This window comes from Phocoena sinus, chromosome 17 (assembly GCF_008692025.1).
Source record: "Phocoena sinus isolate mPhoSin1 chromosome 17, mPhoSin1.pri, whole genome shotgun sequence".
Lineage (NCBI taxonomy): Eukaryota > Metazoa > Chordata > Mammalia > Artiodactyla > Phocoenidae > Phocoena > Phocoena sinus.
This window is the reverse complement of record NC_045779.1, coordinates 44145227-44258597: the sequence shown is the minus strand read 5'-3', so window position 1 is coordinate 44258597 and position 113371 is coordinate 44145227. Positions and strand designations below refer to the sequence as shown.

Here is a 113371-nt window from a genome sequence, read left to right as displayed (position 1 = left end):
TATCCTCTGTTTCACCAGTCTAGCAATAGTCAAAGTCTATTTCTATTTAATAGCAAATGCCTACACTGTATAAGAATCTATTGAAGACCCTAGGAATGCAAAGAGAATTTGTATCTGGGGTGAGAAGATGCATATATTAGATTGAACCATATGTAACTGCTGTTTTGTAGGTCAAAGATAGTTGAAATGTTACCCATTTCATATGTTGCAACTTGATACATATTGTGAGTAATCCAAGACAGCATGGAGTAGGTGTCCAACGTGTAGTGGGGACCTGTGTGTCATAGGAAGTTGGTGGGTGGGGTGAGTCAGGAAGGCCTGAGGGGAAGAGGGACTTTGAAGCAAGAGTAGAGACAAGTAGAGGCAGAGATGGGGGCACACATGTAAAAGGAAAGGAGAGACACTGATGGGAGAGTAAGTACAGTGTTTAGGGAAGGACAAGCAACTGTGCTAGCAAAGTTTGAGATTAAGGGAGTGATTAGGAGATAAGAGGAAAAGAGGGATCAGTATATATGCGTACACGACTGCACCATCCCTATAATATAATAGAGCGATTTATCCCCATTTGAAGATGGCAAAATTTGAAACGTTGAATTTAATAGCTTTTTTCCAAGACGTTGAGATTACCATCAATATCAGAATAACACAAGTGAAGAAAAATACAAGTGATGAAGTACATTCCACAGTATATAGCATGAAGAATAAAGGAACTGAGATAGCAGAAAATAAAATTCCTCAGCAGCTATGCAAGAGGAGAAGGGGCTCTTAGCCCCTTTGGGGGTTACTGGGCCTATCTTTCTCTAGATGGCGTTGGGAGTTTCAATCCCTTGTGGATTGAAGCATTTCCATCGTTGAGTAAAAAGTCTAAGTTCCCCCTGTCAGAGCGTCCTGCCCTGCTGCAAGCCTCCGAGAGAAGATGGAGAGTGAGACCCCGTCTCTGCTGGGGGTGATGCCTTCACTCTTCAGGTGGTGTTCCTGGGTCGGGACCTTCCCAACAGCACAGCCATCCAGCAGGGGAGAAGACATCATGCAGGGTATGAGTTATAAAGGTAGGCAACGGTTGAATTCCTTCAAGTAACTCCTAAGGGGTGTGACGTGGCTTTGCAAATTAGCAAATGGTTTAATCTATAGATTCACCCCTCATGCTCCCCACTCAGCCAGATTTTCTCCTGCTACATCTACATTCACCAACATCACTTCTCTCCACGCGTAGACATATGTATTTGTTTCTACTGAGGTTTAAACTCCTAAAATAACTGTCATAAGCACTCTGCCCGCGGGCAAACACACTTGGGTTTCAAAATTTCACAAAAATAATTGATGAGAAAAAAAAGGACAGAGCTGATTAAATTGTACTTAGGCCCAGAGGTCCGAGCCCCTTTGCGTCCCACGGAGGGAAGCACGCGCGGGCTTTGTTTGAAGAACTGACGTGCTTGCCAAAGCCACCAGTATGTGCTGAGCTTACGGCTTGCACAGGTCCCCATGTGGACAATTGGGAAGCAAATTTTATGTGAAATATGTAAACTAGAAATTACCTTATGTTCCCCCTCAGAGTGATTTTAAGAAGAGCTAAGGGATCTTAATTTGCAGAAAACCAAATAGGTTACCCAGACAACTGCTGTACCACTGACCCCATCAAATGTGTGCTCATTGTAGACAGATGGAAAACCCATTACGAAGTACAGCCAACTCTGTGTTCCCACATTTCCAGGAGAGAAACCACATTTGGTGCAAGAGCAGTGCAAAACCACTAGGGTCAGTGCCTTTAAATCAACTGAATGTCTAACCTCTTCTAAAATATTACACAAGCAAAGCCCATATGGTTAGCTAGAGACTACCCTACAAAATGTACATGTGCTGGGCTTCCCTGGTGGTGCAGTGGTTGAGAGTCTGCCTGCCGATGCAGGGGACATGGGTTCATGCCCCGGTCCGGCAAGATCCCACATGCCGCGGAGCAGCTGGGCCCGTGAGCCATGGCCGCTGAGCCTACGCGTCTGGAGCCTGTGCTCCATAACAGGAGAGGCCGCAGCAGTGAGAGGCCTGCATATCGCAAAAAAAAATTTTGTGAAGATGAAAATGAAACGACAGGATCAGTGTTTTGAGAGAAAGAGAGTGGAATTGAGGCCAGTTCTGATAAAATTCACTTCCTGGAGTATATTTCAAGACTAAAAAGATGTGCTTTGCTTCTGTTTGAATGATCTCCAGGAGTTTGTTGTGAGACTAAGATGAGAGTTGGGATCCCTCTCAGCCTAAAATTTCAGTTTGGTTTGAGCCCCTGGGGTGAGCTAAGTGTCATTCTAGGGCTGAAGCAGACCCTTTTTTTTTTTTTTTTTTTTTTTTTTGCGGTATGCGGGCCTCTCACAGTTGTGGCCTCTCCCGTTGCAGAGCACTGGCTCCGGACATGCAGGCTCAGCAGCCATGGCTCACGGCCCAGCCGCTCCGCGGCATGTGGGATCTTCCCGGACCGGGGCACGAACCCGTGTCCCCTGCATCGGCAGGCGGACTCTCAACCACTGCGCCACCAGGGAAGCCCTGAAGCGGACCCTTTAACAACACAGATTGCTGGAATCTTCTAAACTGCTTGTTATCTGGACCAAGAAGACACCTCAGAGCCTTCTGGGATCAGTATGAGCCCTTCCTTGGCTTTTCTTTGGCCAGATGTAACAATCCCTGAACTAGCGTGGTTTCTAAGGAGTGAGCATATTAAAGGGTTAGAAAGGAAACCCAGCGCCAGAAAGGAATAGAAAAAGGCAAAGCTAGCCTGGACTTTCCCATGTTATCTCCTTTTACCTTTCCTTGTCCGTTTCTGAAAAAATTTACAAACCTTTGACTTTATGAGTTTCTGGTGCTTGTTTTGAAGTATAAAGGAAATGATCAAATATATGGACATCCTAGTTTCTTAGGCGCTTTGCAGAGTTTTTATTGATGTTTTCCATGATATGCAACAGTGCTGTCTGGGCAATCAATTCTTAGGTGGTTTGGAATTCAAGTTCTCACATAATCCTACACCCCAAGTAAGATGATCCATCACATGCCTAATAGCTCGTATCTCATTACTCAATGATTTTGAGATCTGGTGGACACAGGCATAACTTCTCATCAAAGAGCCCCTGTAACCCAGATGCCCAGACATAGTCTCGGCAATGTAGTCTGATTTATGCCTAGTGATGGTACACTGGCTACTCAAAGACTCTTAGCCTAGGAAGGGAACTCAGAAGTGATGCATGAAATTTTTCTACCATTTTCTTGAAATACTTAAGTACCACAAAGGATGAGAGGCATGATAGTGGAGTGGAAGATTACCCCTCTGACTTGAATTCTGAGTTTGCTTCTGCTTTGAGATAGTAATGTGAGTTTAGGCAATTCACCTATGTGGCCCTTAGTTTTCTCATCTGCAAAATTAGCTGTTAAGAGCCTACATGTGTGCTGCTTTCTTGTTTCGTTTTGTTTTGTTTTTTTGGTCACTTGGTTAATGTGGGAACTATGTTTCCCAGTGCCCCGTCTCCGGTATGATTCCAGTTTAAAATGAGCACAAGGAGGACTTTCCAGGAGAATTGGGAGACCGAGCAAGGCCGTGGCCGTTATCTTCTGACAGTCTTTTCACAATCAGATACAGTGACATGGAAAGGCAAGCTCCTGGCAGTTTCTGGCATGTCCTTGTCCCCCTCCACTTCATGTCCAGCTCTTCTTGCCTTCTAGCTCCGCTGAGCAACACAGCACAGGCCCACCACCGGATGCTTGGTGGGGGACTCACACAGCAGTAGCTGGCTGCACAGAGGCAGCAGGTCCTAAAGATCCCCTTTGTGGTCCCACTTCAGCGGGCCCCCTTAAGCAGACTAGTTTGTAACTTTTATATAAGCCTCCAGCATCTCCTTCCAAACCTTCACTTCCTGGACTCCTCCCCCAGTTGTGTGAGACGGAATGCCTGCAATAAATCCACTATCCTGTCACACAGATGTTCTCCCTCCCTGACTGAACCCACCTCTCACCAGTCACATTTAAAGGCTTTGCAAAGCAATGCATTTGCTTAAACCTTTGCAAAAGGTATTCCCTTGCTAACGATCAGTTACTTAACTTTTGGAAGGGAAGGTTAACTAGGGCTAGGCACTATATACATTCCCATCACATACATTATTTCATCTAACGTATGTGTGAAACCCTGTGTGGTTCTGCCATGTGTGGGTAAATGCAAAGAAAAATAACAAATTGGGTTTTCAGCAAGTAGCCGAGCTCGTTCCTTATTCCCGAGGGGTCTAGCTGTTATTTATTTATTTATTTATTTTTTGCGGTACGCGGGCCTCTCACTGTTGTGGCCTCTCCCGTTTCAGAGCACAGGCTCCGGACGCACAGGCTCAGCAGCCATGACCCACGGGCCCAGCCGCTCCATGGCATGTGGGATCCTCCCGGACCGGGGCACGAACCCGCGTCCCCTGCATCGGCAGGCGGACTCCCAACCACTGCGCCACCAGGGAAGCCCCTAGCTGTTATTTTAACTCCAGAAATTCAAGGAGACCTATGATGTTTTCTTTGCAATTAACAAAAGACGAGAGATGTCTTTCGGAAAGATTTGCTTGATACTTCATTTCCAATTGTACTGTCTGCTGAAGGAAAAGTTTCCTTAGTTTTGCAACTACAATACCTGACACACATACATGATTCTTTTTTTTTTTTTTTTGGTGATTTAAATGCTTAAACTGTTGGAGAACTGAAATGAACCTAACTCTGGCATAGATGAATATATGCTACCTATTTCTAATCCTGTGACATGCTCACTCCATGGTTACGCCTTGAGAGCTCTCGGTGTCGTTAAAAACACCTGATACTTGTTAGCCTGGTGTAGACTGGAGACTGGGGGAAGCCAAGCTTTCTGGGAGCATGTCTCCCTCTGATGGTCATTCGTTAGTACTACCAAAAACTGGAATGCCTTCTGGGAAACAGAGCTCAAAACCAAGAAATGCCCTTTCTTTGTAGATATGGTGTGTTTTTTAAACACCTCTCCATTCCAACACATCTCTTTCTACTGAGACAACTGGTTACACTGGGGTGGTTGCTAGATCACTCTGAGTCTCTTCTGATAAGCGTTCTATTACAAAGTGGGGTTTTTTTCTGTTTAAAAAATTGAGGTATAGTTGATATGTAAGTTACAGATGTACAACACAGTGATTCACAAATTTTAAAGGTTATACTCCATTTATATTACAAATGTCATTTATCAAATATTGGCTATATTCCCGTATTGTACAATATATCCTTGTAGCTTATTTATTTTAACAATGTTTTTGAAAGACTTTTCTGCATTTTCTAAGACTGAAAAGGAATGTATAATCAAGATGGCCAAAGCCCTTCTTTTCTTTAAACAGAAGAAAACCTCCTTAGAGAAAATCCTACCCCAAGCAAATATTTTCTGTCATTCTTTCATTCTTTGCTCCTGTGGTTGTATCTGACACAGTGGCTCTTAACCCTGACTGCACATTTGAATTCTCTGAGCACCTTAAAAACTATGGATGTTGGGCCACACCTCCAAACAATTCTGACTTGGTCTCGGCTAGGGTGTTGGTATTTTTAAAGTCTGCCAGGGCTAAGAACTGCTAAGCTAATAATCTTGAGTACCTACTACGTGCCACTCATTGTGGTGGTGCTGAGGATTTGATGGCAGGGACACAATTCAGCCACACTGACCTTCTGACATCACTATTCCCAGGCCACACATGCTGTCCCCTCTGTCTGTTGTGTAACAGACAAACTCCCCCTGTTTGTTGTATAATTAATTCCTCATCCTGTGTATCTCAGTTAAATATCACTTATTCAAAGGCATTGCTGCCCTTCCATCTAAATTAGGTCCTGGACAGTTTGCCCTCATATAACATCTCTCTTCTTTTACTTCATAACACTTATCCCAGTTATAATGACAGGTATTCCTCCCTGTTGGAACTCTCACAATCAGAACTCAGGACCAAACAGATTTTGGTAATGAGGAAGAAAAGGTAGATTTACCTGAAGGAAATGGAGTTTAAGCTTCAGGGCCCTTGCAGTGGGCTGAATAACATTCCCCTAAAGGTGTCCATGGCCTAATCCCCAGAATCTGTGACTATGTTAAAAGGACTTTGGACATGGTAAAAAGGACTTTGCAGATGTGATTAAAATTAAAGACCTTGAAATGGAGGGACTGTTCTGGATTATCCAGATGTGCCCAACATAGTCCAAGGGTCCTTATAAAGAGGCAGGAGGGTCAAAGTTAGAGAAGATGCAAGGTTGGAAGCAGAGGTCAGAGAGCTGAAAAGATGCTAAGCTGCTGATTTTGAACATGGAGGAAGGGGCCATGAGCCAAGGATTGTAGGTGGCCTCTAGAAGCTAGAGAAGGCAAGGAAACGGATTCTCAGAGCCTCCAGAAGGAAAGAAGCACTGCTTACACTTAACGGTCTCTATATGTTTTCAGATCAAACAAAAGCAGTAGTTCATGAAGGTGGAGAGATTCATTTGAACAGAAGTAATGAACAGGCTCTTGGATTATTTGATAAACCAATTAATGAAAAGGAGGTAACTGTATGAACACACTAGGAGAAGGCTGAAATTCTTTGCTGATTTGACACAATTTACAGGCATCAATGAAGATATAATAAACTTAACACACAACCTCAAGGAGGACATCAATGACAAATTGGTTAATAAATGTCATCAATTCAAAGAGTATTTAATATTTATGATTAGTCACTGCACAAGAAAATGTGAAATGCCTGAAATCTTTTTTTTTAGTTAATTAATTAATTTTTGGCTGTGTTGGGTCTTCATTGCTGCGCGTGGGCTTTCTCTATTTGCAGCGAGCAGGGGCTACTCTTTGTTGTGGTGCGCAGGCTTCAGTAGTTGTGGCTCACAGGCTCTAGAGCACAGGCTCAGTAGTTGTGGCACATGGGCTTAGTTGCTCTGCGGCATGCGGGATCTTCCCGGACCAGGGCTCGAACCTGTGTCCCCTGAATTGGCAGGCGGATTCTTAACCACTGTGCCACCAGGGAAGTCCCTGAAATCTTATTCTTATGTGAAAGAGATGTGATAGAGGTTTTCTCAAATTTGACAATAATCCTAAACATTTACATGACATTTCCAGGAGCAAACTGTTAGACTGAGTAGTAGCCATTGAATGGAAGGACTTGAGACCCCCTAGAGGGTGGCTTGGCTGAGCGAGTATGCTAGAATTCAGGGGAGGGAGGACCACTGTGCAGGTCAAGTCTTCTTGGCTGTAGGACTGGAGTTGTTGGTTAAGCCGAAAAAAAAAAAGTTTCCAGTAAATGAACTTCCCACGACCTGCCACCTTTTTAGTTCGGGCTGGACGCATGTTGCATTTCGTCTGGGAATTCTAAAAAGTGGGATGTAAGTATTCAAACCCTTTTAGAAAAAAGCTCAGGGTCATATTTTAGAATTAGAACAGCCAGTCGGTAGTTGCTATTACTAATACATCAATTTGGATTATAGAGAAGACTTACCTAAATTAGGCCAGCAACTATTAATTGATGCCTACCTACAGCTCTTGGTAAAACTGTCCTTGCCTTTGAAGCCTGCATTTAGCTTCAATGTGGGATGTTTCTTTAGAAAAAGACGTGAAAAATGCAAAATGATCCTGGACTCAAATCGATGAAACCTCTTGCAGTTGTCTTTCTCTTCTACCCCGTCGCAGTTTTGGTACTTTGCCTAGTTCACCGCGGAATCACTGAATTTCTGATTCAGAGCCGGCAGAGCGGCCGTGCGGGCTGCCCGCCTCCAGGGGGCGCACCAGCCGCGGCGCAGTGAGGCCGCTCTGGCCAGCTGGGGCCCCGACTCGTCTCAGTGGTCAGCCCTTCCCCTCCGCCCGCCGCCGCAGGCGCCGCCGCCGCCGGGAAGGTGTTGCCGGTGTTACCGCTGCTCGACCGACTCGAAGGTACCTGGGCCTCGGCCTGCGAGCGGCCTCCGGACGGAAGCCACTGACACCTCTCCCGCCAGCGCCGAAGCACTGGAAAGCATCGGCCCGGGGCCTGGCTGCAGGGAACCAGACCCGTGGTGGTGCGACGAGTGGCTTCCTGGCGGGTCTGTGCCGCTCGCGAGAGCTGGGAGGGCCTGCGAGGGTTCTGGGGGTTTTGTGGGTAAAGGCTGCGCGGTCGGCCGCGGCGGGCGGGGCTGTGGCGGGCGTGCTCGCGGGGCTTCGCAAGGGCGGAGGTCCGAGCCGAAGCCCGCGGCCGGCTTCTAGGCGTCGGGCCCGAGAAGGTGCGCTGTGTCTTGCGTTGGCACAGATAGTACGTGACCGTTTACTAGGCGCCCGTAGTCTAGGCGTAAACAGAAGCTGCTGAGAGGTGAGTGGACTGTCCCGATGGCACACGACCCCGGGTGTCCGGGTTAAAAGACAGCATTGCCTCTTATTCACATGCAATGCTGGAAGCAGATTGTCTTCCAGTACAGTGCTCTGCCTCGAGAAAAACACGTTTATTCTTCAGAACGGTCCACAGTGTTCAGAATTGGCTACAGAACATAACGAGGTAAAAAAATATACCATTGACTAGTAACCCTTCTCACTCTTTAAAAAATGACGGTGGTACCAAGGAGCTCCTAGCTTAAAAAGCTGTATTATCAGTGATGTAGAAATTATAGTAATAGCTCTCTTCAGTGCTTACTATATGTCATTGTGCTGGGTGCTTTAAAACCTAGTACCTTTATTTAATCCTTGTAGCAACCGTAGGAAGTACCATTTCCATTTTACAGGTAAGGAAACTGAGGAACAGAGTCTGAATTTACTTGTCCGAGGTCAGACAGCTAGTAAAGGGTGAGATGGGATTTGAACCTCATTCATCTCCCTTACTCCAGTGCTTCTACTTGTTACCTATCCAAACACGTTCCCTAAGACTTTTATTTGCTTATTAATTTGACTTGAATCAGCTTGAACTGATTTCTCTCAGGTTTAATTTTCATGGCTAAATGCAAGAGTCCTGTACCAACTTATTTTTAGTTTAAAAGGAGTTTAGGGCTTCCCTGGTGGCGCAGTGGTTGAGAGTCCACCTGCCGATGCAGGGGACACGGGTTCGTGCCCCGGTCCGGGAAGATGCCACATGCCACGGAGTGGCTGGGCCCGTGAGCCGTGGCCGCTGAGCCTGTGTGTCCGGAGCCTGTGCTCCAAAACGGGAGAGGCTACAACAGTGAGAGGCCCGCGTACCGCAAAAAAAAAAAGAGTTTAATGAGAAAAATGTTTACTCATTAAGGAGAATAGTGATAATGAAGTTAAGCATGAACTAGGGCCCTCACCACTCTGATGCACTTTGATTTGAAGTAGAGTTGGATTTATTTGGTTGTTAATGAGCTTCATTACTTTTCTTCATTATTTGCATTTTGATACCATTTGTAGTGAGTTCACTTTGCCTTTGCAATATTATGTACAGTAGTGTTGAAGGGAAATGAAAGATTTTTCAATGACAGAAAGTTAATATTTTAGAGGATGGAGGAAAGACTGAAGTAAAAAGGAATTAAGAGGTTTGGGGCATGTTATTTAGAGCAGATTGTGTTACTATATGGAAGAGAAAGAGTTCCAGTTTCTGTCAATGTCAGAAGGGAAATGGTATTTCCATTTGTGGAAAGAAGTTAGATACTGTAGTGTCCTAAACACTTAGCCTTATCAGGATTTAAGAGTTTGCATATTAAGCATTCCTGTAGCAAGTGTACACTGAGTGCCTCCCAGGGCCAAGCACTGTTCTAAGCATTGGGGATGCAAGAGGAACAAAAGAAAACAGCATTCTTGTCCTCCGGGAGGTAACATTCCACTGGAGGAAGGTGGAGATGGAGACAGTAAATAAAATACTTTATAAAAATTAAAATATATCCAGTCAGATGGTAACAGTTGCTTAGAAAAAAAATAAAGCAGTGAAGAGGGATAGGGAGCACCAGAGAAGGAGCAGAAGCAGTTTTTTTTGTTTGTTTTTGTTTTTAACATCTTTATTGGAGTATAATTGCTTTACAATGGTGTGTTAGTTTCTGCTTTATAACAAAGTGAATCAGTTATACATATACATATGTTCCCATATCTCTTCCCTCTTGCGTCTCCCTCCCTCCCTCCCACCCTCCCTATCTCACCCCTCTAGGTGGTCACAAACCACCTAGCTGATCTCCCTGTACTATGCAGCTGCCTCCCACTAGCTATCTATTTTACGTTTGGTAGTGTATATATGTCCATGCCACTCTCTCACTTTGTCACAGCTTACCCTTCCCCCTCCCCATATCCTCAAGTCCATTCTCTAGTAGGTCTGTGTCTTTATTCCCGTCTTACCACTAGGTTCTTCATGACATTTTTTTTTTCTTAGATTCTGTATATATGTGTTAACATACGGTATTTGTCTTTCTCTTTCTGACTTCCTTCACTCTGTGTGACAGACTCTGGGTCCATTCACCTCACTACAAATAACTCAATTTCATTTCTTTTTATGGCTGAGTAATATTCCATTGTATACATGTGCCACAACTTCTTTATCCATTCATCCAATGATGGACACTTAGGTTGCTTCCATCTCCTGGCTTTTGTAAATAGAGCTGCAGTGAACATTTTGGTACATGACTTTTTGAATTATGGTTTTCTCAGTGTATATGCCCAGTAGTGGGATTGCTGGGTCATATGGTAATTCTATTTGTAGTTTTTTAAGGAACCTCCATACTGTTCTCCATAGTGGCTGTACCAATTCACATTCCCACCAACAGTGCAAGAGTGTTCCCTTTTCTCCACACCCTCTCCAGCATTTATTGTTTCTCGATTTTTTGATGATGGCCATTCTGACCGGTGTGAGATGATATCTCATTGTAGTTTTGATTTGCATTTCTCTAATGATTAATGATGTTGAGCATTCTTTCATGTGTTTGTTGGCAATCTATATATCTTCTTGGGAGAAATGTCTATTTAGGTCTTCTGCCCATTTTTGGATTGGGTTGTTTGTTTTTTTGTTATTGAGCTGCATGAGCTGCTTGTAAATTTTGGAGATAAATCCTTTGTCAGTTGCTTCATTTGCATTCAGAATGCAACCCCATTCTGAGGGTTGTCTTTTGGTCTTGTTTATGGTTTCCTTTGCTGTGCAAAAGCTTTGAAGTTTCATTGGGTCCCATTTGTTTATTTTTGTTTTTCTTTCCATTTCTCTAGGAGGTGGGTCAAAAAGGATCTTGCTGTGATTTATGTCATAGAGTGTTCTGCCTATGTTTTCCTCTAAGAGTTTGATAGTGTCTGGCCTTACATTTAGGTCTTTAATCCATTTTGAGTTTATTTTTGTGTATGGTGTTAGGGAGTGTTCTAATCTCATACTTGCACCTGGCCAGTTTTCCCAGCACCACTTATTGAAGAGGCTGTCCTTTCTCCACTGTACATTTCTGCCTCCTTTATCAAAGATAAGGTGACCATATGTGCATGGGTTTATCTCTGGGCTTTCTATTCTGTTCCATTGATCTATATTTCTGTTTTTGTGCCAGTACCATACTGTCCTGATTACTGTAGCTTTGTAATATAGTCTGAAGTCAGGGAGCCTGATTCTTCTAGTTCCGTGTTTTGTTCTCAAGATTGCTTTGGCTATTCGGGGTCTTTTGTGTTTCCATACAAATTGTGAAATTTTTTGTTCTAGCTCTGTGAAAAATGCCAGTAGTAGTTTGATAGGGATTGCATTGAATCTGTAGATTGCTTTGGGTAGTAGAGTCATTTTCACAATGTTGTTAAACCAAATAAAGAAAAAGAAAAAAGTCTTTTCTCATGCAACAGTTAAACTAAAGTGGATGTCTCCTAGCAATAATGGATGCCAGGAAGCAGTGGAGTGATAGCCTCAAAGTGCTGAGGGAATGTAAGCGTCAGCTACAATCTTGTAATCACATGAACTATCATTCAAAAATAAACTCAAAGTCACTTTAAAATTTCCAAAGACTGAAAGAGTTTACTACTCACGGATCCTCATTAAAGGACTGAAGGATGAACTTCAGTCAGAAGAGTGAATCTACAGGCATGGGATTTTTTTAAAAAGAGTGGCCTGGTTGATAAAATGTTGATAATTTAGTTAACCATTCTTTTAAAAATTGGGTTTTTTTTTTTAAAGGTAAAATTAAACTCTAGACAACAATCATGAAATGGAATGTTCTGTAGTGGTTATAGTGGACTCAGAATAAAATTTCTGGATAATTTTAGACTTTGAGAATAAGAAAAATTATTAGCATGTATGTCAAAATAACATTTGTTAGTAATCCTACATTCAGGTGGAATAGGGAATGGCAAATAATTGTTACTATGAAGACTAAATTTCGGAGACTTGCCATACAAGATACCAAAAACTATTATAAAGCCAGAGTAATTAAGACAGTGTGGTATTGACACATATATGTCCCATAGACTGTGGGAACAGAATAGAGATACACATAAACAGAAATTTGTTATATGTTAGAGCCACATTGTCCAGTACATAGCTACGACTACATAAGGCTTATTTAAAATTTAAATGTATGGTACCTAGCATTAATAACTGCAACACTGGTTCTCAGCAGTCTGGTGTTCTCATATTTAGTGCTATTTTAAAGTATTTTTGAAGATATATCTTTGTGGGGTTTGGAGATATTTTTTTTTTTTTTTTTTTTTTTGTGGTACGCGGGCCTCTCACTGTTGTGGCCTCTCCCGTTGCGGAGCACAGGCTCCGGACGCGCAGGCTCAATGGCCATGGCTCACGGGCCCAGCCGCTCTGCGGCATGTGGGATCTTCCCGGACCGGGGCACGAACCCGCGCCCCCTGCATCGGCAGGTGGACGCTCAACCACTGCGCCACCAGGGAAGCCCTGGAGATATTTTTTAAAACCTTATGTATATATGCCTTGGGACATAGCCAGGGAATTATATTTTCTAATTTCAAACTGAATGGTGCTACATGTGTTTTAAAAAAACTTCTCTTCTGTATTTCCATTATCTCGAGAGGAGAAAGAAAATTGTCAAATCAAATCTTCTGTTGTAAAAATAATCCTAACTAATTCAGAAACTTTCCAAATAAGCAAAATTTAAAATTGAGAGTACTGAAATTGATTGAGATATTCCTGATGAAATTAAGAGATGGCAAATTGGAAATGTTTTCTCTGACACAGCTAAAAGCTCATTAGCAATAATAAGATTGCAGTTTCTGCAAAAATAAAGAAGTAATTAAAAGAAGAGAGGGACCTCAAAGAAGAGATCAAACGATTTGAAGATGGAGTCAGAAGATGTGGAATTATATTACCGTTATGTTGCCTCCAGTTAATATAGAGAGATCTTTCAGCAGCTGGAAAAATTTGCACAAAAATATGCTCACAACTCATTTGCAGTGCTGGTAATGCATTTGTAAAATTATGCTGTCAGAAAAAATCAAATTCATTTTTCGTTTTCAGTTTTTTGGGATTCTTGCCATTTTTATTACTTCATGTGGTTTATTTTTAGATAATATTTCACTTTATTTTTCTGCTGAATTGTATTAGGATGATAGTGTATGCCCACTTATATTTTTATCAGTTTATATTTTTATCTGATGCTCTGAAATGTTATTAATGTTTTTGAGGTGTATTGAACATTTAATTTTACTTGTTAAAACATGAATTCTGAATTTTAAAAAATAAAATAACCAGTATTAATGCTAATGTTTCCATATTATATAAAACAAGTATTGAAATATCCATGCTTTCATTTTGCGTTAATATTTCATTTCTAGCTAACATGTGCCTGCTACGGAAGGAGGTAACAAATATTGGTTTATTATTTCTAAGTAATTCCTACTTCTTAGACATCAAAAGACTTTCAAGAAGTAGTCATATGAACATGATTTCCCTTTTTTTGTGTGTGTGAGGTTTTTTTTTGAAAGTTTTTCAGCTTTATTTGAAATCAGTAGTAGACAAAGTAAAACAACATTTTATTATTTTCACCTAGAAGACTAACAAAGGTCAGTCTCACCATGTTGATGAAGAGTCACTATCTCTCTCTTTTTTTGTTTTGGTGTTTCATGTAACTTTTTAAGAAATTTTATTTTATTGAAGTATAGTTGATTACAATGTGTTAGTTTCTGGTGTACAGCAGAGTGATTCAGAGTGATTATACACATATATATACATTCTTTTTCATATTCTTTTCCATTATGATTTTCCATTATAGTATATTGAATATATAGTATATAGTATATAGTATATATATATATAGTATAGTATATAGTATATATACTACATAGTATATAGTATATACTATGTAGTATATATACTATATATAGTATATACTATATACTATACTATATAGTATATAGTATACTGAGTATATAGTATACTGAATTCCATTATAGTATACTGAATATAGTTCCCTGTGCTATACAGTAGGACCTGTGCTATACAGTTCCCTGTGCTATACAGTAGGACCTTCCTGTTTATCTTTTTAGTGTAGTTATAGTCTGTGGCCACCTTCAGTGGGTGTCTTCATTCCTGTTGTCACCATTTAGACCTTACGTATGCTAATTTCCAGACTCCACTGAACGTATGTTTGAATGCATACTTTACATTACATTTGTACCATACATTCATTTAACCATAAAAGTATGAAATGAGCACTTAGTTTGCAGTAGGCACTGCTAGACACTGTGGATCATGTTATCAAGACAGGCAAGCTCCTGCCCTCAAAGAACTTATTTTCAAATGGAGATATACAGGAAATGATTAACCAAATAAGCAAATAGTAAAATTATAGATTGTGGTAAGAACAGGAATGAAGTAAACAGGGTGATATGAGAAGTAAGTTGTGGGGATAAGTACATTTGAGCTGAGACCTGAGTGCTGAGAATGAGCCAGTTAAGTGAAGATCTATCCAGAGGAAGTACATTCCAGTAGAGGGGAGAGTAAGTGCAAAGGCCTTAAGGTAGAAAAGAGCGTCAGGGAGCATGAAGGAGGCAGGCAGGGCTAGAGTATAGAGAGCAAGAAGGGGGGATGGTGAAAGCTAAAATTGGGGAGGTAGGCAGGAGCGAAATCATTCAGGGCTTTTGTAGGCCATGGTAAGGGTTTTAAATGTTATCTTAAATGTGTTGGGTTGCCATCGACTTATTTAAAGCAGAGGAATGACATGAAGTGATTTGTGTTTTTGAAAGATTTTGTTTACATGTGGAAAATGAATTGTAGAGGGGTGAAGGTATAAGTGGAGAATGGTTAGGAGTTTATTGGAGTAGACTAGATAAAAGGTCATACTTGGACCATGGGAACCACTAAAAAGTTTTTTTTAGCTTGGAAGTGATGTTCACAAAGAATGAAATGAGAAAATGAACATGGCAACCTAATGTAGATTGACTGGGATGGGGTGATAGGGGAGAGAACGAGACTGAGAGACCAATTGGAAAAGCATTGGAAAACTTCTCATATAAGGTTGTTTGTCAGAACGCAAAGTAAGAGTTTAAATAGTATAAATGGAAAGGAAAATATTTGAGAGACAACGAAAGAAAAGTTGACAGGACTTTGTGTCTGATTCAATGTCAGGAGAAAAGAAGGCATCAAGGATGGTGATTAGAAGCGTGGTTTACTAGAGTCCCATCTGGATATCTTGCCTTCACCTCAACATCATATCTGCGTACACACACACACACAAACACACACACACACACACACACACACCAACAAAAACTCTGTACCACTGACAGAAACTTGGAAGTGTTTCTGTTGGGGGGGGGGAGCGGTGTGGAGTGTTGGGTGTTAGATGTGATGCGGAAGTGGAAGCAGGATATCCAGATGGGTCTGTGTATAGAACTGCCCTGTGTACTCACATTCCAGTGTACACTGCTGTTACTATCTCTTTCGATTTCTCTGCTAACTCTGCCCTTTCAGAGCACCAGATTCTTAAGAATTGCCTCTGAGCTCCTGCAGGGCAGAAATCTTTTTACCTGTTGTTACCAAGATGGGGAAATACTTTTACCCTTAATTCAGGCTGAATTTCTTTAAGGGGAACTTTCACTAGGAAACTAAGCAAAAAATCTAGCATTTTATATTTATATATTGCATTATAGTTTTCAAAGTCCTTTTGTAGATAGAGCAGATATTATTATCCCAATTTTACAAATGAGGAAACCAAGGCTCTTAGAGACTGACTGCTTAAGATCGTACCCTAGAAAATGGCAGTTAGGACCTAAGATGCAAATCTTTTGATTAATATGTAGCCCTCAATGCCTATCATAAAGAATAGTTCTTGATAAATTCACAGAGCAAAAATCTCTTGATTCAAGTCTTTAGGTCTGCCTTTACTGTTTATAGCTTATGATCACCTAACTGGTTAGGTTTCTAGCTTCAATCTTACCTAGATTGAGAGGGAAGTGGTACCTTTAGGTTAGCAGAACCCTGACACTGAAATTTGATAGAATTCTTCATTTTTTCTGGAAGTTATTTTTTAGTCTTTTATCCCGTTGTCAGTCCCCTTAGGCCTTCCCCTCTGACCTTACACTTACACACATTGTCTTTGCTTCTATATGTCATGGTCCTCTGGATGGGGAAGGCACCTTCTTCCCTGGTGGAAATGGGAGTGATCCTTAGAAGTGAGTGAGCCTTAGAAGGAACCAGAAGCTGGCTGAAGAGATGGACAGTTGTACAGACAGATTTCTTCCTGCACGAGGTAGCCAAAAGGGGGCTAAAGAAGAGGTTGAGAGATGTAAATGGGAGACATTTTATAAGGTGTGATAGAGTAGAAAGGGTAAAAGATAATCCAGAAGTAGTTGTCCTAAGAGAGAGTTCAGGGTTAGGATCTGGGTGCTGGAACCAAGTTCCAGAGGACAAAGTCCAAGGAAGGGAGACTGAAGTGAAGTGGAGATAAAGGTATTTGACATTGAGAAATTTGAGGAACTCTTGGGTTAATCTTTTTTAAGTGATAAGTTACACACAGGAAACCACCCAATAAAATATAATTAAAAACTAAAATTTGGGCCAGAGAAGATAGAAGGCAAGTGGTATGAAAAGGCAGTATATACTGTAAAAAATTTTAGGTTCATTTGTATTTGTATTACTGGGGGGGGTGGGGGGGATGTGCTAGAATATCAGTAAATTTAATAGTTACTTTAAACTCAAAAGTTTGCCTTTAGTTTGTTTTTGTATCTGTTCTTATGCTTTTCTGTAGTTTAAAATGCTAAACATTTCCTAGATCATCTTCCCAAATCCAAAGCTTGTGAATTCTGAGAATGTAATTTGTTTCATTTATCTAAATATAAGAAATTTATCCTCCCATCTATTGTTTGAAGACCATGAAGTAATTATCTTTTCATAGTATTTTAAAGAATAATTTTCCTATCATAATTATCTTTGCTTGACAATGCAGTTCTCTTGAGTACAAGGACAAATGTTCAAAGTAGCAATTGTTCAAACTTAAAAAAAAAGACTCTTCCTAACAGTTTTATAGTACATCATGACACTATCTACAGTTCATACAGAAAAAAAATTTTGAAATGAAGACATTTACCATATTATTCCCAGTCTCTTTAGTATTTGTCACAGACCAAATGACAAAATACTAAATCGTTTTAAGAGACTGAAAATAAGGACCAGAAGGAAAATGAGGTTTGTATTTGCCAAACCTAACAAACAATTTTAATTGACAATGTTAAGAAAATAACTCTGCTGAGAAGACATTTCAGTGCATCTGGAAGAGCCATGTATCTATTAAAACTTGAGACCTTAATCACTGACCACTCTTTCCCATATTGGTCACAATGACCTGGTAGGTCTTTGGGCAGTCTATAAAAATAGTTCCATGGGAAACTGATACAGGGATTTGCCAGCCCCTATTCCTGTTTCTGAAAGATACCCTAGAACCTGATTACACCAGACCTAAGTAAACTGAGCCAACTCACAGATCCAGTGTGTGGGAGCCAGGTCTCAGTCAGGAAGAGGATTGCTGTGATGCATTGTCCCTCTATTCAGAATTGCTGTTCTACTGAAGAAGCTACCAGGACTGCTGATTCAGTTCCACTTTACAATACTGGCATTTCCCACTTCTTGCCCCACATCTTAGGTTCCTAAGTGGCAGCATGAGGAAACCTCCAGCCAAAAAATACAGCCTCTGCTTGTAATCCTATACCTATTTTTATCCTCATAAGCTGGGCTAAAAAAACAGAAAAAACCTAGTGGGAAAAAAAATCCCTATTTCTCTTTCTTGAATCTAGAGCCATTTCTAAGCATATAACTCACTACTTTCTTTTCTCAGGGTATCAAAAGATGCCTCCCGAAATAGGTTACCCACAGTCCAAAGGAGAGACAGCAGGAAAAGAACCAAAGGCTCCCTATAAAGCCTCAGACACTCCTCAACTTTCTTATTAGAACTCTGTACTCACTTCCTACCAAAGGTCTCATCCTTAATTCTTATTTCCAGTGGGGAGAAAGAGGAAATTACTGCCCCATATGGTATCTATACAAATAAACATGCCATTTTTGAAGATTTGGCTACGTGAGCCCCTTAGGCCTGTCTTTAGTCACTTTTTCATTGCGCATTCTTATTATTTACCAGGGTCCCTAGAGGTTGGAATGAGTGGAGTAGGATGTGGGTCTAATGATGATGTGTAAGGAGTTCCTAATTTTTAAGGGTCTACCTAGGCCATAAGTGTAAACATCATGGAGCTCTAGACTAGAGTGATTTGCATAGCCTTACCAGCAGTCAGACCACACCTCAAAGTCCACTAGGTACTCTCTTGGGTTGTATAGCTTAGGGAGGGTCCTGTGTCACTAGAACGGGTGTTTTATATTAAGGATGCAATACATGCTAGCTTCCCTTTAGCACATAATTCAGAGCATGAATGGGAACAGATTATAGGAGAACTGTGAAAGCCTATTATGTTGAAGATGATGTACCTTATATTTCTACCATAGATGATGAATAGGGCTAGAACCTTAGAGGTGAGGGTTGGCATGTAAAGTTACAGCCTCTCTGGTTCTCAGTATCCTTATTTGTAAAACGGAGATTGGGTTCGATGATCTAGGTTAGATGATCCTGGATGGCCCTTCAGCTGTAAAAATTTCATAGAAATACTTAAGTTTCTCCTAAGAACACAGTCTTGTGCTTTCAAATTATTTGAGGTGAAGTCTGGTTAAAATTTGTGAACTATTTAGGAAATAAGGAATAATTTACAAAAGTTGTAATTCCTATATTTTAAAATAACACCAAAGAAATGAATAAGAAAGTCATTTTTGTAGCACTTTAACAATTCTGTATAAATGAAGTCTGATAAGGTGGGTTTAATGAGGTTTAGATTTTTTTAAAGGCCTGGAATCATATTTATGCTATTTATTTGCTTGGTAAACTGGTCTTTTTTTTTGGCCGTGTTGCACGGCTTGCGGGATCTTAGTTCCCCAGCCAGGGATTGAACCTGGGCCAAGGCACTGAAAGCGCTGAGTCCTAACCAGCGGACCGCCAGGGAATATTCTCTTCTCTTTTCTTTTCTTTTTTCATTGAGATATGATTGGCATACAACATTATATTAGGTAAACTTTTCTTTTTTAAGGAAAATTGAACTTCATCCCAATTCTGAACAGTTTCAAAATTAGTGAGAATTACAATAAGTGACTGTGAAATGGGACAAAGGGAAACTTCAAAGGCCCTCACTCCTCTTGCTTGTACTAGATGCTCACATTACTCTTGAAGCCCAGGTAGGCCACAAGGTGGCACCATTAGTTCATGTAAATAAAATACAGCTGTGTCTAGGAAAAAACTGATTTTTTTAAAAATCAGATAACTTTATTACAGAAGTAATACATGTGCATGAAAGACTTCACATTGACCTCTCAGTGCTTATTTAATGTCTTTATTATATAATTACAGATTATAAATTGGAAACTTCTATGGGAGGAGGTTCCTTGCTAAGAATTTTAAACACGGTAAACAGTAAAAATTTTGGAAAATACCGAAAGGCATTAGAGTAAAATAAAATATCCAGGGCTTCCCTAGTGGCGCAGTGGTTGAGATTCCGCCTGTCGATGCAGGGGACGCGGGTTCGTGCCCCGGTCTGGGAAGATCCCACATGTCGCGGAGCGACGCCTGTAAGCCGTGGCTGCTGAGCCTGCGCGTCCGGAGCCTGTGCTCCGCAACGGGAGAGGCCACAACAGTGAGAGGCCCGCGTACCGCAAAAAAATAAAAAATAAAATAAAATAACCAAGATAAACAGTGTTCTGTTTGTGAAAAGTTAATTTTTATTTATTTTAAACCAATATCTTTCTGAAATTTGAATTGTAACTAAATTTAAATAATGCAAGAAATATATATCAGAAACTCTTGTTTGGTGTGTTTTGATTTCCTGATGGAGAAATAAAAACTTAGGCAAGTGTTTTCTCACTATCCCAACAAGTAAGAAATAGTTGAGAATAACAAGTCCAGGAATGTAGTCACTCCCTGTAAAGTGGAAAATATTTCCAAATATTTTAATTTTTCTCACACTTAAAAAAGTTTACTTTGTGTGAAATGATTGCAAAGAATTAATCAGAATATATGTGGTAGGCTGATGCTTCCTGTAAAGTAAAAAACATTTCCAGATACGTTTTTATCTGTTTTTCCGCAGTTTAAAAAGTTTACTTTTAATGAAATAATTCTGAGTTAATTCGGAGTGTGTGGGCTAGTCTGATGTTTCCCTTTATAACCTTTGATGAAAAGATTTGCTAAACTAATTCATTATGTAAAAAGAATCTTACGAAAACAAACTTAGGGACTTAGTTTTTTCACCCATAAAATGAGGATAATGATAGTACTTACCATATAGGTTTTTTTCATGGGGACTAAATGAGTTATTACAGGAAAAACCCTTAAACAGTACCTGGAGTAATAATAACTTAATAAATGTTAAACATGTTGCTAAGCAGTTGTTTGCAGAACAATAGCAAACATCCAAATAAATCATTTTTCCTTTTTAATTATAAATAATAAACATAACAATAAATATTTATAAACATAAATAAATTCTTTGTTCCCTAAGAGCACCACCTAAGTAATACCCGATTAGCCTACTTTTAATTATTATATGAACTTAAACACAATGAACGGGCCTTTCTTAAAGTAGCATCTGTAATTCACACATTTGAAATTAACCTCCCCTCTAGTGCATTAAAACATTTTTAATTATGAAGTAATTGATAGCTTGGCATTGAAGAAATCACAAGATTAAAAATTTTACCAGATTCGACTTGGAAATACCATAAAACGTGTGTTCTCCACAGATTTAAATATAAAGTAAAAATGTTTCTGTGGTGGGTCCAGATTTATCTAAAAATTACTCTTTTTGAACTTCTGTTAATTATTTTTGAACCTTGGAAGTAAAATTCAGAAGGTTCTACTTATAAACTTCCTCCTTTAAATGTTCTTCATGGCACTGCGATAGCCTGAAAGGATAGTATTCTCAATTCTTTTTTTGTTTACTTACTACCATGCTTTCAGAAGGGGGGCTACCCTTTTCCTTTTTTTAAGAACTCAAATATTTACATATTTTTTGCCTTTGTTTTGGTAGATACCTCAAAGGTTGAAATTTGGAATCCTACCCGTAAGAAATTTTGTGAATCTCAGACCCAAGACAATCTTCAAAAAAGCAGATAAATAAGGATCCTAAATCCAACTTTGTTTAAGATGAACTGTAAACCAGGATCTTGGAAGTTTTATAGTGAGCAAAATGAGCATTGCATCAAGATTGCTATCACAGTGAAACCATTTGCCAATAAGAAAATGAAATTGGTTCCCCAGCCTTACATTACAGTGAGATCCCTCTGTGTCACATCTTGTAAATACATTGCCTGAAAACCCATTGTGATACTCAAATTTTGATCAAAAATATTATTTTAAAATTCTCTTAGACGATCTACATTTTGATTGGCTTAAAATGTCAGTGAATTTGAATGTGTGTAATAATTAGAAAAGTATAGGGAAAATTCTTTTTTAGTGTGCTGAGGATTTCAGTAAGAAAATTATGGTACATGCATACAATATAACATGACCATTAAAAATTGTAATAGAAGACTGGGACTGGTAACATGGAAGCATGTTCACAGTATAATTTTAAAAGTTTAACATTAGTATGTATATTATGAATTTTAAAAATATAGAGAGAAAAAAGCTGTGAGACCATAGCACCAAAATATTAATGATAGTTATTTCTAGTTGGTAGGATTATGAGTAATTTATTTTCTTCTCTTTGTTCATATTTAAGAATTTTACAATGAACTGTAGAACTAGTCATAAAAGAAAATGTTACTTTAAAATCCTGTTACAGCGAACTTAATTGAGTGTACATTCAGCAAAGAATTACTGGATTTTCTCACGTCTAGATTTCAAGAAATAACATGTCAGGCACTGTGTAATCTGCCAGGGTGCACAGACAGGTCAGACCCATTTTTTATCTTCTAGAGGAAGACTGTCAGGAATTTTAGAAAACGGTTCTGAACAAGTAACAAAGCTTTGTATGAACTGTTATCTCCTGGTTATCTTCATAACTGTATAGAAGCTGCATGACATATTGCAAATATTATAGACTAAATTTGAAGTCCACTCTGTCACGTACAGTAATATGGCCTTAGACACATTAAGGCCATATTAAGGCCACTTTTCTGAGCCTTACAAATTATTAAGACCACTCTATTAGAGAAGTATAGCTGCTGAAATAAACAGACTGAAGAAATATATTATCGATATTTTGGGAAGGGGTTTAAATTATTGTTAAAATGTTTACTTGCTCACAGCTAAATTTCTTTTAGGTTGAGCTTTTTTTTTTACCCTTTCCTAATATCTGTGGAATCTGTGCAGTGCTTAGGTTTTAAGAACAGTAATTCTAAAGTGCAAGCAATTGGGATTTAATGAATTCATTGGATGTTCTTGTTTTATGGTTCTTTGAGGTTATTTTATATTTTAAAAACAACTATCCTTTTAAAAGGGTAAGAATAACTAAGTGAGGTATAGTGAATCCAGATTTGGGGGTTCCATTTACTGTATGTCATTCTCAGATTTAGTACTTTGACATTAGAAAATGCAGGCATTGAGATCTGATAGCACATCTCTTCAGGTGTGCCATTTTTCCCTTGAATTTTGTTGAAGTGTCTGGTGCTTTGATCTCTGACCAAAGTTGCTATATAGGCATAAGGCTGTCAGTCCATTTGAACCATTTGTAGCACTTAGTCTTGCCTTTCCCAGTGACCTTTCAAAATGAAAAATAAATCAATACATTCTGTATGGTTGGTGATATTTGGTATGGAAGACCAATTTAAAGTTATGTTATAATAAGTATATGTTAAAATAGAACACATTTTCTCCATTAGTTCTTTTTTTTCCATTTTTTAAAACATCTTTATTGGAGTATAATTGCTTTACAATGGTGTGTTAGTTTCTGCTTTATAACAAAGTGAATCAGTTATACATATACATATGTTCCCATATCTCTTCCCTCTTGCATCTCCCTCCCTCCCACCCTCCCTATCCCACCCCTCTAGGTGGTCACAAAGCACCTAGCTGATCTCCCTGTGCTATGCAGCTGCTTCCCACTAGCTATCCATTTTACTTTTGGTAGTGTATATATGTCCATGCCACTCTCTCGCTTTGTCACAGCTTACACTTCCCCCTCCCCATATCCTCAAGTCCATTCTCTAGTAGATCTGTGTCTTTATTCCTGTCTTGCCCCTAGGTTCTTCATGACCTTTTTTTTTTTCTTAAATTCCATATATATGTGTTAGCATATGGTATTTCTTTTTCTCTTTCTGACTCACTTCACTCTATATGACAGATTCTAGGTCCATCCACCTCACTACAAATAACTCAGTTTCGTTTCTTTTTATGGCTGAGTAATATTCCATTGTATATATGTGCCACATCTTCTTTATCCATTCATCTGTTGATGGACACTTAGGTTGCTTCCATGTCCTGGCTATTGTAAATACAGCTGCAATGAACATTTTGGTACATGACTCTTTTTGAATTATGGTTTTCTCAGTGTATATGCCCAGTAGTGGGATTGCTGGGTCATATGGTAGTTCTATTTGTAGTTTTTTAAGGAACCTCCATACTGTTCTCCATAGTGGCTGTATCAATTTACATTCCCACCAACAGTGCAAGAGTGTTCCCTTTTCTCCACACCCTCTCCAGCATTTATTGTTTCTAGATTTTTTGATGATGGCCATTCTGACCGGTATGAGATGATATCTCATTGTAGTTTTGATTTGCATTTCTCTAATGATTAATGATGTTAGGCATTCTTTCATGTGTTTGTTGGCAGTCTGTATATCTTCTTTGGAGAAATGTCTATTTAGGTCTTCTGCCCATTTTTGGATTGGGTTGTTTGTTTTTTTGATATTGAGCTGCATGAGCTGCTTGTAAATTTTGGAGATTAATCCTTTGTCAGTTGCTTCATTTGCAAATATGTTCTCCCATTCTGAGGGTTGTCTTTTGGTCTTGTTTATGGTTTCCTTTGCTGTGCAAAAGCTTTGAAGTTTCATTGGGTTCCATTTGTTTATTTTTATTTTTCTTTCCATTTCTCTAGGAGGTGGGTCAAAAAGGATCTTGCTGTGATTTATGTCATAGAGTGTTCTGCCTATGTTTTCCTCTTAAGAGTTTGATAGTGTCTGGCCTTACATTTAGGTCTTTAATCCATTTTGAGTTTATTTTTGTGTATGGTGTTAGGGAGTGTTCTAATTTCATCCTTTTACATGTACCTGTCCTGTTTTCCCAGCACCACTTGTTGAAGAGGCTGTCTTTTCTCCACTGTATATTCTTGCCTCCTTTATCAAAGATAAGGTGTCCATATGTGCGTGGGTTTATCTCTGGGCTTTCTATCCTGTTCCATTGATCTATATTTCTGTTTTTGTGCCAGTACCATACTGTCTTGATTACTGTAGCTTTGTAGTATAGTCTGAAGTCAGGGAGCCTGATTCCTCCAGCTCCATTTTTCGTTCTCAAGATTGCTTTAGCTATTCGGGGTCTTTTGTGTTTCCATACAAATTGTGAAATTTTTGTTCTAGTTCTGTGAAAAATGCCAGTGGTAGTTTGATAGGGATTGCATTAAATCTGTAGATTGCTTTGGGTAGTAGAGTCATTTTCACAATGTTGATTCTTCCAATCCAAGAACATGGTATATCTCTCCATCTATCTGTATCATCTTTAATTTCTTTCATCAGTGTCTTATAATTTTCTGCATACAGGTCTTTTGTCTCCTTAGGTAGGTTTACTCTTAGATGTTTTATTCTATTTGTTGCATTGGTAAATGGGAGGGTTTTCTTAATTTCACTTTCAGATTTTTCATCATTAGTGTATAGGAATGCCAGAGATTTCTGTGCATTAATTTTGTATCCTGCCACTTTATCAGATTCATTTATTAGCTCTAGTAGTTTTCCAGTAGCATCTTTAGGATTCTCTATGTATAGGATCATGTCATCTGCAAACAGTGACAGCTTTACTTCTTCTTTTCCAATTTGGATTCCTTTTATGTATTTATTTATTTATATTTTTTTTCCTTCTCTGATTGTTCAGGCTAAAACTTCCAAAACTATGTTGAATAATAGTGGTGAGAGTGGGCAACCTTGCCTTGTTCCTGGTCTTAGTGGAAATGGTTTCAGTTTTTCACCATTGAGGATGATGTTGGCTGTGGGTTTGTCATATATGGCCTTTATTATGTTGAGGCAAGTTCCCTCTATGCCTACTTTCTGCAGGGTTTTTATCATAAATGGGTGTTGAATTTTGTCGGAAGTTTTCTCTGCATCTATTGAGATGATCATATGGCTTTTCTCCTTCAATTTGTTAATATGGTGTATCACATTGATTGATTTGCATATATAGAAGAATCCTTGCATTCCTGGAATAAACCCCACTTGATCGTGGTGAATGATCCTTTTAATGTGCTGTTGGATTCTGTTTGCTAGTGTTTTGTTGAGGATTTTTGCATCTATGTTCATCAATGATATTGGCCTGTAGTTTTCTTTCTTTGTGACATCTTTGTCTGGTTTTGGTATCAGGGTGATGGTGGCCTCGTACAATGAGTTTGGGAGTGTTCCTCCCTCTGCTATATTTTGGAAGAGTTTGAGAAGGATAGGTGTTAGCTTTTCTCTAAATGTTTGATAGAATTCGCCTGTGAAACCATCTGGTCCTGGGCTTTTGTTTGTTGGAAGATTTTTTAATCACAGTTTCAGTTTCAGTGCTTGTGATTGGTCTGTTCATATTTTCTATTTCTTCCTGGTTCACTCTCGGCATTTCTAAGAATGCCGAGTGGATTTCTAAGAATTTGTCCATTTCTTCCAGGTTGTCCATTTTATTGGCATAGAGTTGCTTGTAGTAATCTCTCATGATCCGTTGTATTTCTGCAGTGTCAGTTGTTACCTCTCCTTTTCCATTTCTAATTCTATTGATTTTAGTCGTCTCCCTTTTTTTCTTGATGAGTCTGGCTAATGGTTTATCAATTTTGTTTATTTTCTCAAAGAACCAGCTTTTAGTTTTATTGATCTTTGCTATCGTTTCCTTCATTTCTTTTTCATTTATTTCTGATCTGATCTTTATGATTTCTTTCCTTCTGCTAATTTCGGGGTTTTTTTGTTCTTTCTCTAGTTGCTTTAGGTGCAAGGTTAGGTTGTTTATTGGAGATGTTTCCTGTTTCTTAAGGTAGGATTGTATTGCTATAAACTTCCGTCTTAGAACTGCTTTTGCTGCATCCCATAGGTGTTGAGTCATCGTGTCTCCATTGTCATTTGTTTCTAGGTACTTTCTGATTTCCTCTTTGATTTCTTCAGTGATCTCTTGGTTATTAAGTAGTGTATTGTTTAGCCTCCATGTGTTTGCATTTTTTACAGATCTTTTCCTGTAATTGATATCTAGTCTCATAGCATTGTGGTCAGAAAAGATACTTGATGCGATTTCAATTTCCTTAAATTTACCAAGGCTTGATTTGTGACCCAAGATGTGATCTATCCTGGAGAATGTTCCATGAGCACTTGAGAAGAATGTGTGTTCTGTTGTTTTTGGATGGAATGTCCTATAAATATCAATTAAGTCTATCTTGTTTAATGTATCATTTAAAGCTTGTGTTTCCTTATTTATTTTCATTTTGGATGATCTGTCCATGGGTGAAAGTGGGGTGTTAAAGTCCCCTACTATGATTTTGTTACTGTCGTTTTCCCCTTATATGGCTGTTAGTATTTGCCTTATGTATTGAGGGGCTCCTATGTTGGGTGCATAAATATTTACAATTGTTATATCTTCTTCTTGGATTGAGCCCTTGATCATTATGTAGTGTCCTTCTTTGTCTCTCGTAATAGTCTTTATTTTAAAGTCTATTTTGTGTGATATGAGATTTGCTACTCCAGCTTTCTTTTGATTTCCATTTGCATGGAATATCTTTTTCCATCCCCTCACTTTCAGTCTGTATGTGTCCCTAGGTCTGAAGTGGGTCTCTTGTAGACAGCATATATACGGGTCTTGTTTTTGTATCCATTCAGCGAGTCTGTGTCTTTTGGTTGGAGCATTTAATCCATTTACATTTAAGGTACCTATCGATATGTATGTTCCTATTCCCATTTCCTTAATTGTTTTGGGTTTGTTAATGTAGGTCTTTCCTTCTCTTGTGTTTCCTGCTTAGAGAAGTTCCTTTAGCATTTGTTGTAAAACTGGTTTGGTGGTGCTGAACTCTCTCAGCTTTTGCTTGTCTGTAAAGGTTTTAATTTCTCCATCAAATCTGAATGAGATCCTAGCTGGGTAGAGTAATCTTGGTTGTAGGTTTTTCTCCTTCATCACTTTAAATATATCCTGCCACTCCTGTCCTGCAGAGTTTCTGCTGAAAGATCAGCTGTTAACCTTATGGGGATTCCCTTGTGTGTTATTTGTTGTTTTTCCCTTGCTGCTTTTACTATGTTTTCTTTGTATTTAATTTTTGATAGTTTGATTAATATGTGTCTTGGTGTGTTTCTCCTTGGATTTATCCTGTATGGGACTCTCTGTGCTTCCTGGACTTGATTAACTATTTCCTTTCCCATGTTAGGGAAGTTTTCAGCTTCCCTAATCTCTTCAAATATTTTCTCAGTCCCTTTCTTTTTCTCTTCTTCTTCTGGAACCCCTATAATTCGAATGTTGGTGTGTTTAATGTTGTCCCACAGGTCTCTGAGACTCTCCTCAGTTCTTTTCATTCTTTTTTCTTTAGTCTGCTCTGCAGTAGTTATTTCCACTATTTTATCTTCCAGGTCACTTATCTGTTCTTCTGCCTCAGTTATTCTGCTCTTGATCCCTTCTAGAGAATTTTTAATTTCATTTATTGTGTTGTTCATCACTGTTTGCTCTTTAGTTCTTCTAGGTCCTTGTTAAACGTTTCTTGTATTTTGTCTATTCTATTTCCAAGATTTTGGATCATCTTTACTATCATTATTCTGAATTCTTTTTCAGATAGACTGCCTATTTCCTCTTCATTTATTAGGTCTGGTGGGTTTTTACCTTGCTCCTTTATCTGCTGTGTGTTTTTCTGTCTTCTCATTTTGCTTAACTTACTGTGTGTTTTTCTGTCTTCTCATTTTGCTTAACTTACTGTGTTTGGGGTCTCCTTTTCGCGGGCTGCAGGTTCGCAGTTCCCATTGTCTTTGGTGTCTGTCCCCAGTGGCTAAGGTTGGTTCAGTGGGTTGTGTAGGCTTCCTGGTGGAGGGGACTAGTGCCTGTGTTCTGGTGGATGAGTCTGGATCTTGTCTTTCTGGTGGGCACGTCCACGTCTGGTGGTGTGTTTTGGGGTGTCTGTGGCCTTATTATGATTTTAGGCAGCCTCTCTGCTAATGGATAGGGCTGTGTTCCTGTCTTGCCAGTTGTTTGGCATAGGGTGTCCAGCACTGTAGCTTGCTGGTCATTGAGTAAAGCTGGGTTTTGGCGTTGAGCTGGAGATCTCTGGGAGATTTTCGCTGTTTGATATTACGTGGAGCTGGGAGGCCTCTTGTGGACCAGTGTCCTGAAGTTGGCTCTCCCAGCTCAGAGGCACAGCACTGACTCCTGGCTGGAGCACCAAGAGCCTTTCATCCACACAGCTGGCACAAGGTGGCCATCCATGGTTTCATGTCAGCGTCATCTCAGGCACAAACCTCCTTGTTTTTCCATTTTGTCTTTAAGTTACTTGTTGAAACAACTGGCCCGTGGTCCCCAGGACTGTTGCGGCTTCGGCCGCCGGGGCCCCTCCAGAGCCGGCATCCTCAGTGAGGCCTCCCTCCTCTTGGGCTCCTGGGCAGTTCCGTGACGGCGGAGGGATGAGACCCCAAGCGGGGAGTTCCAGCTCTGCAGAAACGCGGGCTCCGTTCTCTCCATTAGTTCTTAATACTTATCTTAAAGTTCTGTAGATTGACCTAAGATTAACATAAAATAAAATATAAAGGAAAGAGAGGATTAACTAGAACTTTCTTATCAAGTTGGGGACTCACAAGCTTTCACTAAAACCTCCTTATTGTTATGTGGGTTGAGACAAGTGCTGTTTGGCGTTAGGAGCTCTTGTTACTGAGATCTGGGTGACTGCCTTGTCCCAAAGGATGAGTGCCTCCATCCTCATGAAGTTTCCTGGGCAGTGCCACAGAGCATGGAGTTGGAGTTTTAAATAGCAAGCTGTGCCAGCCCTCTAAGATCTGACCCCCAAAGTCCTGCTTTTAACAATCCCAGGGAGTTAGCCTCTGAGCCAGTCATTGGACACTGTCCCTTATGGACACTGTCCCTTAGGAATCAGAACCAGGCCATGGTGAACAACCAGAGGACTTTCTGGGGCTTGACTATTCCCATTATTGGCTGTTCTTGTGGTTTTTCTTCTGCCAGGAGGAACCAGTTCTCTTTTTCTTTCCTGGAGGTCTTTACTCCCCACTAGAGGTTACCCAGTTGTTAGAAACTGCTGTGTTACCAGAGGATCAGTGTTCTGTGCAAGCTAGGGCACAGTTGAGGACTGTACCCAGCCCCAGGAGAGTAATAACTGTTATTTTTTGGGTGCTTAAGTCATACAGCTAGTAAGTAGCTGAATTGGGATTCTGGCATTCCAGCTCCAGATGCATTCTGGGTGGAGTAACCAAGCTCTTTGAACATCTGACAGTAGAGAAACTGCCTCTCTAGAGTGCTGTTCACTGCTGAAAGTAGCGCCTCTCAGGACAGTCAGACTGTGTATCACGTCTCTCTCCCTTCTGCTTTCCCCACCTCTAAAGCAGCCTCCAGTATGCCCATATCCGTTCACAAGGTGACAGGCTCAGCCTTCTGTGAATCTTGAAAGATGTCACACTTTAGTGCCTCTAACTCTGCTTGTGGAATGGTTCTTATGACACATTCCCTTTGGTAAATACCAGGACTTCTACCTGAGCCCTTCCAAATGGTAGGTCCTACAAACTCTTCCATAAATAATCTCTTACTCTCCTAGCACCCAGAGAAATGACTTCAAAGAAGACCTTTCTTTCTTCTTTCCTTCCTTCCTTCCTTCTTCCTTCCTTCCTTCCTTCCTTCCTTCCTTCCTTCCTTCCTTCCTTCTTCCTTCCTTCCTTCCTTCCTTCTTCCTTCCTTCCTTCCTTCCTTCCTTCCTTCCTTCCTCCTTCCTTCCTTCCTTCCTTCCTTCCTTCTTCCTTCCTTCCTTCCTTCCTTCCTTCCTTCCTTCCTTCCTTCCTTCTTCCTTCCTTCCTTCCTTCCTTCCTTCCTTCCTTCCTTCCTTCCTTCTTCCTTCCTTCCTTCCTTCCTTCCTTCCTTCCTTCCTTCCTTCCTTCCTTCTTCCTTCCTTCCTTCCTTCCTTCTTCCTTCCTTCCTTCCTTCCTTCCTTCCTTCCTTCTTCCTTCCTTCCTTCCTTCCTTCCTTCCTTCCTCCTTCCTTCCTTCCTTCCTCCTTCCTTCCTTCCTTCCTTCCTTCCTTCCTTCCTTCTTCCTTCCTTCCTTCCTTCCTTCCTTCTTCCTTCCTTCCTTCCTTCCTTCCTTCTTCCTTCCTTCCTTTCTTCCTTCCTTCCTTCCTTCCTTCCTTCCTTCCTTCTTCCTTCCTTCCTTCCTTCCTTCCTTCCTTCCTTCCTTCCTTCTTCCTTCCTTCCTTCCTTCCTTCCTTTCTTCATGGAGAAGATGAGCACATTTACACTCAACAATCTTTTCATCAAAATCTTTAGGCCTCTCTATGACCCAGACATTGCACTCCTGGCCATTTATCCCAGAGAAATGAAGACTTAATATAAAAATATGTACCTGAATGTTTTTAGAAGCCTTAACATAATGCCCCAAAACTGGAGATAATCAGATGTCCTTCAGTAGGTAGACAGTTAAACTGTGGTACATCCATACCTTGGAATACTACTCAGCAGTAGAAGAGAAACAAACTGTTGATACAGATAACAACCCAGATAAATCTCCAGAGAATTATGTTGAGTGAAAAAAAAAAACCTCAAAGGTTACATACTGTATGGCTCTATTTATGTAACACTCTAGAAATGACAGAATTATAGTAATGGAAGACAGTAGTGGTTTCCAGGGGATAAGGAGAGGTAGGGGCAGGAGGGGAGTAGGTGTGGCTGTAAGAGGGCAAAGATCCTGGTGGGGCTGGAAATATTCTGTATCCTGACAGTATCAATGTCAATATCCTGGTTGTTGTTTTACTCTGTGTTACCATCAGGGGAAACTGGGTGAAAGGTACACAGGATCTCTCTGTATTGTTTCTTACAACTGAATTTGAATGTACAATTATCTCAAAATAAAAGGTTTAATTTAAAAAATCTTTAGTCCTCTTCACCCTTTGGACAATAGTTAACGTGTCCCGATTTTTATTCATTTCTATTATTTCTTGGGGAATCTATCAGTAGCTTTCTAGTGGTATATTTAGGGTCTTCAGCATTTTCTTGGCAGGTTTCTAGTAATTAGGTCTAATGCATTTATATAGCATTAAGTTTGAAATCACATAAATTTGTAATTTGATCGTTTATTTTCTTTTTTTTTTTTTTTTTTTTTTTAAATAGTCTGTGCCTACAAGGCACCTTCAGTTTATTAATTAATTAATTAATTTTTGCTGTGTTGGGTCTTCGTTTCTGTGCGAGGGCTTTCTCTAGTTGTGGCAAGCGGGGGCCACTCTTCATCGCAGTGCACGGGCCTCTCACTATCGCGGCCTTTCTTGTTGCGGAGCACAGGCTCCAGACGCGCAGGCTCAGTAGTTGTGGCTCATGGGCCCAGCCGCTCTGCGGCATGTGGGATCCTCCCAGACCAGGGCTCGAACCCGTGTCCCCTGCATCAGCAGGCAGATTCTCAACCACTGCGCCACCAGGGAAGCCCGATGATCGTTTATTTTCTTATGTGACCTTGTCATATCAAAAGAAACTGGCAGAAAATGGTCTTTCTTATGGATTTAAGGAAACATTAGGATTACTTTGGGGGCACATAACTATATAATCGATAATTCTATCTCCAAATAAACAGCTATACTTGTCCTTTTCATAATATAAATCCTACTATCTTCAGAATAAACCCCTGTACCATTTTAACATTGAAAAAGTCACATCTTAAATTAATATATTAGACTTTAGTCATGAAGGCTCAGCTCTAGTGAGCAGGACATAAAAGGAAAATAGTAGGCTTTGGGTGAACACAGACTGTTTGTTCAGGGAAATCAATTAAGTGGCTCAGTGATAATGAAATCTGTCTAAACTGGTATTACAGACTTGCAGAAATATAGGGAACAGTTGAAGAGGGTTGGATGTTTTGCGTATAATCATGTCATCGTGATATTTGCTGAACTGTTGTGGGACTGGTCCTCACATGTAATTTGTCTTCACTTCCAACCTCACACTGATAGCCCTTACGATACAACCTGACATACGTATGGTAAATGGAGCTTTATAAAATGCCATTGATTATTCCCTATAAGTTTATTTAAAGGGACTTGATGACAGCGTAAATGACTAGTAAAAGTCATGAATTTCAGCTGGAACTATAAATTTGGGATTTAGACTTTATATCCCAAATTTACCACTTAGCATATTATCTGGAACATTTTGGGCACACAGTAAATATTTGCCTAACAAATTACTATTGATTTTTTGTGGTCCACGCTGCCTGTCCATGACCCTCTCGCTTCCACGTTCCTTCAAGAGAAGAGTGCAGTGAGACTGACGGGGGACTCTTCAGATGTCTGTCAGTGCTCTAAGGGGAAACCTGAGGGGGGTCCCAGTGAAAGTGTGAGTGTGGGGCTGCACCGAGATGCAGGAGGGGTGGGGTCAGGCATGTGGAAAAGACTGCAGATAGATTTGAGCCAGTTTTCTTTCACACTGAAAAGAAAAGGTAGTTGGACAATCTCAGGAGGAGATTGAAGTACCAGTATTCAAGACAGATTAGACATTTTTTTTTCCCTAAATGTACCTGTTTGGTTTAAACACAAGTATTGGTTGTTTTTAATTTATTCCCCCACTGCAAATAGCATTTTATTTCTAAAATTGCTTTAGTGGGCTAACCTGAGATGTAGCCACCATTTATAATGGGAAAAATATGCATTCCAAATTCTGGTAAGTTAGAGTGAATTTTCAGAGTGCAGTTTCTCCTCTATTGATGGTAACATAATCTGACTCTCTTTCTTTCATCTTTCTGACCGTGCTTTCTTGTTAGTGGGCAACAGAGCTTCTCCTTATTAAGCCCTTCTTTCCTCTTTTCACCACTTTATTACTCGTCATTGACTTTAGTAGCCTCATAAGTTGATGCCTTACCCATAGATTTTCTGGAAAATATCTACAGGTCCCTGTACCTTGTCTATGTTTAGTAGAATAGCAAGTCCTTTTTCACACCACATCTTTGTTATAACTGAATTTTCTATTTATTATAGATCCTTGCTGGCACATTTCTGGATAGTCTGTTGAACCTTCTTAAGGATTCAGAGAAACTGCCGTGGGACCACGAAGAGAAAGATCTAATCTTAAGGCTTACGTGAGTATTTTCTACTGTGGACTCCCTCACAACATGTGAAAGCTTCAGTGAACTGTGGCCTTGCTTTTGGGCAGATTCAGTTCTATAGTCAAGATGAAAAATGTTATCTATCATTGGGCTTATTAAATTTGGAGGTTAGTAGTTTCTCAAGGGCACAAAGAAATCACAAAATAAACCATGCTTATTCTCACTTAAAAAATAGACAAGAAAGACTTGTCCTTTTTACTGAGCTGATATTCGAAAGAATCCCAGTCTGCAAACCACAAGAATTCTTAACTGTTTGAACCAAAAATACCAAGTAGATTGTTTTTCATTATCTATTCTTAGAAAATTTAACCGAAACATGGTACCTCTTGAAAAGCACTTGATATGTGGTATTTTAATTTTTTAAAAGCTTGTGATACCTCTGTCTTTTTTATGGTCCAATCCAATGACTACTGTAGGGGAAAATAGGGAGATTACCCTTGAAAGAGAATTCTTGACTGTTTTTTTGAGAAACGTCTTCCCATTGGGTTAATTTCTTTAAAAAGCATTATATAGTGTCATAATCTGAGGTTTATCTTATCTTGATCCCTGTAACTCTTAATCATAAACATATTTTCCCATTATTTAGCATTATCCTTAACAGCTCCTTCTCACCCTTTATATCCAACAGGTCATTGAGTTGTGTTCATGCTATCTAGTGTATCGCTCTCCAGTATGCCCCCTTCTCTCTGCCACTGCCTTAGATCAGGCTATCATCATTTCTTGCCTGGATCTCTACAATGACACTGATTGATCTCCCTGTCTCCAATCTTGACCCTCTCCAAACTAACCTCTCTGTATTGCCAGAAAGTCATCTTTCTGAAAGACTAATATACTAAGACCATGCCATTTCCTTGACTTGAAATCCTTCAATGACTCCTTACTAAATAAAATTCAGGTATAATAAATCTTACTATGGACTTGTTAGAAAGATTAAATAAAATTCATTAAGACCCCTTAATGCAGTGCCTGGCTCGGAACAGGCTCTCAGTCTGTGTTAATGTTTCCCCCTTGCACGCATGGCAGCAGCAGAGCTTAAGGTGGCCCAGGAATAGAGGGACAGTGGCTCTGCTGGAAACCAGGCTAAAAGGAGTGGGGGCCAAGAATCTCACCGAACTCCAGAGCCAGGCTTTCCTAAATCCCCGGGAGGTTAGGCACAATAGATTGATCTAGCATCCAGTTCCATCTGTGTTCCAGGAAGACTTTGCCTGATAAATTATAAGCCAAGCTCATGTGTGACTAAGCTTTTTTAACCTTAGAGTAAGGGAGCCATCTTAACGAACACATCGGTCTCTGCCTTTGTGTTTTCTTGTTTTGGTTTGTTTTCTCTTTAACTTCTTAGTAAAGTTTCTTTTGTCAGGCTTTAACTTTTTCTTAAATGAACCAAGGAAAGGACAATTGCAGGTGGGGTGGAGACACACCCCCACACGCACACACGCACGCACTGAGAGACCAAGAGATTGCTGAGGGCAGGGAAGTATCAATGAAGGATGTGTGGAAACACCTACTGGTGAACCGAGGCTACTCAGATGGGTGAAGTATTAGCATGGACACCGCTGGGATTGCTGCCTTTGTCCTGCCTCTGCATCCCCACAGAGACCTGTTTTTCCTCATCTCTCCATCTTAAGACAGTGGGAGTTTGGCAAAATCAGATATTTAGATAACCACAGAACAAAGCAGAATAGGATCAATACTGTAAAAAGGACAGAATCCTTAATTTCATGATACTTCCAGTTTTTAAATTTAGTTTGTTGCCTTCCTTAGCTTTTCTCTTTCTATGAAAAATTTGAAGTTTGTGCTCTAAACACAACATTTAGCAGGTCCTTATTGAGTGTGAATTAAGTTATTGCTTTTTTCATGATGATCTAGTTAACTTTTGAGCTGATAATTCTGTTTTACCATATAGAATATCTCAAATACAATAAAAAGCAAATATATGAAAGAGAATTACTTTGTTTTAAATAAGAATCTCTACCAGTAGTAGCGTTTGTGTGTGTGTATATGCGTGTATAGGTAGTTTTATGAAGTTTAAGGAACATGCTGTCTTTGTCTTCTGATGATGTAATAAACTTAAATCTAAGCACTTATATCTTTTTTTTTTTTTTTTTTTTTTGCTGTACGCAGGCCTCTCACTGTTGTGGCCTCTCCCGTTGCGGAGCACAGGCTCTGGACGCACAGGCTCAGCGGCCATGGCTCACGGGCCCAGCCGCTCTGCGGCATGTGGGATCTTCCCGGACCAGGCCATGAACCCGTGTCCCCTGCATCGGCAGGCGGACTCTCAACCACTGCGCCACCAGGGAAGCCCTAAGCACTTATATTTTGCTTCACTTTAAAAATATCTCAATCCAGGGACTTCCCTGGCCGTCCAGTGGTTAACACTCCATGCTTCCAATGCAGGGAATGCAGGTTTGATCCCTGGTTGGGGAACTAAGACCCACGTGCCGCGTGGCGCGGCCAAAAAAAAAAAAATCTCAGTGTTTTTATATGATGAAAAGTTAAGTATGGCTTTATGGTAATTTAATTGCAATTTTGATTCAACAGATATGAGAAAAATGAGACATTTTAATGGAAAATAAAATAATAGTAATTGATAACTCTGTTGTTGTTTCTGTTTGGTGAGGTAATTTATTAGAGGCAGGAGGCCAAGAAGAAAAAGAAATAGCGCTTTTCTAAATGACTTCATTGTCTTGATTTAGTTGGCTTCCCTGAATCTTGTTCACCTCGTATTTCATTACAGGCACATTCCGTCACCACATCTGAACAATGTCCTACGTTTTTGTGAATGATTCTTCTCAGACTAACGTGCCCCTGCTACAAGCCTGTATCGATGGAGACTTTAACTACTCCAAGAGGCTTTTGGAAAGTGGCTTTGACCCAAATATTCGTGACACCAGGGGCAGGACAGGCCTTCACCTCGCAGCAGCCCGAGGGAATGTAGACATCTGCCAGTTATTACATAAATTTGGTGCTGATCTCCTGGCCACAGATTATCAGGGAAACACAGCTCTTCATCTCTGTGGCCACGTGGATACCATTCAATTCTTAGTTTCCAATGGACTCAAAATTGATATTTGGTAAGTTCTGTGGTTTTTGAAGTCTTGTCACTTCTTCCCATTAGTCTGTCAACCAATGATCTAATCTTGGAGTCCGTTGATTTTGTTTCCTCACCGATTGAGCACAGCAAGTTCAGAAGGGTATTGAGGACAATGAGTGAGGGAACAAGAGGCTGACTTCTAGGTTTATGCTGAAGCAGTGTATGTCTTTCTATGAAAATAGTGGCTAGGTTCTGCTACTAATTAATTGTGTATTGTAAGACAAGGGCACTTGTCGACAATCTGTTACAGCCTGGGCACTGCACATACTGTGTTTAGCTCATTTAATCCTCAGAATGAATAACTCTTAAGGTAGGTATTCATTTCATAGATGAAATAATTGAGACAAGCATTCTGAGTTAAATGACTTAACAAAGGTCACACAGCTGGAATCTGAACCTCGTTCCACCTGATTCCAAAGCTTGTTTGCCTTCTGTCCTATAATATACCATGCTAGCTTCCTAATCTCTCTGGGGTGCTCACAGTCCTTTTGATACTGAACAATTTGAAGTAGTGGTTTTTTTGGTTTGTTTTAGTGATTCCATCTCTTGAGTGGGAAAGATCAGGCCACTTTAAAAAGTGACCTTGACCTTTAAGCCACAGTTTCATGTTGCCCTAATTTATTGGTGCTCTAGTGTCCCTAAATTTGAATAAGACAGTAAGTGGTTCTGCTGCTACAGAACAAGATGTGGTGGGAATTAACTATAGGATTCAGTGTTACTTGGGCTCTCTCCTGTTGTTAAATAGCTAGGTGAACCAAAGCAGCTTATTTGATTGCTTTTGAGCGTGGGTGTTTTTTTTTGTTGTTTGTTTAATTCTTAGACATTTAAAAAATATATACACACTTCTCATGAAATATATAAATGTCAGATAAGGATGAATCTAGAATTTTCCAATTAATTTCTAGGAAGATGCCCTCCTTTTCTTTTATTTATTCTCATTTATCTACTCTTGCCTGTATATTTTTTTTTTCCTTTTTCTCTAAAAGGAAAAAAAAAAAGGTTAACTCAAAATTCAGGTTCCACCTCAACGGCTGGTTCTGCTCTGGGTTTTAATTTCGAGTTAATAGGGCCCATGCCTTCCTCACTGAGATCTAAACAAATGGCTACTAACAGTATAATATAACCTCTTTATTTTTATGAACTTTTTAGCAATCATCAAGGTGCTACACCCCTGGTTCTGGCAAAGCGCAGGGGAGTGAATAAAGATGTCATCCGATTGCTGGAATCTTTGGAAGAGCAGGAGGTAAAAGGATTTAACAGAGGAACTCACTCAAAACTGGAGACTATGCAGACAGCTGAGAGTGAAAGGTACTTTGATACTTTCAAGTAAAGTGCTTTGGTACTTTCTTTGAACTTATATTAGTCCTTATGGCTCCAGATTACAATTGAAAAGCTATTAACGGAAAGTACTGTGTGCCCACATGCACAGAATGTTCTGTTAGCCACTGGGCAAGGGCAGCCTGCTGTATTGGTAGTACAAGTGAAAAGAGCTGAATAAGAGGGAGGGAAACAGGAATCTGAGAATTTAAGTACAGATCACAAAAAGAATGGAATTTCAAAAAAGGAGGAGAAAGATAAGTCAGGACAAGAACTTGGACAGTATTAGAAAAGACCAAAAAGGGCTTCCCTGGTGGCGCAGTGGTTGAGAGTCCGCCTGCCGATGCAGGGGACACGGGTTCGTGCCCCAGTCTGGGAAGATCCCACATGCCGCGGAGCGGCTGGGCCCGTGAGCCATGGCCGCTGAGCCTGCGCGTCCGGAGCCTGTCCTCCGCAACGGGAGAGGCCACAACAGCGAGAGGCCCGCGTAACCCATTAAAAAAAAAAAAAAAAAAAAAAAAAAAAAAAGACCAAAAAGCTACCTTTCAAAGGTAGGGAATTAAAGTGCTGAGGAAAAGTAAAACAGGAGAGTAAGACAAGACTTAACACATACACAGTTCAGTGATGTGAAAGTGACTTTTACATGAGACGGAACAAATGAAATTTGGGCTCCTGTAAGTAATTGAAGCTAAGATGTAGTGACTGACAGGGTCTCAAATATCTCATCATTTCTCATCTAGAAGCAGTTTAGAACATAGTTCAGGGAGCTCTGGAAAGGTGACCAGGCATCTTTTCTCTGGCATCACAGGCTCAACAGGTAAAGTCTCTAGGCCAGACTTAGTTGTACTAGCATGTAGTTTGGTTGATGGAGTTTAAGCTTTCCAGGTATTACAGGGGAGGAAGGATGATGAGCTTTATAGTCTCCTCCCACAATTTTCGGTGGACTAGGGCCCTCAGTAGCTATTGACCCAGTAGCAGATTGACCAAGACTTGGAATTAGGAGCATATGGTCCACTTAGACTGTTGAGATCATTGTTTCTGTGAGTTCCAGATGAAATCCTCTGTTTTTCATAGTTCACCCTTAATTTCTGTGCCCGTGACTCCTTTCCTCCCTCTTCGTGGACTGCCTGGTGTACTCCTTGGGGACCATTAATTCTACTCTCAAGTTTAGGATTATTTTGTTTGTTACAAATACTTATTATTGTCCAAAGAAATTAAACAGTTTTACTTCTAGAACAGTGCATGCTCCTTATGAGTTATCACTGAAGGCTGGCAAGTACATAAAATAAGAAGCCAGAGGTGCATTGGCAAGCCCTTCTTTCACCTGTGTGCTCTGGATTGGCAGTCAAGATGCTATAAGCAATTCAATAACATTGAGTTATCTGTTTTTTATTAAAGATCATGTTCTTGCAAAATAACTTAAAATTTATTTTCAAAACTACTTTAAGCTTCTTTACTGTGAAAAATGTCCAAGAATGTGCACTTTCTTGGTATATATTCAGGACTTTGCTTGGTATATTTTGTTAATAGCCAATTTCTTGGCATCTCTTTATTAGAAATATACTTTATTTTGCCTCAGTTGTGATTATTTATTAACTAAGAAGTGATTAGTCATTTGAGCAATGCAATATGAAGTATTTATTCCTACTTCTTTCACGTACCTGCCATTGCACTTCAGCATGAGAATTTGCATTATTTACGGCATTATGTAAAGCCTGTTCTTTAAAAATTGAATTATTAATACTTGTACTACCTAGTTGTCCTATCTTACTCCTGCCCTTCAGTGTCATGGTAGGAAGGTGTGGTTGAAGCTTAAATTAAAAAGCTTAAAGCAGCATCACTGGTTATTAGGGAAAATGCAGATCAAAACCACAGTGAAATACCACTTTATTCCCAATAGGATGGCTACAATCAAAAAGATGGACAACAACAACTACTGGCAATGATATGAAAAAATTCGAGCCATCATCCATTGCTGGTGGGAATGTAAAATAGCATAGCTGCTGTGGAAGACAGTCTGGCAGCTCCTCAAAAAGTTACACAGAATTACCATACGACCCAACAATTCTACTTTTAGGTATACACCCAAGAAAATTGAAAACACATGTCACACAAAAACTTGTACATGAATTTCATAGAAGCATTATTTATAATAACCAAAAGGTAGAAACCACCCAAAAGTCCATCGATGATGAGTGGATAAACAAACTGTCATCTATCCATCTAGTGAAACATTATTCCACCATAAAAGAATGTAATACTGATATGTGCTACAACGCAGATGAGCTTTGAAAACATGCTACATGAGAGAAGCCAGGCACAAAAGGCCAAATATCATATGATTCCATTTATATGAAGTGTCCATAATCAGCAAATAGAAAGTAGTGGTTGCCAGGAGCAGGGGAAGGGGCAGTGGGAAGTGGCTGCTGAAGGTACAGAGTTTATTATAGAGGCGACCAAATGTTCTAAAATTAGATAGTGGACATGATTCTACAACTTTGTGAATTTACTAAAAACCACTGAATCATGTACTTTAATTTTTTAAATTTTACTTGTTGCTGTGTGCAGGGTTTCTCTAGTTGCAGCGAGCAGGGGCTACTCTTCATTGTGGCGCGCGGGCTTCTCATCGTGGTGGCTTCTCTTGTTGCGGAGCATGGGCTTGAGGCACACGGGCTTCAGTAGTTGCAGCATGCGGGCTCAGTAGTTGTGGCATGTGGGCCCTAGAGCAAGTGGGCTTCAGTAGTTGCAGCACACGGGCTCAGTAATTGTGGCGCGTGGGCTCTAGGGCCCACTGGCTTTAGTAGTTGTGACGTGTGGGCTCAGAAGTTGTGGCTTGCGGGCTCTAGAGCACAGGCTCAGTAGTTGTGGCGCATGGGCTTAGTTGCTCCGTGGCATATGGGATCTTCCCGAACCAGGGATGGAAACTGTGTCCCCTGCATTAGCAGGTAGATTCTTAACCACTGCACCATCAGGGAAGCCCCTGAATCACATACTTTAAAAAGATGAATTTTATAGTACATGAATTACATCAATTTAAAAAAAGTGAGGGAGGACTTCCCTGGTGGCACAGTGGATATGACTCCATGCTTCCAGTGCAGGGGGCCTGGGTTTGATCCCTGGTTAAGGAACCAGATCCCACATGCATGCTGCAACTAAGAGTTTGCATGCCACAACTAAGGAGCCCACGTGCTGCAACTATGGAGCTGGTGAGCTGCAACTAAGGAGCCTGCGAGCCACAACTAAGGAGCCCGCCTGCCACAACTAAGACCCTGTGCAACCAAATAAATATTTTTTAAAAAATAAAAAAAGTGGGGGAAAAGTTTAAAGGGATTGGCTAGTACATGGCATTGTGGCATAGCTGTGTAATGATTAGCCTTTTCTAGAACAGGAGATAAAGCAAGATTTTGAATGTATTTAGTGTTTTCCAGTCCCCTTATGATTCCCTGAAACATAGCATAACTTCTTAAGGGCCTATCAGTCAAGTTGATGAAAAACATTTCCCCACACCCCCTTATATCCTAAGTTTAATTTAGTTCCTTTTTACTCTGTAGGTATGGGATGACAGAGACAGTGTAGGTGACACATGTACAAAAAAGATTACACATGCACACACAGACCATCATGCTAGAATCAGGTATTTCCTAGACAGTAGAAAACATTTCATTGGATCAGGTTGCTACAGACAGTTCTGATTGGCAAAACTTCATGGGCTCCTAGAGAACGTGCAACTGAATTCTCATTTTACAGGTCCCTACCCCACCCGCCACTATCCAAAAGTAGAGTGTTCCTAGGAAACCTTTCCTTAAGCCGAGATGGCATAAAGCAATTGCCTTAGGACTCATCTTACTAATGGATGCACAAAATAAATCGAGATAAAGCACAGATGCTCACAGACACAGTTCAAGGATATTGCGGCTGGATGCTGAGATGCTGCGTGTAGTTCCTGGGGAAGGAGCTTGGTGGTGCCACTCTTCCTGCAAAATAAACATTAAACACTGTTTTTGCTTTTCGCCTTTTTTCATATGAAAGCAAAAATCCTCTTGGGATTACTTTCAGTTAGCAAATACTGGTAGTATTGTAGATGTTTCTTAAAAGTGAGGAGGCATAAAGCAAACTTTCAAAAAATGGGGGATACCTGTATATCTAACACCTTTAAGTATGAGAGCATGTTGACTCAGACGTAGTCAATAAATTTCATGTAAGTCAAAATTAACCTCTCCTGAACTTCTTAAAGTTCTAATCTTATTTTTGAACTTGCTTGAGTTTTCTTTAAATTTTTGTGTTGTTGTAGATTCCCATTGAAAATATCTTCTCCTATTCAGAAGATAAATATTAAAAAAAGTTTGGATGTCAAACAGATTGGCCCATTAAGAAATCACCTTCCCATGATTAGAGAAGACTCTAAATGCCAGTAAACGCTGAAGTGCCTTTGTTTAACAGTGTCAAGAAGTAAAATAAAGTTATAGGTTACCAAAAAAAAACAAAAAACAAAAAACCACTGTCAATTTTGCATGATGAACCAGGCTCTTAAGACATTGTTTTGTGCTGTTTCCATTGTTCTGCCCCAAGATGGTTGGAAGATTATGAAGAGAAGGAGTTTAGGAAGGATAATAACAGCGGTAGATAGTTGATACCTGTGATTATGGTCATTGTGGCTTTAATCTAAATGATACCCTGTTGTTGGTCCTGTATGTTGTGACATAATTGTGGGTGCTAATCCCTTAGAGCTTCAAATTCATCACTGTGCAGCCTTCCAAATACCAATGTCAGATATACTCTATTTGTAGTGGTCATATTTCTCGCTTATATAGTTACGAAAACCTGAATCAGTGTTTTTATGGTATTTGTGCTACCTTATTTTCAAGTAGACTCAGCCTTTATATGAAGAGAAATAAACGTATTTTGTGTTATTGTACAAGATGGAACTAAAACCAGTAGGAGGAACCTATTAAGAGGAATTCCTAATGGTTAGCCCTGTCCAAGTGCACAACAGACTGAAGAGTAAGCATGCATTACTAGAGTATTACAGTTTAAAGAAGGAATTCCTTCATTGGTCAGATTATTGAACTAAATTAATAAAAATTCCCTTTTCACTTTAAGATTCACATACCTTATAGAACAGTTTTTTAGACTTGCCCGTCTTTGCTTATTTCCATTAACATGAGTTCTCAAATTTTGAATCATCGTGTTGAATTCTAAATTTCAAATAACCAAAATGTGTTTTGCTTTAGTACCTGGTGGAAACAACTCATTTGACCTACTTCGAGACTTCTGCTTGGGACGTTTTTATTAGAAAAGGATTTTTAACTGACTCTTCTAGATACTAAACCAAGAAACATAATCATTACTGTTTAGCAGTTTATAGTTAAAGTTAGATTGTCCAGATACCTGCACGTATATAAATCAGTACACAAATGGGTGAGAATATATATATATATATATATATATATATATATGTCAGTTTTCTTCTTGTAAATATTGTATTTTAAGGTTGGTCTTTTCTAAACAATGCAGTTCCTATGGTTTTATGTTTTTGAAATGTGTTGTTTCATGCCCTTTCTTTTCCCTTTGCTTCTCTCGCAGTGCCATGGAAAGCCATTCCCTCCTCAATCCCAACCTGCAGCAAGGTGAGGGGGTCCTGTCCAGCTTCCGAACCACGTGGCAGGAGTTTGTAGAGGATCTGGGCTTCTGGAGGGTGTTGCTCTTGATCTTTGTCATTGCTCTGCTGTCTCTTGGCATCGCCTACTATGTGAGTGGGGTGCTACCCTTCGTGGAAAACCAGCCTGAACTGGTGCATTAGAAGAGCCCATGGGAGAGGAGGCAGATGCCAGTGTCCTGGCTTCCGTTGTTTGTTCTCAGTTTCTCAAAGTTTTCTCTTGGTGCAAGGCAGTGAGGGCTGTACATTTTTTCTTTTTGCAGTTTTACACATTGTAATCCTTGTAGAAGAACTAACTACATACTGTAGTCAAGTATACTGTCCTAAAGCTACCTCCAACTCAGCCTGACTTCTTAGGAAAGGCTCTGCATAGCCTTGTTTGATAAAAACATGGAAGTGACTAAAGAATGAGAGATAGAGGATGAGACTAGGAAATCCTTGCTACAGAAATCTTACCCTAACATAAGACCAACTAAAGTGAAGTGTTTGAAGGTTGTCTTATATGATTAGTTTTGGTTGGTAGTTTTGTTTTTGTTTATTTTTGCAAGAGCTGCTTTTCTCTTTTTATTTACTCCCTCTGGGGAATATCGGCGGGGGCTAGGGGAGAATGAAGCATTCAGCTTAAAACTTGAAGTGCTTTTTTCAAATCCTGTGTAGAGCAAATCAGTATTTTTGGAATGCTTGGTTTGTTTTAATATTTTCAAGTCTAGTCACATACCAAACAGAACTTTTGAAAATGAGCTGTAGGTTCCTCAAAAATGACTGATTTGATCTTATATTTATTTGTTTTTAGGATAATTTTGATTTTTTTCTAAGCTGCTTTGCTTGTTGTTGATATCTGTGACGAATGAACTTGAGTTCATTTTGTTCATTTGTCAGTTTCCCCTAGTGTTTATTTCAGAGATATTCTATTCATCAAAAATGCAGTCAGAAAACTTTCTCTACTCAGTAGTTAGCAGGGGAAAATAATTCTGATGTTTAAATGTCACTGTAATTCTGTAGTACTATTATTATGGTGAAAAATTCAGTTCTATAAGCTAGCTGTGTTGTCACAATTGTATCATAGTTCATAATTTTTTCATTTTATGTGCAATCCTGTTTAGAGGCCCTGTTAGAATTGTGGTGACAATCCCATACATGTCAGTTGTTCTCTGATGGCAAGAATGGATGGTGTATTTCTGAATTAACAGTGTTGAACTCTGTTGTACTAGGTGTCATAAACTCTTTCTGAATGCTAATATTATGTAAATTGAAATATGGCCCCCAAACTGTATTGCAGCTTTTAGCAGTTGTTTGAAGGCCTCTTTTGTTAATGATTCTGCTATGTTTAAGTCATATTCTTGGGTTGTTAAAAAAGGATATGAAGACTTGAGAATTATTCATTGGGTGTAGTCAGAAAATTATAGTGAAAGAACTAATGGTTTTATTTTTTAGAACATAAGTCATCTAAGCTACCGCTAGTTGAATTGTTGCTAGAATTAGAAATTATAATTTAAAGCAGAATTGGTATTTCTGTGATTCTTTTTGCTTCTTAATATTTTCTCTTTTGCATTTTTCATGTGACTTTATCCTGTCTTAAAGAGCTGTTCTAGAATTCCTGATTTACCTGGCTGCCTCAGGATCAGCTCATAGCATCTTGCTTTTAGGTTAGATACAAACAAAATTAATCATACTTGGTGTAAATACAGCAAACCGTGGATGTTAGAATGGAGAACACTAGAACTCAAAATCAAAGTATATTCAGATTAAAAGCTTTGGAATTAGCTTTGCTTTTGTCTGTAACTCTACACAGATGTGCAAAATTGGTTAACATGTATGTAAATATATTGCATTTTTTAAAGATTTATGTTTCCTTTTAAGTGCTGATTTCTTTGTATTCTATTCTCTGCATTCAGTATTCAGTAATACTACCAATAAACGTATTTATAATCTCTTAATCACAATCTGTTTGCTTAGGTATCATTGTTTTTCTTTTAATTTAGGATTTTTTTAAATGGGTTCCAATTGGCTGTTCATAAAAACAAAGGTTTTTTTTTTCAAACCTGATGTAATAGGTGTATCATGTTTCACGTATGTTAGCCTTATAAATGTTCTGACACTAATTTGGGTGAATTGCTTTTGGACTTAAGCGTGATAATAACTACCATGATTAAGCACCTCCCAATTTTACAGGTCAGTTCACGTGCCTCATCTCATTTCATCCTTATGTTCACCCCACCCCTGCTGTGTTTCCCCATTTTATAAGATGAGGAAACTGATACTAGGAGGTTTAAGTAACTTGTCCAATATCAGACAGCTAAGACATAGTGGAATAGGGATTCCACATTCAGGCTCTATCCCCAATTATAAGTTTGCCTTTTCCTCCTGCCCTGCTGTCTGTCATGAGTCTGGTGGTGGAACCATCTAGAATCTTGCCTACAGCCGTCTCAGCAACACCTGTTACTAAAATGTTCACTCCTGTTTCTAAATACTTATCTTTTCCTCCTCCTATAATGCACCATTTTTCCACATCCTCCCAGGATTAGTAACCCTTCATATTGAAGCTCAATCCCTGGCACGTTCAGAAAACCTAACATAGTTAAACGTATCAGACTGCCCACTTCTCCCCCTGTCATTCCTCATCACTTACCGTACTCAGTAAACAGGTGCAGTTGACCCTTGAACACTGCAGGGGTTACTAGGAAGTAGGGGCACTGACCACCGCACAGCTGAAATCGGCGAGTAAGTTGACAGGGGGCCCTTGGTATCTATGGTTCTGCACCTGCAGACTCAGCCAACAGTTGATGATCTTGCAGTGCTGCACGACGTATCTTTTGTTAAGATTTATTATTTATTTATTTATTTTTGGCTGTGGCTGGGTCTTAGTTATGGCACCTGGGATCTTTGTTGAGGCGTGCAGGATCTTTCGTTGTGGCGCGCAGGCCCTTTGTTGTGCTGTGCGGGTTTCCTCTTCTCTTGCTGTGGCGCACAGGCTCCAGGGTGCGTGGGCTCTGTAGTTCGCAGCACGTGTGCTCTAGTTGAGGCGCGGGCTCAGTAGTTGTGACGCAGGGGCTTAGTTGCCCTGCGGCATGTGGGATCTTAGTTCCCCGACCAGGGATCAAACCCACATCCCCTGCATTGTAAGGCAGATTCTTTACCACTGGACCACCAGGGAAATCCCTATACTACGTATTTAAGAAAAAAAATCCAGATATAAGTGGACCCATGCATTTAAAACCCTTGTTCAAGGGTCAACTGAATTTTTTTTTTAAAGCCTGGTGGGATTTTTTTTTTTTTTTTTTTGGCTGCGTTGGGTCTTCATTGCTGCACGCAGGCTTTCTCTAGTTGTGGTGAGCAGGGGCTGCTCTTCGTTGTGGTGCATGGGCTTCTCATTGTGGTGGCTTCTCGTTGCAGGGCACGGGCAATAGACACGCGGGCTTCCGTAGTTGTGGCTCACGGGCTCTAGAGCGCAGGGTCTGTAGTTGTGGCGCACGGGCTTAGTTGCTCTGCGGCATGTGGGATCTTCGTGGACCAGGGCTCGAACCCATGGCCCCTGCATTGGCAGGCGGATTCTTAACCACTGCACCACCAGGGAAGTCCTCAACTGAATTTTTTTTTTTGGTCTTTTTGATGATAAGTTTCATGAGAGCAGGGACTTCGTCTGTTTTTCCTTTCCTATTTGTTCACAGTGCACCCTGTAGAACTCTTTGAACACAAAGACTTTTTTTTTACAATAACTGTATTTTTTCTTTTCAGATTTAAACGTACTTTTCACACGTTTCCTCCAACAGGCTGCATGTGTGAATGTGCTGACCATTCTTCCGCAGTATGCCTGCCACTGGATGGAAGGGCTAGAGTCTTGTACCCCTGGCTTCTTTATGTAAGAGCATGCAGGCTTTCCACTAGTATAGCCTGCCTCACATTTACCACAGGTTATTTAAAAAAAAGCATAGTTGCTCTCTATTTTACCACATGGTATTAGAAGTCCAGAAACAATTGGTCCAGTCACCTTTTGTTGTTGTTTTATTTTAACCAGACCTCAGTCTTTGACTTGTGAAATTGTTTATGAATGTATCAAAGTGCTTTCAGCTTCAAGAAGCCAAAATCCAAATTCAAAGTGGCTTAAACCATAGGAAATGTATTGACTTATGTAACTGGAAGCCCAGAGGTAGAGTAGACCTCAAGAGTGACATAATCCAAATCTAGCTCAGTTACCCTCTGCTTTTCGCGCTGTCCTCCCGTTTGTTGGTTTCATCCTCCAGCTGGATCTGAGATGAGTCCAGAATTTTCAGGCCTGACATGCATTTGTGACCATGTAGAGAAGAAGAAAGAAACCATCTTTCTTGTGGTGTTCTCCTAGGAAACTTTCATGCCGAGTCCCCAGCCGACTTCCTCTTGGTTTCATTGGCCAACATTACATCGTGTACCCTATTCTCAAACCAACCAATGCCATGCACTGATTTACTAGGCCTAGCTTGATAGATCAGTCATCGGGGAGGGTGGGGTTGGTAGGATTAATGTGATTGGCTTGGACCAATTGTTTTAGAAATGATGGGAGGTGCTTCTGGCAGTAAGTGGGCAGGGCCCGTAGATGTTTTATGTCTTACAGAACATGGGGCAGTTTAGCCAACAAAGAATCATTCCACATCCCACATGATTCTTGAATGTTCTGCTGGTCATTCATATGGGTGGTTTTTTTTTTTTTAAGTTTGTTATCCGAGCCTAAACCCTAACTCCATTTTACATTTTAAAGTATTTTTTCATACGGTTTTAATATACCCTGAATTTTATAAGAATACAACCACAAGATAATTGCAGGGAGATTCTACTCTATTTTGTTCAAAGCTTGACCAGGAATTATACCTCTTCGAAGAAATCTTGTTATTGAAGGCGGTGTTACTGACGATAATTGAGTCCCCCATATAATTCTCTGTGTGGCTGCTGATGACGTCGCTGTTTCTGCTAGTGTAGCTGTGCCTGGGTCTTCGATGCACACTTTGTCATCAATTACTTTCCCTTTATTTTTCCTTTATATTACATGATTTATATTAAATCATTTTATTTCAGCAGTTGTTACTTTTATCTGGGATGTATACTAGAGCTTCTTTTAGTCATCTTGGTATACCTTTTCCTAGTAGTTTATCTTGGAGGGTACACCAGGAAGTAGCATTTCTCAAAGTTAATAGAACACTGGGGAGAAGAAAAGAAGCCAGCATCTGGTTAAACCTTTGAAAATTGTTCAAGCTGAAACAGTCCCAGCTGTGCTAGATGAAGTAGGACTTTGGGATCAGGCCCATTCCTTTGAGCTCTGAAGTCGATTCCAAACAGTTTTCTAGGGAGGATCTTGGCCTTGCTATGGGTACCTCCTTGGCTTCCCTCAAAGTGCAGATAGGCTGGCACTCTGCTCAGTCGCTCATGTGTTCATTCTGTTCATTTTACTCAGCACCGTCCAAATTTTCTGCAGTGATGGAGATTTTCTGTTTCTGTGCTGTCTGGTGTGGTAGCCACTCATCACTGTGCCTACTCAAATTAATTCAAATTGAATTCGAAATTCAGTTCTTCTTTAGCACAGTTATCTGAGCCTGAAACCCAACTCCATTTTACATTTAACAAAACTAGCCACATTTCTGGTGTTCAGTAGCCACAAGAGGCTGGTGCACTGGACAGCATTTTTGCAGAAACTTCTTTTGGACAGCACTGTTCTCAAATCTACCTTGGGCTCGTCCGGTCGGAAACTGTATTAAGGCAGTTTGCACCGCATTTGCTTTCACTGAGCTCTTTGTTATCAAGTGGTAACACTGTAACAGTGCTTATTAACTCACTTAATCCTCAGCAAATTGCTGTTGTAGCCCCACCTCACAGGGCCAATGAGGTCACCCTGAGGCAGGTTGGAAAAACGCCCCAGGTCACACAGCTATTAAGTGGCAGAGCTGGGGTTTGAAGTCTGACAGGATAGGACTGGAGTCTCTTCTAACCAGTTGCGCTGTGATGCCTCCGTCTGCTTAGTTGTGGTGCCATCATCTTGAAGTACGAATTGTCTCGAGGACTAGCCCAGTGTGTTAACCACTGCATCTATTCTAAGGAAAGTTACTGAGCGTGCTGTTGGCACAGCTCTTCAGTATGAAGACCCCGATTGCTTTTTACAACCACAGATAACTGCATTTCTGCTGAGCTTTACTTCCATCTTATGTTCTCTGTGAATTATGTAGTTGATCAGGCAGAATCTCTCTTTCACATCAGATGCTGAAAAGCTTAATGCCAAATTTGGGTTCCACCAGAAGCAATTGTAATACTGGTCATCATGGTGATTTATTAGAACCTCATTCCTGGTTTATTTTATATCTTCATCTTTCGTTTTATTTTCCTATTCTAAATGTTCACTCTGAATTTATGCTATTCTGTATTATTTAAGCCCCCTTAAATCATTTTTGGATCATGGTGGGGGGATGGATAGTTAATTAGACAGTTATGAGTTTGAACTGAAAGAACTACCACAAAACTACCTGTCAGTTTCTGGAAACTAATGACAGAAAATGCATGGACCTTTTGCAGTTGGAAAAAATAGTTTGTGGCCTCCTATTCAAAATGCAGTTATGGTTTTTGGCATGGCTGCAATTGTTAGTTTACCTCATTTATATGTCTCTCCTTGTTCCGAAAAGGATTTGAGTTCAGCTGAATAAGCAGGTATTAGTCTAAACTTTGGAAATCAAATGTCCTAGTTCTATTCTAGCATTTTGGTGAATCATTTGAGTGAAGCCTTAAAAATCAACATTAACAAGTACTATAATCATAGAATTTTAGAGATAGGGGGCCATTAGAAATCACCTGGAGAGGGTAGAGGACCAAGAAGAACTCAATGACTGTGGTCCCTCAAGTAAGAAAGGGGCAGAAATGTTAGGTGAATCCACTCTATTACTCTTACCTCAACTACACTGCCCCTTACTCGCATGGTCTCCATCCCTCCAACCCCCACATGCTATTCTAAATGTTATTTTAAAATGTGAGTATCTGGCGTTAGATACATAAAGATAAACCTCGCATTGTGTTCTGTGTATTTTAATAATTAACCAAAATACTGACCTGTTTAGTAAGCTGATGCTGTCATAAGCCAAGGATGTATTTTCCTGTCACCCAAGTCTCCTTTTTTTTATGAACAGGAGAATCACCATAAACTATCATCTTCTCTTGATAAACATTTTAAGTGAGAAATCTTTTCAGTTCTCAAAAAAAAAAAAAAAAAAACCTGCAGCAAATAATGGACTTCTCTATAAAGTGCCTTACACCGTGGAGATGCTGTGAGGAAACTAAGTAGAAAGTTCCAGAGTACCACTGTGTCCCTGGTAAGTCACAGTACTACTTCTTTTGTGGTTGTTTTTTTGTTTTGGCCACACCACATCGCTTGCGAGATCCTAGTTCCCAGACCAGGGATTGAACCTGGGCCTTTGGCAGTGAAAGCGCAGCGTCTCAACCTCTGGACCGCCAGGGAATTCCCCACAGTACTTCTTACTAGAACAACTGTTTCTTCAATACTACTGTCTGCTACTTGCTTTTCGTTCAAGTTAGGAGATTGATGATTCCAGGACCATTTGTAAACTCAAGCCCTAGAGTTATAACATGCCCTGCCTGATGGTGTTTAACAAGGCCGTTCACTGCCTGGTTCCCTAGTGTGTCAGGGATGTCTTGTGGGTGTTAATTGAGCTGTTCAATAAGTGTTCCTGTGTGTCCTTTCCCACATCTTTGGAAGCATCTCTAAAGAGAGAAATGTGTGAAGATAGGAAAATAACCCACACCAGGATAATGCTATCACTGTATCTGCTTAGGAATCGCTCATTTTAGGGGTATTCACTAGACTCTTCTTCCCCCTTTCTTTTCCCAAAGGTTTTGTTTTGTTTTACTTCCGGGTTACTTTTTTCATGTCCAGTTAGTCTGAGGATCAACTTAATAATAAGCTCTGACCAAGGATAATTCCAACTTGAAATGTGCAATAGTAAATCTATTCCTGAGATTTAAAAAAATAGTAATAAATGGATAATTTTTTTATTTGCTGGAATCATTACAAATTAATGTGTACGTATATTATTTTATGAGTAATATATTTCAGCAAATTTTAGTTGTTTTCTTTTTCTCTTTTTTTACAGTACCCCTTGATGGGCTTTTAAAATTATATGGTATGCAGTGTTAGCACTACAGAATGCTTACGTTTTGTGTGTGTCCATAAACCAAATTCCTTTTTTTGGAGGTTCAAGGATAATTGCTAGCCTAATTCTCTTGCATCTTCATGCTATAAATTGCAAGTATTTAGAAGTGTGGCATTGCAGAGATAGTTGTTTCTTCCTGTAATTGGGCTATGAGAAGGTTATTCTTTGTGACAATAAAAATTAATATTCCCTTTCTTTGGGGATTAATTTCTAAATTTGAAGACTCTGGGTCGGAGTTGGCCGGACTGTTGCACTGAAATTTCAGCCCCTAAGAAACAAAAATAGGTTTTGAAATAGTTTCTAGGTTACTGGCACAGAAAGCTGGCTAAAAGCTGTAACTTACTTCGGGTAAGTCCTAGTTAGTACAATTCCATCAGCACAGGCTGTGCTTTCAGACTCTGACTCAAATTTAGGAGAAAATAAAATGTAAGGTTCCCTAAATTCTTATTCTGTAAGTTTAGGCTTGGGTGATTCTCCTTTATTTTAGTAGAGGCCCTGATTTGGGGAGGGGAGACATTTAATCAGTTCTGTATTTCACCTTACTGAACTATCCACATTCATTTGTTATTTTAGTTTAAGTTATAGTTTGGATCAGATGGTGCAGGCTGTAGTTATACTGGAAAACATAACTGCTTTAATAATTGCTTTATTAATTACACCCCTCATCCATTATTTTTCATACCAGTGGCCTTATAGAACCTTCCATGCATCATCTCATTAGCTCTGTGAGCCCCTCCTCAGTAAAGGAGCCTCTCAGCCATCAGTAGAGCCCAGAGACCTCTCCAATGATAGGGAGAAGGGAAATGCCCCGGCTCATAACCTCTGAACTGTCCCATCTCAGGTATACATTGGGAAGGGAAGTGCCTTTATAAACACCTGTGACATTTAAAAATTCCAAATGCGCACCTTGTAAGACTCAAGAGGGTGATTTCCACTGAGTTCCATGAGAAAAGATCCAGATGTTAGTGGCCACATTTGCTAAATTCTTTTCGAAGGGATTCCTCTAATAGAAGTGTTCTTGTTGCTAACTTGGAAATGAGAATTATGGAAGCTTATATTTTCTTTCTAACTGAGCTTGTTTTCTGTTTAGGAAGCATGAAACTTTTCACTCCTGGTTTTTGTATCTGTGATTATGTTGGTGCTGTCATGACATCATCTTGCCTAACTACAAAAATGTTTTCTTGGCTGAGCTTAGAAACCCACTATACTTCGACGATCTTCAAAATATATGTGCTGGTCCATGGTATGGGAACACACTAGGTCCTCAGTCAACAAACCTTCAGTCATTCTGGAATTCCCATTCTGGAAAGTGGCAGCCCCGGCCTCCAACACAGAGAAGCAATGCCCTTTCTTATTTCTCCTTTGACATACCCTGTACCTTTCCAAGGCCTGACCTGTCCTAGTCTCGAGCTGTTAGTTAGAGGAAAGAGAGATTGAGACTTGGAAGGCAAGCAATTATCTTGTTCTCTGGTCCTGGCTCAGACAATGCTATGAGTAGAAGGGGCCCGGAGCTTCCACTCCCCTAAGTTACAATTCTCTTTCTACAAACTAAACGTCTGCCCCTGCTTAGAATACAACTTCTATTAAATCAAGAGTCTTATTCTTTTTTTTTTCAATAGTGTTTTATTTGTTGACAGTATGCTTTATTTATTTATTTATGGCTGTGTTGGGTCTTCGTTTCTATGCGAGGGCTTTCTCTAGTTGTGGCAAGCGGGGGCCACTCTTCATCGCGGTATGCGGGCCTCTCACTATCGTGGCCTCTCTTGTTGCGGAGCACAGGCTCCAGACGTGCAGGCTCAGTAACTGTGCTCATGGGCCCAGTTGCTCCGTGGCATGTGGGATCTTCCCAGACCAGGGCTTGAACCCGTGTCCCCTGCATTGGCAGGCAGATTCTCAACCACTGCGCCACCAGGGAAGCCCGAGGCTTATTCTTATTAGAAAGAAATTATTCCAATTCCAAAGTTACGTGGCTGTACCCTTTTTCTCCTGCTGGTTGAAATTCTTTATTGTCTTTAATGGAGTCCTAATGACCCAGACAGTGGTCCAGTTTTGGTTCCCTGGCTTACAGCTGCTCAAGTAACGTTCTCAGCTGTGGAATAAATATGGACTGTCAACTTATTTTAAATGTCAGCCTTTTAAAATATGTATGGATATATGATATTTCTTGATCATTTAATTCAGGTAAGATAAGTTGTAACAGAGAGTCGACATGGTGCTTCCAAGTGGCAACAATGGATATGAAAGGAGGAGATGAGGTGCCCCACCTTTAGCACCCAAGGGACACACACACACACACACACACACACACACACACACACACACACACACACCTCCCTGCCCTACCATTTACCAGATTCATATGAAAACAAAACACACACACACACACACACACACACACACACACACACACACACACCTCCCTGCCCTACCATTTACCAGATTCATATGAAAACAAAATAAACAAGGCACACCTTTGCACAGTCAGCTTCTTTTTGTGACCAGTAGGCAAAATGGTGTGATGGTGAAACACCTGGGCCTTGGAGTCAGGCAGACCTGGTTTGGATCCCAAGCCCACCGTTAGAACTGGGTGGCCTTGGGCGGGTTATGCACCCCCTCTCCCCAGCCTCAGGGTCATCGACTGTTAGCTGACAATAGTAACAGTAACTGGAGGCTGAAGGAGACGACGCATGTCAGAGGCTCAGAGTGGGGCCTGGTGAGCAGTGACTCAGTTATAAGCATAATTATGTGACTGCTTCCCCTTTAGGCCAACTGCTACCTAGAACTACCTCCACTTTAAAAAGCTTTTATTCGCAGAAGGAGAGGACAGCTTCTGTTCTCTTGTGATTGGTCAGGCCCTCAGGTGCTGGCTGATTGGGTTCGCAGATGACCGGATGGCTTCCCCTCTTCTTTGAGCTTTCATTAAATAATACCTTCCTTATTAGCTCAAGAGGATGTGCATCACAGTCGCTGCCAGTCCCCCCAGAACCCTCCTGTAGGGTTCTGTAAGGAAGCCGAGGGTCTTGTAGCTGAGAAGCTGCAGAACCCTTCCCTCTGAGTGTTGAGAGGTCTGAGGGCAAGAACAAAATAGGCTTTGTGCTTTCCAGGTCCACACACTTATTCTCTTGTTTGGTCCAAGAGCATCTCTGTAAGGTAGCAGAACTGGGTTTTTAATTTTTCCCTCCCCACCTTTACAGAGGGGGAAACTGAGGCTTAGAAGTTCTGCAAGGCTAAACGGAAGCTGAATCTAGGCCACCTAACCCTCCAGGTCAGCTCTCTCTGCACCCGGCTGCCGTCACCAGAGCATTGGAGGCTGAGAGAGGAGGGACACAGGGGCTAGTATCCCTGGCAGGTGGGGCTGTCCCCGGCACGACTTACGGAGCAGCATCTCTGCAGTTAGAGAGACCTCCCCACCGGGCTCTCCCTGTCCAGGCCCGCCCTGCAGGCTGCGCAGCACACCTGCCACCCTCCTCCCTCCCAGTTCCTCAAGGCGAGCTCAGGGGACCATCCCCTCCTCTGCCAGGGCAGGATGTGAAGACCTCCACCCGGCAAATCACATCCATTTGATCTTGAATAAAAGGCTGCCACGGTGTCTGAAGTGACAGCTCCCTGGTGGGTGATGTCATGCTGTTTTGTTTGTCCCCATGAACTGTGGGGATCCGATTTCAGTTGTGAAGAAAATAGTCTGGGGAAAAAAGTTACTTCATTTGGAAAATTCCAAGAAGCCATAAATACAGTTTGCAGCTGATGAAAGTGTAGTCACAGGTGGACAGTGGCTTTGGGATAGAAGAAGAGCTCCCAAGAGGCTGGGTCCTTCACCCCGCCACTGCCATCAGCTGGCAAAATCCCCAGCAATCCCCTCTCTGCTGAGCATAACCCAGCGGCGAGCTGCCTGGGGACGTGTTTTCCCTGGTCTCCATCCTAAGTTGCCTCCTGCCCAGTCCATCCATGGAGTATCTGGCACAATGGGGCCTGCTTCCCTCTCGTAAATGGTTGACCTGCATTTCTGAGTTGCTGTTAAAGCAAATGAAAAATAATATCTTATTTTGTTGTTTTCCTTTCTTATATACTTTCTGGCCTTGCAATCTCTTGCGAATCCTTTTTGCTTTTCATATTCTTCTTTTTTTCCCCTACAGTTGGCAGAGTGAGTGAGAGAGAGAAAACAGAGGATGAAATTCTATTTTGCTTTTCATGAGAAACTAAAGAGTGTAATTTCCAGTCCAGATCCCCAGCCCTGAGTCAGGAAGGAATAACCACTTAATAGCCAGGCAAGACCAGAGGCAGATTGCTTACATCCAGGGGCAAGTTTTCAAGAAATGCATCTCTCTCTCTCTCTCTTCAATTATATAAAAACAATATGGCAAGATTACAGAATTATGGAAGACAGGAGAGTCTCCCCAACTCAACCCCTCCTTCCATCCTTGTGTCTACCTGGCACCAGGTCCCTAGGTCACTGAGCCCCTCATACTGTCTTCCCTGTCACCCCAGCCTCCAGTTTTGGGGCATTCTCCGCCTGGGACCTGGCCTCCACGGTATTCCCAGGCTCTGGGAGCTAGACTTTCCTGACCCTTGCTCACAGCCTCACATCTCCATCCCTGAATCAGTTAGCAGCACCCAGCCCCTTGTGCTCGTGCTGGTTACAGGAGCCCTTCCCTTTGGCCTAAGGTCCCAGCAGCACAGGTCTGCCAGCCTGGGTGCCCACAGTGGCGGCCTACCACTGCCATCCTGTAGGTGTGAGCTGGGGGCCATCCCAGCTTTGACACTGCCCCAGGCACAGCAGGCGCCTGCCAGGCCACAGGGTCAGGGCAGGGGCTCTGGGACAGGGCATGGAGCCAGCCCTCCTCTACCTCCCAATCCCCTCCTGTTCCACCCGGTTCCTGGATACGTGGGACTTCAGTAAACATCTGAGGAACCACGGGGGAGACCATGTGTCTCTGGGAGGGCTTACAGCCCCTCAGGCAAAGCATAGCCAGATGATAGAAAAATAAAAACAAAGCCAAGCTTCTTTAAAAGTCCCCATTAACCCAATTAGTCAAATCCTGAAGGGGCCTTTGTCTTAATGGAATTCTACTATATCTCAATATGACTTGAAATAAAGGAGCCGTCAGTTTGCATTTAGGAAGTGTGGATTTTCAAGCTCATGGAATTTGACCTCTAGACACGAGTAGTTTTTCCTCATAGATCAGGCTGTCCCGTAGAAACACAATGCAAGCCACTGAAGGAATTTTAAATCTTCTAGTAGCCACATTTCTAAAAGGTAATAAGAAATGGGTGAACTTAATTTTTAAAGTATATTTAACCCAATACATCTAAAATAGTAAGATGGAATCAATATTAAAAAGCATGAATGAGCTATGTTACATTCTTTTTTGTACTAAGTCTTTGAAATTTTACCCTTCCAACACGCCTCGGTCTAGACCGGCCACGTTTCACATGCTCAGTACCCACACGGGGCTAGTGGCTCCTGTTGCTGAACAGTGCAGTTATAGACAAATGTCACCCATCCTGGGAAGGTTCCCTTGAGATATGACCCTAGGAAGTGAGAACACAGCTGCAGCCCAGCAAACCAGAGGCCCTACTCTGAGATCTTAGGACACAACCAAAATCCGCAGGAGTCCAAAGCCTCCCCCAGTTTTCGCAGTCCTGACATGGGGTGGGATCCCCCCCAGATGCATCTTTTCTCTGTAGTCTCTTGTTTCAGCCTCTTCAAATATGGGTTGATAGGCCAGGAGTGGGACGTTTTCTCCTTCTGGAGAAACTTCATTAATTTACTCAACAAGTCCTTACTGGGCAGCTTCTATGTGCCAGGCACTGTTCTAGGACTTGGGATACAGCAGTGAAAAGAACAGATTCCTGCCCTTGAGTAGACAGACAATAAAAAGTAAACAAAATAAGCAGATCGAAGGGTCTATTAGAAAGTCATAAGTGCTATGGAAACAAAGGAACAAATAGAGCAAGGTAAGGAAATAAGTGCCGGGATGGGGCAGGTTGAAGTATTCAATTTCATGGTCAGAGTAGGTCTCCTTGAGAAGGTGAGTTTTGAGCAAGTCTGTATGCAGAGATTTGAAGGAGGCAAGGAAGTTGGCCACTAGAGCATCCAGACAGAACAACTAGAGCAAAGACCCTCAGGTAGGCAGGAATATACCTGACACTATTGTTCGGGAAACAGCAAAAAGACCAGTGTGTCTGGGGAGGAATGGCAAGAGGGAGAGTACGAAGAAATGAAATCACAGGGATAAGGTGATGAGGGGCTAGATCACAGGGCCTTGAAGATCATTGCAAGGACATTGGCTTTTCTGAGAAAATCATTATAGAGTTTTGAATAGCATTGCTCTGACTTAAATTTCAACAGGGCCACTCTAGTTGCTGTGTTGGGAATAGAGTGGAGGAGGGCAGGAGCAGAGGCAGGAGGGCTAGTTAGGAGACTATTTCAACAATCCAGGTGAAAGATGATGGTGCTTGGACCAGGGTAGTAGCAATGAAGATAATGAAGAATAATGTTTTCAAGGTAGAGCCGATGGGAGAAAGAATAGTCAAGGATGACTCCTGGGTTGTGGTTTTTTTTTTTTTTTGGTTGCACTGGGTCTTAGTTGCGGCAGGCAGGCTCCTTAGTTGCTGCTCACCGGCTCCTTAGTTGTGGCACGTGGGCTCCTTAGTTGTGGCATGAGAACTCTTAGTTGCGGCATGCATGTGGGATCTAGTTCCCTGACCAGGGATCAAACGTAGGCCCCCTGCATTGCGAGCATGGAGTTTTATCCACTGTGCCACCAGGGAAGTCCCGACTCCTGGGACTTTTTTTTTTTTTTTTTTTTTTTTTGCGGTACGCGGGCCTCTCACTGTTGTGGCCTCTCCCGTTGCGGAGCATAGGCTCCGGACGCGCAGGCTCAGCGGCCATGGCTCATGGGCCCAGCTGCTCCACGGCATGTGGGATCTTCCCGGACCGGGACACGAACCCGTGTCCCCTGCATCGGCAGGCGGACTCTCAACCACTGTGCCACCAGAGAAGCCCTCCTGAGACTTCTGACTTGAGCAGATGGTAAGATGTCAGGGCCTTGAGCAGATATCGACAGAGATAAGAAAGGCTGCACATGGGCAGGTTTGTGGGAGAAGACCAGAAGTTCAATTTTGAATGTGTTGAATTTGACATGTCTGTTCAACATCCAAACAGAAATATCAAGTAGGCAGTTGGAATTATGAGTCAAGAATTTGGGAAAGAGATCAGGGCTGGAGATACAGATTTGAGAGTTTCCAGCATATGGGTGGAATTTAAAGCCTTGACTCAATGAAGTCATCTGAGAAGTGAGTACAAAAAAGAGTATTCCGAGACACTCCGACATTAAGATGTTGGGAAGATAAGGAGAACCAGCAAAGGGGATTGAGGAGTAGTGAGTTAGGAGGAAAACCAAGAGACCATTGTGTCCTGGAAGCTAAAGGAAGAAAGTGCTTCAAGGAAAAAGGTGAGAACTGTATAGAATGCTCCTGACAGGTCAAGTAAGATGTGACTGAGAAATGGGATTTGGCCATTGGATTTAGCAACATGGAGGTCACTGCATTCTTGATGAGAGCAGTTTCCAAGGCACGACGGGAACAAAAGCCTGACTGCTGTAGACTTAAGATAGAATATGTGGGACAGAATTGGAGACAGTGAGTACAGACAGTTCCCTCGGGAGTCTTGCAAAAGGGTAGCTGGCAGGGTAAGTGAGGTCAAGACAAAGCTGCTTTTAAAAATCAACTTTAGGCAAATTCCTTGGCGGTCCAGTGGTTAGGACTCGGTGCCTTCACTGCTGGGGCCCAGGTTCAGTGTCTGGTCGGGGAACTAAGATCTGCGAGCCATGCAGCATGGCCAAAAAATAAATATTGAGGCATAATTTACATGTAACACATTTGAAGTATACAGTTCAATGAGTTTTGACAAATATATACACCCATGTGACCACCACAACAAACAAGGTATATAACACTTTGATCATCCCCCCCAAAATTCCCTCGTGCCCCTTCATGGTCCTTGTCACCGTAACTACCCCCGTCCCCAGCACCACTGATCTGCTTTTTGTCACTGAGATTAGTTCTGCCTTTTCTAGAATTTCATATGTTAAATCATACGTGAGGTACTCCTGTGTCTACCTTCACATGCTCAACATACTTTTGAGACATAGCTCCATCTTTTATATTGTTAAGTGGTATTCCATTGTATGGATATATCACACTTGATTACCCATTCACTCGTTGGACATCTGAATTGTTTCCAGTTTTTGGCTATTATGATTGTTTTGGCTATGAACATTTGTATACAAGTCTTAGTTTAGACATAAATTTCACTTTTCTTGGATAGATATCGAGGAGTAGAATTTCTGGGTCATATCATAATGTATGTTTAATTTTATTAAAAAATGACCAAAATGTTTTCCAAAATGACTACATAATTTTACAGTTTAACCAGCGATGTATGAGTTCCAGTTGCTCTACAGAGTTACCAAACACTTGATACTGGCAGTCTTTAAATTGTAGACGAAGTTTGGTTTGTTTGTTTACCGAGAGTTCTGGTATACTGTTGGCCCAGCTTCCCCTAATGTTACCATCTTACAAAGCCGTGGTATATTTGTCAAAACTAAGAAATTAACACTGGTGTGATACTAATAGCCCAACTACAAACTCTAATCAGATTTCACCAATTTTATCACCCATGTCCTTTTCTCTTCAACACCACATTGCATTTAGTCAGCATGTCTCAGTCTCTCCCATCTGTGATCATTTCTCTGTCTTCTCTTATTTTTCATGACCCTGACAGTTTTAAAGAGTACCGGTCAGGTATTTTATAGAGGGTCCCTCATTTTGAGTTTGTCTAAGGTTTTCTTATGATTCAACTGGGGTTATGGGTTTTAGGGAAGAACACCCCAGGGTGAAGTGCCCTTTTCTTTAGATCATACCGGGGGGTACATGATAACACGTGGTGATGTTACCTTCATCACTTGGTGAAGATGGTGTCCACCAGGTTTCTTTCCTATAAAGTTACTGTTTTCCCCTTTCCATATTCTACTGTTTGGAAGCCAGTCACTAAATGCAGCCCGCCCTCAAGGAGAGGGGATTTAAGCTCCACCTCCTGGAGGGGGGAGTAGCTACAGGTATTATTTGGAATTCTTCTGTAGAAGAGACTTTCCTTTTTTTAATTAATTTATTATTTGTTATCAGTTACCAATATTTAATAATTTGTTGAATCATTTATTTAAAGAGGAAGGTTTCTTTATAAAAGATGGGGAAAATAACAGCCTATCTGTATGCTGCTAGAAATGATCCTGTAGCGAGCAAAATATTCTAAGAGTATCTTTGGCATTGAAAAACTTTTTCATTCTTAGAGTCTCTGCCATTGCTCATAATAATTTCACTTTTACCCATAGTTAATTTCCTTAGGCTCTATTGGAGGTCAGGCAACCTGAAATCAGGGCAGTTTGCCCAGATGACCCCACGCTTGCTGAGAACTCCACGGAACCAGGCGTCAGGTCTGGTCATCCAGCAGAAGCCCTTGGTGCCTGTGGGAACGGGTGGCCTCTCTCCCAGGCTCCTCAGCCGACAGGAGCGCAGTGCAGCAGGGAATTCCAGGGCTGGGGAAGAGCCCGTGTTTTCCTTTGGGTAGGAAAGAGCGTAACACCTGCCCTGGGGAGCTGTAGCAGCTGGAGCCCTCTGGAGGGGACTGTGAGGGAGAATTCTAGGAGAAGGAAACAGCAGATGGAGCCCCTTGGCTCCAACTCAGAATCCAGAACAGTGGGCCCTGTGTGTCTTCTTTCCCCTCATTGGAAGGATGGAGCTCTGGAAACAATGGCCAGGGCTCCGAGCTCTGGCTGGGGGCTCAGGGAAAAGGGAAATCTGAGCACCCCAGGGCAGGGGATGAGAGGCGGCATGAGCTTGGAGGCTCAGGTTAGAAACTCAGTGAGGGAAGAGACAGCCCGGGAGAGAGAGGCCCGGGACAGGCCCCTGGTCACTGCCAGCCCGCTTACCAGCCCCGCCTCTGCAATCCCTGCCCTCAGAGAGCTCTCCTCTGGTTCCAATTGGGGAGCTCCAGGCCCACACGCCTGGTACCGCAGGGTGCAGGGGTGGTGGAGAGAGTGCTGGGGACAAAGGTGACATACCCTGGTTGGCAGAAATGACCTCCAGTCATGTGTTTTGCAGAGTCTAACAGTATGGTGTCTGCATAGATGCATGTATCTGTAGCTGAATCAGTCCACACCCTGCCATAACACCAGCACTGCCACCATTGAAAGAAAGGTGGTACATTCCCTCATTCAGAGAATACCTCTCTTTTCAACCAGTGGCCCACGGGTTTCTCATCAAGATAGTAATTCATTGTGCAGGGAAGGGAACTTACCTTGTGGAAATTCCCACTTCCTCCCAAGAACGGCAAATGCAGTGTGAACCTCGGTAAGAATCCACCCCACTGCCCCCATGCCTCCGAGGGCAGCTTTGCTTTTTGGAAGACTGCGGCCGCTCTAGGTCTTATCCAAAGTCTCAGCCCAAGTCTGAAAAATGCCTGGGACATACCTAGGAGCCAGTCTCCCAAGCACCAATAACCTGGTTGATTGGAGCAGGTATCTAAGGTGCTTTCTGCTCTGCATCTCCTTCTTCTGACAGCAGCACTTCGGCTTTCCATGGGGAGCAGCGCTCTTCAACCTTCTCTGTTCCCGTGCTTCTGTAGCAGCGCATGGCCCAGGACCCAGGGGTGGACACAGAACCCAGGCTGGGCCAGTCAGAGGCAACTTCGGCAGGCACTGCTAGACTCGAGTTAGGGCACAGCCTGCCCGAGAGTGGAGCTGATGCTGAGGGAAGGGAGGCCGAGAGGAGGGCAGAGTCCTGAGAGCGTCCTCGGAGCTCCGGCTGCAGCTGGTCTTTTCATTAGAGAACCAAGCAAGTTCCTCTCCATCTTTCTCTCCCTCCCTCCTTTCCTTCCCTCCCTCCCTTCCTTCCTCATCCTCCTCATTCTTCTTCTTCTCTCTCTCTCCTACTTATTTTGGCACAGTCCAGTTTGAGTTTGGTTTTTGTCTCTTGCACTAAAATTGTTCCAAAAAATACTCTAATGGCATTTCCACCTCCTGTGCCCGCAGAAGCCCCTCTCCCACCTTCGACACTGAGAAAGGCTTACGCTCAGGTGCCATAAGGCTACTGAACCATCACCAGCCCACAGCCCCTTTTGTCCCCTACAGTGGGAAGTGAGAACATGTTTTTAAATTGAATACACGTGTCTTTCCATTATACAAATAATACAAAAATGTATTTTTTTAGTTAGAGAAGAGGGGGAGAATTACTCATAATCCAGCTACTGTGAGCATTTTAGTTTACTTCCTTACAAAGGTTTCCCCAGACACACTTACATAGTTACAGCCCCAGCACACACACAGTATGTGCTGCTGTTACCGTTGTCTTCATCATCATCATACAGGTATTGTCATTAGCATTTCTCTCTTTCTGTGGTTTTTCAAAGTCTATTTTTATCCGCTTCCCTTCAGTTGTTGTAAGATTGGAAAGTAAGTAAATCACAAGGTAAACCCACTTGTTTAGGTGAGAGCTATTAACTATAATTAACCATTCTTTTATTGTTTCCGGGAACGTGGGTTTCATCACCTGGAGTTTTATACTGATGCCTGGGTCGCACCCCTAGAGATTCTGATTCGGAAGGACCCAGGGTGGGTTCCAAGAATTTGTATTTCCAAGCAGCTGCCAGGTGATGCCAGTGCTGAGGTCTCAGCGTGTGAAACTCACCTGGGGCTAAAATGCATTTGCTATTCAGTTGATTCATAAGCAGATTCAAGCTTGAGAAGCCCGGACATAGATGAGTCCCAACTTCTAGGCTGAGTCATTTGCTAAACCACTAACTCATGCACCTGTGGTCTTTCAGAAGCCTACGATTTCTTGGGGGCCAAGTTTCCAAGGGGGGTATGACCTAGAGCTTCACGCCTAAAGCCTCTGGGATCCCCCAGTTTCACAGAAGCTGAAAAGGGGAAACATTAGTGAAGGGTTTCTTTCATTGCTCTTTTCTAACCTTCGCCCAGTTGGTTAGAGGTTAAGGGGCAGGCTGTGGGAGATCGGAGCCTTCAGTTCACTTTCATATTTATTTAGTGTTGGGGACTATTCAGGGGATGCGATGATGAATAAGACATGCTTCCGGCCTGTAGGAGCTGATGACCAATGGAAAGATGAACACAAAATAAATAAATGCCATGTAACCTGAGAAAGTGAGGGTCGAGCGAGGCAGGGTTCCCTGGCAGCACAGAGAAAGGCACTCGGGCTGCCTCAGGGAGTCGGGAGGCTGAGCTGAGTAAGAGTTAGCAGTTGACCACGTGAAGGGAGGGGGAAGGGCACCGTGGCTGATGGAACAGCAAAGCCAAAGAGGTAGGAAGCATCGTGGTGCTGTTAGATGAGGGGTGGTGAGAAATGGGGCTGGAGGACAAGGTGGGGCGAGGCCCAGACAACCTCAGCTGGAGGGCGGTTTGGAACCTCTTGTGTTTCTGGTCCTTGAGCCCAAGAGCCCAACGTGGAGCTAGCACGGGACCGTTTGAGGATTTTCAACCCGTCCACTAAGTGGAATGACGTGTTCTCCACTCAAAATTTCACCTCGAAGGCAACACATTTGGTCAACCGTTCCCTGAGCTCCTGCACACACCCAGCCACCACAAGGCCCCGTCAATAGCTTCTGTAGCGGGAACCACACGTCCGTCTAAGGACCAGGTATTGGATTGGCTTGCTAGTAATAGAGAACCAAATAGCAGTGGCTTAATTGAAATACAGGCATATTTTCTCTAGAAAGCAGTCCAGGGCTCACAGAGGGGCCCTGTGGTCAAACTCAAGTACTTCTGCCGTTAGAATCCACTCTCCTTGACTGCGTTGCTTCTCAAAGCATGGCCGGATGCCCAACAGCATCGGCATTGCTGGGAACGGGTTAGAAACACAGATGTGGCCTACTCTATAGCTCGGAACCACAGTCTGCCTTGTAACTAATCCCCAAGTGATTTACTTGAATAGCTGTAGTTGAACAGGTTGGCCTAATCACTTATGCAGCCCAAGTCCCCAGATGGCTCACCCTGGGAACTTGGGCTTTGGTTAGGGGAATTTGGGGAGGGTCCAAGAAAGCAGAGGTTTGCTCTGGATTGGGTGCTGTCAGGAAACGGGGCAATTCTATGGTCAAGTATCTTAGTCTTATCTGTAAGGAGGGCAGACCAGATCAAAGCTAAAGTTACAAGTGGCAAAGAAGCAGCTGTCATTCATATTAGCCAGGAGAGGGAGATGTTCAGTATTTTGTGGTTGTTTCTGTCTGTGTTTGGATAAAATTATGAAGTGGTCCATTTGACTCACTTTATTACAGTCACAGGATGACCTTGTCTGACATTGGTGTTCTGTGAGATGGTTTATGTCTAACAAGAGACATCTAGGGACTTCCCTGGTGGTGCAGTGGCTAAGAATCCGCCTGACAATGCAGGGGACACAGGTTCAAGCCCTGGTCTGGGAAGATCCCACATGCTGCAGAGCAACTAAGCCCATATGCCACAGCTACTGAGCCGACACTCTAGAACCCGCAAGCCACAACTACTGAGCCCACATGCCACAGCTAGTGAAGCCCACGTGCCTAGAGCCTGTGCTCCACAACAAGAGAAGCCACTGCAATGAAAAGCCCACATGCTGCAACGAAGAGTAGCCCTCGCTCGCCGCAACTAGAGAAAGCCTGCGCACAGCAATGAAAGCCCAACACAGCCAAAGATAAATAAATAAAATAAATAATTTTTTTTAAAAAAACAAACATCTAGACCAGGTTCTAACAAAACTAAGGCCTAGCTGAAAGTGTCAGGCCAGTTTTCAGATGTCAGGGGCTGCTTTTTTCTTTCTCGGCTTCAAAGACTGAGAGCCAGTGTTTTTGTTTGTGGCTTCCTTTTTCAAAGTTGCCTCATAGTCCAATATGGTTGCTAGAGCTCCAGCTATCACATTAGTGTTCTGGGGCAGAAACAGGGGAGGGGAGGGTGGAGAGACATTTCCCATCTCCCTTAAAGAGGTTTTTAGGAAGCCCCACCCAACCCCTTGCATTTATACCTCATTGGCTGTCCCTAGTTTCAAGAGAATTGGGAAATATAGTATTTTAGCTGGGTGTGTGGCTGCCCCTCCCCAGTCAGGATCTTTCAGTAAGGCAGAAGGGGAGATTGGGTATAGAGTTGGCACTGGCAGTCTCCCTCTCAGAAAGGGGAGCCTGGGCTCTGGAATGGGGAAATTCTAGGGCCTGGAGGGTGACGAGATTTTATCTTCTCCTCCTTATCAATATTTAACATTCCTGCTACTGGTTGGCCAGAATCTTTACATTAAAGAAGAATAAGCCTGTCTCCAGGGTCAGCAAGAAATTCTTGCAAAGTAGAATTTGCTTCTCAGGTTTTCCATACCACTCGGAAGAGCGGGAGGGGTGTAAATATACAAGTTGCAACTCCCCCCGCCGCCACAGGTGGGAGAGCTGTTGGAACCGGAAAGGAGATCTCGGAGAAGAGTTGTTCTGCTCTAGCCCATCCTTAGGGAGGATGAGCAGTGGGAAGAAGACAGCTGGAAGCAAGGTATCGGAGCTGAGGAGAAGGAAGCAAGCCTTTTTATTTCATAAACCAGCACAAGAGTGGGCATCCCGAAGGTCAGCCGTCTACATACACAGTGGTGTCCTAGTAATGCCCACTCACAGTGACGCACCCCACCTCCACCACACGTGTAACCACCAGCTCAGGTAGAACTCCACTCCCTTCAGAGTGTCCCCAGTCATTTCCCGGAAGCCCGGAAAGGGACTCCTCACCCGTGTCCCTTTGTAGTGCCAGTTGCCAGGTTTATTGCCTCATTTAACAGAAGTTTACTGAATGCCTTCTAATCACCGTGCTAATGATGTCATATGAATGATTCAGGTGTCAGCGAGAGAGACACATCACAGACGGTAGAGGGCTGACAGCTTACTGAGGGAGACACAGAATAATCTAAAAAATATACCCTCGTAAATTATGGAAACGCTGTGATTAAAATAATCTGACAGTGACCAACAGGAGATGGGGTGTTCCTTAAAAATACCCCAAGCATCCGTGTGTGTTCCCGCTTTGGGGCACAACTTCTTTCTGCAGGAAGGAGTTTCCGCCTACACATGCCCGTGACTCAGTCCTCACTTCCTTCAGGTCTTTGTCCAAATGTCACCTTCTCGATGCCGCTTTCCCTGGCACCCACCCCCAGCCCCTGACTCCCTAGTTCCTGTCTCTGCTCTATATCCCCGCTCTAAAACTTCCTTCTAAGAGATGAGGGTTTTTGTCTATTTTGTCACTGCCCCCAAGGTCTAAAAACAACAGTACGTGATGGGCCTTCAGTGAATGTGTCTTGGATGAATGAATGAGAGAGTGAACGAATGCGTAGCACAGGAAGGGGCCGCCAGGGAGGATCCCTGGGACCACAATGGGGAGTTTGTCTTTTCCTCCTTGGGAAGCTGATGAAGCAAGGGCAAAAGTGATTTGGTTTGTGTTTTATCACTGCTCCTCTAGCTCTTTGGGGCAGAATGGCTTGGAAAAAGCCAAGGTGGAAATGGGGGCGTGGGTCAAGGTGGGCAGCCATGGCAGTGGCTGAGGCAAAGAAAACGGCCCTTGGATAAGACCGCTGGACATGGCGCTGAAGGAAACCGGGTAGATCAAGGGACCGTTTGGAGGTGGGTGGGACAAGATTGTACTGAATGCGACAGGTATGGGAGAGGAGTGGAACCTGACCCCTAGAATTATGGCTCCGGCTGCTTGAGACACGCAGATGGGAGGGAGAACAGGTGGGGGCAAGTCAGGAGTCTCCCTTGGGAGGTGTTTTCCCTCTCCTGCTCTGCAACCCCCCCACCCGTCAACATCTGCAGCCTGCGAAGGGGCGTGGCCAGAGCCTCAGCGCAGCCGCCAGGATGGTGCCCATGGCGGAGGGGGGCGGGTCCTACAGCCGTTCAGGTGTGCGTGAAAATGTTGCCTTGTCACATCCGTGAACCAAGAATGTTGCACTGTGGCCGTCAAGCCGGCAGCCAGCCGCCCCCAGCTGTGCACCCTGAGGGGATTCACGATGGAGAAAAGCAGGATACCGGCCCTAGATCGCTAAGGTGCACATCAAAGGCACGATTTCAGTGAGCCCAGACTCTTGCAGCTTCGCAGACATTAGGAAAGCGCTACATTCATTAACTTGAGATGTCTGGTTTTCTCTAATTAACAGTAATCTCTTGGTGTTCTGACTACCTAGTTTTTGTTGCAAAAACTCCTGTATACCCTGGCCCCTCCCTTACCCCTTGGGAGCATTCCCTCGGGGCTATCCAGAGAGGCTGTCTTCCAGGCTTAAGTCCTCAGTTGTGTCCGCCAAATAAAACATAATTCTCAACTTTTAGGTTGTGCTTTTGCTTTCAGGCTGGGCCTTGACCCCTGCTGAGGCAGCCATGCTAGGTTCCGCGCAGGTCGGGGCTCTGCCCATCCCCCCACCTCTCTGACCCTCACCCCTCTAAGGTCCAGGGCTTCACCCCAAACCCTGTCCCCCTCCCTCTTTCCTCTGCAGCGTCCCTGCTCCAACCCAACCTACCTGGCTCCACTGACGAGAAAGACCTGCTTTACACGCCAGTGTCCCGGGGACAGACGCCTGGCCCATCCGCTTGGGAGCTGTCCAGATGACTCTCAGCCCCCAGGACAACCGCCAGCCAACACTGAAGACGGTGCAGGAGTCAGAAGGAGCAGAGAGAATTTGCCAGAGCATCAGGGCCTCCCCAGAGCCAGGAACCCACAGGTGACACACACTCCAAGGGCCCAGCCTCCTCCCAGGGCTCTGTCCTCCGTTCCAGGGGGACCAGAAGAGGCCTCTGATGAGCCCCCGTGCCGCAGAGCAGAGTCCAGTCTCAAGGTGTGCACGTTCTCACTTTCTCCACTTTCCTTCCTGGCCCTGCCTTCTATTCCCCAGAGACGCTCCCATCCCATCCCCACTCCACCTCCTCCTTGTCCTTTGTGTTCTCCTCTGGGCTCTTTGGCCTCTGTATCCTTATTTCAGAGTTTGGGGCTGTGTGTTTCATCTCCTGCTTCTTAATTCCTACAGACTGGAGGGTGTGTGTTACACTAATACACAGTGGAGCTGGCAAGCACAGACTGCAGCTGACAGGCCTGCGTTCAAGTCCAACCTGCTGCAGTGTGGCCTTGGGCGAGGAAATTAACTTCCCTGTGCCTGTGCCTCCCTGAGAAGCGAGGACACTAATGCCTACTTGAGAGGCTCCTGGGAGGGTGAAATGAAACCCCGTTTGCAGAGCACCCAGCCCGGTACCTGGTGTGCAGTAGGGACACAGCTATTACTCTAGGGTGGCGGTGCTCGACAGCACACCAGGCATTCAGCAGGTGCACGGTGAGTGCTCTGTGGCCGGATGGGCTGAATCTGGGTCTTTGGTTGCCTCACGGGGGTTAGGCACTAGAGCATTTGTTTCCATTTTTCTCTGGACCTGTCTCATATCTGCAGGTGTGGAGAAGTACAGGCTGACCTCTCATTTCCTCAGAGGCTGAGCCGGCAAAGACACAGCAGGTCAAGTTCACGGATAAGTGTAAAAACCGACACTGGCCCCTCTCAAGGGGTGGAGAGAATCTTTCTCACAAAAGTTTTCACTATTCCTCCCACGCTTTTTCTCCCTAAAAGCATCCCTAAATCAAGAGCAGGCTTTGAGGCAAACTTCTGCCTCAAAGACAGATTTTAGAGACATTCTTTGAAGATCTTTCTGGTCCCATGTGACCGGTTGCAGTGACTGAGGCCCTAATAAAGAGCAATGGGCGGGCTTCCCTGGTGGCGCAGTGGTTGAGAGTCCGCCTGCTGATGCAGGGGACACGGGTTCGTGCCCCGGTTCGGGAAGATCCCACATGCCGCGGAGCGGCTGGGCCCGTGAGCCATGGCCGCTGAGCCTGCGCGTCCGGAGCCTGTGCTCCGCAGCGGGAGAGGCCACAACAGTGAGAGGCCCGTGTCCCCCAAAAAAAAAAAAAAAAAAAAAAAAAAAAAGAGCAATGGGCATCTCCATAGCAGGTGGTCATCATGACACCTCCCTGATTGACCCTGACCTGGGCACCAGGTCCCGGACCAGCCCCAGGCATATTTTATATCCATATGCCTCCTGTCATCCCCATGATAACCCCATTCTACAGGTGAGGAAACTGAGGCTTGGCAAGGTCACACAGCTGGTCAATAGCTGAACCAAGTAGTGCAGTCTGTTTGACCTGTCCCAGCCCACACTCATGCCATGGGGCCACTCCCTTTTGTAATGGGGTGAGCACTGGCCTAGAGTCTGAGGATCCAGCTCTGAGCCAGTGACACACGCTCTCCCTGGAACCTCAGCTTCATTACTTTCTAAACGGGGGGAGGAAAGGCCACCCTCCCACTGCCCAGGTGAGGGTTCTGGGTGGGGGCAGGAAGAGAGTAGAGTGAAAATAAATTCCTTTTTAATTTATAGCTAACCAGATTTTCTCTTGCAGCGATTTATATCTGTTTCCCCTAATTCAGGCAACTGTGAGTATGAGAAAAGCATTCAGCTGTTTGAAGAGTGCTATTTAACTCATTAGAAAGAACAATTCTTTTGAATCTCTGAAAACTTTCTGGAAGCCACATGTCATTTTCACTTTCACCTATTAAAACTGAAGCTTACATTCGGCGTTTTAAAAAGCGTCCCGGTGCAGAGGCAGCCAGCAGCTGGCGGCACAGGCTGGGTCTCGGGCCGAGTCAGAGGTCATCCCTCCCTGGGAGCACAGACCATCTCAGCAAGTTGCCGTCTTAGGCTCAGACCTGAACTTATTTTGAGAGAAAGAAAGACCTGAAAAAGGTCACAATGAACCAACAGAAAATCTTCAACCTCTGTCATTATCTTGACTCACTGTGGGCTTGGGAGTGGGCTGCACACATTCCAGGAGCCCAGCAGGAAAAAGCTGGGCCGTGAGGAAACGGAGTTCCTGGGCTGGAGTGGAGCCCAAAGCCTGTATGAGATCCCTTCACACATCTGCTTCCCTCATAAGGAATCCCTAACTCCCAGGCTCTGCCAGGTAGAAACCAAGCTAGCACTGGGCCAGGAGCCAGAGCAAGGGCTTACCTGGTAGGAACATCTGCTAAGCTCTGAACAAAATGCAAAAGCTGCTATTTTAATGATCATAAATTCCTACAGCAGGTTCCCCCAGTACCCTGGCTACCATGTTAATGGAATCATTTTTCAATTTACTGGGTACAGAGGAGACCCAGTGCACAGGGCCGAGCAGAGGGTCTGTGTGTGTGTGTGTGTGTGTGTGTGTGTGTGTGTGTGTGTGTGTACACGCCTGCATTATTCAGGAGTAAGGATATTTGCATAACACAGATATCGTTGCAGATACCAGATAAACAGGAAGTGTCAGAACCGCTGCTGTTTCCTTTCGCTGTGAATCAGCAGCCTCTTTCTTTGCATACAGAAATGGTGAAAATCACAGGGTATGGCTCTGGAATGTGCACAAAGGTTTCCAGTCCCCTTTTTTGGTGGAGGGCTGCCCTGGACACCCAGCCCTGCCCATGCTCCTCAGGCCGGCACTCTCCACCAGCCTGGCTTCCTACAGCGCTTCAGGAGATGCTTGGGTGCCAGCCCTAAACACATTAACCAAACGGTGTCCAGCCGCACAACATTCGTTTCACCAGTGCTTGGAAGAAGCCCAGCCAGGAGGGTGAGGGAGCCCCTACCTCCTGGTTCCTGGCCCCAGGTTTGTGTCACAGAGAGGCCATGCGGAGTAAGGAGCACGCCCTGGACTTGGCACCAGAATCCCTGGGTTCAGACCCCTGCTCCAGCCAGAGAGACCTTGGGCCACCCGCTCTCCCCTCTGAGGCTGGGTTTCCCTATCAGTTCCGTGGGGCTGATAATGGCCCCCTGCAGGTTGGGGGCTGTAATACATGTGAAAAGCAGGGAATATAAAGCAGCAAATAAAAAGCACACGCTTTGGAGTCAGATGTCTGAGTTCAAAACCCAGCTCCATTGTGTTCTGGCTATGAGACTTGGGGCAAAGTACTGAACTTTTCCAAGTCCATTTGCTCATCTATGAAATGGAGATAATAAGAATAGTCTAACGGAACCCTCGTACACTGTTGGTAGGAATGTAAATTGGTGCAGCCACTATGGAAAACGGTATGGAAGTTCCTGAACAAGCTAAATATAGAACTAGCATGATCCTGGATATGTATCCACTCCTGGATACGTATCTGGAAAAAACAAAAACACTAATTCGAAACATTACATGCACCCCAATGTTCATAGCAGCACTGTTTACGATAACCAAGACATGGAAGCAAGCCTTGGATTCAGAAGCTGTGGTATATATATACACAATGGAATAATAGCCAAAAAAAAAAAGAAGAAATACTGCCATTTGCAGCAACGTGGATATGCCTAGAGAATATTATGCTTAGTGAAATGTCAGAGAAGACAAATACTGCATGATATCACATGTAGAATCTAAAAAAAGATACAAACGAATGTATATGCAAAGCAGAACAGACTCACAGATATAGAAAACAAACTTGTGGTTACCAAAGGGGAGAGGGAAGGTGAGAGGGACAAATTAGGGGTATGGGATTAACAGATACAAACTACTATGTATAAAATAGGTAAGAAACTAAGATGTACTGTACAGCACAAGGAACTATAGCCATTATCTATCTTGTAATAACTTATAAGGGAGTATGATCTGCAAAACTACTGAATCACTGTGCTGTACACCTGAAACTAACAATATTGTAAATCAACTATAATTCAATTGAAAAAAAAAAGAATAATCTACCTGACAGTCTACTGAGAGGGTGAAATGACATATCACTTAGCACCCAGCACAGTGTCTGGCTCACGGGAAACTCTCAACTGTGTGAACCAGTTTTCCCACTGCCTTCTCCCCCTTCCTCCGCCCTCTTTCCACCTGCCTCATCCAACACTGAAAGACCCATGAGGTAGGGACCACTGCTGAGCTTCACAAGTGACTGCCCAGTACCTGGCTTGGCATGTAATAAGGCTTAACAAATCAGTTGAATAAAAGAACAGATGTTCCTGGTTCATAGCAGGTGCCGAGGAAATATAGAATATGTATGTATGAAAGCCACAGACCGCTCTAGTTTTGAAATCCCTAAAAGGGGGCCAGTATAGAGTAATGATTACAGGCATCGCGGGCTTATACAGCAGTCAGATCTAGTGTGTCCTTTAACGTCTCTCAGCCTCACTTTCCTGATCTGTAAAATGGGCACAGTAGTAGTAAGTCACCCATGCTGAGTTGTTTTAGGGTTAAATGAGATAATACATGCAAAATACTTAACATAGCGCTCTGCACATAATAAGCATGTAGAGGAATGTGTCGGAGAAATCCCAGCTTCAAGACCCTAGAGGAAGATGATTCAAAGACTTGACTTTTTTCCCAAGAGGACAAGCCTTGGGCCTGGCAACCCTCTTGCCTCATTTCACTTGGTTCCCTCCTTCCCAGAAGTATCTCTCTCCCTCCTTAGGCCTGGTGGTCTTTTCTTGTTGAAGAGTTGGTACTTCTGAAGCCCTGCTCCCACCACCCCTGTGGGATTTCTGCACAGGACTGTGAGCCACGCCTCACTGACCCCACTCTGCTGCTCCGTGCATGTGTGTGTGGGTGCATGGGTGCAGGGGTTTGGGAGGCTTGTCTCTGCAAGGAACACAGCACGCTGATCCAGGTATTTACTCTGGGGCTTGGAAGCAGTGGACACAAGGGCGAAGCACCAAGGTCTGTACTCAGATAGCCTGACTTTGCAGCAGAGCTCTGCACGGACAAGCTGTCTGATCCCAGACAAGTCTGCTACCCTCTGTCAACCTCAATTTCCTAATCTGTAAAATGGGGACCAGTGCTAGTACCCAGGGCTGCTTGTGAAAACACTTAATAACCAGCTTTGGCACTAACCTATTAAATGAATGCCAGTCAGTACAGGCACACCTGCTAAGTATTAACTCTGCTAATCTCTACTGCAGAGGTTGCTATGGCTCCTGGCACGTTACAAACACCCTAAACTTTAGCCATGACTTTTATGTTTAGCTCATGTCACACAGTTCCCAGAACAGTCCCCAGGGGAGGGACATTCAGAGAAGTGGTGCCGCTAAACAGACCTGGTCTTTGTCCTCTCCCAGGCTAACTAAGAACCCCGTGCTTCTCTTTGCTCACCAGAGAGTCACAAAAGTGCTGGGGATGGGAAAGGACCTTGGTATTATGCAAATCAGCGTACCCCTGTGTTCCCTTTGGGTGGGAGCTGGTTTCCCCATGAGAGTTCTTTGCAAATCTTCATCACGGCCACAGAAGTGCAAGATACATGGTGGACCAGTCACAGAGTTTGTTCACAGTACAAGCCAAGCCAGTGCGTGGCTCGCAGATCACACACTGGGGCCCCCTGCATTGCCCGGATGGAAAAATCCAGAGATGTTTATTGTGCGTGTACCACTGGACAGCTTCTGTGTCTGTGGCCAGAGTCTCTTTCCCTCCTGTTATCACTCTCGGACCAGGTTTTTGAAAAGGGCCCCAGGGCATGCAGGCAGCCCTCCACAGCAGCAGGAATTTATTCTTGGGCACCCCCCATTCTGCTTCCTGCACCCCAACAGTCCATAGCCAGAAATATCAAGGACACCGGGCCCAGCTGCCCAGAGGCTAGAGGTCACTTCTGCCCCCAGCAAGAGTCTGCAGGAGGCCACGTCTGCTAAGATCCAGGACACCCGGTCACCCTGGAGGCCCTGCCTGGGCTTTGACGGCCTGCTGGGCCCCCGTCATGAAGACTAAAAGCAGCCATCTCTCTCCCGCAGACCCGGCAGTCCCTCTGTGTTTGGGGCTGCGTATCTATGAAGTCCTGTTCTGTCGCCTCATAAAAGATGCTCCCACTGGAACGAGTGTGGAAGCGGGCCAGGGAGGGAGGTGACTGTACCTCAGGGCAATGGCTCTGGAAATGTAACCTGGCTGCCCATCAGAGCCAAATAATAGAATGCAAACCCAAATGGGATTTTCTAGTAAGTGTTTTAACGGAGGACATTTTTTCTTTTTAGAACTGCATCGTTCATGATTAGAGCTCAGCGGGAATTTACCCATGGGTTTTTCGAGCATCTGTATTTGTCCTTTGCTATGTCACAACTGTCAACAAAATAACATTGTAATCATAAAGCTGCCATTTCTTGTCTGTAAACTCTGCTCCAACCTCTAGCAGGTATTTAGAGTATACATATTCTGTCCTTTGATGTATTCCTTGCCAAAGCCCATGAGAAAGGAAGTATAATAACAACGCTAATTATTATAATAATTATGCGTTTGATTATAATTATTATAATCAATACTAAAATAAATTTTATTTTAATAAATAAAACATGCATTAAACTTTTTTTAACATGCCAGGCTTTGTGCTTATTGTCCTATAACTAACATCTCACTTGTTCCCTCCATGAGCCCCATAAAGTAAGTACTATTATTGCCCCATTTCACAGATGAGTAAGGAGACCTGGGACTCCAGCCCAGATCGGCTGCCCCCAGAGCCTGTGAGCTTCCCCACTGCACCATCCAGACTCCCTTGTCAGCCCTGCTTCTCTTCATTCATCTCCTACCGGGGGAGGCAAGGGCCAGGGGGCTGAGGACCCCACGGCCAGTGTGCAGGCCACTGAGTGGGCCAAGCTCCAGGATGCAAACCCTCCTGGCTCTCCTGGCAGGTCAGAATTCCGGGGCTGGCTTCCCACTGCCTCCCTGCCAGTCGGTGCCGACTAGGGATAACTCCCCCTTAGCTCAAATGAAATAATCAGGATGACTGCTGTCAGCTGCACTGACAGCTCTGGATTAGCCACTCGAAATATTAGATTGACACCTTGGAAGCTGAAATTAGAGGACCGAGGACTAAACAACCTTAGCAGCAAATACAGAGCTCTGCCATATCCTTCCGCCTTGCCCTAGTTTCCCCTATTATTAGCACCTTGCATTAGTGTGCCACATTTGTTATAAATGATGAAACAGTATTGATACATTATTTTTTTTTTTTTTGGCCATGCCACACAGCTTGTGGGATCTTAGTTCCCTGACCAGGAATCAAACCCAGGCCCTCGGCAGTGAAAGTCTGGTGTCCTAACCACTGGACCGCCAGGGAATTCCCAATATTGATACATTACTACTAACTAAAGTCCAGAGTTTACATTAAGGTTCACTCTCGATGTAGTACATTCTATGGCGTGGACAAATGCATAATGATATGTATCCACCACTACAGTACCGTACAGAATAGTTGCACTGCCCCCAAAATCCCCTGTGTTCTATCTGTTTATCCCTCCCTCTCCTCCAGTCCCCCACCTCTCACCCCCTGCCCCAATCCCTGGCAACCACTGATCTTTTTATTGTCTCTATAATTTCACTTTTTCTAGAATGTCACATGTAATAGTTGGAATTATACAACATGTAGCCTTTTAAGATTGGCTTCTTTCACTTAGTAATATGCATTTAAGGTTCCTCCATGTCGTTTCATGGTTAGATAGCTCATTTCTTTTATCACCGAATACTATTCCTTTGTCCAGAGGTACCACAGTTTATCCACCTACTGCAGGACATCTTGGCTGCTTCCAGGTTTGGGCAATTATAAATAAAGCTGTTATAAACATCAGTGTACAGGTTTTTATATGAAAGTTAAGTTTTCAAGGAGAACAATTGTTGGGTTGTATGGTAAGAGTACGTTGAGCTTTGTAAATAGTATTTTTAACTTAATTTTACTTTGGATATTATGTGTTTTAATGGGAGTGCTTAAGTTGTTCTGGGGATTTGCAATTCTTTCAGTAGGAGCAGGAGATTTCTCACGTACAAAGGTATAGCTCTCCATCCTCTCTCCTGTCCCCACCTCTCAGACTCTCTGTCCTTCCCCACTCTCCGGGGACACAGACAAATCTGCTCTCAGACCCACCAAGCTGGGGTTCCATGCCACGACCTGGTTCGCACCTTCTCTGGGACAGGGAAGTAATTGTACGGCTTTTACAAGCAGTTAAAATTCAGGTTCTGCTGAGTGTACACAAAGATGCCATTTATGTCAAGCTAAATCGTTTAGAAAGTCAATAGGATTTACAGTAAAGTTTTGGCATAATTCTGGAACATAACTGAACTCATTGTACACACATTATTAGGTTCTTGAATTTTAATATCTTTCATTTCCTTCTCTTTCCTGAATGCTGTTTTCTTATTGAATTGTTCCTTCGTCTTCTTGATACACATACCTCTACTTTGGAAAATCACACTCGTTTTTTACTAGCTCAACGGGGCAGGAGGTAGGCCTTGTTTGTATTCGTAATGCCTAAGTAAATATTTATTGAATGAATATTTTGGAGAAAACTATCTTGTTTTTTCCTCCAGTTTGACAGTGTCTTTCCATGGGAGTCAGTCTTTACAGATACATGTTCGCATGAGCACCGTTGCAACGCCGTTCACATACTGATTTAACATGTTTTGAAATGTCCTCTTTACTTCCCCGGCTCACAGTCTTAGAGGAGACAATCACGGGCATGATCAACGGCATGAGTTCAACCTCAAGGGCATGTCTCGGATTTCCAAGCCCCTGAGTCTCAGGCCTTTCTCACGAGGTTCTGCTGCTGTCAGGGTCCTTTACACACGGTCCCTTGGGGCCCCACTGGGGCCAGCTGCTCCTGACCCCATTGAGGGTCTCTGTGTTCTTGTTCTCCAGTGGTGCCCTTGGGGGACCAATTTATAGAGGAGCCCCTGGCACATTGAGCCATTGGTACTGCAGTCACCTGTAAGCTGACAGCTCTTCCTCGGGTTTTCATTCTTACCAAACTCCTCAAAGGAAGCCAGCTGCGTTTAATTTGTTTGGCTGGTTTGTTTAACCTCTGAATCCTTCCAATGAAGAAATGGACCCTGATTTCCAGAGAGCATTTTGAGTGACTGTCAAAGTCTCTCCTCCTACTGCCCCAGGTGTGGCCCAAGAAGAGCCCTGCTCACTGAGACCCTCCTCCCCGCTCAGGAGAGGGACAGCCCACCATCCCCTGCTTTGCTCAGGGGTCCTGCTTCTGGTGTCCCGGGTCTTGATCCTCAGCCCCAGTGTCCCCTACGTCTTTTCCCCAGAAGCCCTAGGAGTGAGCTCTCATGAAAAGCAACGTTCCTGTGACCCTCCCTCCCATTGCAGAATTCCTGTGGTGGGCATGCTGATTGGCCCTGCTTTAGTTCGGGGAGGCTGAACCGCCCAACAACTAGACCACCAAATGCATTGACTCAAATACGACAGAAGTGTATTTCTAGATCAAATAGCATCCCAGGGCTATATTCCAGGTCAACAGGTGGCTCTAAGCCACATGGCGATTCAGTGACCCAGGGTCCTTCCAGCTGCGGCTCCATCATCCCCGAGGGCCCTTGAGCCCGTGAAAGGGAAACAAGAACACAAAGGAATCGTGCTGCTGTCTCAAAAGCTCCGCACGCTGCATTGCCTGGAAGTCAGTCTTATGGCCGCCCCACCTGCAGGAGGGGCTGGGAAATATTGCCTGGCTCTCACCCAGCAAGAGGGAGAGAGAGATGGGTTTTGGTGGAAAGCCCACAGCCCAGCCACAGACACCGTTCCTCTTCCTCCATTCCAATCCACCCTCCCTTGCCTTCCTGCTCTCACCCCATGTGCCACCCTTGCAATGTGACATATTGAAAATTTTACAACCTAGGAACTAAGACAATCAAGAGTTGGCCACCTACGGCTTCTAAGGAGCAGATAATAGAATCTGCTCACTCACCATTGCTGTCTTAGTAACACACGCCATATCACAGCACTGGTCCGCATTAGCATTCTTGGAGTTTTTACTTTGTTTGCTTTAAAATTTATTGTCTGTGCTGTTATTCATTATCCCCAGGCCTCACTGATGTGTACCAGCTCCAGGGGAAATAAAAACCAAACATTTGCAAACATCTTCCCTGAGCACAAATGCATTTCAGAGCTTCGAGCTCAGCATCAGTCTTGTGATATTAACCTTTGGATAAGTTCTCAGGATCCCATTCAGACACATTTGCCTTAATGATACTGTTAATGGAAAACTGGACCAGACTTGGGGTTACAGGCCTTGACCCCTCCACCCCCATTCCAGCTGAGGCTGGTTCCTCCTCTACCAAGGTACCAGAGAAGTCAATTTAGGGGAGCACTGGATATTTATTGGGTGTCCTGTGGAATAATGTGCACTTTTGGCTTAGAGGTGGGGGAGGGGCGAAGGGAGGCTCCAATGTGGCGCCTCCAGAAACTATAGTGGTCCGTGGGAATTTGTCCAGCTGGAGGTAGCCATCTGCCTTAGGCGACACTCACCAATTTTTTTTGTCACCTTAGGCTCTCTTTTCTCTTTCCTTTTTTTTTCTTTTTTTTCTGTTTTTGTGATACGCAGACCTCTCACTGTTGTGGCCTCTCCCGTTGCGGAGCACAGGCTCCAGACGCGCAGGCCCAGCGGCCATGGCTCACGGGCCCAGCCGCTCCGCGGCATGCGGTATCTTCCCGGTCCGGGGCACGAACCCGTGTCCCCTGCATCGGCAGGCGGACTCTCAACCACTGCGCCACCAGGGAAGCCCCCTTTTCTCTTTCTAATTGTTCCAAGTGTGAGTGCATCCCAGCCGGGGCCTGCCTTTGCTGCTAATCCGCTGACTGACCTCTGCTCGTCCGGACATCCCTCACTGTCTCAGGGCTTAAGAACTTGCTGGCACTCTTCGGTGCGTGACTTTGGTAACCACACCCCACCTTTCCAGGTTCCGCCCTCTCCACCTCGACTGCCCCCTGCGTGTATCTGTGCCTGAATTCCCCGTGAGAACCTCCCGATGCTGCCCCTCCCCCAGCCCGGCCCTCAGGGGAGCCAGCGCCAGGACTGCAAGCGGACACCTGAGGGCGTGGACATCGCTCGAAGCCACCCTCCTCCCCCTCCTCAGTCTGCAGGGGGATTAGTTCTAGCCCCAAACCCTGTTACTGTCCTCTTCCTGCCCCACAGCCAGGGGCCTCCTGTGTGTGCTGCCTGACCTTGGAGCCTGCACAGGTAGTGAGGGTCACTCCCACCTCAGAATCCTCTTCCGTGCTGTTTTTCCCAGCCTGGAATTCCTGATCTGTCCCTTTCTCCCCGCCTCCTCCAGAGAGCCCCCTTTGATGAGCTCACCGAGATTTCTTGAGTTCTACCTCCGCTCGGGTAGCTATTGCTGAAACCACACAACTCAGGTGGCACTCGAACCCAGCCAAAACCCAGACTGGGACTTGAACCCATGGGCTGGGACTTGAACACACTGTCTTTTTTGTTTTTTTTAATTTGTTAACATCTTTATTGGAGCATAATTGCTTTACAATGGTGTGTTAGTTTCTGCTGTATAACAAAGTGAATCAGCTATACATATACATATATCCCCATATCCCCTCCCTCTTGCGTCTCCCTCCCACCCTCCCTAACCCACCCCTCTAGGTGGTCACAAAGCACGGAGCTGATCTCCCTGGATCACGCTGTCTTTTAATTGAAATCGCACACCTGGTCTCAGGAGTTAATGAAGCTCAGGTTCTTTATGTCTCAGTACAGAAGGAATTCAGTGAGAGGCAAAGTGATAGGTAAGAAGAGGATTTATTTAGAGAGATACGCAGTCCGTAGACAGAATGCAGTCTGTTTCAAAAGGCAAGACCAGCCCTGAAATATGGCGTGTTTAGTTTTAACGGGCTGGGTAATTTCATAGGCTAATGAGTGGGAGGATTATTGTAACTATTTCAGGGAAGCGGCAGGGATTTCCAGGAATCAGGCCACTGCCCATTTTTTGGCCTTTACGGTCGGCCTCTGAACTGTCGTGCAGCTGGTGGGTGTGTCGTTCAGCATACGCTACTGTATTACAGTGAGTGTATAATGAGGCTCAAGGTCCACGGGAAGTTGAACCTTCTGCCATCTTCGGGCTAATTGGTTCTAACCAGTTTATGTCGTATCCACAATGGCTTGTTTTAAAAGTTCTGCCCTGGGGCTTCCCTGGTGGCGCAGTGGTTGAGAGTCCGCCTGCCGATGCAGGGGACACGGGTTCGTGCCCCGATCCAGGAAGATCCCACATGCCACGGAGCGGCTGGGCCCGTGAGCCATGGCCACTGAGCCTGCGCATCCGGAGCCTGTGCTCCGCAACGGGAGAGGCCAAGGCAGTGAGAGGCCCGCGTACCGCGAGAAAAAAAAAAAAGTTCTGCCCTGCCCCCTTCCCTCCTGTTTCATTACCAGGCCCAGGTGAGCGGGCGTTAAGCAGAATCCTCTACTGGGGCAAAAACTCTAGATTTTCTGCAGGAAGAAACCACTGGAATTATATCAGAGACAATCAACTGCCCCTCCCTGTTAGTTAACAGAAGCTTTCAGCCACAAAAGGGTGGAAAGCACACCTTGCATTGGTGGAGAGAGTAGAAATACCAGGTGAATCCACTCTCTAGTGACTGGTCAAAAAGGGGTAATTCCTCCCTTTGTTTTGTGGCTGTGGTTGCAGCCTCAGTGAAACTGCGCTACAGATGGGACTCGAACACAGCCTTCCAACTGAAACCGCACAACTTGTCGCAGGACTTAATGAAGCTCAGGTTCTTTATGGCTCGGCACAGAAGGAATTCAGCAAGAGGCAAAGTGTTAGGTAAGTAAATTTATTAATATCGTATGCTTTGTAAAGAGGTTGTGGGAAAATGGTGCCTGAGAGTGAGACAGGAAGGGGGCAGGGCACAGCCTTTAAAAGAATGACATAGCCGACAACATGACATAAACTGGTTGGAACGGACTAGGTCCAAGATGGCGGACAAGTCGACCTCCAGTAGACGTTTAGCCTCAGTATACGCTCATTGTAATACGTCAGCACGCTAAATGACGCACCTGCAGGCACCGTGACAATTCTGAGACCAACCAGGGAAGGCCAACAAATGGGTGGGGCCCAATTCCCAGAAATCCCCACCCCTCCAAACCTCCTACGCATTAGCCTAATTAGGGTAAATTACCCGGCCCTATAAAAACCGACAACCCCATACCCCCGCTCTCCTGGCTTCTTGCCTCTCTCACGTTCTGAGATGGCCCACGCTCTGTCTGTGGAGTGTGTTTCTCCCTGAATAAACCTTCTTTCTCTTTCCTATGGCTCACCCTCAAATGCTTTCGTGTGCAAAGCCAAGAACCCAGACTCGAAGGCCATCCCAGGGACTTGGACCTGACCTGGGATGTGCCCATCCTTCCCACCCCACTCTCTCTCCTGCAACGAGAGAATGGTCATGTCCCAGGTCTCAGGCGAGTTCCTGGGACGGATGCCAAGTGAGGGGCCTTGGCTTTGAGTGGGAGAGAATTCAAGAGTGAGCCATAGTAAAGTGAAAGCAGAGATCCACATTCCACAGGCAGAATGCAGCCCATTTCAAAAGGCGAGAGCAGCCCTGAAATATGGAGTGGTTAGTTTTTATGGGCTGGGGAATTTCATAGGCTGAGTGGGAGGATTATTACAACTATTCTGGGGAAGGGGCAGGGACTTCCAGGAATCAGGCCACTGCCCACTTTTTGGCCTTTTATGGTTGGCCTCGGAACTGTCATGGTGCCGGTGGATGTGTCATTTAGCGTATGCTAATGCATTACAATAAGTGTATAATGAGGCTCAAGGTCCACTGGAAGTCGAATCTTCCACCACCTTGGAGCTATTGGTTTTAACCAGTTTATGTTGTATCCTCAATAGCTATGTCATTCTTTTCTTTTCTTTTTAAAAACATTTTATTGAAGTGTAGTTGATTTACAGTGTTGTATTAATTTCTGCTGTACAGCAAAGCAATTCAGTTATATGTACATATTCTTTTTTATATTCTTTTCCACTATGGTTTATCACAGGATATTGAATGTAGTTCCCTGTGCTATACAGTAGGATCTTGTTGTTTATCCATTCTGTATATACTAGTTTGCATCTGCTAATCCTAAACTCCCAATGCTTCCCCCCGCCCCCGCATGGCAACCACAAGCCTGTTCTCTACACAGTAAGTCCCCTACATATGAACAAGTTCCATTCTGAGAGTGCGTTCATAAGTCCAATTTGTTCGTAAGTCCAACAAAGTTCGCCTAGGTACCCAACTAACACAATCGGCTGTATAGCGCTGTAGCATTTTTAACCTTACAGTACTGTACCTTGAAAACTACAGTAGTGCAGTACAACAGCTGGCGTACGGGGGCTGGCATCGAGAGAACAGGTAAGAAGAGTTACTGACTGGAGGAGGGAGAGGAGGTGGGAGATGGTAGAGCTGAAGGATCCTCAGCAAGAAGATGGAGGGCAAGCTGCAGTTTCACTCACACCTGACGTAGATGGCACAGGTTCTGGTTCCTTGATGGAACAAGATGCATGTTCGCATCTTTGAAAGTTCGCAACTTGAAGGTTCGTATGTAGGGGACTTACTGTATCTGTGAGTCTGTTTCTGTTTTGTAGATATGTTCCTTTGAGTCATATTTTAGATTACACAAATAAGGGATATCATATGGTATTTGTCTTTTTCTTACTTCGCTTAGTATGATAATCTCTAGGTCCATCCATGTTGCTGCAAACGGCATTATTTCATTCATTTTTATGGCTGAGTAATGTTCCATTGTATGTATATACACCACATCTTCTTTATCCATTTATCTGTTGATGGACATTTAGGTTGTTTCCATGTTTTGGGTATTGTAAATAGTGCTGCTATGGACATAAGGGTGCATGTATCTTTTTGAATTTTGTCTGGATATACGCCCAGGAATGGGATTGCTGGATCATATGGCAACTCTGTTTTTAGTTATGTCATTCTTTTAAATGTTGTGCCCTGCCCCCTTCCCTTCTGTCTCATTAAGAGGTTTGGGTGAAATTTTTATTCCAGTTGCCTCCAGAGGTGAAAGTGTCTCTGGGTGTGGTCCTTGGACCACCTGCCTCAGAACCACCAGTGGCTCTAGTTAAAATGCAGATTCCTGGTCTCCTTCCCTAAGACCCGGTGAACCAGAACCTCTGAAGGTGCGGCCCTGGGAATCTGCATCTGTATTAGGCATTGTCTTAGCTTGGCTGTAGCTAGCTGTTTGACACAGGATGCTGTCACCTTGCCCCTTCCACCCCAAGTAACTTGCAGCACCCCCTGGGATCCTAGGGGCCTCCTGTTTCAGTAGCTGAGAACTGGTAGACCCACCTTAAAGCTCCAGGCCAAGATTCACCTCTGGCTTTGGCATGTCATCCTACACCATCTTACCTAAGTGAGCAATCTATAAATATTTGCTGAACTGACCTAGGACCCTTGAGGGCAGGGTCTTGTCTCCTCTATTTCTTTGGGGCCACCTCCTGGCACATAGTAAGTACTCACTCTATCCCTGACAGTAGGTTGATTGATGAGGTCACAGATCCAGGACACACCTGCAAAAAGACATGGAAGAGGAGACAGTAGCTTTAATTAATGCTGCCCTCTCCACTCCTCGGGATCTTTCTAGAGGAAGAGGAAGCTGTGTTGTTCATGATCACAATCCACAGATTTGCAACTGGGCAGAGACTCTTGGTATGAGTCAGGAAAGGCAGACGTCAGCACAGGTGTGTTTTCTAAGAAAGAGCCAATACTGGTGAGTGAATGAAGTTGACCTCGAGTGTCTTGACAATGGCTTGGCCAGACTGAACTTGTGTACACAGTTTTGGTTTTTGTTCTCTGGGACCAGGGCCATGCTGACATTCCTTGGTGTGCTTCCCGGGTCTCAGCTTAAAGGGAGAAGACAGAGCCTTGAGATATGCAGGGAGGGAGCCTACCAGTCATGGACATGCCTGCAAGAACACTTGAACTTTTATGGGTAGAACAAGTTTGCTCTTAAGCTAAAGACCAAAAGGAAGTTGGAGAAAGCTTAAGCGAGCCCTCAGACAACAAGCTAAGAGATAACCAAAGGTGAATGGACTCTTGTTGTAGCTAGAAAATGCACATAAACACACATGGGACCAAGTGGGAATTATTGGCTCATAGGATTGTTCAGGCTTGTGGAAAGCAAATTACCTTTATTAGCAAGTATTTACAGAGCAATATTACAGACTAGCCTCTCTGCTGGGATGCAAGAGGTATTCAGAACAGCCCCTACCTCAAGGGATTTACAATCTGGATGGAGAGCTAAACTCTCTGGAGAGAACTACACAAAGGACCTCAAAAGTAAGCATGCCTGCCTAAATGGCCAGGAAAATTCTTGAAGGGACAGATTCTGGGTCTTACGTTGAATCCTGAATCTTTAATTTTTTAGTATCTTAAATGCTTATATAGATCACCTCTACTTGTCTTAGGCTACGTAATTGCAAGCAACAGAAACAAACTCTAGTTCAAGAAATGTAGAAAAGTATAGTTGGGGACTAGGCTGATAAAATCGGCAGAAACCACGAGAGGCTAGAGAGTGGGAAGTACAACTGTGTAACCCTATAGGAACAACCTGGTAAGGACACCACTGTCACCACTGCAAGGCTAGGATTCTAGGGCTTCCAATTCTAAGTCATGCCCACATTCTAGCTGCAAGGGAGGCTGCAAGGTTCTGATTTTTAGTGGGAGGTGGGTACTCATGCATGAGATGGGGAATTCCCCAAACATTGGAAGGGGGTTCAGCTGCAGGGCAGCCACAACAAATGACAGATGCTCACCACACCTTCCATATCTAGTACCGGAACAGAAAGAAGTATGAATGTGAAAGAATAAACATTTCTGGTTTTAACAAAAGGAATACTGCAGAACAGGAATCATGCAGGTTACCAATGCAATAAGATTCTGCTCAGCGGGAGTTGGGAAAGTCTTAGTAGGAAGGGGAACCTTAAAGAGTTTGGAGGAATGGAATAAATGGAGAAGAGGTAGGGAGGGTTCCCAGGCTGGGAAACCATCCAGAGGTCAAAATTAGCTACATGGGTGTGGGGGTAGGGAGGAGAAAGCCCAACCTCCCTACCAAGCCAGGCTTCTCCAGGCTCAAGGTCTGACATGGGAAGACCCATCTCATCCAACATCTGTTGATTCTTCAGCATCACCCAGAAGTCCTATTTATCATATTTATATCATTTATCGAATAACATCAGGATATTAATTATCATGAGAGTGGCACCACCAGTACTCTGACAATCTTTCACTTTTAAGTAAATGTTTAGTCAATTTATATTTAATGTAATTAATGTATTGATGTGGTTGTTTGTTATTTGCTTTTAGTTTGTCCACTCTATTTTTTATTCCTCTGTTCCTTTGCCCTCCTTTCTTTGGAGTTAATTGAATATTTTTGAATTATATTTTAATTTATCTACTGGCTTTTTAGCTATCCCTATTTGCATTCGTTTTTTTTTCTCTCTCTCTTTTTTTTTTTTTAGCTGCGTTGGGTCTTCGTTGCTGCATGTGGGCTTTCTCTAGTTGCGGCGATAGGGGGCTACTCTTCGTTGCGGTACACGTGCTTCTCATTGGGGTGGCTTCTTTTGTTGCGGAGTACAGGCTCTAGGTGTGCAGGCTTCAGTAGTTGCGGTGTGTGGGCTTCAGTAGTTGTGGCTTGTGGGCTCTAGAGTGCAGGCTCAGTAGTTGCGGCGCACGGGCTTAATTGTGCTGCAACATGTGGAATCTTCCTGGACCAGTTCTCGAACCTGGGTCCCCTGCATTGGCAGGCGGATTCTTAATCACTGTGCCACCAGGGAAGCCTCTGCATTTGCTTTTCTTTTCTTTTTTTTTTTTTTTTTAAGTAGGTGCTCTAAGGACTATAATAAATATCCTTAACTTTCCATAATTTACTTAGAGTCAATATTGAACCACTTCACAAAAATGTAAGAATTTTGCAACCATATAGTTTCATTCACTGCCTTTTCTACAAGCTATAGTTGTCATATGTATTATATCTACATATGTTGTATACTTTACAATACAATGCTATACATTTTGTTAAGAGAAAAATAGACTCTTACATGTACCCACGTATTTAATATTTCTAGTGTCCTTCATTACTGATGATCTGAGGTTTTATCTGATCTCATTTCCCTTCAGCATGAAAGAACTTTCCTTAACATTTCTTGTAGTTCAGGTCTGCCGGTGATTGGTTATTTTATCGATAGTTTTCATTTATATGAAATTGTCTATTTAGCCTTCATTTCTTTAAGTGTATTTTCTCTGAATATAGAATTCTTTTTTTTTTTTTCCTTCCAGTACTTGATACACAGGGTTTGGGGCAAAGTTAATTATCACCATTTTACAAGAACTGAAGATGCCAAAACTATAAACAGAAGTCAGAAATTATGGTTCCAGGCCTCTTGTTCTTTGCTAATTTACTCAGTTGTCATCTTCCCGTCGCCACCCATCACCCTACTCCTTCAGTGAAATGAGCTTGCCTAAAAAAGTTTATCATGAGTTACATATACTGGCCTGGGAGGACCTCCCCCCCGCACCCCAGACCTCTTGTTAAATAAGGACATCCTGTTATGAAACTTTTTTTTGTCTTTTATTTATATTTGAAGGGCTACAACATTCCCGTTGCCTAAGAGGTTTGGTTTATCATTAGCAATGTTCTTTAAACTTTATCTACATCTTGGCTGGCGCAGCTGGAGGTGGCAAGGAGTGAGAGCTGGTGTTGTCGACTCCTCAAGCCTGTATACATCAGGAAGCTCCTGGCACCTGCTCCACTCAGATTTTCCCCCTCCAGTGCCCTCCATACCAACTTTTTAAAAAGCCACAGTGGTGGGTTCTCCTTAAAAAAAACCCTCCTGCCTCCTGATGAAACTGTGAGAGAAGGTTGATTTTGAAAAGAGCTTAGTTTCATCAGGGTTATAAAGTTGGCCTGAAGGCTGCATGGGATGTACCTTTTAAACATTTGAATTCAATGCTTTTAGAAAGGACAGGCACCACCCATCTCTATTAGGTTTTGACTGGCTCCTGCAGGCATTTAGGTTTGTAACCCTTGTAGCAAGTTCTATCTGGGGACATCTAGAAGAGGACAAGGCACCCGAGATTTTCACTTAGCCATTGGCACCTGAGTAAAGGGTCCAAAGACCAGAGAGATCAGCAGCAGTAGGTTCGTATCTGAATATAATTATCAAAGACAAAGAAACGCTCCCTAGGCCCCAAGTACCAGATCACCAGTTCCAGGCCCAGCTGCTATCTCAAGTTATTTAGGTTCCTCTTTATGGTTACACAAGATAGAGTTGGAAAAATCTACCTGTACCTCCTAATTTTATATCTCAAAACTCAAGCCTAACAGTCACATTTGCAGTCAATTATCATGAAGAACAAACTTGGGTACTCCTATGCAAGTCAGGAATGTCTTTAACTGAGTATTCAGTATTTACTTGAATGAAGTGAAACTGAGCTGAGTCCTTGGAACTTCAGAGGAGATCTTTGAAATCCAACGGTAGCTGCTAGAGCCACAGACCCAGGGTTGAATGTTGGCTTTTTCAGCTTCTAGGGGCCACCTGTATTCCATTGCTTGTGGTCCCCTCTTCCATCTTCAAAGCACATCACTCCAGTCTCTGCTTCTGTGGTCAACCTACTTTCTCCTCTGCTGAAGTGAAATCTCCCTCTTGAAAGACACTTGTGATTATATTCAGGGCCACCCAGGATAACCTCTCATCTCAAGATCCTTAGTTTTATCACATCTGTGAAGTCCCTTTTGCCATATAAGGTAACATTCACAGGTTCTGGTGATCAGGATGTAGATGTATCTTTGAGGACCCACCAACCTGGCGCATGCCCATCAGCCCTCTGGGTTCTGCTCAGACTTTCTTTTTCTCTTCTGAGAGGCCTCCCCCCATGTTCAGGGGTCAGGCTCCCTAGTGTAACATGTCACACACCAGCTTGTAATTGTCTTTTTGTCATTCTTCTCTCTCTTCTGCTTGAGAGGTGGGATCTCACCCATCTTCTTCCTCTTGGTACCCCTAAGGTCTGGCACATAATATGTGCTCAATATATGTTTGCAGGAATGAAAGTGCCCTCTGACTGAGAACTCCAGGATGAACAGCCCTGATGAAGTAGGTACAGAGTTCCCCTGGTCAGGGTGATAAAGGAGCCTGCAGAAAGCAGGCCCATAACTGGGTGTGCTGGCTGGACAGGTCACATTATGCTCTGGAGGGGCACCCCTTGTGTTTGGAGCTGAGAGCTCTGCATAAGGTGTACAACAGTTCACCAGCAGTAGAGCCCTGGGCTTCTCAAGCCACGTGTGCTGCTCACTGCAGCTTTCCTGCTGCCCTGACCCCAGGAACACAGCCCCTGGGAACAAGCGCTCGGAGGCCAACTTCACTGCACGTCCATGGTGGTCTGTGACTGGCTCCTTTAGTCATTGATTAGCTTTCCAGGAAAATACAGTCATTAGGCAAATTCCACCCACCTATCAGGGAAGATAAAACATAAATAAACATTAACCTAGACACGTGTGTTTACAACCCACAGCTGCCCGTGGGTACATGGGTGGTGCCAGCTGGCCCTGGCTCCCCTAGCTGCTTGGTTGAATGAAGGGAAGCTGGCCGTATCATGCTTTCAATTTACTCCAGCAGATATGGGAACGTGACCCCTGGAATGTGGATTTATACATCACCAAGGTTTACCTATCTGCGAGAAACACAAACACACGTACCCCCCAAAGCTACAGGGTAGCGCAGCTGTACATGTTTATTTCTGACAAGGCTAACCGAGCTTTCGTTATTTATGCCAAAACTTATAAGCCAATAAAAACGTCCTGCAGAATGGGGGTGCAAAGGGAAAGAAGTCTTGGTAAGCCGAGACCTTGCTACAGCAGACATCCTGCCCTTAACTCTTGCCGGCAGCAAGCTGGGGTGTTTACTGGTGCCTTCTTCTGCTGTGTGGTTGAGATCGAGTGGGTGTGAGTTTCTCCTTTGGGTGGTTAAGAGTGGAAACAGGGCTGGGGAGTCTGGTCAACCCTCAAGAAGCATACAGCTTTTAGAGACCACAAATGCCAAGATGGTGTAGGAATGACCACCCACTTCCGTGGAGCCCACCAGGAAGCCATCCTCGGCCCCTTTGATGTCTGGGTGCTGGTGCCGGGACATTCTGGAACAGACAGTCAAAATACTGGTCCTCTTGGAAGCGCAAAATCATCATTCCGGGATGACCCCTCAGCTGACCCTTTCTAGACAGTTCAGAGAACGTTCTCTCTCCTTGCTTCCCCAAGAAGCTCCTTTCCACCCTCGACTTTCCTCCCTCCCTTCCCTCTGCTCCATCTTTAAACTACTCCTTCACTCTGTCACATACTCCATTTGGAGTCCTGTGCTTGCTGGCATCCTGGGCAAGGAAGAAAGACAACCATGAGGGAGGGACCTTGGAATGAACCAGAGCTGTGTACTTGCTTCTGACATGTCACACAGCTAGCATCAGTGATAACACTGGGATTTCTTTTCTCTTTCATCAACCCTGACTTGATAGGCAGTTTAAAGTCATGATTAAGGTCATGGATTTTCAAGTCAGAAATACCTCGGTTAGTGGTGGTTCTGGCATTTATAAGTTGTATGCCCTTGAACAAGCTAGTTTGCCTCACTACTCCTTAGTTTCCCCATCTGAAAAATGGAATAACAGTGATACTTACCTCACGGGGTTGTTATGAGAACTAGATGAGATTGTGCACGCAAAGGGCTTAACAATTCCTTGCATATATAGCAAGTTATCAATAAACATTAGCTATTGTTATTATTGGCAATTATAAGATTGTGGGTAGCCTATGAGCCACATAGAGAAACTTTGGTTAGACAATGCTGGTGAATCAACCACTGTGGCATCTCTATCTTATATTCAGGACAAACGGTGGTATGTATGGCAGGTGGAAAGCTTTTCCAAGGGGTCACGTCATGTAGGATGGAATTCTAAGTGTATGCTCTCAAATGCTGCCTGGATCTCTAAGCTAATGAGGAGAATCATATCTTGACCCTGCAGTGTTTTTGTTGAGAATCTGGCCCAAAGAAAAGTATTTCAACAGAAAGTGTCACAAGTAGGGTTAGCACCAGAGGAAGCACGCTGAGCCTCCCTCTAGGCAGGAGCTGGGCCATACAGCTTTGTATAATAGGTCAGAGAAAAGAAGAAAATGATTCAGGGACAGCTTTACCTCCCTGAGCCAGCAGCCTGATGGGGTCAAAAGCTACTTCCCACAGGTATCAGGCCAGAATCTTGAAAGAAGGAATTTCTCAGGGCTGAAGTAACCACAAACAGATCCAACTGGTTTTTGTGGCAGGTAATGTTTGTTTAACATTACATCCAGATGTCTAGATCGTGAGACACAGACATTGGCATCAGAAAGTGTTTATAAAATTCTTTGTTGAACTCCATACTGGGTTAGATACTGGGACAAATCAAACTGAAACCAAACTGCAAGCCCCACGCTTATGAGGAAGTGCTGGAACTGGTCCCAGGTTTCAAAAAAGCGGACAAGAAACCAAAAGACGGGAATCACATGAGCAAGTAGGACTTGCCCGGCATTCTTAGCTGTTTTCCAATTCCAGGAAGAATGCTAAGTCGTGAACATGGCAAAGTAATCAGCGGCTGTCTTAGGATCTGGTTTCCTAGGTGAGCCCAGGACAGTGAGAAAGCCCCCTCCCTGGGACCACGTGGCTTCTTCCCATTGCCCAGCAGCTAATGAGCTACTCTCCTTAGCAACCTCCCCGAGAGGGTGGGAAGCGACTACTCCGCCCCACCCTCACCCCCAAAACTGGCTTAACTGTGCTGGGTTCCTTTTTCTTGGTCTTTCTACCAAACTCTTTGTTGTTGTTGTTAATATGTCCAAGTAAAAGTTTATTCCAAAGATGCAAAAATTGTTTCGGGCTTCCGTGGTGGCGCAGTGGTTGAGAGTCCGCCTGCCGATGCAGGGGACACGGGTTCGTGCCCCAGTCCGGAAGGATCCCACATGCCGCGGAGCGGCTGGGCCCGTGAGCCATGGCCGCTGAGCCTGCGCGTCCGGAGCCTGTGCTCCGCAACGGGAGAGGCCACAACAGTGAGAGGCCCGCGTACCGCAAAAAAAAAAAAAAAAAAAAAAAAAAATTGTTTGAACATTAAAAATTCAATCAGTGTCATTCAGTTTCTACCAAACTTAAGCATCAACATCCTCTATTGGGTGATGACTTCCTGTTCTGGCAAAGAAGTAGAAATGGTTTTAATAGTTGTTTCTTCTGTTTGTCTTTACCCTGGTGTTGGCTACAAACTTGGGGTTTGTATTTGAATAGCAGGAGAGAAAACAGTGAGACCAGGCCAAGAGCTCCAGCACAGAATCACCTCAGGCCAACATTCACCTGACTTCTGGGGGATGTTCCCAGTGCACTGTCCTAAGAAGGGAAATGTCCATAAATGTCCTTCCTGTGAAAAAAGAAGAGGTATAGATAAGAGATTTCAGATAGGGGCCTCCATCAACTTAATCTCCACAGAGTCCAGCTTACATCTGGGCCTCAGAACAACGACAAAACCTTTCTCCACAAACATACTATGTTTGAAGCATCTGAAAAATCATTTAGTTGTAGCTTACTATCAAAGAGCGCTATGACTGAGAGGCTGTTATCTTTAAAATAGTCTGTACATTTCATTCTTCCTTTGGTGGATATGGGGCGAAGCGACTGGAAAACAGAGGAATCAAGCTCACCCTACACTACTCCACTTCCCACCAATGTTCAAACTATTCAGGCAGACTTTTTTAGGCAAACTTTCTTTGGCAAACTGAAGATAAGTCTGAAATAACCGGAGTAACTGAGACAAAGTTTTTCTCCTGGCAAATTAAAGCAAATACTCTTGCTGTCAAATCTTTACGACTGAAGTCACATGGCAAATCCGGAGCAATTTTCCATCAAAGAAATTGCAAAAGTGGGTCCAATGTGCTTAGAGTGAGGTTAGAAAACAGAATATTTGACTGAAAAGATAAGATAGAAAATCGAGTCTTTGCATTCTGTTGAATGAGCACACAGAGAATTTTCTAGATAATTGGTTTTTAAAGATTGCGTTTGTGTGAATGGGGCATGCCAGGGTATAAGACTAGAGTAATATCCTAGAAACAGTGAGTCTCGCTGGGATATATAAGTTCTCATGGTGCCTCCCACTGGATCTCAGATAGGTGCTGTGAGACTCAGAGTGAAGACTGGATATCTGGGGTGACAATAATATTTGAGTATTTGTTCTCATACACAGATACTAGAGGGGCCCCAGAAACCCTCCTGTCTACCAGATGCAGAGCACTCAACGGTTAGGGCTGCAGGCTCTGGTGTCAGCTGGACCGGGTTACAATCTGGGTACTACCATCCACTAGCCAATAATTTAATGCCTCACTTTCTTCATCTGTTCAAGTGGAGATTATTATATGACTAATATCCTTCAAGGGCCTTGGAGGATAAACGAGGCTATGCATGCGAACATTTTCGTGTGAAATCAGCCACACACTAAAAGTGAATTTGACATGAGACTCTCCACAGTCTCCTGAAGGCCATGTGCAAGGGGAGGATGCCTTGGGAGGCCTGTGTTTAATTCACAAGGGCATTAAAGACCAGTTTCAAGCAGGCTTGAGACCCAAGATGTCAATATGCAGGGTTGCCCCTCCATTTTTTTTAAAAAAACGAGGTGATTTGCAGACAGTAGAGTTTTGGGGGACCTGCCTAGAATAATAATATCTTAAGTGTCAACAAATTTTTATTAGGGGTGGTACCAAAATTATCGTGAAGGGGTAAGCCATTCTTCTTCCCTATGACCTTATATTGGGCCTCACTCACATGGCTATAGGCTTCTAGAATAGACGGGTAGAAAAGTTTTGTGTGTGTGAAACTCTCAAGACATGACAAATTTCCAAAGTCATATTGCTTATTCCTACCACTGTATGTTTTAGACTGTTTTCCGGCAGAAGGTTTGCAGTACAAACAAATTTATTCACCATTTATTCAACTGCAATGTATTCAGCACCCCGTGTGTGCCAGGAACGGTTCTAGGCACTGGATTAATCCATCAGGGAACACTTCCCTGTCCTCGTGGAGTTTATATTGTGTTAATTCTTCTAATCAGAGGCAAGCAGAAATCACCTAAGTTAGTGGGCATTTCTTTGGATTGTCTCATGGGCTAGTGGTGAATTAACTAAACAAGAAGAACTCAAATGCTCTGTGATTGGAATGATGGCCAGGCATTCGGAAGCTGAGTGGAAACCCCAAAGTGGCTTCCTTTAGGGAGCCATTCTAGAGGAGCACCAGGCCTCTCTCTCCAGGAGCGAGCGACTTGAGTCTCTCTAAGGACGGGCTGGCTCTTTGAAAACAGGCTGAGGACAGCTCATGTGGTCACATGGGGTTTAGAGACCACTTCTGCCCCAGTGTGTTTCCCCATAGCGTGGCTGTTAGCTTGGCAATTTGAGAAGACAGGTCCAAAAGCAAAGTATGGGAGGCATGGATCTTACAGGCAGGAAAGAAATTTGCAGAGGGAAAGGTGTGAGGAGGGAGACTCCCGAAGGTCTGGCTGAGATTCCCGCTCCTTCTGTGACTGGAGATCTCGGGGCCAGAGCGTCTGCGAAGAAGAGTAGACTTAGTAGTTGGCTGCTGAACCCTTTGGGGCCCTCACAGAGGCTGATTCTGGTCATCAAGCAGAAGGAGTTTATGAAAAGGAAATCAGCTAGCTCACAGAATCGGTGGGAGCCTGGAGAACCAATCTCATGGAGCAACCTCCAAATCTACACTACAGAACTGCCCTGATGAAGATGCTGCTTGCTGCCTTGTGGCTGCCCCACCAAGAGGCGACAAATACTGCCAGTCGACTGACACTATTTCTACCCCATTTCTTCTAAAAAAGAAAAACAGAAAAACCCTGGCCGCCCCATTCCAGCAACATGATTTCCACCCAGAGCCTTTTTCCTTAAAGTCCTCACTTGCAAGTCAGATGTAACTCTGATTGGTGGAACCCAGTTCATATGTCCGCACTCTAATTGCAGTCCTACTTTCCTAATGAAAGTAGGACTCATAAAGCTGGAATTTCCCCCAAGAGCAAAGATGGGTTAAAATGTTGCCAGACAGCCAGGGAACATTGCAGTTGTCTATTTCACTCAACCCCTTACCCAACTGGAGGCCAGCATACACCACCCACCAATGTCATGCACAGGGTCAGCTACAACAAAATCCCCTGCCTAAGGCAGTCCAGCATTCCTACATGCAAGCTAAAACAACTCCTCTGCCTGAGATGGGTATAACTCAAACTCAAACAGTAGTGGGCCCTCAGAAGTAAAAGAGCAAAAAAATAATGGGAGCCGTCTCACCTTTTATTGGAGAAAACTGGCAAGCAGTGATTATGGTGTAAAACCTTCAGGGGGCAGTTCTGTGTGTGATTAAGGAACTATCAAGTACTCACTGGGTACCTCTCCTTTCCAGCTACATTATTCCATAGTCTCATGCCGGAGAGAGGAGTATCCCAGAATCCTCTCTCCTCTAAGCCTCATAAGGGCTCAAGACACAGTTGTCCAGAACATCAAGCATGTTATGACTCTAAGCTGTGAGCGCTGACTTTTCTGTGTTGGGCAGCCCCGAGCCAGATAGTAAAGTTCCCTTTCAGGGCTCACAGTCTCCCAATTCCTCGTCGCATCCATTTCCCCCTAAGCTGCACTCTGGAAAAGGACCACATTCAAGTGTGAGGGTCATTCATTCTTATCTGTTTACCTTGGAATCCTGGCCGCCCCTGAAGGTCCCTCAGGGAGGTGTCCTGTGACCAGTTTGAGGAGGCTGTCCACACTCTCTCAGGAACTGGCCGCAGAACTGGTACCAGAATCCAGTTCTTCGCTCTCCCATGATGGTGCCTCTTGCTCCAGGATATTTGCGTTTTATAGAGGACAGAGGCTGAAGCCAAAGGACTGAGTTTCCTCTTGTAAAATATCGGTGACCTTTGAGCCCTCGTGCTAAGGATCACTGAATGATAGCACAGTGTTGCCCAGGAAGCCACCCGGAGGGAGGGATGATGCAGTGAGCAGAGTGGGCAGTCCCGTGGCACCTGGATGAACGCCTGATGCCCTCGGCTCACAGGCGATTAAGAGCACGGGGCTGGAGGAGGAAGTGAGCCCATCTGGAACTTCACTTGTTCTCACTCTTCACACTCAGGGAAACGCTGGCCTCCGTCCCGCCAGCCCAGTTCAGATTCTGTTACCATCTCAGCTTAGCAAAGCGTGTGCCGGAGAAGGAGAACCCATGGTTTTTCAAGTTCCCTTCTGTCTAAAATAAGGGAGTTGCACTTTGTGATCTTTGGAGCCCTCTGGGCCAGGCTCACAACCCTGTGAAAATGTGGACAAAGGAGGGGTCCTCGACGAGGAGCTGTGAAGAAAGTTTCCGTCAGCGCTTAGACACCTGCGGGCTGTGAGCGCATCTGGATTCTAATCAGAACCTGCAATGGGACCAGCAGTCAAGGCACCGATGCCAACAGCCCAGATGTTCAGACGATAGTGACAGTTTATTCAGCACAACAGGAAGGGAACGATCTCAGACTCTTGGGCTTGGGGACGTCTGTCTTTGTGCTGTCTGCACTGGTCTCTGTTCATTCAATATTTAGAGCTAAGAGCCAGGCACAGGCCTGTCACCTCCTTGGAAACCTGCAGCTTTTCTCACTATATTTCTACACCTGTCGGCCCAGCCGTTACCCCTCGATCCCGTTACTCAGCTGAACAAATCTGCAGATTTAACTTTAACTTAAATCTTCAAATGAGCTTCTTAATCGGAATCTAAAACTGTCAATCTGTTAAGCACATTATACATCATGCAAAAATGTATAATGACCCTGTTTAAGCTGTGGCCCACACGGTCCAGTTTCAGAGCAAAATCGTGATGCATGACTGACGTCAGCCACCGGAAAGACTCCATGTAACTTGCAGTCCTTCGCTCTTCCACCTGCTTGCTTCTTACCTCGCACGTGCTCTAGCTTCATTTTCCTCTGAAATCTTGGGGGAAACTCTCTCCAATACCAGTCTGGCTACTCCTTTTCCTTCTGCCCCCTTAGCTTTCCGCATTACAGAAGCTCCTGAGAGCTGGTCTGGCAACACAGTACCCTGGGTAAGGCGAGGGAGGGCAGTGCTTATACAAGAGGACAGTAGTGCTTGCACAGGATCAAACCTACCATTTTTCTAAATTTGTTGTAGCACCTCAGGTGAGGAGCAGAAGGTGGGGTGACCCCTGTGGAACAGAGGTAGAAGAAAGAGCAATGCCCAGGAAAGAAAATTGTTGTGAATTATTGGCAGAAGTTATCAGTGTGAAGAGAAAACAGGAGGAGAGAGGAGAGTCGCGGTGGTGCTGATCGGCGGCAGCCTGCGTGTGTGTGACGCCGGAACAGGCTCAGGAAATAATGACAGTAGTGCTCATCTTCACTGGGTTGAGTATGTGTCAGGTACTTTACACAGAATGTTCCATTTATTCCGCGTGACTCTGCAAGGGAATATCCCTCTGTTGTGGAAGGGGAACTTAAAGCTCAGAGAGGGTTAAACCATTTGCTCCCGTGTTAGGAAGCGGTGGAGCTGGGATTTGAACCTGGGCAGTATGACTCAGAGACCACGCTTTCACTTCTACTCAGGCTTTACTGTTTCCTCACAAAGGAAGGTTCCATTTGGGAGCACGGAAAGAGAGAGACACAGAGACTCACACAAGGCCACCGGCACGTGGGCAGGACTGGTGTTTTCGGCACGAAGCAAGATAGGAGCTGGGGAAAATCCCACTCATCACAAGACACGTTGCTTTAGGAAATGCTGCATCGGCGTTATCTCAGTGCAGGCCAACGGCTGCAACAAACAACCCGGTAGAGGAGCAGCTGAACACAAAACTTTACTGCTCACATCAGCTCTTATCAGACAGTCCAGATCAGGCAGCCCTCCCGGGCCCAGGCCCCTGGTCCTTAGTGATAGAGGTGAGAAGAGAGTGAGAGGGACACACCAGCTACTTAACTACCAGAAAGTGCCGCATCCCTTGGGATCATATTTCACTAGCCAGAATCAATCACCCGGGTGGGTTGGAGGGAACGTAGTCCCTGGCTGGTTAGCTGCTTCTCAACAGCAGCTCTACACTCTGGGAGAATGACCCTTCAGGGATCAACCAGCCATTCCGCTCAGAGGCACACTTGACAGACGGAGTGGAGAGTGACACGATGACCTGGCAAATGACACTGGTGGAGGGCACTGGTGAATGGCACTGGAATTTCGGCACAGTATGGGCTGCATTGGAAGTGGGGTGCTCCAGGAACTTACATGGGGGCTTCTCTCAAGGAGTGGATCTTGGAGGTCAAGCCCATTCTGCAAGCATCTGTGGCTGCTGAATCTTGGCCAAGCCTCTTAGATTGGGGTCTGCACCGGCTTGTGGTCCAGTGTCCCTGAATCTGACCCCCAACTTCTGCCAGAGAACAGATTGCTGAGAGCAAGGCCATTCTTCCTGTGGGTTTAGCTAGTATCTGTTATGTCTGGTCACACGACTTAGGTTTTTTTTTTTTTAAATAAGTTCCTATTGACAGGCCACTCTGGGAGTCCAGGCAAGAAATCTTGAATCCCAGGATCTAAATCTGCAGACTAAAGACATTTACAGAATGAATTTGAATAAATGCAGCTGTCAGAAGGGAAAGGGGCCAGAAAAAAGGGTGGACAGATTCTAAGCAAAAAAAAAAAAAAAAAGACAAAACAAAAAAAAAAACCCAAAACACCAGACTGTTCTTAGAGTCATATTTCAAATCCAAGTTTTTATGTCTTTTTTCCCCCAAATTGTCATTAATTATGGATTGTGTGTCCCTTGGAAGTTTGTTAATATTATTAGTTTTGGAAAGGCGTTTCCTGCTTCTTTTCCATATGCAACTGTTTATTTAAGCAGCTGGTTCTCATTTCCTGAGTGTAATTTCAGCAGTCCAGCTACAAGATAATGGGCTGAAATGTCTCAAACAAAGCTTGAATAAATAACTAACTTTGATATTGTTTTTCAGGAGTGGTTGAATACACTATTGAATCTATTGGTATGAACCTGGCCCCTCTTTAGGAAAATGTCCCTAGATGGAAATAATAGTGGATTTGAAAATTTCTGAGTTGCATATTTTCTGAAACGCCAGCACTCTTTTTGTACATCTGACACTTTGTACTTGGAAAATGGTCTGTAACTACTCTTCAAAATACTCCTCAGAGGAAAACTGCAAAATTTCCCTTAGTTTCCAGATGAGGAAACAGGCTCTGGAAAGGCAGGCATTTCTCCCAATGTCACAGGGAGAGCATTGAGCTTGGAGACCCCGAGTCCCAGTTTCTCACCCAGTTTGTCACTCCACTCGTCCATCCCACTGTCGGCAGACTGCTTTTCCTACCAAACAGCCAAAAAGACGGTAGGGTGAACTCAGACCTAGTGAGGTGCTAGGAGAACAATTCCAGAACAATTGTAGGAATTTGCACTTGAAATGAGTGCTCAGTGCCCCGAGCACTGAAGCATAAGGAGCAGGGTGCACAGACAGTCCACATGGGGGCCTGCATTTGACCCAGGCCCAGGGTCTCAGCTTAGCTGTCACTTCTTCCAGGAAGCCTTCCCTGATCTTGCATGACTGAGTTAGGGGCCCCTCTTCTCTAGTGTATCCTCCGGCATGGGGACGAGGCCTCTGTGGCGGCGCTTGCGTCCTGCACTGTCATCACTCAAATTTGCTTCTTCTCCGCACTGTGGGCCCAGCAGTGACTTTGGCCCGCTCACCCGTGTGCCCCAGGGCTGGACATCCAACCTGACACATAGCAGGTCTCGAGAGCTCTACTTGGATAAATGAATGAATGAACAAATAGACACAGAGGGTCCCAGGGCAAGCAGCCTGACAAAAATATTCCTGCTTCTCATCCAAGCATTTAGATTCTCACAGCCACAAGTCCCACTGAGCAGCCCGCCCTGCCTTCCTTCCTGCCCCAGGGGTGGCTGCTCAGGGTGGTGGACTGCTGCTAAGAGCTGGGCTACATCGTAGCCGAAGGAGGACCTGTGAGCAGGCCCCCTCACCCTTTCAGGATCCCCAAGGCTTTCCCAAGGGAGTTTGCACACCATCTGGAACGAGGGTACCACAGAAATGCTCCTCTCAGCAGAACGTGTAAGGAGCGGCTTTTCTTACCGAGGCCTGTCCTCAACGAGGCGGGCACTGGGGTCACCCGCCCGGCTCCAGCCTGGCCCCTCTGGCCCCTCCTTCCTCACTGACACAAGATCTTCCTGCCCCTTCCAGGCCTGGGGGTGAGGAACACTCTCGGGAGTCTCCATGGGAAACTCTAGGGGAATTCCAAGCCCTAAAGAGTGCTGCCATCTGAATTTGGCTTCTGTCACGGTTGCTCAAGAACACTGGCACACAGATTGGGAGGCTCAGCGCAAAATGCCTTGGTTTTCTTTCCCCAGCACCGTCGCGCCGGCCAACCCCCAGGACTCAGAAACGCCTTATTGTGTAAGCTGGAAGCAAGCAGGCCAAGCTGTAATCGGTTTTGGCACAAAGTGTAAAATCAATATATAATCACCTAACGGGCCCAAGGTCAATTTCCATGAGTTTCACACTGCGGCTTCCATCAGGCCAAGCTGTTTCTGTGAAGCAAGGCAGGCAAAAGCGTAGTCACCAGGGCACTGGGCACAATTTCAAGACTCAGCCCTTCCCAGTTGTGGAAAATCTGGGCGTGGGACATGTACCTCCAACCTGTACTCTTTGCATCTCCTTTTCTGGATGCGAGATAGAGCAGGAAACACTGGTCAAAGCAGTTACAGTGCCGAGAGAGCCGGGCGACTCTTGTTGGCAGAGATAAAGGGCTTTGTGCTAATCTATTCTCTGGAAAACGCAGGTCAGGGAATGTTCCGGGCAGCCCTCAGATGTCCCACAATAATAAAAGTTCACCGTAAATGACACTGTTGGTGTGAGATACAAGAAACAATGCAGCCAGAGGCTGACTAAGGCTGCTGGGTTCAGGCTGGGTTGTGACCCATCTCCTTATTGCCCTTGACTGAGAACAGCCAAGCTGTGGATAAACCGAGGAGGCTGCTGCCTCGTAGGCGTGATCTGAGCCTCATGACAGTACGAAGACTTAGAGCCTAGCCCTGGTTCTTCTCCCAAGACCTGTACAAGTCAGTGACCTGAGTAAATGGAGAAAATAGTATCTGCTCTACCTCTCAGGATGGTCACGAGGTTTAAACCAAGTGACGGAGCGTATGTGACTGTGCCAGCTGTTAAATGCTCTTGTTTCTCATTTCTAACTCACCCGGGGTCTATGGTGCTTGGACTCTACAAACCACGTTTCTCCCTTGCCGGCTGCTCCCTGTTCATCCTGCCAATGGCGAGGAGCAGCTACAGGCCTGGAGCGAGGCAAGCAAGTCACCTGGGATGCGAAGCTGAAGGCAGCACTGATCTCGGCTGTGGATCCTGCACCTGCACGACCCCCCTGAAATGCTCTCAGAGCTTCGGACTAAAGGCCGTTTCTTACCGCCTCAGTTCACAAACACATGCCTCGGCCTCACTGATGGAGCGCCAACCTCCTGAACTCTCCCGGGTAGTTGTTTTAATGATCTTGGTGTCCTTGTTCCCTCCAATGACAATAGACAAGTTGCTTTTAATCAACCAGGGAGCATTCAGGGCTTCAGTTTGAGTGCAGGGATCCCTGAAGGTGGTGGGAATGGGGAAGTCCAACTCCTCAAGGGAGTTGGGCCTGGGCTGAATGAAAGGAGGACAAGATGACTCAAGTGACCTGGATTCTGCTGCTGTCAGTCATCCACGTGCCCACACATGGCCTAGCTGGCCTGCCGGAGGAGGGAAAGCAGAGAGGAGGACATGAGCAGTCAGCAAGGACAGGCTTGGAAGAAGGAATCCAATCCTTGGAAAAGGACTCAGAATTACTAAGAAGGAAAAAGAAATCACCTGGCATTCAGAGTCTGCCAAGAGCAAGCAAGCCATTCACGTGGGCATTGTTAGCCCCAGTTCCAAGGAAACCATAACTCAATCTGGTTTAAGGAAAAAAAATCTATAGGGTTTAATGGTTTTGTTCCCATAATAACACTAAATGAACCAACAACATCTTAGCTCTGCTTGGAGAAAAACACAAACCATTCTAAGGGAGTGATGCTTAAATGTGAAACTAACTCCATTCACCTCTGCCTCCTGCACTCAGACCTACCCGCTCTAACCGATATTGACATAACAAATGCCAAATCATTAAGCTGTTGATATTAGGCTCTGGGGCATCTTGGTTACAGCTGCCACCTGATCTTCGTGTCTGTTTCATCTGAGGCCTAACCTGGGCTAGCCAAATCCCACAGATGGCGGCTTAGGGCCAGAGTACAGCACATACAGTTGTTTTTTTTTTTTCCATGCAAGAAAATGATAGAAACAGAACAAACATAGTAGTTTTCAGAAAGGTTCCTTATCTCACACTGTTTAACAGGTAATTTAGAAACATACTCTTTTTGTCAGTAGTACTGTGTTAGTTTGCTAGGGCCGCTGTAACAAAGTACCACAGGCTAGGTGGTTTAAGCACCTAAATCAAGGCGTCAGCAGGGTTGGCTTCGGCTGAGGCCTCTCTCCTTGGCTTGCAGGTGACCGCCTTCTCCCTGTGTCTTCACTTAGCCTTTACTCTGTGTGTCTACATCCCAATCTCTTCTTCCTATATTGGACTTGGGCCTACCCATATGACCTCATTTTACCTCAGTTACCTCTTTAAAGACCCTATCTCCAAATAGTACAATCGCATTCTCAGGTACTGGGGATTAGGACTCCAGCATATGAATTTGGGGATAGGGGACACAGTTCAGTCTGTAACATGCACTAGTGATGAGAATTACATACATAGTTAACATTGCTTGAATGGTTACTAAATGTTTGGAATTATACTTGAATTTAATCCTTAAAAACGATTTCATATGGTAGCTGCATCATTCTTCTCATTTTAAATATTAGTGGTGAAGGCTTTAGGAGTCTAAGTGACTTGCCCAAGGTTATATTACTAAGAAGCATAGAACAGGAAGTGTAAAGTATAACATAACGTGAACCCAGGTCTGTCCAGCTCCAAAGAGGTCCAAGTTTCAGAAGATCCTGCAACTATTTCCCTCTCTGGCAAATCAATGAAAACAACTTTCTAACCCTCAGTAATTACACAATGAAGAGAAGAAGGTGAAATATCGTTGAAAGAGAAACAATGTCTTGGGTATTTCAAATTTTAAAGGAAGAATATAATGTATGCCATTTCTGGATGAGAACCAGTTTCACAATTGAGAAGCATTTTAAAGAATAAGCTAAAGAAAAAGAAAAGCAATGAATAATTAAACTTGATTTGTTGAAGTTCTTGGCATTGCATTAGAAAATAAATGACGATTATCCATTTTGGAGGAAACCTCAGATCTCAAGAACATACTTTGTACCATGAAATTTGAACCTTACACAAAGATAGGAACAAGAGCTAAATTGAGTAGGTAAGAAACATCTATATTTATTTTTTCTACTTTAATTATAAAACCATGTGGTTTTATTGTTTGGCTAGACCTATTGCAAGATTATCTGGTTTAACTCTTTCATTAGCCTTACCTGTCTCAAGATTCTTATTTATTGTAATTTATTCAGAACAGTTTATCAGTGATCCAACTGTGTCGCTTTTAATGTAATATCTATTTTATCTGCTTCTTTGCTCTCTGCCCCTGCTGTCTGACTCATCCTAGCTAGATATTAGCCAGCTAATCTTAACAGGAAGTAAAATGAGTAAATATGATCTGAAATGATTCTTGAACTGAATATTTCAGACATTCCAGATAAACCTAAATTGGGATTCAAAATGTTAGGAATACCCAGCAAATGTGGCGGGTATTTGAATTAACTAGTTAATGTCAGCCATAGTTCTGTAATTAGCAGCAATGACTATGGGATTATCATTACAAAAAGTATACATTCAACATCTGTATATGATTTTTCAAAGTTACTATAAAAAGCAAGATGGAAAGATTTAGTTTATACCCTTAAAGAGTCAATAGAGGCAGTATTTTTTAAATAAATTTATTTTATTTCTTTATTTTTGGCTGCGTTGAGTCTTTGTTGCTGCGCGTGGGCTTTCTCTAGTTGCGGTGAGCAGGGGCCACTCTTCCTTGTGGTGCACGGGCTTCCCATTGCGGTGGCCTGTCCTGTTGCGGAGCATGGGCTCTAGGCACGCGGGCTTCAGTAGTTGTGGCATGTGGGCTCAGGAGTTGTGGCTCGCCGGCTCTAGAGCACAGCCTCGGTAGTTGTGGTGCTCTGGCTTAGCTGCTCCGCAGCATGTGGGATCTTTGCAGACCAGGGATCGAACCCGTGTCCCCTGCATTGGCAGGTGGAGTCCCAACCACTGTGCCACGAGGGAAGCCCTAGAGGCAGTATTTTAAGATCAATAAAGTGCCTTGTATATATTCTGGTTAAAGATCCAAATTGGCATAAATTGATACTAACCTGCTAACCTTGACTTTATCCACAAAGAGTGTCTCAAGCTGAAACAGAGAGGAAAAAAAACATAATTCCTAACTGGAATCTTCAGTGTGATCTGAACGTAAATCCACTTACTGCTAAGTTCCTAAATACATAATCCAAATTGATATTAACCTGCTAACCTTGACTTTATCCACAAAGCGTGTCTAAAGACTGAAACAGAGAGAAAAAGAAACCTAATTCCTAACTGAAATCTTCAATGTGATCTGAACGTAAATCCACTTAATGCTAAGTTCCTAAATACATAATGCACAGTAGCTAATAAAAACATTTGATAGAAGGATTAAGTGACCAGAGTCAGTAGTGGCTACATTAGGACTTTAATTGCCACAAATGTTAATCTACAAAACTCTCCGAGGAGAAATAGTCCCTTTATGAGAGAATCAATATTGCTTTTTAAAATCATAAATAATGCAACGTAGGGTCAACGTCTCCGAGGAGAAATAGTCCCTTTATGAGAGAATCAAAATTGCTTTTTAAAATCATAAATAATGCAACGTAGGGTCAATGTCAACGTCAATTTTACCACAAAGATACACACACACACAGACACAGTTTCACAATTTTACACAACAAAAATACCATTCTGTTCCCGGTTTCTATTGGTCGGGTAGGGGGTATATCGCAGTTGGCTCTATTTGCGGGAGTAGCTCGGAGGTGTACTGCATACCCCATTCTCACCCCCGGCATGGAGAACCCCCCTCCTCAAGCACATTCTAATGTGCAGACCCCTTCTCCCTTCCTTTAACTACTCCCACTACACCCTATAATTCCCAAACACTTCTATTTTTCTCTACAACATGTGGGGTTATTAGCTCCTCCTTGCTACACTATAAGGTCTAGGAAGGCAGTTGGAAATTGTTCTGTTAACTTTTCTAGCTGCCCAGAGCTAGTAGTCCTTCCATAAATGTTTGTTTAATAAATGAATTAATTAGTGTCTTTTTTATCACATCCAATCCTTCCAATCTGTTGTTGGAAGCATATACCTTTACACCAATATGTGATTTCTTTCCCTGGTAATAACATTTCTAATGACAAAGTATATTTTAAAAATGCATCTTCTTTGTTGATAGAATGATCACTGTACACATTCAGCTACTTTGCTGAATATTAAGCTGGCTTATCAGAATAAGATGCAATTAAACTAAAATTAGATTTTTTTCAATAATCTAGAGTGACTAAGTCTCTCTAGTATTTAAAGAAATGGACTCAGCAAACAAATATTCTTTGTAATTTTTCCAAGAAGAAAACTTGGGGGGACACAATAATTACTCTTGCATCTTGCTATGTTTCTCGGAGTTTCGGAGCAATATGACGGAGTGGGAGTAAAACTGTGGGAAATCCCCCCAAATGGTACTTGTGGTCCAGCCCATTGTGAAATTCTGTGGCATGGCATAGACCCGTTGCTAGGCAGCCCTGATGATGAGACCATGACTCTGCCTCAACAAAGCTGTGCTCCAGCCCAAGTAAACAACCCTGCTGCTTTAAGCAGGCGAAGGGCTGTCAACAGAATATTTTCACTCAGCTCTGAAAACCTACCAGTTCCAGACTTGGAGGGTACACAGTGCTCTCTTACTAAGAGGAATCTGCTACTTAAAATAAGAGGAGACATATTTAAAAGCTAGGCGGTCACAGACCATGTGACTCTCAGGGCCAAATGTCCAGAAAACAGGATTACCATTTTGTGCTTGAGTAGTTGTTTTTCTGTTGAGCCCAAGTGAGGAATATTGAATGCAGGTGTCCACATTTGCATATGTACCTCGCATGTTGCAATTCTGTTTGCCAATGGCATTGGCCTGTTGGGCTGTTTCTAGTAAGCAAGGGAACTGTTTGCATTGACCAAAGCCAACTGGGACGCTCTGCTCAAATTGCCTGCTTTTAATGCAGAGTCCTCCCCAGGACTTGAAATCCTAACTTATGGCAGAAACTTCTGAGGGCAAGAGAGTGAAGGGGGGCAAAATCAGACCCATTTTATGCCCTCCTCTCTCTGTCAGTATCCTAGGAGATAGATTTTAGATGTAGCACTCCTTGAGTTAGGGAAGTGTTATATTATTGGAGTTCCCTTAAGCTGTTTTTGAGTAATTCTCCAAAAAACCAGGAAGCTCCCTTTCTTCTTATTCTATCGCACACACACACATACACAACATACGTATTCTCCACCTTTGATTCTGCACAACGTTTTTCTTTTTTTTGTAAAATAAGTCAGTACTTCGTGTGACCCAGATAATTTTAGGGTTCAGGGGGGTATTTTGAAGTAGGCACAGTGCTATGTGGTGGTTTTAAAACGTATTCACAAATTCTTTGGCATGCCTCCCTTCCAAAGGTAAAACCTAATTTCTCTTCTCTTGAGTATGGGCCAGATTTAGTGACTTGCAATGATGCTATGTGACGGAGTTTTGGTCAAAAAAACAGTAGCTTCCGCCTGGCACACTCTTGGATTGCTTTCTTTGGTGGAAAACAGTTACCATGTTCTAAGGACACTTAAGTGGCCCTATGGAAGGGGCCAGGAAGAGAAGGGCTGAACCTCATGCTAAGAGCCAGCATCAACTTGCTAGCTATGTAAGTGAGCTTTCTTGGAAATGAATCCTCCAGGCTGCCAAGGCTTCAGGTGGTTACAATCCCAGCTGACACCTTGACTGCAACTTCATCTGAGATTTTAGAGCGAAAAACACCCAGTCAAGCTACTCCCATTTTCCTGACCCATAGAAATTGTGAGAGTTGGTAATTGTCTGTTGTCGACTTAAGCCACTAAATTTGTAGGTAATTCTTTACACAGCAACAGATACACACACTGACACTCCTTCCTCCTATGCCCAGGACAAATAATACCAATTGATTATGGAACTCTTGTCCCCTGAGCCTGGACATAGCTTTGTAACCCTTCACAATTGCATCAGGCAGCCACCACCAAAAGAGATTAAAGTTATTTGCCAACATGTGTCTAGGGGACCAACTAGAACTGATGACCATTCAAGCTAACATTTTAGAAAGTGTCATTTTACTATTAATTGTAAACGAAGACAAACTTTAGCAACCCTTCTCTTGCAATGTAGATACTGTTGCATAGTATTTACAACCATGCACAGGTAAAAAGTATGGCCTGTAGAGACTGATTTTTAAAATTTATTTCTGGTCTGTTTCGCATGGCCTTTTTAACTTACTCTACAAAAAGATGGTGTCATACGCCAGTTCAAGGATTTGGTCAAAGTGGATTTTGTGAGTATAACCCAGTTCCTCAGGCCACAGTAGTATAGAGGTAAAAATAAAATCACTATCAAAAATATAGCTGGGGAATGATGTCAGCAAAATGATGGAGTGGGTAGTTGCAAGCTCTTGTTTCCCCACAGAAACACCAAAAAACAAGCTGAAACTCTCAGAACCAACTTTGTTAGAACTCCAGAAAACAGTCAAAGTTTACAGCGACCAAGAAAATGCTGAAAAGAGAAAAAAGCAACTTGAAAATGGAAAGTTTGTGGCATTTTTACTTGCCCTTGCCCTATTCCCTCCCCAGTGTGAAGGCAATTTTGAAGAGATGGCTGCCTGTGTTCCCAGTGTGGGCTACTGCTCCTTGGTTCCAGAAGGAGTAGAGCAAATCTTGTTCACACATTATTCTGTATGCCTGTTCTAACCTCTCTGGGGGTTACCCGAAGGTGCTTGTCTCAGTTTTGCCTAGCTCAGACCTCAAGCCAGAAAAGCATTGGACACTGCTTGAAAATGTTGGTAGGTAAACAATCTGTAGAAGTCTAGGGCAGAAGATTATGGTCCAGAGATACAATAGATCACCTAAGGCCCAGGAGGAAAAACCGGGGAAAATTCTTTGGGAAATAGGGACATCCCCAAAGCACCTGGGTATACAGAGGAATTTAGAAAGCCGTGCATAATCTCAAGGCAAGATTCATGCTCAGAAAAGACCAGAGAAGATCCTAAGCTTTCACCTTGTGCCAATCCCTAGGCTCAGTGTAAGTCTGACTGAGTTGGAACAACCCAGCAGAAAGCCAGTCTGTGAAGAATGGGAGAGATGTTTGCTTTTTTGTGTTTATCTTTTTCATGATTTGTGTGTTTTTTTTTTTTTTTTGCATTAACTTCTGGCATTTAAGGAAACTTTGTCAAACATTAGCTGAACGTAAGCAAATGGAACAGTGACCACACATGCCAAGGAATATTTGCAAAAATAGTTTGGAAAGTCACTAAACAAACAGGCAATCATAGCCTTCAACAACCAGCAAAAAAAATGCAACAACAAAAACAACAAATCTTGGGGAAGGGGAAGATTCTGATTTTCAGAGTTATGACAGTATAATATTCAAATGTCCAGTTTTCCAAAACAAAAAAAACACAAAGCATGCAAAAAACAGGAAGGTTTGGCAAATGCAAAGGAACAAAATAAATGGGCAGAAACCATCCCTGAGGAAGCCCAGACATCAGACTTATGAGACAAAGACTTTAAAACAACTGTCTTAAATATGCTCAAAGAGCTAAAGGAAGATGTGCCCATAGAACTGAAGGAAATCAGGAAAACGATATATGAAAAAAAAATGAGACCGTTGTAAAAAGGAACCATTCTGTAGCTGAAAAATATAATACCTATAATGAAAAATTCACTACAAGGGTTCAATAGTAAATTTGAAGATGCAGAAGAAAGAATCAGCAAACTTGAAGAGAGGACCATAAAGAAGTATCCAGTCTGAGGAGCAGGAACAAGGAAAAGAAAAAAAAAAAAAAAACAGAGCCTAAGGGACCTGTGTGACATCATTAAGTGGACCAACATATGCTTTATAGGAGTCCCAGAAGAAGAGAGAGAAAGGAGTATAGAGAATATTTGTAGATTAATAGCCACAAACTTTCCAAATTTTATTAAATACATGAATCTACATATCTAAGAGAAAAAGAGAGCATCCCAGAAGCAGGAGGAGAGAAGTGACTCATCATATGCAATGGATCCTTTATAAGATCTATTGTTGATTTCTCATCAGGAACTGTGGAGGGCAGAAGGTGGTGGGATGATACACCTAAAGGGCTGAAATTAAAAAAAAAAGTCAACTGAGAATTCTATATAAAGCAAAACTGTTCTTCAAAAATGAGGTAAAAATTAAGACATTCTCTGATTAAAAAGTAGAGTTATCAGTGTGACAAAGCCCACAGCTAATAGCATAGTCAATAAAGAAGGACTGAAAACTTTCTCTCTAAGATCAGGAACAAGACAAGGATGGCTGGTTTCACTGCTGCTGTTCAACATTGTGCTGGAAGTTCTAGCCAGAGATACTAGGCAAAAAAGAAAGAAAAGGTATTCAGATTGGAAAGGAAGAGGTAAAACTATCTTATTTGCAGGTTACATTATCCCATACGTAGAAAATCCCAAAGCATGCACAAGGAGGAAACATACTAGAGCTAATAAGCAAATTTAGCAAAGTTGCAGGGTACAAATCAACACGATATCAGACCCTTACCTTACACCACATACAAAAATTAACTCAAAATGGATCAAAGACTTACACTTAGGAGCTAAAACTGTAAAACATTAGGGAAGACATTAGGGAAAATCTTCATGATTTAATGCCACTGAATTGTATACTGAAAAGTGGTTAAAATGGCAAATTTTATGTTATATATACAGTTGACTCCTGAACAACATGGAGGTGAGGGGCACCAACCCCCTGCATAGTTGAAACTCTTCTAATCTTTGTGTAATTTTACAGTTGGCCCTCCGAATCCATGGTTCCACATCTGCAAATTCAACCAACAGTGGCTCATGTAGTACCATAGTATGTATTTATTGAAGAAAATCTGCATATAAGTGGACCCATGCAGTTCAAACCTGTGTTGTTCAAGGGTCAACAGTATATATTTTACCACGATTTTTTAAAATGAACCTTAAAGAAGTATAGCTGAGATAGAGGAAGAGGATCTTTTGCTCTCCCTGAGCACATTCCCCTAACGCACTGCTTTGGCAGCATTCTTTTAAAGGGTAGCTGTTGACATAGCAATTGTTAAAGCCACAAGGAAAACCCAGTAGAGGAAAACAAGACAGGTCTGCTTGCCTACCCACCGACCAACAGGGCAGGCCTCAGTTCCTTGGGAGAACCCCCATTCTCATGGCCCAGCTTCCAGGCTATGCCTCAGGTGACCACTCAGTAACACTCCGAGGTCTTCAATAAATGTTTCCTAAAGAGATCTAACATCCCTAGAAAAATGTCCCAGGTGTGCCTAGGTGATCCCCTCAAGTACGCATGGCTGCTGTTTTCCTCCTCTCCTTCTCTCCCTATGGTAAAGCCTGCCTTGTAGGTACTGCACCAAGACACCTTCTCAGTTCCTGGTGCCCCGTTCTCCAGACTCCAGCAGACACCCTCAGGGGGGCGGGGAAGGGAAGTCCCCTTTGTTCCCCTGGTGCACAGCAGGTTAAAAGGTTACAAACCAGACAGCCTAAAGCTCTCAAAGTCTAACAGAGATTTTAGGAAATGGAGTTTTAGTTTTGTCACTCCCTCCCCTAGTGCTCAGGCCGGAGTCCCCTAGGACTAGGCAGAGGTCAGTCTATGTGACAGACGCAGGGCTGTGCTTAGAAGCCTACTTTGACCTACTGTCGCTGATCTAATTTGGGAACTTCAGGTCTCTTCCTTGAGCACAAATTCTCTCTCAGAAGTAGCCTCAGGTCTCCTGCAAATATAGCCCAAGTGGGCCGCCCTTCCCGATCCCCGAACTTGCTTGGACATGCCTGCATCCTAGGGGGCGTCCACTTATTATTAATAGTTAAGGTTCACGCTGGCTTTCTCTGTGCCACGCACAGTAGTAAAAGCTTTAGACACGCTAATCTCCTTACATTTTTTTTTAATTAAAAAGAAATCTGATTATGTTTTTGATACCTACATGTTTTGGAAAATGTGCAGTGTACCAAAAAATATATAAGATCATTAAAACTTGCCCTCAGTCTTCTTGCTTATTATTTCATTTAATCCCCACAAAAATGCAGTGAGGAAGATCTAATTATTTCTATTGTCCAGGCAAGGAAATCTAAGCTTGAGGAGATGTTAGGGCCCTGGCCTGAGGTCACACCTAGGAAATGGATTTGCACTGGGAGAGCCTGAGCTCCTTCCCATGGACCACACTTCCTTCTCAAGCTGAGACTGCAGCTTCATAAGTTAGTGCAGAGATTCCCTCATGCTCAGAGGTTCCTTTTACAATATTCTATACCTGGTCCTTGCTGAAAAAAAATGGAAGGGAACCCCAACTGTTGCTAGCCACAGAAGCAGCTGCTAACTATGGACTTTAGGCAAGATGACTTCCTAAACTTTTTTTAACTGCAAAATGATTACCCCCATAGTGTTAGCTAACACCTCCGTAATGTCATGTAATTACTATTTCTTTTCTATGGTTTAATTTAATAAACCATTTAATATCTACTCTCATAGCAACTTTCAAGTATAAAGTACAGTATTATTAATGAAGACTTCCTAATCTTAACTGCAAGAGTTGGAATAGTCCGAGGACCATTAGAGATAACATGTAACAGGCCTAAAGAATTGCTTGGTATTAATACATTCTTAGAAATTTTGGTTGCATGAATAAATGAATGTCCATTACAGGACAAACGTTCAATGACTGTTCCACATTTTGGTGTCTGAACAGCAATTCTACCTGGATCACTGATATTAGGGTCAAATTGAAATGGGAAACATCCCATCCACACAGTCTGACATCCTGACAATTATAAGGGAACATCCCCCCCGGGCCATAGTTAAGGTAGGAGAGGTAGTTCCAAGAAGAGCAGTTATTTTGCTTCTTCTAAATTCTACAATGGTTCCTTTTTTTTTTTTTTTTTTTACTGTTTTGCTATCTATCTCACCAAAGCCAGTTTCAGGTTTCTTTCAACTCTATTGCACTCAAGGGGTTTGGGAGTTCTCTCTGAATCATAGGCATAAAGATTTGCCAGAAAGTCCCTGAGTTAGCTTGGTGATGAATTCCTCCCTCAACTAGTTTTAAATCTTCTCCAGGTGCTGTTTAGTGATCGTGTGACCAGCCCACAGAATGGAGTGCCAGATTTCTTCTGCGGGTGTGACATCCTGGCTTTGGCCATATCTGGTCAAGGACTTCATAAATTCTCGAAAGTGGATCTTTCTTCCACAGTCCTCAAAGTCACCTGCAAGCATTAGTGGAGATGTTTTTCCACTTAAAAGTCACCTCCCCCCCCACAAAGTTGGCTTGGCTTCCCTGCTTCATGCTGTCACCATAAGAGAAAAAAACCCAGCTTCAGGTTGAGTCCACACCCGGCCCACTGCTTCGGTAACAATGCAGCTGGCCTCTGACTCATCCTCGCCTTGTGAATGATTCATGCACACGAACAAGCTCCGTGCATTCCCCCACCCCCGGCACTGGGACTCTCCTCAATAATACTCTATCACAGCCAGAGCCACCAGCGCCCTGTCCCCCATCCCGTTTCCTCCTCCCCACACTTCTTAGGGCTCAGAGGACCTAAATCTTAGAGACGTCCTCCCCAGGCTCTCTCAGCAAAAGTCACTGATACCAAAAGGCAGTAGGCGAAAGTTTTCTGAACAAGGGTTTTGCATTCAGGCAGGTCATGGTTCAAGTTTGAATTCCTTCAATTGTTGGCTGCATGGCTTGAGATATGACCGCTTATGTCTCTAATCCTTGTTTTCCTTGTTGTCGTCGTCGGAACACTGGGAAGATATCTGTACTAATTCCTCAGGGGGATTATGAGGATTGAATAATGTGAGGCATGGAAAGCATGTAGCACATTGGAAGTGCCTCATAAGACGCAGGTATTATTATCGTCATTAATACCCGAAGACTCAGCTCCACGCCGAGACACTGGTGGTTCAGTCCACGGTGAACGGCCCTAGGCTTGCACTCAGTGATCTGCTCCTACTGTCTCACATCTCATCCCACTTGCTCACTCTCTCCAGTAATT

General features: G+C 43.4%; 1 protein-coding gene across 8 annotated transcripts; it reads left to right on the top strand.

Moving 5' to 3' along the window:
• Nucleotides 1-7812: 7812 nt before the first annotated feature.
• On the top strand, nt 7813-71155 carry ANKRD46 (ankyrin repeat domain 46). 8 transcript variants are annotated; one of them, XR_004346410.1, is made up of 7 exons: nt 7848-8055; nt 33742-33842; nt 36604-36940; nt 38110-38268; nt 43861-43904; nt 68659-68997; nt 69187-71155. XR_004346410.1 is itself a non-coding variant. In XM_032609706.1 (6 exons), exons 3-6 carry the CDS (start codon nt 36630-36632, stop codon nt 68769-68771), a joined length of 627 nt encoding a protein of 208 aa, XP_032465597.1. In that variant the 5' UTR covers nt 7848-8055; nt 33742-33842; nt 36604-36629; the 3' UTR covers nt 68772-71155. The 8 variants fall into 8 exon arrangements, 5 of the variants coding, with proteins under 5 accessions (XP_032465594.1, XP_032465593.1, XP_032465597.1 ...); XR_004346409.1 differs by having other exon boundaries at nt 68659-69486; nt 69598-71155; XR_004346411.1 differs by adding an exon at nt 51070-51252 and having other exon boundaries at nt 7851-8055; nt 68659-71155.
• Nucleotides 71156-113371: the final 42216 nt, after the last annotated feature.

Bases quoted from the DNA above. Each gene is read 5' to 3' on its own strand.
- ANKRD46 (XM_032609703.1), top strand. From the start codon at position 36,630: ATGTCCTACGTTTTTGTGAATGATTCTTCTCAGACTAACGTGCCCCTG. The intron at 36,941-38,109 runs GTAAGTTCTGTG...TGAACTTTTTAG, and splicing joins GGACTCAAAATTGATATTTG to CAATCATCAAGGTGCTACAC. The intron at 38,269-43,860 runs GTACTTTGATAC...CTTCTCTCGCAG, and splicing joins CAGACAGCTGAGAGTGAAAG to TGCCATGGAAAGCCATTCCC.